Source organism: Trichomycterus rosablanca, chromosome 1 (genome assembly GCF_030014385.1).
Source record: "Trichomycterus rosablanca isolate fTriRos1 chromosome 1, fTriRos1.hap1, whole genome shotgun sequence".
NCBI classification, from domain to species: Eukaryota; Metazoa; Chordata; class Actinopteri; order Siluriformes; family Trichomycteridae; genus Trichomycterus; species Trichomycterus rosablanca.
The window spans coordinates 29,076,724-29,220,902 of NC_085988.1; the positions used below are offsets into that span (position 1 = coordinate 29,076,724).

A 144,179-nucleotide genomic window follows, 5' to 3' on the forward strand; every position below is an offset into this window, starting at 1 on the left:
GAGTCTCTTTAATTAACTACCAAGTATCAATAACCTGCAAGTGAATTAAGAGCCTAAACATTCGATTGTCTTATCGTGACAGAAAGTCTGATGTCTAGCTTGTGCATCTCTGCATCTTCTCTCTGTTTATTGCATTTCTGTGTTAGCTCTCTTTCTGTTGCGAACTTTGATAAACTAGTAGTACACTTCTCTATGCCCACCATCTCTCACAGTGGCATGGGTCTGAGCCAGTATCGCATTGTTTCTTGGACTACTCATTTGTGCTTTGAATAGATTACATGGGCTTTACAATCTCTTGTAAGCCCTGCAGTCACCTCAGCATTGTTCTAGGTTGACCCAGAATGCACCTTCTTGTGAAAAGCTCACACAAGAAGTTTTTAAGAACTGCGCCTCAACCCACAGTTCTAGTTCCCCCCCCCTGGGTAAGGTTGTGATCACTTTTTGTCTGGAACCTCCTCTTTGACCTTACTGTCAGGGGTGACCCTGCCAGTAGCAGAGCTCCAGATAGTACCACTTTCAGGTTCATAGGTACACTCAAGACTCATCACAGCAAGGTAGCAATCACAAGAATAGTATTAGATAATGTTGAGGTAATAATGTGTTTTATTGCTACGCTGTTGTGATTGTACTCTATTGTTTTTTTTATTATAATTTAATAGTTTTAATATCTTTGTTTGATTGTGTAGCTGTGAAGGTGAAGGAGGACAAGAAAAGTATGAAAAGGCAGAAGCTAAACATGGAGATACAGTGTTTTCAAACTTCATGAAGAGAATTACTCTCTGTCCAGAGCAAGTGCTTCGGTAAGTTTGGTGCATGCTAGACGTTAACAGTCATCTGGTAAAGTTTATAGACATATTAAAGCAGCTTTTATTCGGTAGTAACTTAATAAAATCTAATATGTTTTACATACACTGGTCAACCTTGTGTCGGTCCACCACATGCTACAAACCAGCTTTAAGGCATGGACTCCACAAGACCTCTTATAGGATTCTGTGGTATCTGGCACAATGACATAAGCAGTAGATCCTTTAAGTCCTGCATGGTACAAGGTAGGCAGCCATGGATCAGACTTCTTTGTCCAGCACAACCTTTAAGTGCTCAAACAGATTAAGATCTGGAAAATTTAGAGGCCAAGTTAACATGAACGCTATGCCATGTTCCTCTTACCATTCCTGTACCATTTTTGCAATGTGGCAGGGTGCATTATCCTACTAAAAGAAACCACTGCCATTAATGAACATTGTTGCCATGAAGAGGTGTACTTGGTTGGCAAGAATGCCAGGACTTTAGGTTTCCTAGCAAAACATTGCCCAGAGCATCACACTAGCTCTGCCAGTGGGTCTTCCTCCCATAATGCCATATCTTACCCAAATAAGCAATGCACACTCACCCAGTCATCTCTATGATGGAAAAGAAAACATAATTTATTAGTTCTAATGTGTGCATGCACATAGTAGGTGCTTTTGGTAATAGACATGGGTCAGCATGGGCACTCTGACCAGTTTGCTGCACTGTGTGGTCTGACAAATAGCCAGCATGAACGTTTAAGCCATTTGTGTTACATTAGCTACTCTTTGAGACTTTGACCTTGTTGCTAGTTCACCGGTTATCCTTCCTTGTACCACTTATCAGTGCTTGCTGGGGACACCCCATATAAGACCAGATGTTTTAAGATGCTCTGACCTATTCATCCTGCCATGAGTTGCTCAGATCTTTACGCTTGGCCATTATTCCTGCTTCTAATCAACATTAAAACTAACTGTTTACTAGTTGCCCAGTATATCCCTTCTCTTTAACAGTGATGGAATTATCAATATTCTTAGTATCATCTGTTATGTTATGGCTGATCTGTGTACAGCAGTTCTCATTAGTACAGCTATGTATAGTCCATTGTATGTGGTAAATAATTTTATTTCACCTAAACCCCACTTGTGCTTCTGGTTAGATGGACACACAAATTAAGCAAAGCATGATTAACAGCAACAGAAATAATAGTTATACCAGAAACAGATATACCACACATTGTAATGTCTTTTATGTCACTCTAAATTAGGCAATACGTGACTAAATAGGTGAATGTCTGATGCCCTGCAGTGGCTTCCTTTCTTGCACTTAGTGTTAACCTGGTGCCAGATCTAGCTTGACCCTGATCAGTATTAAGTGGTACCTGAGGATAAATTAATTGTGTGTAATTGGCCTAATTAGTTTTTGTTTTAATAGCAAGACAATCAGTTTTCCATGTTGTTTACACAGACTAGCATAAATGCTTAAATTAAGGTTCAGTGCATAACGGGAGGAGACAGTTTTAATGCAAAATTTACTGTGATTTAAAGTAGGAATTGTGAATGCATCTGTAAGATTTGATTAAAACAAAAGGCTTAGTGGGTAGCACTGTCGCCTCACAGCAAGAAGCTCCTGGGTTTGATTCTCATGTGGAGCGGTTCGGGTCCTTTCTGCATGTTCTCCCTGTGTCTGAGTGGGTTTCCTACAGGAGCTCTGGTTTCCTCCCACAGTCCAAACACATGCAAGTAAATTGGAGATACTAAATTGTCCATGACTGTGTTCGATATAACCTTGTGAACAGATGAATCTTGTGTAATGAGTGACTACCGTTCCTGTCATGAATGTAACCAAAGTGTAAAACATGACGTTAAAATCCAAATAAACAAACAACCCGGTCAGTACTTGCTGGAAACACCCCATATAAGACCAGATGTTTTAGATGCTTTGTCCCTTTGACAGTAACGAGATTATCAATATTCTTAGGGTCATCTGTCTCTGATTTTAATGGTATAGTTCTCATTAGTAAAGACAATAATTACATTTTCATATGAAAGTTTTTGTTACAAATTATTATAATGAGTAATAATTTAGTTTTTAATGCCCTGACTGAAAATTAAAGACAAAAAAAATACATCATGATGTATCAACTAGTCTGATCAACTAGTCATTATTTTCTGCATACACCTAATCCCTATGCATTGTTTTTGGATCTTGCAGGTACAGCTGGGGTGGGTCACCGTTATTTATAGCAGAGCCTCCTTCAAAGATAAAGAAAACAGTGCCACCTTGTGCACAGTGTGGCAGTCCTAGAATTTTTGAATTTCAGCTCATGCCAGCACTTGTCAGCTTGCTTCACAGTACAGAGTCAGCTTCAGGTTTGTTTACTTTTTTTTTGTTTATTTATATATTTTTAGATTGCTGATTACTGTATTTTCATTACTTTATTCACACTGACCTCCACAGAGCTTGTGGTAGAGTTTGGAACAGTTTTGGTGTACACATGCAGAGACAGTTGCTGGATGTCTGGATCAACCACTGCTGTTAAGGAATTCCTGTTTGTGCAACCTGACCCAGACCAAAAGCTGTTTAAATGATATTTATAAGACAATAAATAAATCTTTTATTTATACGTCTCTCTGGTATTTTTATCAGATGCTCATTTCTGTTTTTATTAAAGAGTTTATTTTTGTCACAAGATTAAATTTAATTTCTGGATTTAGAAGGTATTCAGACCCCTTGAATTTTGCACTTTATTGCGCTGTGCATTTGATTTCAAGTAGATATAATTGCCATTTTGCCTATCAACTTATGCTTAGTCACCCATAATTAAGTGCAAACATGTTTTTAGTTTTTTGACAATTTATTAAAAATTTAAAACTGAAATGGACGGCACGGTGGGTAGCACTGTCACCTCACAGCAAGAAAGTCCTAGGTTTGATTTCCAGGTGGAGCGGTCTGGGTCCCTTCTGTGTGAAGTTTGCATGTTCTCCCCATGTCTGCGTGGGTTTCCTCCGGGAGCTCCTGTTTCCTCTAACAGTCCAAAGACATGTAGTTAGGTGAATTGAAGATAAAAAATTGTCCCTGACTGTGGTTGACATTAAATGTGAGTTATTTAAATCTTGTGTAACCAGTAAAATCCTAATAAAATAAAAAGTAAAATTGAAAAGTGATATGTCCTATTCAAAAGTATTCAGATCCTTTGTTCAGTACTTTGTAGAAGCCCCTTCTGCAATTACAGCTGCAGGTATTACTGTTATGCCTTATAAGCTCTGCACACCTGGATTTGGGCGGTTAATCCACCGTGATTCTGACCAGGATAGAACAGTAGTAAAAAAAGAATAATTAAAAACAAAAAATATGCAACTTGCACTGTTTATAATTTATGTTACATTAAATTATGTCAAAGTCAATATGCTTCCTGCATAGTTGTGCAGCTGGTACAGTGAATGAATGATCTGATAGTAATGAAGTACATGTAAAAGCGATGGTGCGCTATCTTAGTGTCCCTGATTAGCATTGGCACCAGACCCACTGCAATCCTGACCAGGATGCTGGTATTAGTAAAAATCACAACAATTTCTTGCAGCTATTTTATAATTTAGTATGTGTATAGGCAGAACCTAATGATACAATACCTGGTGATTCTGATTAGCAGTGGCTCTGAGCCCACCGCAACTCTAACCAGAATGCAGTTAATAATAAATGATTGAAGCTGTTAGTCAAAAGAATTGAACAAACGATCTCATGCTGTAGGTGTAACAGCAGGAGTTGTAATGGCACAATACGCGGCGCCCTCGACCAAGTGTGATGACGGACCCACCGCGACTCTGACTAGTATGAAACTGTTAGTAAAAAAAAAAACCCGAATGATTTCCTGCATTTGATGAACGAATGATATCATGCTGTAGCAGCAGGAATGGTAATGGCGCAAGACGCAGTGTCCCGGACCGGCCGTGGCGCCGGACCCACTGTGACCACGACCAGGATAAAACTTTTAATCAAAATAAATAAATAAATGAATTCCTGCGTTTGCTTAAACGATTGATCTCATGCTGTAGGTGCAACAGTGGGAATTGTAATGGAACAATACGCGGTGTCCTCGACCAGGAGTGGCGCTGGACTCACCGCGACCCCGACCAGGATAAAACTGTTAGTCAAAAAAAAAAAAGAATGAACGATTTCCTGCATTTGTTTGAACGAATAATATCATGCTGTAGCAGCAAGAATGATGACGAAGCAAGACACGGTGTCCCGGACCGGCCGTGGCGCCGGACCCACCGTGACCACGACCATGATGAAGCTGTTTGTCGAAAAGAAATGAACGAATGATCTCATGCTGTGGGTGTAACGGCAGGAACTGTAATGGTACAAACAATACACGGTGTCTTCGACCAGAAGCGACACCGGGCACACCGCGACCACGACCAGGATAAAGCCGTTAATCAAAAAAACGAATGAATGATTTCCTGCATTTGTTTGAACAAATGATATCATGCTGTAACAGCAGGAATGGTGACGACGCAAGACGCGGTGTCCAGAACCCACCGTGACCACGACCAGGACGAAACTGTCAGTCAAAAAGAAATAAACGGATCGAAGGTTGTGGTGCACTACCCCTTTGTTCCTGAGCAGCAGTGGGGGGCGCAGTGGAGCTCAGAGGAAGCAGTTCTCAGTCTCTGCGTGGGTGTGAAGTCGCTTCTCTCGCGAGGAAGGACGCCATTATCGGAGAATCGCTACAAACAACACGAGAATTCAACATTCACACGGTAATACCAGCCGCTCTCATTCAGAGCTGTACTGCACACCCGGGAGTGTCCCTGCCCCACCATGAGTTCCGGGCTTTCATTAAAAACAGCACGTTTATCAGTATTTCTGGCTTTGTTTTTATGTGGTGTCATGTTGGCGGAGCAGTAACTACAGGCCTTTTAACATCTTAATGCCATCTGCTTCTTTCATCATTTAGCTAGCTCTTCTGCTAACTGCGCTCTGTTTGTGTAGATGCAGTTAGCATTCTGTGATTAGCGTTCGGGTCCGTTATTGCTGCAACATGCACGTTTATATTTAGTGAACTTTGTTGGGCTGCTCGCTTATACTGATGCAGTGAAATAAACAGAAAGCAAACATTAGCTGGCTAGCTTTTTTTGGTTTGTTTTAGCGGTGGCTAGTGGAGTTAGCATACAAACCTCTCACTTGGTACCCAGGCTCATGCTAGGGAGTTTCATGCCTTTGTAATCTGTAAACAGACAACCTAAGTGTTTTTCCACCCACATGCATTATACATTATAAGTTCTTTTATTCCAAGTTGCTGATTACTACAACACTAAAATGCATCTAAATGTATTCTTTCACTTTCAATTCAGTTTCAAGTGCTTTATTAGCATGACGAATATTCACATTTGTATTGTCAAAGCATTTTTGAAATCTGAGTAATGAGAAAATAATTGCATAAATGTTTGCATTAATTTAAACAATAGTCAATAACATTAGTAATTAGCCTTAAACATAACAAACTGAAACAACAAATATATAGTGTATATGTATGTGTAGAAAAAGTATTTGTAGGTGTGTGTGCGAGTGTGTATGAGATGCAGGATATTAGGGCTGCAACTATCAATTATTTTTGTAATCGAGTATTTTATCGATTATTCCATCGAGTAATCGGATAAGAAATACTTTTGCTTTAATAAAGAGCAAAATAAATACTTATAATATTAAATAAGACATGCCTCTTAAAACACACTGCACAGTTGTATTTCTTGCATATAGTACAGTTTAAAGTAGAGATGGAACGATCGATCAGCTATAAATCGATATCGGTCGATTTTTTATCAAAATATGCGATCGGCGATATTTCCCAAATGTAGCCGATCCGATCGTGTGATATACAGGTCCTTCTCAAAAAATTAGCATATTGTGATAAAGTTCATTATTTTCCATAATGTAATGATAAAAATTAAACTTTCATATATTTTAGATTCATTGCACACCAACTGAAATATTTCAGGTCTTTTATTGTTTTAATACTGATGATTTTGGCATACAGCTCATGAAAACCCAAAATTCCTATCTCAAAAAATTAGCATATCATGAAAAGGTTCTCTAAACGAGCTATTAACCTAATCATCTGAATCAACGAATTAACTCTAAACACCTGCAAAAGATTCCTGAGGCTTTTAAAAACTCCCAGCCTGGTTCATTACTCAAAACTGCAATCATGGGTAAGACTGCCGACCTGACTGCTGTCCAGAAGGCCATCATTGACACCCTCAAGCAAGAGGGTAAGACACAGAAAGAAATTTCTGAACGAATAGGCTGTTCCCAGAGTGCTGTATCAAGGCACCTCAGTGGGAAGTCTGTGGGAAGGAAAAAGTGTGGCAGAAAACGCTGCACGACGAGAAGAGGTGACCGGACCCTGAGGAAGATTGTGGAGAAGGGCCGATTCCAGACCTTGGGGGACCTGCGGAAGCAGTGGACTGAGTCTGGAGTAGAAACATCCAGAGCCACCGTGCACAGGCGTGTGCAGGAAATGGGCTACAGGTGCCGCATTCCCCAGGTCAAGCCACTTTTGAACCAGAAACAGCGGCAGAAGCGCCTGACCTGGGCTACAGAGAAGCAGCACTGGACTGTTGCTCAGTGGTCCAAAGTACTGTTTTCGGATGAAAGCAAATTTTGCTTTCATCCGGAAATCAAGGTGCCAGAGTCTGGAGGAAGACTGGGGAGAAGGAAATGCCAAAATGCCTGAAGTCCAGTGTCAAGTACCCACAGTCAGTGATGGTCTGGGGTGCCATGTCAGCTGCTGGTGTTGGTCCACTGTGTTTTATCAAGGGCAGGGTCAATGCAGCTAGCTATCAGGAGATTTTGGAGCACTTCATGCTTCCATCTGCTGAAAAGCTTTATGGAGATGAAGATTTCATTTTTCAGCACGACCTGGCACCTGCTCACAGTGCCAAAACCACTGGTGAATGGTTTACTGACCATGGTATTACTGTGCTCAATTGGCCTGCCAACTCTCCTGACCTGAACCCCATAGAGAATCTGTGGGATATTGTGAAGAGAAAGTTGAGAGACACAAGACCCAACACTCTGGATGAGCTTAAGGCCGCTATCGAAGCATCCTGGGCCTCCATAACACCTCAGCAGTGCCACAGGCTGATTGCCTCCATGCCACGCCGCATTGAAGCAGTCATTTCTGCAAAAGGATTCCCGACCAAGTATTGAGTGCATAACTGAACATAATTATTTGAAGGTTGACTTTTTTTGTATTAAAAACACTTTTCTTTTATTGGTCGGATGAAATATGCTAATTTTTTGAGATAGGAATTTTGGGTTTTCATGAGCTGTATGCCAAAATCATCAGTATTAAAACAATAAAAGACCTGAAATATTTCAGTTGGTGTGCAATGAATCTAAAATATATGAAAGTTTAATTTTTATCATTACATTATGGAAAATAATGAACTTTATCACAATATGCTAATTTTTTGAGAAGGACCTGTAGTACAGTTTAAAGTAGAGATGGAACGATCGATCAGCTATAAATCGATATCGGTCGATTTTTTTATCAAAATATGCGATCGGCGATATTTCCCAAATGTAGCCGATCCGATCGTGTGATATATAAAGACCATGTTAAGCTTAACAGCTCAGTGGATTGATCCAGACTTTGAGCTACAAAGCACCAACCATCACATCACCATTCATCAACCATCGTACAGAAACCACAGTGAAAGCTCTTCATGACCTAAAATAACATCATTAACGTTGTGCATCATACATAGTTCAGGATCATCTGCTCTGACTGACAGAAAACTTTTAGCTCCACAGACGGAACGAGTCTGACTCGGTTACCGTTCTGTGGTAATAGCAGTTTAATTAAGCTTTTTAATTAAGCTTTTTAATGTAAGAGAGTCACACAAAGTGTTCTGTAGTAGCTGGTGTTTATTTAAAACCACGACATTAATTAATAAACACGGAGAGATAACTGAGAAAAGAAACTTACGCTTCACATAAAATGAATCGACTCATGAATCAGTTATATCGATACTGTGAACAGAGCGTCTCTCTTAAAGGCACACACACGTCAACGCTTCTGTCACCGGTTTATCTTCACTGTTCGTCCTATTTTTAAGGTTTTTTCAGACTTAACTGTATAACATTAAACGTGCGTGTGTGCGTGGTCAGTTAGACTAATGAAATATGTTTCCCGTGGGTGAAAAATGAATTGCTTTAGTTTTAGAAGTAAAAAAATCTCGCAATGCCACCACGCCCCCTGGTCAGGCACTCAGGCCCCACAGGTTGAACAACAACCCCCCCCCCTTATCGGCATCGGCTATCGCTCTGAAAAGAAATCGGAGATCGAAATCGGCATCAAAAACCCCGATCGGTACATCTCTAGTTTAAAGAGAACACTTTGAAATGCAAAAACAAATCAAATTACCTTTAAAATATATTCAGGCAACCTAAAACTAAGGCATAAATAATAATAAACAATAATACATAAACATTGCCTCTAATTTGTGCAACTTTCAGAACTAAAAGTTTCAGTTACAGCTCACACATAACATAAACCTTTAATGTTTTGTTGGGAGGTTTTGTGGTATTTGTAGGAGGTTCTGTCAGGATTGTATCTCTTAGATGAGGTAGATTTGGTGTTTGTGTGCAGCCCTCGGTTCTTCACGTCACCTGCCCACAGCGTAAACACATTGTGCAAAAGTGAAGGTCATCTGTGCGAAACACCGTGAGCTGTATATAGTTGTATGGATTAAACGATGCCTCGATGCAAAAAATTTGAATCGATGATTTGAAGAATTGTTTCAGCCCTACAGGATATGGTCACTCACTGTTCCTCACCTGGTGGCAGGTGTGTGTAGAGAGCTGTGAGTGTGCAGCTCTCTCTGTGCTCCTCCAGTAGGTAGGGCAGGTTGTCAGGGTTTGAGATGGAATTAAACCTGGGGATAATTTTGTTGATTTTGGTAAAAAATTAATTTGTGTGTATTTTGTACATTTAGTGAGGAAGTGCAGCTCTTTCTCTATTTGGTTAAGTGAGCATGACTGTCTGTCGTCTCGTCTCGATGGCCAGGTCGTGTTTGCTGAGTCTGTACCTCGTCAAGGTGTTTCTAAGTTTTGGATCAGATATGGTGCTAAAATAATCTGCCACACTGTACTGCCTATTTAGAGCCAAATAACATTGTAGTTAACTTTGGAGTTTATTACATCTTTGATTAAACCGACTCGATACATGTTTTAAGGGGGCGGCACGGTGGCTAAGTGGGTAGCACTGTCGCCTCACAGCAAGAAGGTCCTGGGTTCGATCCCCCAGGTGGGGTGGTCCGGGTCCTTTCTGTGTGGAGTTTGCATGTTCTCCCCGTGTCCGCGTGGGTTTCCTCCGGGTGCTCCGGTTTCCTCCCACAGTCCAAAGACATGCAAGTGAGGTGAATTGGAGATGCTAAATTGTCCATGACTGTATTCGATATAACCTTGTGAACTGATGAATCTTGTGTAATGAGTAACTACCATTCCTGTCATTATTGTAACCAAAGTGTAAAACATGACGTTAAAATCCTAATAAACAAACAAACATGTTTAAGGGAGGTGAACTTGTGTAGTTGTGTAGAAAAAACTTTTCGTTACAAGCACAGGTGGTACAAAATAAAATTTTTTCCCCCACACCCTAAAACAGCAGCAAGTGGATTGGCTGGTCTAAATAATTCCCAGAATTTAGTTAGTGGGCAAGTGTGTGAAACTGATGTTGAGCAAAGTCCCTTTTTTCTTTTTTTTTTTAAAAGTTGGATTGGATTAAAATAATATTGTTGTTACATATACCTCCCTTAGTTAGCCCTTTGGCTTAATCAACTTTTGAAAGCCATTAACAAATTTGTGGTTCAACTTAAAGTTCTTGGAAACAAGTATTTAACCCAATAAACACCCCCACACACACACACATACACAACCTTGTTTTCAACTTCACTGGAATTTATTTTAAACATTGTAATCCATACAAATCGGCAACTTCTTATTAAATGAAACAAAACAAAGTGACAATTTACAGTGAAATTACTACCAGTGACATGCATTATGTATCTTACGTTTTTACTGTGAAGCTACAGAACCACTCATTTAACCAAATTTTGGAAGGCCATTTCAACACCTCAAATTTAGCCATATTAAGTCATTCAAACAGCACAATGGCCTCGGAGCATATTAGTACCACCTGGATGCTTGAAAGTGTTGTGTGTGAATGTTTTTTTTGGTGATCCTGGGAATACAAATGTCCATTTTTATTTATGGATATTTACTCTGCATAAAGTGCTAGCTATTCTTTGTATATTTGTTTTGTACATATGTACAAAAAATTACTGGACCATGCCACACCACCATATTAAGAAACTTAACTACTGTATGTATATTTTTGACCCAGCAGATTTTGTCGTATTTTAAAAACAAAATAAACACATTAAAAGGCTTTCATTTGTTATTTTTTTAAGTGTTTTGTTTGATAACTAAAAACATCAGACAAATTCCAAGACTCCCATTACAGATGTCTCTTACAATTGTTACATGTTGCATTTATTTGTATGTTTTTGAAATAATTATTGAAATTTAGAATGTAGCCATTTTAACATTAAGTATGTAAATATAGTGCTATAAAATTTTAGCTGCAACATGTTTCACCTCACATTTGCCCAAACATACAGTGGGGTCAAAAAATATTTAGTCAGCCACTGATTGTGCAGGTTTTCCTACTTAGAAAGATGAGAGAGGTCTGTAATTTTCATCATAGGTAAACTTCAACTATGAGAGACAAAATGAGAAAAAAAAATCCAGGAAATCACATTGTAGGATTTTTAAAGAATTTATTTGTAAATTATGGTGGAAAATAAGTATTTGGTCACCCACAAACAAGCAAGATTTCTGGCTCTCACAGACCTGTAACTTCTTCTTTAAGAAGCTCTTCTGTCCTCCACTCGTTACCTGTATTAATGGCACCTGTTTGACCTCGTTATCTGTATAAAAGACACCTGTCCACAGCCTCAAACAGTCCGACTCCAAACTCAACCATGGCCAAGACCAAAGAGCTGTCGAAGGACACCAGGAAGAAAATTGTAGACCTGCACCAGGCTTGGAAGAGTGAATCTACAATAGGCTAGCAGGTTGGTGTGAATAAATCAACTGTGGGAGCAAGTGTAAGAAAATGGAAGACATACAAGACCATTGATAATCTCCCTTGGGGTCAAGATCTCATCCCGTTAGGTCAAAATGATCATGAGAACAGTGAGCAAAAATCCCAGAACTACACGGAGGGACCTGATGAATGACCTGCAGAGAGCTGGGACCAAAGTAACAAAGGGACCATCAGTAACACACTACGCCGAGAGGGACTCAAATCCTGCAGTGCCAGGCGTGTCCCCCTGCTTAAGCCAGTACATGTCCAGGCCCATCTGAAGTTTGCCAGAGAGCATATGGATGATCCAGAAGAGGATTGGGAGAATATCATGTGGTCAGATGAAACCAAAATGGAACTTTTTGGTAAAAACTCAACTCGTCGTGTTTGGAGGAAGAAGAACATCCCAAGAACACCATACCTACTGTGAAGCATGGGGGTGGAAACATCATGCTTTGGGGCTGTTTTTCTGCAAAGGGGACAGGACGACTGATCCGTGTTAAGGGAAGAATAAACGGGGCCATGTATCGTGAGATTTTAAGCCAAAACCTTCTTTCATCAGTGAGAGCATTGAAGATGGAACGTGGCTGGGTCTTCCAGCATGACAATGATCCCAAACACACCGCTCGGGCAACGAAGGAGTGGCTCCGTAAAAAGCATTTCAAGGTCCTGGAGTGGCCTAGCCAGTCTCCAGACCTCAACCCCATAGAAAATTTGTGGAGGGATCTGCATGGAGGAATGGGCCAAAATACCAGCTACAGTGTGTGCAAACCTGGTGAAGACTTACAGGAAACGTTTCACCTCTGTCATTGCCAACAAAGGTTATGTTACAAAGTATTGAGTTGAACTTTTGTTATTGACCAAATACTTATTTTCCACCATAATTTACAAATAAATTCTTTACAAATCCTACAATGTGATTTCCTGGATTTTTTTTTCTCATTTTGTCTCTCATAGTTGAAGTGTACATATGATGAAAATTACAGACCTCTCTCATCTTTCTAGGTAGGAGAACTTGCACAATCAGTGGCTGACTAAATACTTTTTGACCCCACTGTATGTCAGTATATGACAAATACAACCTGAATTTTCAAATGATCATCTTTTGATTTATTAAGGGAAAAAAAAGTTGTCCAACTCAAACGTGTACCTTGTGCAAAAAAACCTAATTATCCCTGTAATTACTCAAACAAACTCAAACTCAAAAGTACATTTTATTGATAATTGAGGAATCTTAGTTGAACTAGTCGCACTAGCCACTTAAATGGAATCTTGATTACTGAAACTCCAGCTTAATCTAAACATTACTAAAATAAAATCATTTCAGTGGTGTAAAGAGGCTAAAAAGTCTTAAGTTGGTCAACTTCAAGAGATTAAAAGTGTTGAAAGTACATCAGCTTGGAACAGGTTAAAAAGTCATTTAAGGCTCTGGGAATTCAGTAAATGGGAGCCATTATCCAAAGTGTCACAAAAGAACCCAAATGAACAGTTAAGGAACTGCAAGACTAGCTAGCGTTAGTAAAGGTCAGCATTTGTGAAGTCATTATAAAGGCTTGTTTTACATTTGACATAAAAACACAAGCTTTTTGGAATAATGTTTTGTGAATAAAGAATCGAAATAAAAGCAAAAATCTATTAAGCTGTGGTGGTAGGACCTTAAAAGGCAGTTTATGCTTAAAGCCCTTGTGGGTGAATTAAAGCAATTCATAAAAGAAATAGTAGATCGAAATTTCTCCACACTGACCTAGACCACAGATACTCAATTACTGGAAGATTTTGATTGTAGTTGTTGCTGCTGAAGGTGGCACAATCAGTTATTAATTTTAGGTGAGGTAATTACTTTTATTTTTGACATGGGTGATATTGGTGTTGCATAACCTGTTTCCTTTACTTCAACAAACAAACAAAAAACATTATTTGTGATGACTTAAATATCATTAGGGTATATTAGAGGTGACTAATTTCACAAATGCGACATTACATTATGGTCAGATTTTGCCAGTTAACATTGTGGAAATGTGTTTGGAGTTAATTATCCCATGATAATTAGTTTCTAATTTGTTTCTGAGCAGTTTCTGCTTTTTTGACATCATATTCCAAAGTGACAGGCATCCATATGGAGCTGTTTTTTGCGGTTATAACAGCCTCACTTTTCTCAGAACAATTTCCTCAATATTTTGTAGTGTTTCTTAGGAAAATGGAAAGGGAGCATTTGTAAGAAAAGATGTTCGGCAGAAGGCCTGCATTGCAATCACTGTCCTAATTTCTAAGTGTTTATTGGGATTGAGGTTTGGGCTCTGTGCAGGCCACTGAATTTTCTCCACACCAAACTCTTCAAATTTTACTTTATGGAAAATGCTTTGCGCACAGGGCCACAGCCATGCTGGAACAGGAGAGGGTCCCCAAACTACAGTTTTATAAAACAAATGATTTATTTATTAGAAAGGATTTTATATGCCCTGTTAGCAATAAATGTGGCTGAACCACATAAACATACTAATTCTACTATTATATGGAGGTATAATGTATGATTGTAAAACCTACATTCTGTCCGAACAGCACATAAGAGGTTAAAAATGTGCTCTGTTGTCAGTAGACAAGTATATTTTCCCCTTTCCACAGGCCTGAACGATGTCAGAGCCAGATCTGGTGGAAATAGTTCAGATTGCTGTAGCAGACTTGAATCATGAGGATCATCAGACAGGTAAGAAATCTCTGAAGCTTCACCTTGTTTTACAAATGTTACATGGATAATTTTAACAACAGATTACACTATGAGAGGACTTGATACTTCTGGTATTCTTGCTGCCTTTTACACTTAGATGGGTACCTTCTTTTTTCCCTGGAAGTCTTAAATTGTGTTTATTTATTGTGAACAATAAGCTTAAATGATTTGTACATGTTCTTGAACCTTTATTTAACTGGAAAAGTACCAAAAATGACTTGTATTGTTTTGGCTGACCAATATTCACACTCAAAAAAGTCATGACAAGAGCAAAATAAGAATGTAAAGGTTATGGAATATTTTATTTTATATTTTAAAATAAAATCAAATGAAGTGGTAATAGGAAAGATGATCATAATTGGCTTTAAAAGAAGCATAATCCAAAAGCTTAGTCTTTGTAAGCAAAGATGTGTCAAAAATGTAGTCCTTTCTCAATCTACCATACATGATATTATAAAAGGATATAAGCAAACTAGATGAATCTCAGTCTCTGTAGGTTTAGGCTAGGAACCACTGTTAAATATGCATTAACTTTGAGCCCACAGACCGCATTGGATGAGAAGCCTTTATGCTACTGTGATAAATATAGCCACACAGACTCGGGAGTTCAATGTTGATGTTGAGATCTTGAGTTCTCTCTGTCAAGGTCAAAAAAGGACCATGAAGACTGTTAAACAGCAAAAGCAACAATGTCCTCAGTTCCCAAATCATTAAAATGTCTTATTAATAAGAGATGATGATGGAAGACGTGTAAACTTTTTTTGTGTGTTGCAGGCATCCAATTCTTAATCTGTTTATATTTACTAAATACAATTAAGTTTAGCAGTGAAAAAATTGGAAAGCTCTTATTTGTATTTTAGTCGTGTTTTCAGTGCATCTTTTTATCTTTATTCAGCACATGCATATTAATGTTTTTAGAATCTAGACAATAATGCACAATTTAGGCTTAAAGGAGGTTGGAAAAACACAATACTAATCATACATTTTAAAAGGTGATCAGCACTATTAAAACAGCAATTTTAAATACCCACCCATTGTCCATAATTAATTTTTTATTAATTTTGAATTACATATTAAGACATAGTTGCTTTAAAACACATAATAAAATGCAGAGAAAACCAGCCTTTAACTTCTAGATCATTTTGCTTAATTTACCCTCTAAAAAGAAACAAAAAAGGTAAACCACCATCTTATTTAGCATTTTATTTTAGAGCACTTTACCCTAGTAATATAGGCATATAAGATTAAATAATCTTACTTAATACAAACATATTATCCATGTAGCACTCATGTGTCAAAGCAGTGACAGTGTAATATAACTTTTAGATGTATTAATTTATTTGGTTTAATATTTTGTAATTGCAATAATAATATAATACATGGCAATATTATGCATTATTTGATGGCTAAATAGTGTTAATTTCTGTTAAAATCCAAAAAATTAAAATCAAACAATTGCAGGACATGTATTGATATTATATTATACGCCAAGGTTTTGGCATTATTGCCGGGTGCTCCGGTTTCCTCCCACAGTCCAAAGACATGCAAGTGAGGTGAATTGGAGATACAAAATTGTCCATGACTGTGTTCGATATAACCTTGTGAACTGATAAATCTTGTGTAATGAGTAACTACCGTTCCTGTCATGAATGTAACCAAAGTGTAAAACATGACATTAAAATCCTAATAAACAAACAAACAAACATTTGGCATTATTGAATATGCCTATGTGAACTATATGGCCAAAGTATTCTAAAAAGTTCTAATTAATGGTGTTTTAGACAAACAAATATAATCAATGAAATAGAATGAAGTCAGCGGAATACAAATCATGATATACTTTAGACATTGTGGCAACAGTTTAGAAAAGGCATTTTACTCATCCATAATGACTATAGCCATGTACACTAACTGAGCTCCATACAAAAATGGTTTGACTTGTTTGGTGTGGAGGAACTATAGTGGCTTGCACAAAGCCCTGACCTTAACCCCAGTGCACACCTGGGGGATGAATTGGAACATCGGTTATGAGCCAGACCTTCTTGTTCAACATCTGCACTTGACCTCACAAATGCTCATTTGACTTCAATGGGTGCAAATTCTCACTGACACACTCCAAACTTTTGTGGACAGCAGTGAAGGCTCTTATAGTCAGTGGAAGGGGGATTTTTTCATAATAATGCCCAGGACTTTAAAAAAGGATTTTCAAGAAGCTCATGATCAGATGTCCACATATGTTTGACCATATAGTGTATATCCTTCACCCGATTACTTTGTATATATCTGACCAATGCTCTTAATGTAAATGTAAGTAATGCAAAAGTGAATGGTGGTGTTGTGTAGCAGTTGTATTGTATGTGGTGTTTTTGAAATTGGTTTAGATGTGCTGGAGAATCATGAGGACGCCGAAAAGCCTGAGCGAAAGCGGGCCAGGATGGAAAACAGTAATCAAGACTCTACTCTCAAGGCAAGCTTAGCGCTAACGTTTTACTACACATTGCTACATTTATTGTTTGTGCTTACATCTGTTAGAAATAAGTTGCATGAACTTAAAATGTTATCTCAATTTCAGTCATAATAATAAAACATGTTATGATTTACAAGATTTGGACAATCCAAAACTGTAAAATAGTAAAGTCAAGTGTTGCATTTAATAGCCCTGGCATATGAAAACACTTTATTCAGCTAATATTAGTTTGATAGTTAATTTCTTTTTCATCCCATACTTTATCCTGGTCAGGGTTGTGGCAGGTCTGATTTCAGTGGGAAACACTGAACGCGAGCAGCAGGAATATGTGGACAGGTCACCAGCCCACTGCAGGGCTTCAGCCACCCCCCTGCCCTTCCGTCAGACTTAGCCTATCATGTCTGTGTAGACCCTCTGCCTACCGATAGCACCGCTAAGATCTGAACCCGGATCTCAGTGGTGCTGGGCTAGTGTAATAGACCACTGTGCACCTGAGTGTGACAGTGCATCGTTCATTTGCTGCCTCTGGACCTAGACAACTCACATTGACTGTGGGGTCAACAAGTTGTATTTTACAACATTCTGTCTGTAACCTTAAACTAAAATTAAAGCAAAGTAACAATCACACGGTCTTTAATTCAATTTTTTTAAATAACAAAAAAAGAGCTTTAAAATTATTTCTTGAAATTCTCTACCATGATCTGGATCAGGCTGTTCAAGCAAGACGTCCCAAAATAAATGTTAAGTGAAATGTTTTTGTATAGATGATTAAACCAACCTTTCCCAGCTGCTGTGTAGATAAGATCACCAGTTATTGAAAGTGCTTGTACTGCCAATAAAGGCAGTTTTATGAATAAGCTAGTCCTCAAGCTCTCAGATTCGAATCTTAGCTGTGCTGTCGACCTAGACAGGCATGCAACAGGCGCAATAGGCTGTGCCTGAGAAAGGGGAGTAAACAGGGTTCATCAATTGCAGCCTCTGCTGACTAGTCGAGGTGCATACCTTGAGTGGGGATTGCTCACAGTTCAGCATAGCGTGTCTGCATAGTGGGCGGCACAGTGGGTAGCACTGTCGTCTCACAGCAAGAAGGTCCTGGGTTTGATCCCCAGGTGGGGTGGTCCGGGTGGAGTTTGCATGTTCTCCCCACTCCGGTTTCCTCCCACAGTCCAAAGACATGCAAGTGAGGTGAATTGAAGATACAAAATTGTCCATGACTGTGTTTGACTTTAAAGACTTGAACTGATGAATTTTGTGTTACGAGTAACATGTTCTGTCATGAATGTAACCAAAGTGTGAAACATGGCAGTAAAATCCTAATAAATAAATAAATGTCTGCATATCCTTACATTTGCGGTTTGGCTCTTAGCAAGACTTTACTTCTGGCAGATGAAAAGAAGCAGCTGGTGACTGCGCATGTTGGAGGGGACATGCAATGGTCTGGGCCTCTCCTGGGTCAGGGTAGAAGTAAGTAGCAGTGGAGAAATAGAGAAACTGGAAATGACTAGCTTAGGTGGAAAAGTGGAAAATGTGTTTTTTGTTAAATAAGACAATCAAATTTTATAAGCGCAAGTGAAAGCCAAAAAGCATTTAATAAGTCATTTATTCAGGAATCCAGAAATGTCCATAAACTTTTTTATTGAATGACGCTGACTACAGAGTATAATAAAGAAGAATTATTATTCTGTAATAAATATTTGTATTGTTGGTTTATGGGGTTATCTGTTTGGTGCTTTACAGGCAATGCTGTTGTCCATCAGCCAGGCGATCTGCCAGAGGCTTGACGGCATGGAGGCGAAGTTACAGGTACTGGAGGCTACATGTCGGGCTCTGGAGGAGAAGTTTGACACAGTAATAGGAAAAAGTTCAGGACCTATCCAGGTGCCCATGGTGGCTGGTTCCCCATTCGGTGCAACCCAAAGCTGTGACAAAATACGCTGGTAAGTGGCAGGGAAATTTGTTTGTCAGAACACTGTTCACTTTTGGAAATAGTGAAAATCTTATTTGACTTAGTTGTAGACTTCAATGCCTGTGCCGATTTTCTAGCACAGTTCTAACCATCACTACTCTGTCATTGTTAGATTCAGTGTTAAAGAGAAAAAAAAGAATTGTAATTTTATTGAGTTACTATATGCAAATGACACCCATTCGGTGGAATGGCCCAATTACTAAGTACTCTTGTGTGTTGCAGGAATCAAATGTTGAAAAGAAATTAAGTCACTTTTGTTTGTCTATTTATTGATTCTTGTTTTATTGCATTTTACAAAATGTCCTTGTTAGGAAATGGTGCTTTTATATGGAACAGTGGCTTCTCTGCCAAAATTGAGATAACCTCTCCAAGTTTGTCTGGATGTTTTTTGGAACCTCCAAAAAAGAATCCCCTTGCTTTATTACTGGCACCTAAAATGTGTTACTAATTACTTAGACAAATAACCCTTGTTAGGTGGTTAGTTTGATTTACAGATTTGTGATCTGTGTGTCCTCAGTGTGGTGCCCCAGACCAATGTGGTTGTGAGCAGCGAACGTGCAAAAGCACCCCATGAGGAGCCTCTACCTCGAACCACAGACTCTCTGGAAAATCTACTCAGCAAGTCAGTGCTGTACACTTATTTTGTTTTCATATACAGTGGATTTAGAAACTATTCAGACCCCTTGGGTTTTTGCACACTTTATGTTGTGGAATTGATTTCGAATGTTACCCATCAGTCTACACTTAATCACCCATAATTACGAATTGAAAGCAAATTTGTTTTAATTATTTAAAGGTCAAAAACTGAAATCTCCCATTCACAAAAGTACCCAGCCATGGCACTTCAAACTGTGCATCAGGTGCATCCTGTTTGCTTAAAATTATTCTTAGCCGCTCAGGTGGCGCAGCAGTAAAAGACACGCTGTTCACCAGAGCTGAGATCTCGAGTACATCGTATCGAATCTCGGCTCTGCCTTGCCGGCTGAGGCTGAGTGGCTACATGAACAACGATTGGCCTGTTTTTCAGATAAGGGGCGGGACTAAAAGCCGGATGGGGGCTCTCCCTCAGTCTAGTGCGATTACGACCTCTGCTGGCTGGTTGTTGGCGCCTGCACGGAGATGGGTAGGGGGTGTGGCCCTCCGTGCACAGCGCTGTACCGCACTGCGCTCGTCAAGTGTAGGTGATAAGATGTTTGATTGCTGTGCACGTATCGGAGGGGGCGTGGAGCAGCCTCGTCCTCCCCAATCAGGAGCAGGGACCAGCATTAGTGAGAGGATGATTGATGGGTAGAAATTGGATGCGCTAAAGTGGTAGAAAAAGGGGTAAAAAAAAAATATTCTTAATGTGTCTAGAACTTCATTTGGAGCTGCAATGTTTATGACTGCATATAGTTTGGCACATCTGGGTCTGTATGGGCCCACATCTTACACTGCAGTGTCTGGGCAAAAACCAAACCAAGAAGTCCAATTAACTATCTGTGGAGCTTAGTGACCAATTTGTGATAAGGCTTAAATTAGAGCAAGGACATAAACCAATATGGCAGTTGTAGCTTAGTGGTTAAGGTACTGGACTAGTAATCAGAAGATCGCTGGTTCAAACCCCACTACTGCCAGGTTGTCACTGTTGGGCCCTTGAGCAAGGCCCTTAACCCTTAATTGCTTAGACTGTATACTGTAAGTCACTTTGGATAAAAGCGTCTGCTAAATGCTGAAAATGTAAATCTAATATCTTGGCTTTCAGTGGTCCTAAGTGTCACCACAGTGGCCTCAATCATTCTGAAAAAGGTGGAGCTTCCTAGATGTTGCCATCTGGCCATATTTGGCATCTGGCAAGTGGTGTTTCTCAGCAGCAGGGACAGGGAGACCAGTGAGAGTTGTAGGACAAAAGAATGCAGCCAAATACAGTATCATCCATGAGAGAAAACTTCCTTCAGAGCACATATAACTCATTCTGGGGTGACAGTTCACCTTCTAAAAGCCAAAACAACAGTGAATTGGCTTCGGGGCAAGTCTTTAAATGTCCTAGAATGTTTCAGCCAAAGCCACTTTGGCTTTAAACACAGCAAACATCTGTGGAGAGACCTGAAGAAAGAAAAAAAAAGATGGCAGTTCACAGATGCTCGCCTCCCAATTGCCTCCCAAACTGACAGAGCTTGAGAGAATCTGCCATGAAGATTGGAATAACCTGGCCAGCTCTTTGTGAACAAAACTTGTAGAGACGTATCCTAGAAGACTTGCAGCTGTAACTGCAGCCAAAGGAAATTCTACAAATTATAAAATAAAGGGTTTAATTACTTTTGTGAATAAGAGATTTCCGTTTTAGATTAAAAAAAAAAAAGTGTTTACTTGTTTACTGTCAGTGTGGGTATTTCAGTGTAGATTTATTTATTTATTTATAAACTCAATAAAGTGTGCAAAATCACAAAGGGTCTGAAAACTTTGTAAATCCACTGTAGTTAGAAAGTGGGAGACTGTAAATCATTACATATCCCCATCCACAATAATTGGCAACCCTAGTAAAGATGAGTAAATAATGTAACCGAGGCATTATCCCATTTATATTTTACTTTTTTTTAACTGATCAGATTATCTATGACCTTTCAATCAGTAATCCAAGCCTCCATGTTTTATTTAAATAGGGAAAAAGTGTGTTAACCTTCATTAGTCAGGGAAAACTATAGAGAAAACTATTCACCTAAAAGCCCCTATTTACAGTTAGCACAATAATTACAATATCAGTCAACTGAAACTGTTACATAAAAGTTTTTTTGCCCCAATGTGCAGTGTGGAGGTTGGACAGGGAGGCAAAATATCTTCAAGGATGACTGTTGAGGATGACTACACTGAAGAGAACCTGATGCCCACCATTAAGTATGATGAAAAGTCTGTGATGATGTGCGACTGTTAATCCGCCAAAGACCAGAGAACCCCATAGGGGTGCAAGGCATCATGGACATAAAATACCAGCACATTTTAAATCAAAACTAAAAATGTGGTGTTGTTGGATCTTCCAGTGGGACAATTATTAAAAAACGTATGTTCCAATCAACAGAAAAATGGTTTACAGAACACAAAGTCTATCTTCTGCCATGACCATCTTACTTCCCTAATCTAAACCATATAGAAAACTTTTGGGATGAGCTAAAGAGGGGAGTGAACAATGGAGGACTCTGGGTGATCTGGAGAAATGGTCTAAAATTTCCTGCTCCAACCTATTGACTTCTCCAACCTATTGACTTCTCCAACCTATTAAGATGTTATAAGAGAAGACTAAGTGTTGTTTTATTGGCAAACAGATGTTGTACAAAGTATTTAATGCAGGGTTGCCAGTAAATGTTCAGTAATCCATTAACCACTAACTATTTGCTTGGCAGTACTGTTGGCAGGACAAGGCAAAAAACCATAGTGCTGAAAGTACCAGGACCAGATGAAAGCCAGGAGGACCAGGACAGTGGATCAGAGGCCAGCGACTCTGTGTCCAACAGCGGCCAGTCATCTGGGCAGAACATCAGCAATGTCACGCTCATCACCCTCAATTCAGAAGGTGAGAAAATGCTGTCTTTAGATGACGAGGAGCAAATGCTCCACACAGGTTTTCTTGGATTCTTTATCTCAAGGTTTCCCACACATAGGTTGTGCTAGGATGCTCTGCCCAGGTATGTTCATACCAAACCAAGTATGGTAACTTACATTCAATTCCATATAGAAATGTATAGATACGGTGTCAAATTTGGGGATATGGCAGTGGGAGAGAGTGGCAGAGAGCCACTTTTACACATGCTTTTTTATACTGGAGTTTTAACATGCTATCAGGAAGGATACATTAGGGCATTCTTATATAGGTCAACAGCTACAGTTCTTGTGTATTCACCAGGAGGGCTCATGCGAACTGAAGGTACCAGAAAAGAAATGCTGACACCTGGTGGGGAGGATGATTTTAAACAATAGCACAGGACTAACTCATCCAAAACTTAAATTTTATTTCTCTTCAGCCATTCAGAGATGAACTTGCTTGCTTGTGTGCTTCAGATTATCATCTGACTGCCTAACCCAACTGCACTTAAGGTGTGCAAACCGATGGGTGGACACTGTCCTTTATGATTTTCTAATAGAGTTTATGGTTCCTTCCATTAAGCTGTCCAGGTCCTGCAGAAGCAAAGCAGCCCCAAACCATCACTCTATCACAGCCATGTTTGACTGTTGGTATTTACATTCACATGTACATTTTCGGAATCAAGCAGACGCTTTTATCCAAAGCGACTTACAGTTATGACTGAACACAATTTTGAGCAATGTAAAGGTTAAGGGCCTTGCTCAGGTGCCCAACAGTGGCAACCTGGTAGTGGTGGGGCTTGAACCTGCAACCTACAGATTACTAGTCCAGTACCTTAACCACTGAGCTACCTCTGTCCATGATGTTCTTACGGTGGAATGCAGTGTTAGCTTTACACAACATGTTACAGGACCCCTGTCTTTCAAAAAGTTCCACCTTTGACTCATTAGTACACAGAATAATGATCCCAAAAGTCTTGGTCATCTAGATTATTATCTAGAGTATTTTCTTGGCAAATGCCAAATGAGCCCTTGTGTACTTTTTGGTCAGCAGTGGTTTGTGCCTTGTAACTCTCCCCTGAACCGTGTACGTTGACTTTAACTGAGGCAAGTGCAGTACTTTAGATGTTCGTCTGGGTTCTTGGGTGACCTCCAGGGTATGTTGTGAAATTTTGGTAGACCGGTCACACTTGGGCAGGTTCAACACTGTTCCAAGTTTGATCTATTTGTGCATAATAGCTTTGCCGGAGTCCCAGAGCCTTAGCATTGGCTTTGTAACCATTTTCTGATTGATAGATTTTAATGACACATCTGTATGTGAAGTTCTTTATAATGTGGAATCATGTGCTGTTTCTTGAGACTTTTTAGCCCACTTCACATTGACCAGACAGGTTCCAGACAGGTTCTATTTAAGTGATGTTTAGATTCAATTCAGGTCTGACTGTAATGCCTGGTGTGGATAGTAGAAATGTAACCCAATTGTTAAATGAGCTTGGTTAACTTTAAAAAGTGTGTACTTGGTTTCTCCTTGTCTAATATTAAAAGTAATTTGGTGGTTTGAATCATATGTGTGACAAATATGTAAAATAGAAGACACTGGGAAGGGGGGCCAATCATTTTAAAAGCACTGTAAATTAAGACCCCCCGTCAAGATAGCCATCCAATAGCACCACTGGAATTCAAACCCAGATCTCAGCAGTGGTGGGTGACATAATAGATCGCTACATTGATAGACAAATCATAGTTTGGATGCACAGATTTGGTTTTGGCACTAATAAAATCAGATCTTTTAAATGTATCTTTAGGAGCACACCTAGTGGTACACAGACCTCAGAATGGAATAAGGGAAGGTAGGTGGTGCTGATTTAAGGCTAAATCGGCATGCCACTGTGACACACTTCTTCCTGAGTAAAATCTGAGTGACAGACTGTCAGAGTAGTAGCTGTTTTCTCTCCAGTGCCTTTACTTTCCCTCAGACATGTTCACATGAAAAATGATCGCATGCCGTCACTGCAGCCTTTTATACTGGCCTAGTGCCAAGTGCTTTAAACATCCAAACACAGCGAGTAGTTTGAAAAAGCAAGTGTATTCACCTGCTTACTGTCAGCAGCATGCATTCTGCTGCTTATAAACGCTAAACACACCGTATGTTTAAACCTCTACACACGAAGCCTAAACCTCTACACACTGACTATGTTTTAACATGTAGTCCTGCTGCACTGCAAGCCCTCACAGGTCCTGCATTATTGCACTTTGAATGATCTGATAGCAAGTTGAATGAGTGTATTCGGGGTCTGTTCCAGCTTTATACACAGTGTGTCTGGTTCTGGATCCACCATGTCCCTGATCACGCTGAAGCAGTTACCTTTTTGATACTATCCTCTCAATATTGGGATTTTAAAAATATAGACACATACCTAGTTTGTGTAAATAAATTGTACTATAGCTTTGAATTCAAGACTATTAATGAATCAGTGAATCACTGATTCACTATGGTTGCTCCTATTACGCATCGCCACAGTGGGTCATTCGATCGTACTTTTTAATTTGGCCTAGTTTTTGCATTGAATGGCCTTTTTGATGCAACCCTTCTATTTATCCAGGCCAGGGACCAGCACTAAGGGTGCACTCATACACTATATAGCCAAAAGTCTTTGGACACCTGACCATGAGCTCGAGGGGTTTCCCATTTAAAAAAACAAATAGTGTTAAAATAGAGCAACCTCTCTGTCATCTTTTCAGCTATGACAACAGCCACTCTTCTGAGAAGGCTTCCCACAAGACTTTCAAGTATGTCTATGGGAATTTGTGCCCGTTTGGTCAAAAGAGCATTTGTATGGCTGGGCACTGATGTTTATCAATAAAAGCCTCAATCGACATTTGAGTTCATTCCAGAGCTGTTCAGTAGGGCTGAGGTCAGGGCTCTGTGCAGGTAACTGGAGTTTCTTAAAACCGAGATTTTCTTCATGTCTTTATTAGCTTGCTTCGTGCACAGGGGTGCAGTCATGCTGAAAGAGGAAAGGTCCTTCCCTTAAATGTTGCTGTAAAGTTGGAATCACATAGTTTCTTTTGTATAATTGATTTATTACAGCTGTTTGCAATTGTTGTGGCTAAAACACATACATTTAAAATCAGAACGGGTGTCCTAATACTTTTGTCCATATAGTGTATGTGTTCATCCAAGAAAGACTTTCTCTTAATACTAGGATACACAGAGTAATTAAAAGGTGAATGCCTAGAAGATTTAGAAGAAGAAGATATACTTTATTTGTCATATATACATATACAGATGTACAGTACAATGAAATTCTTTCTTCGTATATCCCAGCTTGTTTGGAAGCTGGGGTCAGAGCGCAGGGTCAGCCATCTTACGGCACCCCTGGAGCAGACAGGGTTAAGGGCCTTGCTCAAGGACCCAACAGTGGCTGCATAGCAGAGCCTGGATTTGAACCGCCAATCTTCCGGTTGATAGCCCAAAGCTCTACCCACTAGGCTACCACTGTCCCAAAAGAAAGATTTGAAGAAAGATTTGAGAATGTATTGTCCAAAAATTATTTTTAAGAGACTTTTTATTCTCTTTGCAAAAAGTAGCTTCAGAAATAATGCAAGAACATAAAGCAGTTATAGGAAATACCTTGTTTCACATTTGACTAGTAATGAGTGTAAATCATAAGCATCAAATGAATAGGTGCCCAGGGGAGCAACAGTAAATTATGCAGGTGCACTACTGCTGTGATCTGGAGTTTAAATCAGCCAGTCATACATCTACATATAGTCAAGTCAAGTCAAATGTATTTATATAGTGCTTTTTACAATGGACATTGTCTCAAAGCAACTTTACAGAATCCAGGACCAACAGACCAAAAACCCCTGTTGAGCAAGCCGAGGGCGACTGTGGCAAGAAAAAACTCCCTTAAAACTACAGGAAGAAACCTTGAGAGGAACCAGACTCAGCAGGGACCCCCATCCTCCTTCGGTGGCCTGGAGGGTAATTTGTATAAATAGGATTTACACAATATCATACATACACAAAATTAAATTAAACTAAAAGTTATAACTACCAAAAATGTTGTAAACAGTTGGAGTTATTATTCAGTACGGTCGGTGATAAAGTCCGTAGTGAGTTCTTGACATTTTTGGTGCAAACATGCCAGCTGAGATATCCACTGAATGTCGCTCTGTCTGGGTTGTGTTACTACATTGCACCCAGTGATTCTGTGAAACTGGACCCACCACAACCTTGACCAGCTTGCAGTGGTCAAAAACCTGGAAATGATATAAATGAAAATACATTAAATCATAGTGAATGAGATTGTAAAGTACCTTTTGGCGTCTTCTGACTGGTCAGTGTTCGAACGTTGATGGGCTTGGGCAAAAGGCTGGTTTTAATTGAAAAGCTGCTTTGTGGGGTTTCCCAGCCATTCCTGTGCACATATCCTATCATTTAAAGCTGTGAATTTTCATACCAGTCACTGCAGGGCACCATGTTTTTTTAAATATATTCTACGTATTTGGCTGTGTCATTTTTAATCTTATCTTTTGACTCCCATTATAAGCCAGACCGGTTTTTTTCCATTAAGCGCCTTCGGTTAACTTGGACCGAAACAGATTTCTAAGGATTAAACCTATCATCCCACTATCCTCGTCCTGTCAACAGCATTTTATTCTGAGATTTTCTTCTCAGTTAGATGTCTCTGTACTTTCCCTGATGTCAAACAAAAGTGCGCTCTGATATTAACGCTGTGTTTTGGCAAGTGTTTTAAAAAGGCCATGGTTTTAAATTTTATCTGGCTGGCTTTTTACTTTTGCTTTGATAACTGGTTCCAATTCAGTATATAAACAATGTATTGTGTTCAGCACATGGGGCTTTAAGAGTCTGAAATTTGATGAAGGTTGATTGAAGTATTGCTCTTAAGTGCCTTAAATCTGTTCCAGGTCACTTAGTATAATCTACCGAAAATGATGTTGACATTTAATACCACGTCTGCCAGTTTTCTTGATGTGGATTACGTCTACACAGTCTTGGACTTAATTTAAAAATCACCAGTGAATCATATTTAAAAGTCCCTTTTAGTCTAGAATCACCAGTGAATCACCAGTGAATCATCTTTAAAAGTCCCTTTTAATCTGGAATTAAAAATTAGGAATAATCTAGGTGCACATGATGGATCTGAATGATCTAATTTGTGCTTCTGATCTTGGGTGAGTCCAGTTAGCTCTTTCAGTAGTATGATAATTGCCTCTGCTGGTTGGAAAAGTGCTTTGTTTGGTCAGTTGGTGTTGCGGATGGGTCAGATAAGTGGATAGAGATGGCTGAATAGGTGCACGGACAATTTATTTGGAAACTGCATGGTCAAATAGGCACAGGTGCAGAGTTAAAGCAGTTGCAGAATGTAAAATAGTACTGAGCAGTATGCCAGATTACCCTGCCAATAGAAGTGTGACTGTGTTGACTTGTTTTTCTGTTGTATATGTAGTATAAGTTTGTAGCATCTGGTTTAAAGAGAGATGGTCCAGTATGTAGTTAACACTACTAAAGCTCACCTACATTTAACAGTTTTTTAATAAGGATTTTAACTGTTTTATTGCTTAGGGTTAAAGGAACTAGTATCTGTACTGTTTTGTTTAAATAATTTTTTTAAAGTATTTTGCCTCAGGTCTGTTGCTGCTTTCATCTTTTCATACCTGAAGCTGCAACTGCATCGACTCATTTGTGCTGCTTGTTCACTTTCTTCTGATTTTATGGCCAGTTTAAAACCACCTACTGGTATGAAAAACCTTGGTTTTTCAGTTATTTTCAGATGGTATTTCAAAGCACAATTTTTAAATATCAGTTCTTGACACTAGGGGGCAGGTTTGTATCAGTTTCGAAGACTTAGTAGTGAAGCAAATCACTGTTTCAAGCTTGCAAGTATTTTCACTGACGATTTGCATCCACAGTCTCTACACATTCTTTAGATCCAGAGACATTTGTTTTCTCTGTACGGTGGGTGAGTTTGCACATTCTGGGCTCAACAGGCCTTCACGTTCTACTGCTTCTGCGACTCTTTTTAAAAATTTTATTTTTATAAAGATTCAAAGTAAATAAACAATGACTGAATTTGTGTTAAAATGATCCCACCTTACATAAACGTTCTTACCATCTAATGTAGACTCATTAAGCCACATTTATTACAAAAGTTTATAAATTACAAAATACAATACCAAAAATCTGAATATCTAAAAAATTAGATATTCAGTGATGAATGTCCATGTTATGGGTAACATGGTCCTAAAGACCTGGGTTCGAACCTGGCCTCTGGTCATGATGAGTAGGAATTTTGGTAAGATCTCTTCGTTGGTATTTTACTTTTGGCAGTAGATTGACATTAAATTTCTTCTTGGTGTGAGTAAATGAGTATCTGTCGCATACACTGGGCTGGCACCCTGTCTAAGTCATGTTCAGAAAGACAGCAATCCTGGTCAGCAGGAAATGAGTACTGAAGATGAAAAGATGATGAATGGCCTCTGAGTACCCTTTTATCACCCACTTACATTGTTAAAGGGTATAACACATGGCTAAAGACATTTTAGAGGATGTCTGTTTACTAAAGTCGGTCAGATTTGGTTGCCTTGCGCAGGGTGTGTTTCTGCCCTGTGTTTTCAGGTTGTGGGTCCATTGTGACCCTGATCAGGTTAAAGTAACATACAGCCGTGGGAAACAAGTATTATTTAATTTTCAAGTCATACTTGGGCGGCACGGTGGCTCGGTGGATAGCACTGTTGCCTCACAGCATGAAGGCCCTGGGTTCCATTCCCAGGTGGAGCAGTCCGGGTCCTTACTGTGTGGAGTTTGCTTGTTCTCCCTGTGCCTGCGTGGGTTTTCTCCAGGAGCTCCAGTTTCCTCCTACAGTCCAAAGATGAGCAAGTGGGGTGAATTGGAGATACAATGCAAATATTTTAATTCATTTCACATTCTTTTTTACTACCATTTTATACTGGTCATTGTCCATGTGGGTCCAGAATTTACCCTGGACAATCCTTTGCAGGGTCTGAGCCATTGATGTGGATGCAACAAATCATTTAGAAGCTTTGAGGAAAAGATGCTGAAGAGTATGAATAATTCCTTTCGTCTGCTCTCGTTAAGGGTCACCAAAGCATATCATTCATCTCTATATTTGATTTGGCAACACCTAACCCTAACCCTAACCCTAACCCTTTGCTCTTTAAGAGAATAACACAAATCTTAGAGTCTGGAAAACATATGATCTAGTTCATCCAGGTGCTGTTGATACAGAATCAGGTTCTGCCACACAGTGAATAAGCATATTGGACACATGACCTCACTCTTTCCCTGATACACAGGTGTTTATGATACAAATTTACATACCGAAGCATGACTTACATTTTATGATGCAATGAGACTTGCCAGTCAGGTGAACCTAAGGTGGTTGATGGCCTGGTTTATACGAAAGATGGTCTTAATGTAAAGACAAGTGGTTTAATAGAAAAACAGTATTTATTTACCTTTTGCTTTGCTTATGTCTGTGCAGATGACTACCCTGCAGGAACGTGGCTCGGGGATGAAAATAACGCAGAGATGCGTGTGCGCTGCCCCGTGTCACCAGCGGACATGCTGCACATCAGCAGCAACTGCCGCACACCAGAGAAGATGGCTCTTACGTTGCTGGACTACCTGTTTCACCGTGAGGTGCAGGCTGTCTCCAACCTGTCTGGCCAGGGCAAGCATGGCAAGAAGCAGCTGGACCCGCTCATGATCTACGGCATCCGCTGTGAGTGCCTCACCCACTTTTACACACAGTGCTGTGGGTGTTTACTCTCCATGCGATAAGAAATCTCTAGAGAGCCATTGCTTTAAAGTACAGCCAGTTTAAACTCACCGAAAACAGACAGTTTACAGCTGTTAATACGGGCAAACATTTATCAGTGAAATAACACCCAACATGCAAAATCTTTGTTGGAGTGTGTTTTTAAATAAGAAAATATAAAAACCACAGGATACAATTTAAAATAGTTTATCTATATGAATGCGACTGATGGCTCTAAATCAAATGCAATTTTTACAGTAATTTATTAATGCCCTGTATATATGTGATATTTGGACATGCAGCAGCTACCAGCTAGGTGTGTTAATGCCACACATTATCAGGGTACTGTGGTTTCACTGTCTGTGAGGAGTTTTTCCCATGTAACAATAAGCATTGGGTAAGTTCTTTATGATATATATCTTCAAAGTCTCAAGTTTGGACTGTGGCCTGGTCAGGTGTTTGCAAGACACAACAGGCTATGTCTCAGGGTATATAGTCCGGATAGTGAATCACCTAGTTACTCCTGTTCCAGCAGCTCTTTATGTCTGGTCAAGGAACCAGCACAATGAAGGTAAAATAACGAAGAGACTTTCATGGTTCTTTAAACATGCAAAAGCTCTCTTTTATAAGCCACTGCAAGTTTTGGTAAAGAAGCAGCCTGTAGCTTCACACACACCATAGGAGTCATGTGCCATCCTGCAGCTCTCCTTGGTCAGCAAGGATGCCATGTAACCCCATGATTCTACTTTATCCACCTATAATAATAAGCCAAACAGAACGCCTTTATTAGTCAAATATACATATACACGTGTACGGTACAACAGGTCAGAGCGCAGGGTCAGCCATTGCACGGCCCCCCTGGGGCCGAAAGGGTTAAGGGGCCTTGCTCTAGGAACCAACAGTGGCTGCATGGCAGAGCTGGGTTTCGAACTCTCAACCATTCAATGGATAGCCCAAAGCTCTACCCACTAGGCTACCTCTGTCCCTATGTTTTCATGTTTTCATCACCAGTGGTGTCTATTAAGTTTATTTGTCCTGCTGGGGTGGCTTTTCAGTAAGGTACAAAAGCCAGCTACTGCAGAGATCCAGGGTTTAAATCAACCAGTCGGTGCATGCACAGTCTTGATTTGCTAGTGTCTAGGGTGCTGGGATGGCTGAAACAGCCTAGCCATTGGGAGATGCACCTGTTGATGCACTGTCAATGCAAGTCCCAAATCTGGATAAATAGAATACAATAAAATGCCTTTATTTGTCATATACTGTATACATATACACAGTACAGTTAAATTTTTTTTTTTTTGCATTTCCAAGCTTGTTTTGGAAGCTGGGGTCAGAGCGCAGTGTCAGCCATTGTACGGCGCCCCTGGAGCCATAGGGGCTAAGGGCCTTGCTCAAGGACCCAACAGTGGCATCATGGCAGAGCCAGGATTTGAACTCTCAACCTTTCAACTGATGGCTCAAGGCTCTACCCACTAGGCTACCATTGTCCTATACATAAATAGGAGGGTTTTGCTGGGAAGGGCATTAGGCGTAAAGTCTTATACCAGATCTACTGTGGCGATCCATTATAAACTTAGTCAACATTTAATGGAATTTCTTTACCCCAATGATTAGTACGACCCACCTTACATTGACTGAGTTTGTTTGGGATTTTATTTCTTGCTCTGTGGAACACTGATGTCCTGTTTAGGCTGTATTTTTGGTTTGCACTTTAATAAGACCACCAAAGAAGATTATTCTGTTGCCCTACTTAAAAATGTACTTGTAGTTGCAACTTGTAAAAAGACGGTCATTTGAGTGATCTGGCTGTGTTTGCACAAACAACAACAGAGACAGTTTAGTGAAATCCTGCAATGCCTTTAATTTGATTTAAGATATTGTAAATTCTGATTAAATGAACACTTGGATACTCTTAACTGCCAAATCAGATAAAGATTGACATTATTAATGTGCTTATAAATACACTGAGAGTTATTGCAGGAATCAGCTTTTAAAGAAGTTATTTGTTATTATAATCTGGTGTGTTTTGGCATGTCTGCATTTAACATACTGCTTTTTTGTAACAGAAATGACAAAGTAGGGCCCCATGTTCCAGTTTTAACATGTGAGGTGATCCAGTTTATGAACCCAGAAATAATGGTGATATCAAAAGCTTACTTCTCCCCCCTCCCCCGGGCAGGTTAAAACAACTTGAAGTCAATCTTCATTACTATTTGCTTCACTGATATGTAACAGACTAGATTTCAGAGAAAATCCTGAGTGGCATGCGCATAGATCATGTATCGTGGCATGACCAGTGCATAAACGGTTCTGAATAGACTGTGGTAATTGATGAGAGAACTGCTTGAAGCTCTGACCCTTCAGGCTTAACAATAGAGAGTAAAGCTGTTTAAAATACATAAAGGTAGTGTGCTTCGGACATCTTTCATCATTAAGCAGTTAAAGGTCATGATGGTTTTGGCATGAGAGAGAGAGTCTTTCCAGAGGTGTGTTTACTGAGGAGTATGAATCGTCCGATTTTATTCTTTTATTCTCTTAAGCTTCCAAGAGTCATATTAGATTATCACAGAATAGAAATAGAATAGAAACTTTATCAGTTGCACATCTACAATACACTCAGCCATATACGTTCTCTTTTATCAGTGCTTGGTGTCACTCACACTGCCATGGAACTTTGTAACGGGGTCTGTCTTTAGCTTTGAAGTCCCAACATGTTTTCCCAACGTTTATTTATTTATTTATTTATTAGGATTTTAACATCATGTTTTACACACTTTGGTTACATTTATGACAGAAACGGTGGTTACTCATTACACAAGATTCATCAGTTCACAAGTTTAATGTCAAACAGTCATGGACAATTTAGTATCTCCAATTCACCTCACTGAAGCTCCTGAAGGAAACCCACCCAGACACTGGGAGAACATTTAAACTCCACACAGAAAGGACCAGGATCGCACTACCAGGGGATCGAACCCAGGACCTTCTTGCTGTGAGGCAACAGTGCTACCCACTGAGCCACCGTTCCACCCTGATTTCCCAATATGATTCTACATTTGTTGTTTAAGTGTTGAGCTCTGAGCAAACTATAGCACTTGCATGTGATTTGACTTCTTGTGATCATAGGTTAATACACACCTTGCAATCAATCTTCAACGAGGGATCACACACCATGGTATACATACTGTACATGAGTGTCTCATCAGAAACGATGTTGTCTTGTGTAAATAGACATAAGAACTGTGTAGATCATGGCTAAAATGTTTTTTCCTGGTAGAACTGGGCCCGCCATGAGCCTGACCATGAGGATAAAGCGATTGATGAAAATAAACTGTAAAATGGGATGAATTATTGCAAGGTGACTGTTATACTGTAGCGTGAAACAGTTGGGTACATTATTCAAAAGTAATGGTGCTGAAGCAAATATGAAGCAGAGGAGAGGTGATACTGCAGCCAGTAACTGAAGAACCATGTATTGAGTAAATATTATGGTACTATGGACACAGCAGTGCCTCCGCTCTGCTCCTTATCTGCTTTGGTGTGATATAGTGAGGTTTGGAAGTAATATCTAAATGTATTGGGACAGTTAAATTTTTTTGAATCCATGAGTTTAAACCACAACAGTTGCTTGCAGTTAAAGCTTGCAGATAAATCAGTTACATAATGGAAATTATGTGCTTCCAACTTCGCAGAAACAGTTTAGGGAAGGCCTTTTTCTATTCCTGCATGAATGTGCTGCTGTGCACAAAGCAAGGTCTATAATGACATAAGTAAAAGCTTGATTTAAAGAAACTCCATTGGCCTGCACTGCACAGAACCCTGTCCTCAGCCCCACTGAACAGCTAGGATAAGAACTAGAACATCATTGGGGCTTTCTTGACCAACATCAGTGCTCAGCCAAACAAACACTCTTTTGAATGACTGGCCACAAATTCTCACAGACATAGTTTAAAGTCTTGTTAAAGGCCTTATCAGAAGAGCTGTTTTATAGCTAAAGAATCACGTAAACGTCACTCTATTTTAATTCCATTTATTTTTGAAATGGGATGTCCAACACATTATGGCAGGGGTGGGCAAACTTTTCAGCTCAAGGGCCACACTGGGTTTTAAAAATTGACAAACGGGCCGGGTGGGTGCTGGGGGTGGGGGTTTGGAACTAATTTATTTTTGTGATAAAAGGATGACTTTTTGAATGTAAATGAAACGCCAAACTCATCCCATTATGTGCACGATTACACATGCGTGAATGTGATTTTTTTAAATGTATTTTTTATTATCTTTATCTGTGTTTCTACTTTGTGCATCGCCATCTAAACAGAACCAATTCAGCGTTTAAAGCCGCACTTTCGACATAAGTTAATGGTTTATGTGTGACCTTTTAAACCAGCCAAGTGGTTAGATCACGCTGGCGTGATAAGCAACTCCAGAGGGGTAGTAGTGCTCAGTGCGATGGCAAATGTGACGAATGAATATCTTGTGTGTAGACCAGATAGACTCTGCTTTATCAAAAATTGGTAGTGTTTGGCGTGCGCCATCTAGTGGAATCAATTGAAACGCAGGGTATTGCAAGAAAAAGGTGAAATTAATGAAAGTTTTAGGACAATTTTGTAAATACTCAGTGGGCCGGATTAAACAGCCTAACGGGCCGTATGTGGCCCGCGGGCCATAGTTTGCCCACCACTGCATTATGGTCTTGAGAGCACGCGTATGATGACGCAAAATGCGTCTATGTAGAGAGCTCACTAGGTTTTCAAACACACCCTGCATGAATGATCACTGATCACTTCAAAAAATGAAAAATATCAGAGCCTTCATATAACCTTACTGTAAGTTTGTGCTTGTGTGTAGGTCATCTGTTCCACAAGTTCAGCATCACAGAGTCGGACTGGTACAGAATCAAGCAAAGCATCGATTCCAAGTGTCGCACGGCATGGAGGCGGAAGCAGCGTGGACAGAGCCTGGCTGTCAAGAGCTTTTCCCGCAGAGCACCCGTAGGCCGCACAGGTAACTCTACCGTGACCCTGATTTTTAACAACATATGGTTGTAATCGGCACATAACGCCTCCTGTTTCATTGCTTCCTCTTTGAGATCTGTGGGCTACCACTTCTGATTTGCTTCCGCACGTTCAATATCTGTATAAGCCCACCAGAGCAGCCTATAAACACACATACATTTTAGTGCTGTGACATAAACACACCCTGCAAAGGTCTTTCTCAAAAGCAGTGCTCTCTGCCCTTCAAACTGTTAAATTGTAAGGATCAGGGGAGCAGTGAGGGTTAAGTACTTGCCTTCAAAAGGCACCTGGTGTGCTGAAATAAAGATTGATGTAGTTAAGGATAAAATAGGTTGACAGCTCAGGTTTTTTTTTTAACAGATCTTGACCTTTAAGCCATTATATGCACCTACATATTTGATCTAATACTACCCTTCTGAGGCAATGGATATTGTTACAGATAGCAAGATAATAAGTCAGTAGTATAAAAGCACCGGTCTAATGCATCACAAAATAATCAGGTTATTTCCTTAAAGTCTCAAGTCATGTAACCCACTAATGCTGTTTAGAATTATGATGGTACATATGTTTTTAGTTTCATTTTTCTTGGATAGCTTTGCACTTTTTAGAGGTCGCCACAGCGGATCTGGTCCACATATCAGACATTTTCAGTTTTTATACTCAATGCACTAATCATGTCTGTGCAGACGATAGCACTGCTGAGGTTTGGTTAAATCATCGGTTCGAAACTCAGCTCTGCCATCTGGCTGGACTGGGCACCTACATGAACAATGATTGGCTGTTGTTTATACAGGGTGGGAGCTGGATGGGGACTCTTCATAGCTGATGCAGTTTACATTTACTGTTAGTATGTGTTGTGCTGGTACGAGTGGATCAGACACAGCAGTGCTGCTGGAGTTTTTAAATACCGTGTCCACTCACTGTCCACTCTATTAGACACTCCTACCTAGTTGGTCCACCTTGTAGATGTAAAGTCAGAGACGATCACTCATCTATTGCTGCTGTTTGAGTTGGTCATCTTCTAGACCTTCCTCAGTGGTCACAGGGTGCTGCCCACAGCACCCTGTTGGCTAGATATATTTTGTTGGTGGACTATTCTCAGTCCAGCAGTGACAGTGAGGTGTTTAAAAACTCCATCAGCGCTGCTGTGTCTGATCCACTGATACCAGCACAACACACACTAACACACCACCACCATGGTCAGTGTCACTGCAGTGCTGAGAATGATCCACCACCCAAATAATACCTACTCTGTAGTGGTCCTCTGGTGGTCCTGACCATTGAAGAACAGGGTGAAAGGGGGCTAACAAAGCATGCAGAGAAACAGATGGTCTACAGTCAGTAATTGTAGAACTTCAAAGTGCTTGTATATGGTAAGTGGAGCTGAGAAAATGGACAGTGAGTGTAGAAACAAGGAGGTGATTTTAATGTTATGGCTGATCGGTGTATAAATATATATATATATATATATATATATATATATATACAGTGTATCACAAAAGTGAGTACACCCCTCACATTTCTGCAGATATTTAAGTATATCTTTTCATGGGACAACACTGACAAAATGACACTTTGACACAATGAAAAGTAGTCTGTGTGCAGCTTATATAACAGTGTAAATTTATTCTTCCCTCAAAATAACTCAATATACAGCCATTAATGTCTAAACCACCGGCAACAAAAGTGAGTACACCCCTTAGTGAAAGTTCCTGAAGTGTCAATATTTTGTGTGGCCACCATTATTTCCCAGAACTGCCTTAACTCTCCTGGGCATGGAGTTTACCAGAGCTTCACAGGTTGCCACTGGAATGCTTTTCCACTCCTCTATGACGACATCACGGAGCTGGCGGATATTCGAGACTTTGCGCTCCTCCACCTTCCGCTTGAGGATGCCCCAAAGATGTTCCATTGGGTTTAGGTCTGGAGACATGCTTGGCCAGTCCATCACCTTTACCCTCAGCCTCTTCAATAAAGCAGTGGTCGTCTTAGAGGTGTGTTTGGGGTCATTATCATGCTGGAACACTGCCCTGCGACCCAGTTTCCGGAGGGAGGGGATCATGCTCTGCTTCAGTATTTCACAGTACATATTGGAGTTCATGTGTCCCTCAATGAAATGTAACTCCCCAACACCTGCTGCACTCATGCAGCCCCAGACCATGGCATTCCCACCACCATGCTTGACTGTAGGCATGACACACTTATCTTTGTACTCCTCACCTGATTGCCGCCACACATGCTTGAGACCATCTGAACCAAACAAATTAATCTTGGTCTCATCAGACCATAGGACATGGTTCCAGTAATCCATGTCCTTTGTTGACATGTCTTCAGCAAACTGTTTGCGGGCTTTCTTGTGTAGAGACTTCAGAAGAGGCTTCCTTCTGGGGTGACAGCCATGCAGACCAATTTGATGTAGTGTGCGGCGTATGGTCTGAGCACTGACAGGCTGACCCCCCACCTTTTCAATCTCTGCAGCAATGCTGACAGCACTCCTGCGCCTATCTTTCAAAGACAGCAGTTGGATGTGACGCTGAGCACGTGCACTCAGCTTCTTTGGACGACCAACGCGAGGTCTGTTCTGAGTGGACCCTGCTCTTTTAAAACGCTGGATGATCTTGGCCACTGTGCTGCAGCTCAGTTTCAGGGTGTTGGCAATCTTCTTGTAGCCTTGGCCATCTTCATGTAGCGCAACAATTCGTCTTTTAAGATCCTCAGAGAGTTCTTTGCCATGAGGTGCCATGTTGGAACTTTCAGTGACCAGTATGAGAGAGTGTGAGAGCTGTACTACTAAATTGAACACACCTGCTCCCTATGCACACCTGAGACCTAGTAACACTAACAAATCACATGACATTTTGGAGGGAAAATGACAAGCAGTGCTCAATTTGGACATTTAGGGGTGTAGTCTCTTAGGGGTGTACTCACTTTTGTTGCTGGTGGTTTAGACATTAATGGCTGTATATTGAGTTATTTTGAGGGAAGAATAAATTTACACTGTTATATAAGCTGCACACAGACTACTTTTCATTGTGTCAAAGTGTCATTTTGTCAGTGTTGTCCCATGAAAAGATATACTTAAATATCTGCAGAAATGTGAGGGGTGTACTCACTTTTGTGATACACTGTATATATATATATACAGTGTATCACAAAAGTGAGTACACCCCTCACATTTCTGCAAATATTTCATTATATCTTTTCATGGGACAACACTATAGACATGAAACTTGGATATAACTTAGAGTAGTCAGTGTACAGCTTGTATAGCAGTGTAGATTTACTGTCTTCTGAAAATAACTCAACACACAGCCATTAATGTCTAAATGGCTGGCAACATAAGTGAGTACACCCCACAGTGAACATGTCGAAATTGTGCCCAAAGTGTCAATATTTTGTGTGACCACCATTATTATCCAGCACTGCCTTAACCCTCCTGGGCATGGAATTCACCAGAGCTGCACAGGTTGCTACTGGAATCCTCTTCCACTCCTCCATGATGACATCACGGAGCTGGTGGATGTTAGACACCTTGAACTCCTCCACCTTCCACTTGAGGATGCGCCACAGGTGCTCAATTGGGTTTAGTCCATCACCTTTACCTTCAGCTTCCTCAGCAAGGCAGTTGTCATCTTGGAGGTTGTGTTTGGGGTCGTTATCCTGTTGGAAAACTACCATGAGGCCCAGTTTTCGAAGGGAGGGGATCATGCTCTGTTTCAGAATGTCACAGTACATGTTGGAATTCATGTTTCCCTCAATGAACCGCAGCTCCCCAGTGCCAGCAACACTCATGCAGCCCAAGACCATGATGCTACCACCACCATGCTTGACTGTAGGCAAGATACAGTTGTCTTGGTACTTCTCACCAGGGCGCCGCCACACATGCTGGACACCATCTGAGCCAAACAAGTTTATCTTGGTCTCGTCAGACCACAGGGCATTCCAGTAATCCATGTTCTTGGACTGCTTGTCTTCAGCAAACTGTTTGCGGGCTTTCTTGTGCGTCAGCTTCCTTCTGGGATGACGACCATGCAGACCGAGTTGATGCAGTGTGCGGCGTATGGTCTGAGCACTGACAGGCTGACCTCCCACGTCTTCAACCTCTGCAGCAATGCTGGCAGCACTCATGTGTCTATTTTTTAAAGCCAACCTCTGGATATGACGCCGAACACGTGGACTCAACTTCTTTGGTCGACCCTGGCGAAGCCTGTTCCGAGTGGAACCTGTCCTGGAAAACCGCTGTATGACCTTGGCCACCATGCTGTAGCTCAGTTTCAGGGTGTTAGCAATCTTCTTATAGCCCAGGCCATCTTTGTGGAGAGCAATAATTCTATTTCTCACATCCTCAGAGAGTTCTTTGCCATGAGGTGCCATGTTGAATATCCAGTGGCCAGTATGAGAGAATTGTACCCAAAACACCAAATTTAACAGCCCTGCTCCCCATTTACACCTGGGACCTTGACACATGACACCAGGGAGGGACAACGACACATTTGGGCACAATTTGGACATGTTCACTGTGGGGTGTACTCACTTATGTTGCCAGCTATTTAGACATTAATGGCTGTGTGTTGAGTTATTTTCAGAAGACAGTAAATCTACACTGCTATACAAGCTGTACACTGACTACTCTAAGTTATATCCAAGTTTCATGTCTATAGTGTTGTCCCATGAAAAGATATAATGAAATATTTGCAGAAATGTGAGGGGTGTACTCACTTTTGTGATACACTCTCACAAAAGTGAGTACACCCCTCACATTTCTGCAAATATTTCATTATATCTTTTCATGGGACAACACTATAGAAATAAAACTTGGATATAACTTAGAGTAGTCAGTGTACAGCTTGTATAGCAGTGTAGATTTACTGTCTTCTGAAAATAACTCAACACACAGCCATTAATGTCTAAATAGCTGCAACATAAGTGAGTACACCCCACAGTGAACATGTCCAAATTGTGCCCAAATGTGTCGTTGTCCCTCCCTGGTGTCATGTGTCAAGGTCCCAGGTGTAAATGGGGAGCAGGGCTGTTAAATTTGGTGTTTTGGGTACAATTCTCTCATACTGGCCACTGGATATTCAACATGGCACCTCATGGCAAAGAACTCTCTGAGGATGTGAGAAATAGAATTGTTGCTCTCCACAAAGATGGCCTGGGCTATAAGAAGATTGCTAACACCCTGAAACTGAGCTACAGCATGGTGGCCAAGGTCATACAGCGGTTTTCCAGGACAGGTTCCACTCGGAACAGGCTTCACCAGGGTCGACCAAAGAAGTTGAGTCCACGTGTTCGGCGTCATATCCAGAGGTTGGCTTTAAAAAATAGACACATGAGTGCTGCCAGCATTGCTGCAGAGGTTGAAGACGTGGGAGGTCAGCCTGTCAGTGCTCAGACCATACGCCGCACACTGCATCAACTCGGTCTGCATGGTCGTCATCCCAGAAGGAAGCTGACGCACAAGAAAGCCCGCAAACAGTTTGCTGAAGACAAGCAGTCCAAGAACATGGATTACTGGAATGCCCTGTGGTCTGACGAGACCAAGATAAACTTGTTTGGCTCAGATGGTGTCCAGCATGTGTGGCGGCGCCCTGGTGAGAAGTACCAAGACAACTGTATCTTGCCTACAGTCAAGCATGGTGGTGGTAGCATCATGGTCTTGGGCTGCATGAGTGTTGCTGGCACTGGGGAGCTGCAGTTCATTGAGGACAACATGAATTCCAACATGTACTGTGACATTCTGAAACAGAGCATGATCCCCTCCCTTCGAAAACTGGGCCTCATGGCAGTTTTCCAACAGGATAACGACCCCAAACACAACCTCCAAGATGACAACTGCCTTGCTGAGGAAGCTGAAGGTAAAGGTGATGGACTAAACCCAATTGAGCACCTGTGGCGCATCCTCAAGTGGAAGGTGGAGGAGTTCAAGGTGTCTAACATCCACCAGCTCCGTGATGTCATCATGGAGGAGTGGAAGAGGATTCCAGTAGCAACCTGTGCAGCTCTGGTGAATTCCATGCCCAGGAGGGTTAAGGCAGTGCTGGATAATAATGGTGGTCACACAAAATATTGACACTTTGGGCACAATTTGGACATGTTCACTGTGGGGTGTACTCACTTATGTTGCCAGCCATTTAGACATTAATGGCTGTGTGTTGAGTTATTTTCAGAAGACAGTAAATCTACACTGCTATACAAGTTGAACACTGACTACTCTAAGTTATATCCAAGTTTTATTTCTATAGTGTTGTCCCATGAAAAGATATAATAAAATATTTGCAGAAATGTGAGGGGTGTACTCACTTTTGTGATACACTGTATATATATATATATATATAAAATAAGTTGTTGTGTAAAATTTGACGAAACAAAGCTGACGACTGAAAAGTGTGCGTACCTCACAGCATAGCACAAGTTTAAGAACTGATGCTCAACCAAGAAGACAAACCTTAGACCCATCAGTCAACATGCCAAATATCTCCGGTAATTGGACCAATCATTAGTCTGAGTTATTCATCATAATCTGGCACTGCACCAATAAAATCTTTTTAAAAATTGATCAGCATTTGTCATAGTTATGGGCAAAGATACATAGGTCCCTTTTTACTCGCAGTGTAATATAGAAAAAAATGTAAGAACGGCAAAATCCTTATGATAGATGATTTTAGCTTCAATGACTTATTTGTATGACAGGTAATCATCACAAAGTATAAAATAGACAAGTTGAGAAACTACAGACGAAACGTTTCTTTTACATGCCACAATTTTATTACTCAAGATTAGATGCTATTGCTGCTCATCCAAACTATGTTAACTATGTGGCATCAGTCTCCAAAAAAATCTTTAAATATTATGCATTCAGTGCTCAATTATAGTCCTCCACCGCTGAGGCGATTAACCCAGTAACTGTGATGAGGTAAAATTGTGATTGTGGTTTTACTCAATTGTTAAATAAATGTTTTCTGTCAAGGAGTTCTGGAGAGCTTAACTGTACCCAAATCCTCTGTGCTTATGATAATAACATGGCTAGCACACCATTCTGTTTCTTTTGTTAAGGGTAAGGTAGCATGGGGTTTTCCATTGATAATAAGTCCTTGGAATTCTAATGTTGGCCAGTTATTGACTGTTGTATTGGAAGGGTCCACATCTGTTTTGTAGTTAGCTGTGTAAGGTATTTGGCTATGTGCAGTTAGATGTTTCTTCATAAAGCTTTAGCATTAGTCACATAGTTTGACCTACAGTATTTGATTGGTATCCTTTATGTAAGCATGTGTGTGGGTACTTTACACATGTAAGCACTAGTCAATAGTGTGCATCTTTCTGTTAGGGGCAGGGACAGGGGTTTGTTGGGTAGCACTGTTGCCTTACAGCAGAAAAGGTTCTGTGTTCGATTCCCAGGTCAAGCGGTCTGTGTGGAGTTTGCATGTTCTCCTCGTGTCTGTGTGGGTTTCCTCCATAGCTCCGGTTTCCTCCCACAGTCCAAAGACATGCAAGTGAGGTGAATTGTCCAAATGTCCATGACTGTGTTTGAGATTAAAGACTTAAACTGATGAATGTAACCAAAGTGTGTAAAACATGATGTTAAAATCCTAATAAATAAATATATAAATTCTGTCAGGGTGTGACTGCTAGGCTACAGGGGTTGTGTGTACTTTAAGTGTCTTTAGACTACTTATCTGAGAGGCAGTGCTGTATTTCTGGTGGTAGTTTATGTTATATAAACATGTACAATATCCATCTGTGTACAGAAGACTTTGCTTAATTTAAAGCACACCAGTGCTTATATGATTAATGTATATGAGCTGTACGTGTGGCCTAGCCATATGTGTATATGTTTGCTCAACATATTGCATAATATTTAGCCTATAGTCTAGTGTGAAAGAGCATGTGTTTTCAGCAAAGTAAATGTTTATAAACGTACATGTATGAATAAATGTACAGTGTCATCAAATTGCTCTTCTCGTCTAGCCTGGAAATGTATAAGTGCTAGTTCTACTTCGTTCTTTCAGCCACATGACACTAATCCTCTCTACACAGCATGTGTTTCAGTAATGTGCAAATTCCTGATATATGTGGTGCATGTGTGTGTACAGAGGGAGGTTCAATAACAGAAACGGCATCTTTAGAGAGCTCTACGCAACAGGCCCTCCAGTACGCTCTGGCCGGCGCTGCCCAGCAGGTCCAGATCCACCGAATAGGAGAAGACGGGCAGGTGCAAGTTGTAAGTACAGACCCACACCTACATCCTTTGTGGATAGTTGCAAGGTCTTCTGCTCAGTATGTGAACAATCTAAACATTTATGCATCGTCTCTACGCCTCAGTCTTCAACAGTCGAGCACACACGCTCACTCATACCGGTCAGCTCCTCTCCACGGGACTGTGTGTGGGGCCCTGCCCTCTTTTTCATGTTAGTGTTTAATCAAGCTGTGTTCTAATAACTGAAAGCTTCCTGTTGCCTGCTCCTATAGTTTCCCTCACTGGGAATTTTCCCTGACCCTTAAACCTTCCAGCTGCATCAGAACAACTCCCACACATGCAGCTTTTTTTCCCTAAACTGTATATTCAAATATAGCACCAGTGAAGTGTCTCATAATTTTTTGCAAGCTAAAAAAGGAATCGTATAGTTTAAACAGCATATCTGGCTAAAATAAAAGAGCTAATTTAAAGTTTAATCATCAGGTAAAAATGTGCAGGTTTTATAGTGTCAATAAGTGCTCCTATTATGGCACAGTCCCCGTTTTAGCTTTAGTACATGCTGTGCCGCTGGATCACAAACACAAGTGATGTGTTAGGGCAGCCTAGTGGTTAAGGTGCTGGTCCAGTAATCAGAAGGTTGCCGGTTCAAGCCTCACCACTGCCAGGTTGCCACTGTTGGGCCCTTGAGCAAGGTCCTTAACCCTCAATTACGTAGATTGTATACTGTCACAACTGTAAGTTGCTTTGGATAAAAGCGTCTGCTAAATGTCGAAAATGACAAGTAGCAGCAATGACGAATAAGAAATGAGGATATCAAGTATATCCAGACTTTGTACTCTAAAGCAGTGGTCCCCAACCACCGGGCCATTTATTACCAGGCAGCACAGAAAGAATAAATAATTTGAGATCGCTACTTTTCGGGTCTTATTGTCTCCAATCACCACTAGGTGGAAGCAGTGTCTCGTTGCATTGAAAAAAGCTCCCACAGAGGTCCCACAGATTTTCCATTCTATAGCTCTTCTATTTTAACCCTCCTGTTATGTTTGTTTCTCGTCAGTTTGACCCAGGCATGTTTAATTATCCAAAAGTGTCAGAAACCAAAAAATCCTTGTTGTATGTAATCATTGTTTATATCTCATTATTAACTCCTTCTGCTTGGCTTAAGAAGTTAAATAAAGAAATAAAGTTTCATACCAAAAAATACTTTTAACTATATCTTTTTAGATTTTGAAACATTAAACATAACAGGAGGCTTAAATCCTCCTGTCCCCTCCGGTCCGTGAAATTATATCTTATATGAAACCGGTCTGTGGTGCAAAACAGGTTGGGGCCCGCTGGTCTAAAGCACTGTTTCTGTAGTTGTTATGCAGTTTATCAAATCTGAATACAAATAAATACTGTTTTGGCTTGATAAGAGTGTTCTGTTTCAAGGTCAAATCTGAAAATGAAGCATCAGCCAGGTAAAAATTTAATTGAAATTGTAATATGAATGCCTTTGAATGACTAAAATTAACATAGTAATGTCTTTTCCTCATTTTACTTAACCCTTTAATGGTCTCACCAAGAAAATTATGTTAAAAAAATTATTTCTTTGCATTTCTGGGACTACCAACAACAAACAATTACTATTTTTTTTACTGGTGCACACAGTATTTTTGTAATGAGCCTCTACCAAACAAGATGATCACAAAAATTATGCAACGTATATGTTATATATGATGCAACGTACAAGTTGACGTATATGTTTTCTTAAAACCATCTACCAATATTTTTGAGTTTAACACTTGTCAACCAAGGAGTAGATACAGCACAAACAAGATTATTTAAATACAGCTTATTTTTACCCAAGTATGTAGACTTAAAGTTAGCTCAACCAAATGGTTGAGCAGACCAAAATAATCCACTCAGGTGGAGCAGCAGTCTGTTACGCCGGCCCACCACTGCTGAGATCCTGGTTTGAATTTTACTCTTCTGGGCAGGAAGGAATCCTAGACATTTTACTGTTGATCTCAGACTTTTGGCCCCCAGTGTTTATACAAATTCAACTCCATACTAATACCCATGGTTTTGAGGAATAATGTCCAACAAGCTACGTTTAAGAATCCACAATTCCTGCTTTTGTTATACTGGTGTTAAAATTAATGTAAAATTTTTATGAATTTGATTGATTTTGAAGTCTTAAGTTTACATAAAGCATTCATAAAACATGCTAGCACACCAGAGCTGACATCTCAGACTCACCGGGTCAAATCTCAGCTCTGCTACTGGCAGGCTGGGTGCCTACACGAACAATGATTGGCTTGTTGTTCAGGGAGGGTGCCTGAGAGGATTCCTCATAACTGATGCAATTACGATCCCTGCTGGCTGATTGAGGGTGCCTGCACAGAGATGAGGGATAATGTGTTGATCAGGGTGTGGCTTTCCGTACACAAAGCTGATCCACATATGAACTTGCCTCTTGCAAGTGAAAAGATGCAGTCGGCTACTGCACACGTGTCAGATGGGCGTATGTATTGATTAGATTAGATTGGGAGTTGTGCATGTGCCAGGGGATTCACATTTGGAAATTGGAAATGACTAGTTTGGAAGATAAAGGGTTTAAATCCAGAAAAACAAGAAGCTAATTGTAAGCTGTCCTATTTTTTCTTAAGCATTTTTAAAGATAAAAAAAATTAAAAACAATGCTTCTAAAAGCAATCACAGTTTTATCTTGTCACTGTTCACATCTGTTGGATGTTGACACATGGAGGTAAAACCAGAGTGTGCCTAGAACAGCTGTTAACCTCTGCTTTGATCACCGGCTGGTTGGAATGAGGGGTTGGAGGAAGAGAGAATTTGAATGAGCAGTTTTCAGCAGTTATTAGCTTCCTGATACAACTTCAAACTGAGCTTAAAGTTTACAATCGCTGTTAATGCACTGGAGAATTGTAAATGTAAAGCACACACGTTGGCAGAGCTAGGCATTCATTAGCTGCCACACCAACTCTGGCTTTACAGAGCACAGAAAAAGCAAGACCCCACTATTTAACTGCAATCACACATCTGCTAGGACACACACAGTTTGCATAAACTTGTTCTGATTTGTTCCTCAACAGATTCCACAGGGACACCTCCACATAGCTCAGGTGCCACAGGGGGAGCAGGTGCAAATCACACAAGACAGTGAGGTAAGCAAATCTGCTTTTATTGATTTTAATTTTCCACATTCTGTCTGAATCACTTATTCCTATTCCTCTGTATTTATATTGTGTTACACTGTAGTAAAGACATGAGTGATATCAGAAGGTCTGACTGTGGCACACCCAGTCTTCACTAACCAAAGCCAGCATTCACATTCTGAAGTTTGTTTCTCAATCGAGATAACCGTAGCCTGTTTTTGTGTGTGCTTCTCATTGCAAACTCATTTTAGCATACACATTCTTACAGAATCAGTATCTGCAACGTCAACGTTTCCCAACACCTGAAGCTTATTAACGCACAATCATCAATCACAGAGGTTTCATAACCTGAACGTCATTCCCTGAGAAGAGTGATCATTCAGGGGTATTACTGTCTCTTTCAATGCAGCACAGGGTCGTTCACATCTAGGGTTTAGAGATAGTTTTGGAGTCAACTGGATCTGCAGTGATTGCATGTGAATGTCCACCTGGGAAGAAATGCCTCAGTGATGTTTGTTAGTCCTCAAAAAGGGGGTGGTGTGTGAAAACATTAAGATTTGATTCAAGGAAAAGCATAGGGGTAGTCTATTTAACTTTTCTTTTTTCTTTTTTCTATTATTTGCACGGTATTGTTTTTATTCAGAATGTCATCCCGAGTGAATTAAGAGCTCTGGAATATACACTGGGGTCAAGCAAGAATATAATCTCTTTTGCACATGTTGTTTTATCCAGTGCATAATATCCAATTTAATCTTTTGACTATGCATGTATGAACTAAAAGGGGTATTAAAAATGATAAAGGATATGTTTAAGAATGAAATTAATCCAGGTGGTTTTAGGGGGGTAACAGTGCTGTGTTTAAACATCAGATATTATTAACAGTCTTTTTTTTATTATTAAAAAAGCCCTTGTTGGCAGAAATTATTACAATTTGGCACCATTGTGGTTAAATTTTTAGTGGCAGTTCAGTTTTTTTGGCTGCTTTCGAGTATTGTTCAGTGTATGTGCTGTTCTTGCTGTTTTTGAGTCTTCCTGCAATGCTTTTGTTTGCTTCTTTCTTTCTTTCATTAATTCATAGTAATAACTTTTGTCATCAACCACTTTATTTGGGTGTTATTTCTGGTCAGTGTTGTGGCAGGTCCAATTCCATCAGGGAAAACTGGACGCAAGGCAGAAATTTTCTGGACAGGGCGCCAATTCATCACAGGGCTTAAGCCAACACCCTCAGTTATGTCTGTGTAGACCTCCGGCAGGCCGATAGTGGTGGTGGGCTAGCGTAATAAACCACCTTTTTTGTAATCATTAGTTAATAAGGGCAGTTGAAGCCAGCAGAAGGTCGCTGGTTCAAACCCCACCACTGCCAGGTTGCCACTGTTGGGCCATTGAGCAAGGCCCTTAACCCTCAGTTGCTTAGACTTTGGATAAAAGCGTCTGCTAAATGCTGAAAATGTAAATGTAGTAAAATCATGTGGTAAAATTTCTTATCTGTAGCTATAGCTCTGTGGCCCATTATTGGAAGTTGGGTTTTCTAAATTTATACCTAAAATGTTTTACCCTTTACAATTTCATAATCACAGTTTCATAATCATAACTCATTGCATGGAATCTTCCTAATTAATTTCAACATTGTCTTTAAATAAAGAACCCAGGCTCATATTATTTTCCTTTTTTGTTTGCAGGATTCATTTTTAGAAATTACATTACTTGTTTATAGCCTAAAATATTCTTGTAAGTTTTTATAAGCATTAATTAATCTGTATGTAGATATTTATGGCCCTGGAAATCATGTAAAGTAATATATATATTTTTTCAGACCGGTAAAGTTTTAAAAAATGATGACTTATCCTTTAGGCTTTAAAAACCATTTTCTTCTAGGCATGTATCCAAGGAACTAATCTAAAACCTTTGCTACAAATTGTGCAAACGCCTTACATTTGCACAACTGTGGAAAATTGAAGGTGTCTCTTCAGAAATAAAGCAAATGTAATGGAAATCTGGTTTGAACTTTTTATAAACTGCAGAGTTGAAAGTTTGAATTCAGGACTGTCTGATCCCCTCTGTTTGACAGTTAAACAAAACTCTATTTAGGTAAGTCGCTTTAGATAAAAACATCTGCCAAACAAAGAAACGAGAAAGGCGGGCTGTTGTAAAAATATAATAAGGACCAGAGGAGTCTTATTTATGGCAGATATTAGTAACATTTTATGTAGGCATTGGGAACAAAACTTTTCTTGACTTTTAATGTTTGATTGTTTATTTATATACAAACTCCATTTCCAAAAGAGTTTCTTTCTAAAAATGCAATGAAAACTGAAATCTTTAGTTTATTAATTCACTTGAATCTTTATATAAGAGTCGAAGAGCACAAAGACAATATTTTTTAGTGTTCTCAATGATAAACTTAATTTGTTAAATATATACTAATTTAGAAAAGTATGCCTGCAGCACACTAAAAAAAGAGCTGGGACAGAGACATGTTTACCACTGAGTCACATTCTCATTTCTTTTAATTACACCTTTTCGTTTTCATTTTCAGCATTTAGCAGACATCTTTATCCAAAGCGCCTTACAATACTGTGACAGCATACAGTCTGAGCAATTGAGGGTTGCTCAAGGACCCATCAGCAGCAATCTGGCAGTGGTGGGGCTTAAACCAGCAATTTTTTGATTACTAGTCCAGTACCATAACCACTAGGCTACAACTGCCCTACAACTTTTTAATTGTTTGGGAGTTAAAGATACTAATTGTTGCAAGCATAATTTGCCCATTTTTGCTTTGTACAAGACCTGTGGTCACCTTTGTCTTATTTTCTTTTCTCTATGATGCAGCCATACATTTTCAATAGGAGTCAGATCTGAACTGCAGGCAGGCCAGTCAAGCATATGCACTCTATGTCTACAGAGCACTTCTGTAACATGCAGAATGAAGCCTGGCATCATCCCGCTAAAGTAGACATGGAGACCCTGAGACATTGTTTTGATGGCAGCATATGTCTCTCCAATACAATTTTGCAAAGACTGATGTTCTGTTGGATGCTCCTTTTATATTCAATATTGATGACCTCACCAGTTGAACTGCTAATTGTGGAATTAGCGTGACGATCACCACTAGACAAACTACATATTCATTTATTTTAAGTAGATATATGCAAAACTATAAAAAAAGCAGAAAATTAAAAGACTGAAAACACATAAACCGATCAGCCATAACATTAAAACCACCTCCTTGTTTCTACACTCACTGTCCATTTTATTAGCTCCACTTACCATATAGAAGCACTTTGTAGTTCTACAATTACTGACTGTAGTCCATCTGTTTCGCTGCATGCTGTGTTAGCCCCCTTTCATGCTGTTCTTCAATGGTCAGGACTCTCCCAGGACCACTACAGAGTAGGAATTATTTAGGTGGTGGATCATTCTCAGCACTGCAGTGACACTGACATGGTGGTGGTGTGTTAGTGTGTGTTGTGCTGGTATGAGTGGATCAGACACAGCAATCTTGATGGAGTTTTTAAACACCTCACTGTCACTAATGGACTGAGAATAGTCCACCAACCAAAAATATCCAGCCAACAGTGCTCCGTAGGAAGCGTCCTGTGACCACTGAGGAAGGTCTAGAAGATGACCAACTCAAACAGCAGCAATAGATGAGCGATCGTCTCTGACTTAACATCTACAAGGTGGACCAACTAGGTAGGAGTGAGTAATAGAGTGGACAGTGAGTAGACACTGTATTTCAAAACTCCAGCAGTGCTGCTGTGTCTGATCCACTCATACCAGCACAACACACACTAACACACCACCACCATGTCATTGTCACTGCAGTGCTGAGAATGATCCACCACCTAAATAATACCTGCTCTGTGGTGGTCCTGTGGGGGACCTGACCATTGAAGAACAGGGTGAAATCAGGGTAAAAATGTATGTAGAGAAACAGATGGACTACAGTCAGTAATTGTACAACTACAAAGTGCTCCTATATGGTAAGTGGAGCTGATTAAATGGACAGTGAGTGTAAAAACAAGGAGATGGTTTTAATGTTGTGGATGATTGGTGTATAGTTCATTTCAGTTCGCTTTAAGAGTGCCAGCCAAAGTTTTCCTCCTCCTTTAACTGTAGCTACAGTATATTGTTTGTTGTTGCAGCTCAAAGCTAAGATTGTCTCATCAAAGCCATTTGTTTAAAAGTTTAAAAAGGAAATGAGCTTATTCCCCGCTGCTCCCCTCTCCAGTGTGTTTGAGAGCGGAAATCTGTGTGTTTACGTGTGTGTAGCAGTGTCATATTTTTGCATGTGTGTATTTGTGTCTAAGCTCGCTACCTGCCAGAATTTAGCGCAAAAAATGTCCCATGCACAAAAATAATATGCCTTAGACTTTGCTTGCTTATTCTTCCAAAAAAGTCTGTTTGATGTATGCGATGGAAATGGTTCTCCGCTGCCACTGTGTTTTTGCTCGTTGGCTAGAAGTGTGCGTGTCTTTCAGTCATAAAATACATCCAGAACCACCATGAAAATTGAAAAGGGTTGACGTGTTGACAGCTTGAGTTTAGTCACATGCAGCAAATGACCAAATAGTCTGGTTTATTTACATAAGAGTACAGACAATGTTTTTTTTTCCTTTTTTTTATTTCAAGTTGTATAACTTGAGATGAAATAAAAGCTCAGCTCGTGGTTTTTATGGTTTTATTTTGTAATAGTGTCATAATAAACCTTCTTTCTGTGTCTTCTAAAGGGCAATCTACAGATCCACCAGGTTCACGTTGGACAGGATGGACAGGTAAGAGATTTTATTTACTTTCTGGAAATGGGAGCATACTTTATTTTAGTGTCCACTCATATCAAAGAGGCATCATCGCACAAAAGACCAGTGAGAGAGTTTTACACACTTGAGCAATATACATCTCTTGGCATTGGTATTAAGTGCGACACCTGCTACACTTCTGCAAGATCAGGGCAAAGACTTACCTGGCAGGGGCGGGACCATGATCAAGAAGGTGTTTCACCCAGGGCAAGGCTCAGCTGTTGCACTCCAGTTGTGCTGGCCCCTGCGAATCCCCTAAATGTGGGAATCTCGACTGCATCATTTCTTTTTTTATTTTATTTTATGCAATTTTTTCCATTTTTCTCCTGATTTAGCTCACTAAATTTTTGTCTTCCGCTGCTGATACCCGATTGCATCCGAGGAGAGCACGTCGCTGTACACGCCTCTTCCGACACGTGCACAGCCCTGCTCTTCTCGCCTCTGCTTTCTACACAGGCATCTCTTCCGCCAATCAGGGTCCTTATGAAGATTCCACTCACACATAGTCCGGTCCCCACCCTGCAGATATGGTGGCCAATTAGTATCTGTGCTGCAGGCACTGCCAATTATGCCTTCCAGATGGTGCCCAGCCCACCTGTGGCAACAGCGAGGTTCGAACCGAGGAGTTCAGAATCTCGGCGCTGGTGTGCAAGCGGAATATCCTGTGCTTGCGCTCTCCCCTGATTATTTTTTTTTAGGGAGCATGGTAGCCTGCTAAGTAGAGCTTTGGGCTATCAATCAAAAGGTTGAGAGTTCAAATCCCAGCTCTGCCATGCAGCCACTGTTGGGTCCTTAAGCAAGGCCCTTAACCCTGTCTGCTCCAGGGGAGCCGTACAATGGCTGACCCTGTGCTCTGACCCCAGCTTCCAAACTAGCTGGGATATGCGAAGAAAGAATTTCATCGTACTGTACACCTGTATATGTATAAATGACAAATAAAGGCGTTCTATTTTATTATATTATATTCTAAGACAGTGGTAGCTTAGTGGTTATGAATTTTACTTGTGTTTACGCTTCCCAAAAAATATTTTGTCCTACATGGCATATCCAGTATATGTGCAATTTACAAATGTATTGCTATTGTACAATTACAATAGCAATTGAGGGTTATGAGCCTTGCTCAAGGGCACAACAGTGGCAACCTGGAAGATGTGGGGCTTGAACCAGTGGCCTTCCAGTTACTAGACCTGTACTTTAGCCACTGTGCTACCCCTGCACCACTGCCATATGCAGGAGTGCAGAGCCTACTGCCATTGCATATTACTTAGTGACTGCATTGTAGTTTGGGTGTTTCTGGCAAGTAATGTAATGCGATATTGAGGCCAGTGCAAACACACCGCGTGTTATTCCTGTAACCCTGTGTTTCAGATCCATCTTTTTACAAAATTAGACACATAAATAAAAACTTTTTCCCTTTTGCAAGAGTAATTCCCATGAAGAGGAACAAAAATAGCCGTGAAAAAGGGTCAGCATTGTTCTAGTGGCAGTGTACTTGCTACCTTATTGATGTTTCTGCTCTGAGTTTGGGAAGGGGGGTGGTGGTGGTGGAGAACACAGAGCAGCTTGTGTCTTCTGCCTCTTGTGTGTATGACTTGGAAGAAGAACTAGTAAGGTTACTAGCCTAAGACCCATTGCGGTTTATTTCGCTGGAACTCCTCCACATCTTACTCCGCTTCAAGTCTCTTTGTCCTGTCCAAGTATTTTTTTTTCATGCTTCTTCTCTGTCCTCATCTTTGCTTTTAATCTCCATATGCTCTAGTCAGACCTTTTTTCTGCTTTCTTGGTTCTTTTCCCAGCTCTCTGAGGCCTTTCCTTCTCTCTTCCTGTCATTTGGCCTTGTTGTAGAGTGTAAATACTGCACTTGCTTCCGATATTTCACTCTGATACACTGACTACTGTAATGAGTGGCAGCATCAATTAAAGCTGAATTTTCATAAAGAAAGAGTTTCTTATAGACAATCAGTTCTTATAGATTAATCAGTTAAGCGATAACTGACAGAGAAGTCGTTCAGTTTATGCTGTCGGTTAAAGCTGTTTCAATACAATTCAATGTTTTTTTCAACAGCTGATGCTGATTTAAATTGAGTGCACAGCTACAGATCTTTCTCACCCTACGTTCAGACCGGCAGAGTTGTGCCTCAAAAAAGTGAACCTGCTGCCATTCACTTTCAATTAGAGCTGGCGATTTCTGGCCACAAGAGGCAGCACAAACGTTGATGATGTGAAAAGTTTAGCTTTATGCAAATTAGGAGCAAATCGATGAGGTGATTACCAATAGAAATTAGGCATTGAGCAGAGCGGTATGTGCTTTATCTCCACCACCGTAAAACAGTACAACCTTTTTTTGGTTCCTAATAATAGATATAATAGATAGAAGAGAAGCTCGTCAACGCTGCGTCAGACTTCCACAAGCAGATGGCAGCGATTGCAAAGAACAATGTTGACTGTCATGAGAGTGATGGACTACGCAGAGATGAAATGTATAGACGAGTGATTTTCCTCCAGGATTTTTATCTTTAGCTGGAACACATCTGACTTGTGGTAAAAACTGGGTCAGAGGGTATCTGATTTGTGATCAGATTGTTTCTGTACATTCTGAAGATACTAGACAGTAAAGTATGCTGTACTGCCATGGCAAGCAAACACCCACAGACAATATTGAACACAGGGTGATGAGCGAGCAGCGATTTGGGCGACAAGAGGCGAACAATCACTGCCGGTCTGAGCTTAGGGTTGCACATACCAGCGCGGAGTGCAGAAATGTAACTTACTCTTAGCTACTGTCAGTGCATATGCATTTTCATTATTATTTTGTTATTAGACACGGGGAGAACATGCAAAGTCCATACAGAAAGGACTTGGACCACCCACCTGGGAATCGAACCCAGAACCTTCTTGCTGTGAGGCGACAGTGCAGAGCATATGCACCAATTCTGTTTACAAATGTAAAGAGCATGCTGCAGTCCTTACCTGCTCTTTATTTTTTTTATTAGTTCTATTTAAATAATGCATTAAAATCACAAATGAAAGCTGTTTAGCATTCATGTGGAGTCTGACCACATGGATCCAAAAATTTTATTGACATTTTGCATCATAACCCCATTATTAAGGTAGAACTTTGCTTATGATCTCAAAAAAAAAACTATGCTAATGTTATCAGCAAAATCCTTAAGATACCGGCAGCATCACCATATTTTGTAAAGTTTAATGTAGTTACATGTGTGTTGCCTTGTGATGGTTTGGCTACCAAACCATGCACCCTGTGTTTTAGGGAGGCCTCTCGGGTTCATCTCGGAGACATGTCATCACTACATACTTTGATCTGACCCACCTTGCTGAAGTTACTATAAGGCCATGGAAACAAATCCAAAATCAAGCAGCCTTACATTTTAATATAATGTTCTCCCATGGGCAGTGGTAGCTAAGCGGTAAGGGTTCTGGACTAGTAATCAAAAGGCTGCCAGTTCAAGCCCCACCACTACCAAACTGCCCTCAAGCAAGGCCCTCAACCCCCAATTGCTTAGATTGTATTCAGTTATAGATGTAAGTCACTTTGGATGAAAGCATCCACTAAATACTGCAAATGTTAAAGGAAATGTCCCATGAGACTCCACCTCTGGTCTGCTTCTACTAGCTTTCTGTAGCTGCCTCCATCAGACATAAACCCTGATGTGAACCTACAAAGTCAGAATAGATCAGCCCAGACTAGCTGATGGCTGTAATCCAACACATCACTCTACCATCATTTTATAGAGACAGAAGTACAACTCGCATCAAAACTCAAAACCCATCTAGTGTAATGTCAATCATGTACTTCTTTATATACGCTACATAGACTAAAGTATGTGGATATCTGATCATGAGCTTGTTAAACTTCCCCCTTTTAAAGCTATTCTAAAACCATGGGTATTAATGTGAAATTATCAACACTTCCTATTCTGGCAAGGCCCAAAAGTGTGTCTGCAGGAATTTGTTCAAAAGAACATTTGTTAGGTCAGGCACTAATGACGAGAAGGCCTTTCTCGCAATTGACATCCTAATAAATCTCAAAGGCGTTTATTGGGGTTGTGGTCAGGGTTCTGTGCAGTTCACAGGAAACTCATCAAGCCATGTCAGGTATTATGTATCAGCAAGGACGTCCGGCAGTGCCTGAGCTTGTTGACGACTTAAGTCTCTGGAATAAAAATGTGTGTTTGAAATTAGACAAACAAGCCCATTTGTAGGTCGCTTTGGACATTTCAGTTGCTGTAGAATCCATGCTACTTGATCTTGTATTGTATAAATATTCATGCATTCAGTCCTTGTTGAGCATAATTGTGGTGATAAGAAGATAAGCAGTGGTTGGATTTAAGGTGAAAGTAAATATTGGGTCCAGGTTAGGTGAATCTGAGGTCAGTAAGGGTTTATACTCTTGATCTTGGCATTCATGCGAGGGTGCTTCAAAAAGTTTCCGCACCTTTAAACTCTATTTATTAATAATCTTAAAAACAAATTACAGTGGTACCTCGGTATACGTCCGCTTTGGAATAAGTCCAACTTGGTATACGTCCTGTTTGGACGCGAAAGATTTTGCTTGGTATACGAACTTTGTTTGGAATACGACTCGCGTGCTAGAACTTGTATGGGTCAAAATGAGTCACGACACCGTGCGCTACCCTTGTTTACCTCTCGCGCGTCTAAGCCACGAGCGTCATTACGCCAGTTGCTACCATTCAGTGAACAACCCGCGCTATATCTCTCTGTGAATTTTCAACATTCGCAAACTATTACACTATTTCTTGGACGAAACACCCGCTTAAGGATTAGAATTTCTGTTTATATTAATCTGGACATTTCCATGTATAGTACATGACTTAAAATAGTGTTCAACCAAGTTTGTACTTTTTTTTTTCAGTGGCGTATTAATATGGAATGATGTGAGGTGGTCATAGGTGTGCGTATATCGGGAATTTTACAATGGCTTTGAACGCAGCTAAGCCAATCAGATTTTAGGACCGGAACTATCCGTTTTATAAATTATTTTATACAACCCCGTCAACGTATAATATGCCAACAACAATATGATTTTTGTCACGGGAACGAATTAATCATTTTTCCTTTATTTCTTATGGGAAAAATTTGTTTGGTATAAGTCCAAGGATCTGGAACGGATTAAGGTACCACTGAGGTATCACCTTCCGATGCATTTTTCCCAGCATCGTACCACTCAATAATGCCATCAGCAAAAATGTTTTTTGTTGAGCGTGTAGCCACTGATGAACCGCTGCTTTTACATCATCATCACTTGAAAATCTTCTTCCCCTTAAAGCTTCTTTGAGCATTCAAAAATATGGAAATTAGATGGTGCTGAATCCGTACTATAAGCTCTCTCTGACACGACCAATTACTACAACAAAAATATAAAAGTGCAGAAACGTATTAAAGATCCCCCGTACATTGATTAATTGTCATATTTTTGTCACCGCCTTATCCTAGTTAGATTTGTGGTGCGTTTTTATTGGGTGCAATCATGTAGTAACACACCCCAACAGGACACCAATGCATTGCAGGGCCTCAGCCACCCAGTCACACTCTCAGACATAGCCAATCATGTCTGGCCAATAGCACATCTGGAGATTTAAACCCTGGATCCCAGCAGTAGAGGGCTCATATAATTTCCTTCAGTTTGTTCAATTTGAGTTCAAGGACATGGCTTTCAAAGGCTGAGTAACTGGTTAGTTCACTCATTATTAAGATCAACATCTTATATGTTCATCATTATTAAGAAGAACATAGTTTGTGTATTGTGTCTAGACCACCATCCATTTTCTTTTCCTTCATTTTCACTTGACTGTTACTGAAAAGCCTGAAATTTACAGCGTGCAGAGCGCCACTCATCTGTCCGACATCTACCAAACAGCTGCCTTGCTTTAAGGCTTTCTGAGAAATGGAGAGTTGTCAGAGAACTGCTCTTATGCTCTCTTATCTGATAGTTTTAGCCTCTGCTCTCTGATCTTGCCGCCAAAGACAGTGGATGCATCCAGATGGAAAGATAAGCACTAAAGCATGAAGATGCAGCAGCAAAGAAATGATGTACATAGAACAAATGTCTCATTGGTATCGCTTAGCTAAGAGATGCTGATAAATGTCCCAAAATCATCAGTTCTTAATGATGCATGCTATTGTGGGTTATATTTCATCACTTTTTTGTTACTGCTGCCACCAGCAGGGACCTCTGTCAGTCAGGGAGATGAAGTGAATACTGGTTTAGAGGCCTTGTGAAGATACATCATGAGCTGCTAAGGCTCCAAACACCTTAATACCGTATGACACTTTTCTTATAACTGGACATCTTACAAAACACACTTTGGAGGCATCACCCACTCCCTGCAAATTTCTTCAGTAGGTAAGAGGGAGGATTAAGCAGCACCTCCAAGATTATCCACTGCTGAAAGGGTCCAATATTTTCCAGGCCAGAAATTAAAAGGGTTTTTGTTCAGTACCAGATGCAGGAGAAATTGTCTTTAAGCCACAGTTTTATGCATCTCAGTTTGTGGTAGACTGAAAAAGTATAGCCACCGCAATTTGACCAAATTGATGATGTTGATAGCATTACTCGGGGCATTGGGTAATTTCCCACTGATCTGATTTCTTTTGGGTTTTGCTGCAGTTTGTTTTTACTTGGTTTGCGTATGTAATATGGTATATAATGGTCAGCCATAACATTAAAACCATCTCCTTGTTTCTACACTCACTGTCCATTTTATCAGCTCCACTTACCATATAGAAGCACTTTGTAGTTCTACAATTACTGACTAGTCCATTTGTTTCTCTACATACGTTTTATCCTGCTGCCACCCTGTTCTTTAATGGTCAGAACCCCCACAGGACCACCACAGAGTAGATATTATTTAGGTGGTGGATCATTCTCAGTACTGCAGTGACAATGACATGGTGGTGGTGTGTTAGTGTGTGTTGTGCTGCTATGAGACACAGCAGCGCTGCTGGAGTTTTTAAATACCGTGTCTACTCACTGTCCACTTTATTAGACACTCCTACCTAGTTGGTCCACCTTGTAGATGTAAAGTCAGAGACGATCGCTCATCTATTGCTGCAGTTTGAGTTGGTCATCTTCTAGACCTTCATCAGTGGTCACAGGACGCTGCCCATGGGGCTGTGTTGGCTGGATATTTTTGGTTGGTGGACGATTCTCAGTCCAGCAGGGACAGTGAGGTGTTTTAAAAACAACATCAGCCTTGCTGTGTCTTATCCACTCATACCAGCACACACTATCACACCACCACCATGTCAGTGTCACTGCAGTGCTGAGAATGATCCACCACCTAAATAATACCTGCTCTGTGGGGGTCCTGGGAGAGTCCTGACCATTGAAGAACAGCATGAAAGGGGGCTAACAAAGCATGCAGAGAAAAGATGATCTACAGTCAGTAATTGTAGAACTACAAAGTGCTTTTATATGGTAAGTGAAGCTGATAAAATGGACAGTGAGTGTAAAAACAAGGAATTATGAGTTGGGTTTTTTTTTTGCCAGGGCTGCTATTTCTAACCAAACAAAATCATCTCCTTCTTTTGCAATTCCCCCAATGCCACTTCAAACTTATATGCATTTGAACATGACTGGCAAGCACCTAGAACACTGTCTTGTGCTAATTGGTCATTTTTTATTTTTTTTTGCAGCCACAAAGAACAAATATTTAATTTCCTTCTATAACTGTGGCTCCCTGAGTGTCTGAGCTCATGTGGCCTAAGGTTAGAGCCACGTTGCTGGTAACAGTGCCTGAGTTCTGTGGGTTTAAAACCAGGCAATCCCAAGCCCTGATAAATAGGAGGGTAGCGTCAAGAACGGCATCCACTGTTAGAACTGTGTCAAATCAAATATGCAGATAAATGATCGGCTGTTGTGGCCCCTGACAGAAATTGCGAAAAGGATTCCTTCATTGAACTGTGGCTCCTTAAATGGTTAAACAGAAAAGACTATATCTGAGTGTCTGAGGAAATTTTGAGTTTGAGCTTCCGTGTTGCCATAGCCACTGGCAAGCACCTAGAACATCTTTTTGTGCTAATTGGTCAATTTTTATCTTTCACATCCACAAAGAGGTTTTTTACCCTGAACACATATTTTATTTCCTTCTGTAACTGTGGCTTCCTGAGTGTCTGAGCTCGAGTGGCCTAATGATAAGAGCCATGCTGCTGGGGTTTGAAACCGGGCGGTCCCAAGCCCGGATAAATAGGAGGGTTGCGTTAAGAAGGGCATCCACTGTAAAAACTGTGTCAAGTCAAATGTGCAGACAGATGATTGGCTGTGGTGGCCCCTGACAAATAGCCAAAAGGATTCATTCATTGTACTGTGGCTGCTTAAATGGTTAAACAGAAAAGACTATATCTGAGTATCTGAGGAAATTTTGAGTTTGAGCTTCAGTGTTGCCATTGCCAACCGTGGCCAGGATACTAAAGAGTCTAATTGTCTGCTGTCTGACAATGTCTTACTGACAATTAGAGCAATTGTCAGTGACTGCATTGAAAGAACATTGGGTAATTTTTTCCCCCCTCCAATCCCCCCCCCCATTTTCTCCCCAATCTAGTCGTATACAATTACCCTGATTGCGTTATGCTTCACCTCTACCGATGCAACCCTCCACTTTGCAACTGACACATGCTCCCTCCAACTCTTGTGCAGTACCGACTGCATCTTTTCACCTGCACAAGGCGAGTTCATATGCAGATCAGCCTTGTGCACGGAGATCCACACCCTGATCAGCATTATTCCCCAACTCTGCGCAGGCGCCATCAATCAGCCAGCAGAGGTCATAATTGCACCAGTTATAAGGAACCCTGGTCCAGCTTATCTCACCCTCTGAACAACAGCCAATCATTGTTCATGTAGCCTCCCAACCCAGCCAGATGGCAGAGCTGAGATTCGATACGATGTATTCAAAATCCCAGCTCTGGTGTGCGGGTACATTTTTAATAAATTCCAAATTCTGCCGTCACCTGATGTTTTATTAATGTTAGTCTATATTTGTGCACCAAAGATACTACCTGGCAATTTATGCATTAAGATTATCTTAGGTTAGTTGGCTTTTATAACCCTGGTTAATTTTAATTTGAGGGCAAGCTAATAAATTGACACATTCTAGCATATACTTTATTTTTTAAAGAACTAGTGTTTTGTCTTTGTAAGACCAAAGGTTTTCAGAGTCTAAACCATAAAGGGCCCTAGTAAGGCTTCCAGCATGTGTTTGGTTTTATTATGGTCTGGTTTGTTGCAGCAGTAACCCAACTTCATAATTAATCGGCACCACTTTAGAAAGAGTCCCCATCCAGCTTTGCAGATTTCTCATTTTTTAGCCCTGTACTATGTGGTAAGCTTGTGTATGAATGCACTGTAGTGGATGTGCCAGCGATTCAAGTTTCTTCCATGTTAGCATTGAAACCAGATGTTGTTAGTCTTAGCAGGCTAAGTACCTGCTTGAGAACTTAAACCCAGTGCCTGCCATAGGTTTAAGTTCCTTTAAGTACCTTTGGGCTTTATGTTTTAAACCTTCAGGTAATTTTCATGTCTCCACGTGGTGTCAGGAGAGAAAGATGAGATTGTTTAGCTTTTTTCTGACTAACGAAAAAAAAACTGAAGTGGCAACAGGAGAGCTTGTGTTGCGGTGTTGAGTGTGTGAGTTGCCGAGCCCCTAATGAAGCGCTTCAGATTACAAAGCTGACATGGTTCCGTTTCTGCTGCGGTTGTATAAAAGAGAGGGCGCTGATGGAATAGCAGAGTATACTCAAGTGGATGATGATTGGTAAAAGAGACGGCTCGCTGAGCTGTGTACACTGAATGTGAATTGGTGAGCTTGTTGTGTGTGTATACATGCAGATTTGCTCAATATGTTATGTACGCGCTTGTGTTTGCGTATGCAATTGAGCTTGTGTTTGCTTGGCGGAGGCAGAGAGCTAAGGGAACCTGATGCCCCTGCTTGAGTGCACCGCTGTGGGCAGGCGAATAGAGTCTGACTTCCCGGGCTTATGGGTAAGGGACTCCAGATGTCTAAATGGAAGGTTTTCTCAGTGTGTCTGTTCCAGAGCTGAGCAGCCAGCTGGCTCTGCAGCTTTACTCTCGTGGGAGCCAGAGAGAGACACACAAACACACACTATCTTTCTCTCACTGCGCCATTAATGACAACACAGTCTGGCTGTCTTCATCTGTTGACATGAGTGCATGCCGGATGATGGAGGCAGTGCCTGTCAAGCGTCTTTTGTTTCGCATCCAGTTGGAGAGAGCGATAAGACTTCATCTACTGATGCTTCAGTGACCAGGTCGCTTATTATTTACATATGCCGCCATGCAAGGCCCTGCCTCTTGAAAACAAAAAAAGTGCAGGTCTTGTGCAGTGGGGTGTGGCACTGTCACATTGAAACATATACTGTAGCTTAAATGTAATGCTGAAAATATTCTCCTTCCATGCAGCAGTGATACTACAGCTGAGATTAAACTAATCCCATCTTTTGCACTAATCCGTTTTTTATCTTGATTTCATGGCTTTGAGTTTCATTCATTTGAAATCTAAAACTGATTAAACATTGACGTCCTCTCAGTAATCAAACCAACTTCCTAATGCAAACCAACTGCAAACAAATTGTCCAACATCCAGCACAGACCTCAGAATAAAAATTCTCTGGAGAGGCCTATATTCTATAATAAATATTTCTGTAAGTATCACAATAATTACATACACAAGTCTATCATCATATTTATCTAATAATGATGGCACGGTGGGTAGCCCTGTCGCCTCACATCAAGAAGATCCAGGGTTTGATTCCCAGGTGGAGCGGTCCGGGTTGTTTCTGTGTGGAGTTTGCATGTTCTCCCTGTGTCTGCGTGGGTTTCCTCTGGGAGCTCTGGTTTCCTCCCACAGTCTAAAGACATGCAAGTGAGGTGAACTGGAGATACAAAATTGTCCATGACTGTGTTTGACATAAAAGACTTGAACTGATGAATCTTGTGTAACTACCTGTTCTGTCATGAATGTAACCAAAGTGTGTAAAACATGACGTTAAAATCCTAATAAAAAAATAACATCTAATAATAATTACAATCATCCAATGTTGCAATCATCTAAATTCTAACATGCACCGATCAGCCATAACATTAAAACCACCTCCTTGTTTCTACATTCACTGTCCATTTTATCAGCTCCACTTACCATATAGAAGCACTTTGTAGTGTTGGACTGAGAATAGCCCACCAACTAAAAACATCCAGCCAACAGCGCCCGGTGAGCAGCGTCCTGTGACCACTGATGAAGGTCTAGAAGATGACTAACTCAAACAGCAGCAATAGATGAGCGATCGTCTCTGACTTTACATCTACAAGGTGAAGCAACTAGGTAGGAGTGTCTAATACAGTGGACAGTGAGTGGACATGGTATTTAAAAACTCCAGCAGCGCTGCTGTGTCTGATCCACTCATACCAGCACAACACACACTAACACACCACCACCATGTCAGTGTCACTGCAGTGCTGAGAATGATTCTGTGGGGGTCCTGTGGGCGTCCTGACCACTGAAGAACAGGGTGAAAGCAGGCTAAAAAAGTATGTAGAGAAACAGATGGACTACAGTCAGTAATTGTAGAACTACAAAGTGCCTCTAAATGGTAAGTGGAGCTGATAAAATGGACAGTGAGTGTAGAAACAAGGTGGTGGTTTTTATGTTATGACTGATCAGTGTATAACCTCATTAATATAATCAGATCAAAGTCAGTGAGTCAGGTGAAGGTGTGATGGCCTACGTTGGCTGTGACCCTGACCAGGATGCATCATAAATATTGTCTGTCTGTCTTATTCATCCTTCCAACTATCTGTCCAACCAACCATAAATACCCTGGACAGAAAGGGCTTCAGCCACCCCAGTCAGAAATAGCCAATCATGTCCGTATAGATGCCCAGCCAGCCAATAGCAAAGCTCAGGTTGCGGCACGGTGGCTCGGTGGGCTGGGTTTGATTCCCAGGTGGGGCGGTCCAGGTCCTTTCTGTGTGGAGTTTGCATGTTCTCTCTGTGTCTGTGTGGGTTTCCTCCGGGAGCTCCGGTTTCCTCCCACAGTCCAAAGACTGTAAACTGGAGATACAAAATTATCCATGACTGTTTGACATTAAAGACTTGAACTGATGAATCTTGTGTAACCAGTAATTACCTGTTCTGTCATGAACGTAAACAAAGTGTATAAAACATGATGTTAAAATCCTAATAAATAAATAACATCTAATAATAATTACATTAATTCAGTGTTTCAATCATCTAATTTCTAACATACAATCTGATTAATATAATCAGATTAAAGTCAGTGAGTCAGATGAAGGTGTGATGGCCTATCTGGCTGTGTCTCTATTCATTCATGTCCAACCAACCAGGAATACCCTGGACAGAAAGGTCTTCAGCCACCCTACTCAGAAATAGCCAATCATGTCTGCATAGATGCCCAGCTGGCCAATATCAAATATGAGATTCGACCCCAAATTTGCCTCCCAAACACTATTTCTGAAAAGTTAGGAAGCTTTGTAATCTATGCAAAAAATCAGTGATTTGTTAATTCTCTTGAATTTGATCAGCTTGAACACTTTATACTTTTATCAGTTAAATTTTGTTTGAAATACTAATAAATAAACAATGTTAAGTTTTACACTGTGTATACATTAATGACAGGCCAGATAGTTACTGGTTACACAAGATTCATCAGTTCAAGTCTTTAATGTCAAACTCAGTCATGGACAATTTTGTATCTCCAGTTCACCTCACTTGCATGTCTTTGGACTGTGGGAGGAAACCGGAGCTCCCGGAGTAAACCCACACAGACACAGAGAGAACATGCAAACTCCACACAGGGACCCAGACCACTCTATCTGGGAATTAAACCCAGAACCTTCTTTTTGTGAAGCAACTGTGCTTCCCACTAAGCCACTGTGCCACTCTATTGATTGAGTAAATATTTAACAAGTTAAAGATGATTTTTTTTTTAATTGCAATTTACAAAATGTTTCAACTTTTCTGGAAATGGCGTTTGTGCAGTGTGTCTGTCTTGAACAGAACTTAAGGTTGAGAGTGGGCCATGGAATAAATAAAGCCAGTATTGTTTGGGAATAATATGGCATATGATGAATAGAAAAAGTAAAAAATGATTAGCTGTTTTCACTATAACTAGCAGGTGGCCTAGCAAGGCAAATTCTAAATGAATTTTATTAGGACGTATTGGTGCACAATTCGTCCCTGCTCTCATAAGTGCATCTAATTGTAAGGACAAAAACTATGAACTAAAAAGTATAAACTAAAACAGACCTGGGCATTGTACAGCACGCACGATTGTTTTAACAGGATTTATTTTGATGGGAGCGCTATTACTTTAAATTTCCGCAAGTTTGGATTTATGTGTGTGCGAGACGAGTGTATCCAGCTTCACCGTAATGTGTCGGTGAACAGAACTGAGCCCGACTGACAGAAACGATCGAGTTTTTAACAAGACATGAACTTCAAGTTCATATCAGGTGTAAAGCTGTTTAAGGATCACAGTTTAAATCTAGGGTTTATATCGCCATTACGGTACTAAACAAAAAATACAAGAACTTGAACGATGCAGATAATCACATCTGAAGCTTTGCTAACTAAACTGCAAACCAACACGGAGTTTTTATGAAGTTTTACACATTCAGGACTGGAGCAGTTAAGATCAGCTTTGTGATATCCAAATAGCAACAGCACTTTGTGTAAAGTTAATGCACATATTGTTCACATTTGTTTTCAAGAAAGTTGATTAAATAGTAAAATAATGTTGATGTTTTTATTCTGCCTGCTTTTCATTTTCTGATTGTAACATCTACTCTTAACAGTAACAGCTTATCAGAACTGTACAATTTAGGAAAGAAATCTTATTAATATTGAGCAGAATGAAGTTCATCCTATTGGTCCGGCCCTCCACAACAGTAACAGTTTCTTATGTGGCCTCTTGGAAAATTTAATTACCCACCGCTGAAGTAAAAGGTAAACGTGTTAAAACGTATCAAGAGACACAGAGTTTGATATTACTAGTCCAGAGACAAGATTTGGCTGTCTGTTGTTTCTGTGTGTTATTAAATTTGTAGAAAATTATAGTTATTATTTTTGTCAGCTACATCCTTGCCTGAACTTGACTGGTTGATCTTTAAGTAATGTTGATTTTACGTTAGAACACTTTAGGGTGTATTTTATGTCTTGGCTTTTCCTGTATCGGGGTTTTAGGTTTCCACACATCTGTCCTCACGTGCTTTGTGGAAAGACTTACTACAGGCTAATTGCATTTCTGAAGAGACTGTCATCCTCCTTCTTACAGATTCATGTCGAACTTTAATCCTAATCCTTAAGTACATACTTGTACAGTCACTCTTCCTACTGAGGACCACTGAAGAGCTTTTGTTGAATTTTCCACTGGGATATACGTATGTATATATACACACCGATCAACCATAACATTAAAACCACCTCCTTGTTTCTACATGCACTTTGTAGTTCTACAATTACTGACTGTAGTCCATCTATTTCTCTACATACATTTTTAACATGCTTTCACACTGTTCTTCAATGGTCAGGACCCCCACAGAACCACCACAGAGCAGGTATTATTTAGGTGGTGGATCATTCTCATCACTGCAGTGAAGATGACATGGTGGTGGTGTGTTAGTGTGTGTTGTGCTGGTATGAGTGGATCAGACACAGCAGCGCTGATGGAGTTTTTAAATACCGTCTCCACTCACTGTCCACTCTATTAGACACTCCTACCTAGTTGGTCCACCTTGTAGATGTAAAGTCAGAGGCAATCGCTCATCTATTGCTGCTGTTTGAGTTGGTCATCTTCGAGACCTTCATCAGTGGTCATAGGATGCTGCCCACTGGGAGCTTAATGGACTATTTTCAGTTCAGCAGTGACAGTGAGGTGTTTAAAAACTCCAGCAGCACTGCTGTGTCTGATCTACTGACAAAATGACACTTTGACACAATGAAAAGTAGTCTTTGTGCAGCTTATATAACAGTGTAAATTTATTCTTCCCTCAAAATAACTCAATATACAGCCATTAATGTCTAAACCACCGGCAACAAAAGTGAGTACACCCCTAAGAGACTACACCCCTAAATGTCCAAATTGAGCACTGCTTGTCATTTTCCCTCCAAAATGTCATGTGATTTGTTAGTGTTACTAGGTCTCAGGTGTGCATAGGGAGCAGGTGTGTTCAATTTAGTAGTACAGCTCTCACACTCTCTCATACTGGTCACTGAAAGTTCCAACATGGCACCTCATGGCAAAGAACTCTCTGAGGATCTTAAAAGACGAATTGTTGCGCTACATGAAGATGGCCAAGGCTACAAGAAGATTGCCAACACCCTGAAACTGAGCTGCAGCACAGTGGCCAAGATCATCCAGCGTTTTAAAAGAGCAGGGTCCACTCAGAACAGACCTCGCGTTGGTCGTCCAAAGAAGCTGAGTGCACGTGCTCAGCGTCACATCCAACTGCTGTCTTCGAAAGATAGGCGCAGGAGTGCTGTCAGCATTGCTGCAGAGATTGAAAAGGTGGGGGGTCAGCCTGTCAGTGCTCAGACCATACGCCGCACACTACATCGAATTGGTCTGCATGGCTGTCACCCCAGAAGGAAGCCTCTTCTGAAGTCTCTACACAAGAAAGCCCGCAAACAGTTTGCTGAAGACATGTCAACAAAGGACATGGATTACTGGAACCATGTCCTATGGTCTGATGAGACCAAGATTAATTTGTTTGGTTCAGATGGTCTCAAGCATGTGTGGCGGCAATCAGGTGAGGAGTACAAAGATAAGTGTGTCATGCCTACAGTCAAGCATGGTGGTGGGAATGCCATGGTCTGGGGCTGCATGAGTGCAGCAGGTGTTGGGGAGTTACATTTCATTGAGGGACACATGAACTCCAATATGTACTGTGAAATACTGAGCAGAGCATGATCCCCTCCCTCCGGAAACTGGGTCGCAGGGCAGTGTTCCAGCATGATAATGACCCCAAACACACCTCTAAGACGACCACTGCTTTATTGAAGAGGCTGAGGGTAAAGGTGATGGACTGGCCAAGCATGTCTCCAGACCTAAACCCAATCGAACATCTTTGGGGCATCCTCAAGCGGAAGGTGGAGGAGTGCAAAGTCTCGAATATCCGCGAGCTCCGTGATGTCGTCATGGAGGAGTGGAAAAGCATTCCAGTGGCAACCTGTGAAGCTCTGGTAAACTCCATGCCCAGGAGAGTTAAGGCAGTTCTGGGAAATAATGGTGGCCACACAAAATATTGACACTTCAGGAACTTTCACTAAGGGGTGTACTCACTTTTGTTGCCGGTGGTTTAGACATTAATGGCTGTATATTGAGTTATTTTGAGGGAAGAATAAATTTACACTGTTATATAAGCTGCACACAGACTACTTTTCATTGTGTCAAAGTGTCATTTTGTCAGTGTTGTCCCATGAAAAGATATACTTAAATATCTGCAGAAATGTGAGGGGTGTACTCACTTTTGTGATACACTGTATATTATATATATATTTCTTTTTAGAAAAGATCATGCGTTGTGTCTGTGATCTGTTTAACAGGTTTATTGCAATAGCAGATCAGGAGTGGAGGTGTTTATTTATAGCGGGCACTTCTAGCCTAAGGATGACATGACTTTTATAAAAGGAAACCACAAATTCTAGAAATTAGACGGGTATTTAGATGGATATACTGTACATATGGAGATCTTGTTAGATATTGAGTTTAATTCTGTCATGCAACAGAATTCCACCATAATCAGCTAGAGCATATTCCAACATGTCAGTGCAGTCTAATGATAGATTTTGGCTCCTAAAGGGTTTTTACAGGTGTTTAATCTTTTAAACTTGTAGCCGTACACTGTTTAGCATCTGAGTAACAGCTTAATCTTCAAACCGCATGTGCCTGAGATGATCTGCTATATTTCCAGGTGGCCCAGTAATATTTCAGGAAAGCAGCTAGCTGAGGATGTTTGCACTCTGTTTAGCCTGAACAACCAAGCATTGCTTTCAGCTGGATCTTATCAGCTGGGGAACACATTCTGTTGACTTGATTTAAAGGCTTTCAGATGATTTGGGAGGTTACTTGGTTTGTGCGGTGACCTCATAGTCCCATAATTTACACGTTATTTATTTGTTGGTTGGTTTCTTAATTTCTGGTTTGCTTCCTTTCATGATTTTTGCTGTTTTGTGTTTCTTCTTTTTATCTTTCTTGCTCTTGCTTTGTTTTTTCTTGCTCTTTTTTCTACTCTACATCTGTTACAGCTTGAAAATAATGACACTGGCTGTGTCTTTTTCTTTGCAATGCCCTAACAGAGGGGAAATACCTCTTGGTGTTTGCTAAGATTGATCTATATATTGTTTAAATGTGTCAGAGTTTTGCCTGTGATTATGTAAATAGGTCTGTTTTTAATTTAGTGATCTATAATAAGTGTTAGATCTAATTACTTCCAGTGAAAAAGTACCAAAATTAGGACTTCAAATTTAGCACTTTCCGAGCTTTTGCAAAGTATGGAGAGGATTACATTACATTTTATTACATCATTACATATTGCCCACAAGTGATGTAATGTTTTGTAAATGAAAGTAAATTACTGTTTGATAAGCAGATCTGTTCAAGTAATTATGTAATCAGAGTTCACAATCAGGAGAACCCAACCCAGCACATTATACACTGTTAATGTCTAACCAGTCATTTACCTTATACAGTAAATGACTACTTAGTGACTGACACCCCCCCCCCCCCCTTTTATTTTGGGTGTTTTGTTTTGGTTGCTTTGATGCTTTTAACTTACCAAAACAAAAACACAGCTGCTGTTTAGGTTTGCAGCTGGTTGTTAGATGCTTGATTGTAACAAAGCTTTTCTACTAATTAGGGAAATTTGGGTAATATGTAGGGATCTAGTCGCCCTCAAAAGTAACCCCCTTTTTCCTAATTTATTTTTCCTCCTAAACATTTTAGGCTTATTTAATTGTAGACACAGTAGCACTGTCACCTCACAGCAAGAAGGTCCTGGGTTCGATTCCCAGGTGGTGCGGTGCGGGTCCTTTCTGTGTGGAGTTTGCATGTTCTCCCCGTGTCTGTGTTTCCTCCGGGAGCTCCGGTTTCCTCCCACAGTCCAAAGACTTGAACTGATGAATCTTGTGTAACCAGTAATTACCTGTCCAGTCATGAATGCAACCAAAGTGTGTAAAACATGACATTAAAATCAGGGGCGTAACTACCGGGGAGGCAGGGGGGGCAGGTGCACTGGGACCCATGGGGCTTGGGGGGTTGATCATCCACCACTCAAATAATACCTGCTCTGTGGGGGTCCTGACCATTGAAAAACAGCATGAAAGGGCACTAACAAAGCATGTAGAGAAACACATGGACTACAGTCAGTAATTGTAGAACTACAAAGTGCTTCTATATGGTAAGTGGAGCTGATAAGATAGACAGTAAGTGTAGAAACAAGAAGGTGCTTTTAATGTTATGGCTGATCAGTGTATATATGTATATATACAGTATATATATATATATATATATAATTTTTTTTTTTTTTTTTTTTTTTTTGCACTGGGGCCCATGAGCTCCTAGTTACACCACTGGTTAAAATCCTAATAAATAAATAAATGTAATTGTAGACTTAATATCATTCATCCAACTGATTTAAGAATAGACCTGCATTTTTATTGTTACACCCCAGCTTCTGACACATGATGTGCTGGTCTGCCATCAGCATTATCACGCTCATCCATCTTAATTATGTTAAGTACTAAAATGACAAACCACTGCGTTTAACAGTCCACAAATATATTCAGTTCCAAAATCAATCCCTCTTATGACCTGATGTTGCAGAAGGTGTGGTTACTGGGACTAAAGTTCAGCCAGCAGACTCACATTCATGCAGCATTCAAGTTTACAAGCTTGGATTTTTATTTCCTTTTGTTTTGGGGTTTATCACACACTTTAGTGAGGCTGACTTATGAGGCTGACTTTATAAAGCAAATAAAGAATTCACAGGATTTGTTTGTACAGTTGGTTGTTGTTTTTAAATGCAAGGCCAGGTTGAATGTTTTCTACATTAAACTGGTGTTGTTTTGCTCCAGTTGTTGGATGTGTTTGGTGTTGTGCGTTACTGCTGAAGGCATTACTGCACGACTAAAAGATTTATTCTGATTCTTCTTTCTTGTTTGTTTGTGGGCCTAGCAACCAGCACACTGTGTTTAGATTTCAGCTCAATGGATTTAGTGTACTCGACTCATCAAGTATCCAGAATAGCTTCTATCTTTATCATAGCAGTATTAGAGGTCATTCATTTAGCTTTTAGACATTACCCTAGTAGAACTTATCTATACAGCTGTGTTTGCTATTGGGATTTAGTCACTTTAAAGTCAAGCTCCTTTTTTTTTTCTTAATCATTTCTGTGGTTTTGTCTGCCTTCTGTAGCTGATTTGAGAACAAAGCAGATTGGAGATTATATATCCTTCAAGGCTTGTAAAACTATCCCTCAGTTTAACATGCAACTCAGCTGCTGACTTCTACATCTGGTGTCATCATTTTTCAGAAGAGCTAAGATGTGCAGTCTATGATGCACAAATATATGAGTGTCACTATGGCCTAAATGTAAGTTTTAAGCTCAGTCAGGTCTCATTCTGCATGACAAACCTTGCAGGTCATGTATGAAAATGATGGGACAGTGGTAGCCTAGTGGGTAGAGCAACTGAAAGGTTGAGAGTTTGAATCCCAGCTCTGCCATGCAGCCACTGTTGGATCCTTGAGCAAGGCCCTTAACACTCTCTGCTCCAGGGGTGCCAAACGATGGCTGATCCTGCGCCCTGACCCCAGCTTCCAAACCAGCTGGGATATGTGAAGAAATAATTTGTTGTACTATACACCTGTATATGTATATATGACAAATAAGGGCTTCTTCTTTTTAAACCCATAGTTTATGAGGCATGTTTTTGGCAACCTCTTAACTGTGTGCTTGTTCCACATACCTATGCAAGATACACATGCATATGGAGTCCTGTGTGTCATGGGAGACTGTAATACCAAAGTTAGATATCAGAATTAAGTAAATACAGTTGGACAACACTCATTCAGAAACAGAAATATAGCCAGAAAACTGATTAACTTTGCAAAAACAATGACTTTCATTACTAATACATTCCTCATTAACCAAAAATAATGTATTTACACCTGGATATCACCAACTCACACAAACCATCAACTATATTCTTTGGACTAAGAGATGGAAAGCTGAATTTTAGCTGGAAAAAATGTGGCCTGGAAACAGTTGTGTAACCATTTAATGTACCGGCTCTGAGTGAAGCTACAAAGGAACAGTCAAATTATCAGGCTTCCAAAATATGACCTGGTCCTGGGGTGGATTCCCAGGTGGAGCGGTCCAGGTCCTGTCTGTGTGGAGTTTGTTTGTTCTCCCTGTCTCTGCATGGGTTTCCTCTGGGAGCTCTGGTTTCCTCCCACAGTCCAAAGACATGCAAGTGAGGTGAATTGGAGATAGAAAACTGTTCATGACTGTGTTTGATATTGAACTAATGCATCTTGTGTAACCAGTAACTATGTGTCCCATCATGATTGTAAACAAGTGTGTAAAACATGACATTAAAATCCTAATAAATAAATAAATAAATATGACCTGGAGAACACAGCATTATGTAAGGAACCCATCAGGAACCAATTACAGATGCTAAACATAATTAAAAGAGAACCAGAGGAGCTGTGGATGGGACTCGGAGGTTATCAAAATAAATAGAAAAATAGAGAAAAACATGGGAAGAGATAAGATAACATTTAATTTATCCCCGGAGTGAAATTACAGTGTTCCAGCAGCTTACATGCACATAATACAAAGTACACATAGAAGTAAGTAAAATAGATTCTAATAAAAATTAAATAAAGGATGAAGAAGATGAATAAAACATGGGAATAAAATGAAGAAGGATAAAGAGGGAAGTGGTGCCTTGTAACTCAACGTCCCCTAAACTCAACACCTTTGCCCTTCGTCAAGAAATTTGTACCCTTAAACTCGACATGTTTAGTTTTTTTTTTATTATTATTCATTTATTTAATTTCAAATTAACAATGAACAGCCGATTAAGAAGCATAAGGAAGCAATAAAGAAGTAAAGATAAAGTGTTGTTGTATTTTTGATTTGTAACAATTGTATTTTAGTGTTTTTATATTATTTTTGTGTTATTTTCAGTGTATAAGTGTCAAAAACAACCCAACTATTTTACATTTGCCTAAAATATATGCAGTTCCACGGGATCACGGAACACATTAACAGGTTTCCCATACATCCTTATGGGGAAAAAATACCTTGATACTCGACGCCTTTTAAACTTAACGCCACTCCCAGAACCAATTGACGTTGAGTTTCAAGGTACCACTGTACTGATTTCCAGGGAGCTGCGAGAAAGGTCCGTACTATATCATCATCTGTAAAAACATTGAAGATTGAAACAAACAGAAAATAATAAGAATTGTTTGTTAAAAAATGTGGGAGATCAGAAATAAATAAATTAAAAGGATGTCCATGGAGAGGTCATAACTGACCAAACAATGATCAAACAACAGTTAAAGAAATACACAGAATATTGTCACAAGAAAGACATCAGTTGCCGGAGACACTTTGTTGATCTCAGCTACATAAAAGAACTTCAAGTCTTAAAACTAAGTCAGACAGGTCATGAGATCATTACTAAAAAATGAAAGCCACAGGAATTAGGTCATCACAACCGAAATATTTCAAAATTTGAAGAAGGTTTGGTTACAGTGATGACTGGTTACAATTATTCCAACAAATCTGAAAAACCACGCATTGGCCAGCAGATTGGAATAGGTCAGTCCATATCCCAATACCAAAGACAGAAAAGAAGGGGTATATAAACTATTGTATAATCTCCCTCATATCACATGCCAGTAAAACTAAATTATGCTGAAGATTATTTAATACAGATTGTAGCCTTACATTAAAAGAAAACTGCCAGATGTGCAAGCAAGATACAAAAAAGACAGATGAACAAGAGATCATTGCAGATGTGCACTGGATTATAGAGAGAGCCAAGGAATTGAAGAAGGAAGTCAGCATGTTTCTTATTGACTACAGCAAAGCTTTTGATTGTGTTGACAGTAAAATTATGGAATAAAGATAGGAATAACAGAGCATCTTATCCACTGATGCACCGCTGCTTTCACATCATCACATCATCACAATCTTCTTCCCCTTGAAGCTTCTTTGAGCGGTACAAAAAGGTGGAAATCAGATGGCACTAAATCCGGACTATAAGCTCTCTCTCAGACACGACCAGTTACTGCTCCTTCCGCCCTCACCTTTTCCAACGATAATATAAAAGTGGACCCTCATATAATGAGATAAGCAGCACTGGGGAGAGACAATTGAGGTTGCAAGATCTGTGGAAGAAACATCAATAATCTTAAATAAACACTTACAGCAGAGAATTATGAAGACTTAAAGGCAAGTTGAAGGCAACAGAGTGAAAAGGTGAAACTTCAGCTCAATATGAGGAAGCCGCAAGTCATGATGAAAAAAATCTCAGTGGTGGACAGTGTTTGTCTACAATTTAGCAGTTAGGAAATGCAACACAGATGGACTGGCGGTCTTCTCTGTGGTTCATGATGGAAGTGAAGGCTTAACAATAACAAAGTGGGATAGGAATAATACTAATGCCTTTGGACTTTGGCCCTGGTGAAGACTTTTGAAGGTACCTTGAGCAGCAAATAAGACAAACAAATGAATTTTTGGCCAATTCAAACCTAACTTCTCACTTGAAACCCAGATAATCAACCTGAAGTTCTAAAGAATTTCGGACACAGTGTGAGAAGAACCAATTTATCGGAAAAGGCAATTATGCTCATGAAGAGCTGATGTTTCTTTTAAGCCATAGCATGAAAGTGAGAGCTTAGTGTCTATTATAACAGGGGTCACCCAGGGCAAATATAAAGTGTGACTCCATAAGTTTTTTTCCAGTATTACTGCTTTTCAGGTGCTGCCTCATGAATCTCCAGGGTTGAATTTAAAATGTGAATAGGGAAACTAACATAGAATCTTATCTAATAAGGAATCTCTATCACCAAGCCACAGTCATGATAGAAAATGGACAACATACCAGTTCCACATTAGCAAGTACCACATCTTTTCAACATGTACAGGAACATATAATGAGAGAAGCATGACTGTAGGGAGACAAACGTGGTTTCAAGATTGGTGGAAGAAACATCATAAACCTTTTATATGTGGATGAGCCATAGCATGAACCCTAATAGCAGATAATTATGAAGACTTAAAGGCAAGTTGAAGGCAACAGAGTGAAAAGGTGAAACTTCAGCTCAATATGAGGAAGCCGAAAGTCATGATGGAGAAAATGTCAAAGTGGTGGACAGTGTTTGTCTACAATTATTAACAGCAAATAATCCAGCTGTTAGGAAATACATCACAGACAGACTGACAGTCTTATCTGTGGTTCATTATGGAAGTCAAAGCCAAACAATTACAAAGTGGGATAGGAATAATACTGATGCCTTTGAACTTTGGTCCTGGTGAAGACTTTTGAGAGTATCTTGAGCAGCAAAGACAAACAAATGGATCCTTGGCCAATGTAAACCTAACTTCTCACTTGAAGCCCAGATAACCAACCTGAAGTTCTGAAAAATTTTGGACACATTATGAGAGGAACCAATTTATCAGAAAAGGCAATTATGCTTGGAAGAGCTAAAGGTTCTTTCAAGCCGTAGCTTGAAAGTGAGAGCTTAGTGTCTATTATGACTGGGGTCACCCAGGGCAAATATAGTTTTTTCCCCAGTGTTACTGGTTTTCAGGCGCTGCTTCATGAATCTCCAATGTTGAATTTGAAATGTGAATAGGGAAACTAACAGAGCATGACAGAAAATGGACAACATACCAGTTTCACATTAGCAAGTACAAGGTGACATTCTATCACCAATTCTTTTCAACATGTACACTGAACATAATGAGAGAAGCATGACTGAAGGGAGACGGACGAGGTTGCAAGATTTGTGGGAGAAACATCAATAACCTTTGATATGTGGATGACAACCCTAATAGCAGAAAATTATGGCAAGTTGAAGGCAACAGAGTGAAAAGGAAGCTGAAAGTCATGATGGAGAAAATCTCAAAGTGGTGTACGGTGTTTGTCTACAGTTATTAACAGCAAATAATAATAAACAGGCAGACTGGCAGTCTTATCTGTGGTTCATTATGGAAGTCAAAGCCAAACAATAAAAAAAGTGGGATGCCTTTGAACTTTGGTCCTGGTGAAGACTTTAGAAAGGACCTTGAGCAGCAAAGAAGATGAACAAATGGTTCCTTGGCCAATTGAAACCTAACTTCTCACTTGAAGCCCAGATAACCAAACTGAGAAGAACCAATTTATCTGAAAAGGCAATTATGCTTGGAAGAGCTGAAGGTTCTTTCAAGCCATAGCATGAAAGTGAGAGCTTAGTGTCTGTTATGACTGGGGTCACCCAGGGCAAATATAAAGTGTGACTTTATTAGTTATTTTTCCAGTGTTACTGCTTTGCAGGTGCTGCCTCATGAATCTCCAGGGTTGAATTTGAAATGTGAATAAGGAAATTAACAGAGCATCTTATCTAATAAGGAATCTCTATGCTGATTACCAAGCCATGGACAACATACCAGTTCCACATTAGCAAGAACAAGGTGGCATTTTATCACCACTTCTTTTCAACATGTACACTGAACATAATGAGAGAAGCATGACTGAAGGGAGACGGACGAGGTTGCAAGATTGGTGGAAGAAACATAAATAACTTTTGATATGCAGATGACAACCCTAACATCAGAGAATTTAGAAGACTTAAAGGCAAGTTGAAGGCAACAGAATGAAATGGTGAAACTTCAGCTCAATATGAGGAAGCTGAAAGTCATGATGGAGAAAATTTCAAAGTGGTGGACAGTGTTTGTCTACAATTTAGCAGTTAGGAAATGCAACACAGATGGACTGGCAGTCTTCTCTGTGGTTCATTATGGAAGTCAAAGCCAAACAATAACAAAGTGGGATAGAAATAATACTGATGCCTTTGAACTTTGGTCTTGGTGAAGACTTTAGAAAGGACCTTGAGCAGCAAAGAAGACGAACAAATGGATCCTTGGCCAATTCAAACCTAACTTCTTGCTTGAAACCCATATAACCAAACTGATAGGAACCAATTCATCGGTAAAGGCAATTATGCTTGGAAGAGCTGAAGGTTATTGCAAGCCATAGCATGAAAGTGAGAGCTTAGTGTCTATTATGACTGGGGTCACCCGGAGCAAATATAGTCCCCCCCCCCCCCAGTGTTACTGCTTTAGGCGCTGCCTCATGAATCCCCAAGGCTGAATTTAAAATGTGAATAGTGAAAACATTTTTTGATGTTGCGTGTCTGTGCATGTTGGTGTATTTATGATGTCTGCTGGATTGGATAAAGGGTTTCCTCTCCTCCCGACATTTTAATTATGCTCCTCATTACACTGTCCTATAAAATCCTATAGAAATCTATGAATATTCATTCAGTGGACAAGAAGTTGGACTAAGCTTCCTGATCTGAATAAGATATATTGATATGCATGTATAGATGTCGGTAAGAAGTATTAAAAAAGGCACATCCAACAAATAATGCTTATGTAAGCACACAGTATTTTGTTCCTGCTGTGTGATGTGCAATTTTTCTATCCAGTTGAAAATAAAACAAGTCTTATCCTCATTGCTGCATGCATATTACAGTCTGTGTATCTTGGCAGAGATGTGGTGCAGATGTTGACAACTGTTCTTGTTATTCATTATCTCTAAGCTGTTTTTCTAAGTGGTTTTATATTTTTCTTTCACTTGACTGTTTACATTATGTCCTTTAGTACCCCTTTAACTCAGGTGAGACCAAAGCCTAGGACACACCACATTACTTAAGTTGTTTGCAGTTAGTCTTCTAATCACAGGGTAGTGCCTGTGGCTTCAATGGATGGGGTCAAATTAGCTCTATTTATATGGGCACAAAGAAGTCACCAGCTGTAGACAATCATAATCACTAGTAAGAAATACATAGGCCATGCCACAGAGTTAAATGGCATTATGAAATGTTCTAAACTACAGTGGTTTTTATTATATTAAAAAAGTACACTAAACTTCATTCATTAGAGTCACAGAAAAGAAGTAGACTTGCCATGACATAAATATGACCTACAAGTGTATGTTAACAATTAAATAAACATTTTTTTAACCTTTCCACAAGTGTTTTTATCGCTTAAATGCAAGTCTGATGACTCTGCTTCTTTGCTTCTAACCTAATTAGACTGGCACGGTTGCTTACAAAGTTACATAGCGATCTGATCCAGCCATAGTTTGGTTAAGAAACACGAGACGTTGTGGTATATCTGGCAACATTTTGTGATGCCAGTGGAGACACATCGGGCACCACAATGACTCCACACAACCTCTAGACATGCCAGTGACTCACAGCATCAAAGCCAAGGTTTGGATTGTGGTGGAAGGGGGAGCCGGAGCCTGTGCTGCGTCTTTAATTGAGGTTACTGTGGCATTTTCTGCTGAGCAACAAATTCCCCCTAACCTTCTAATTGAGAATGGGTGGCAGCACTGTACCAGTTCACAGAAAAGAGGCATCATACTATGCTCATCCTGGGGCTTAGGCAGTGATGTAATCAGGGGAGGATCAAAAAGTGTGATTATTTAGGGACTGCACCAAGCCACTGATTAAAGAAGCAAAGTAGCCCAACTTTGCTGAGCTGTTGCATGAAATTATTTCCCATGTGTAAATAAATACACTGCTTAAAAAAATAAGGAAACACTTAGCCATAACAGTGTAACACCAAGTCAGTTCAACTTCAGGGAAATCAATCTGTCCAGTTAGGAAGAAGCTGGAGCCTATGCCAGCTTTTCAATGGGCGCAAGACACACAGTAACACCCTGGAAGGGGCACCAGTCCATCGCAGGGCAGACACACATACACACACATTCATCTATAGGGCAATTCAGTGTCTCCAATTAACCTGACTGCATGTTTTTGGACTGTGGGAGGAAACCAGAGCTCCCGGAGGAAACCCACACAGACACGGGGAGAACATGCAAACTCCACACAGAAAGAACCCGGACCGCCCCACCTGGGGATCGAACCCAGTACCTTCTTGCTGTGAGGCAACAGTGCTACCCACTAAGCCGCTGTGCCGCCGGAAGAAGAAGTAATTGCAGATCAATTTTACCTCCTTTGGTGCAAATGCAAGTAACAACAGGTTCACTGAAGATGCAACAGCAAGACAACCCATAAAAAGGGAATGGTTTTGCAGGTGGTGGCCACAGACACATACTCTCTCCTTATCCCTCCTGACTGATTCCTTTCTAGATTTGTCTTTTGTTTGTGTCCTTGTCACTACTGGTAGCATAAGGTGGTACCTGCAGCCCTTTCAGATTGCACAGGTAGTCCAGCTCCTTCAGGAAAGCATATCCATACGTGCCATTACAAGATGGTTTGTAGTGTCTAACTGCACAGTCTCAAGAGCATGAAGGAGATACCAGGACACAGGCCGTTACACAAGGAGCGCTGGACACGGCCTTGGTGTGCATGTTTCTGACCTTATTGTGCTTATTATGACATTTGGGCAGCACAGGGGCTTAGTGGGTAGCACTGTCGCCTCACAGCAAGGAGGTCCTGGGTTCGGTCCCCAGGTGAAGCAGCCTGGGTCCTTTCTGTGTGGAGTTTAGCCGGTTTTCTCGAGGGTGCTCTGGACGTTAAACTTGTGAATTGATGAATCTTATGTAACGAGTAATTACCGTTTCTGTGTTGAATGTAACCAAAGTGTGTAAAACATGACGTTAAAATCCTAATAAATTAATACATTTGGTAACTGAACCGCTAAGAAATAATGTGAGGTTGTCGTTTACAATCCATCCCTGAACAGAGCTGTTATGTTGGTTTGGCACACAGGGCTATAAACGTGCAGTGGATCGCTCTTTGTATTATCAGGTGGGGTCCACATTTTTATTCTATCTACAGTTTTTATATACATTTCCTGCAGAAATGTATGAGCAAATTAAATGAAGTGATGTGGACAAGGTAGATTACAGGGGCTGCTCAGGTGGCACAGCGGTAAAGTACACTAGCTCACCAGAGTTGGGGTTTCGAATACATCGTATCGAATCTCAGCTCTGCCTTTCCGAATGGGCTGGGCGGCTGTATGAACAACGATTGGCTATTGTTCAGGGTTAGAGGTTAAGAAAGTCGGATCATAGGTCCTCATAACTGGTGCGACTGCGGCCCCTGCTGGTTGACTGATGGCGCCTGCACAGGGCTGAGGAATAATGCTGATGGGGGTGTGGCCCTCCGTGCACAGTGCCTGTCAAGTGTATGAACTCGACTCTGTACTGACTGTGCGTACCGGAGGGGGCGCATGTCAGTTGAGAGGCGTCCTCAGTCGGCGGTGAAGGGTCGAATCAGTATAGAGGACGCATTCAGGGTAATTGGACACGACTAGACTGGGGGATAAAAATTGGGGGAAAAAAGAGGGGGAAAAAAGGTAGATTACAGGATGTAGCACCGACATGGCAGGTTTATAACCACATAATTCAACACACCAGTTGCATAAAGCACCGAAAATGGAAAAAGTATTAAATTATTCAGATATCCCTTTGAGCCAGGAGCAAAAACAGGGATTCATTTATCAAGTGACGGTAACATGAACTCTGCATAGCTAACACAAGCCATACACATAAATCTACCCAAACATTCTTAGCTTTCCTTATTACTATAATCATTTTCCTGCTCTACTGCATATGAGTGTCTCCATACCTGTGTGCACATGCTTAAGCACTGATACATTTTTATAACATAGATAAATAAACATCAGCTGCTTTTTGCATCATTTTTTCCTCTCACTTTGTGTATGTCTATTATCTGAATGTGTGAAGTACTGCTAATTAGAGAACAGAGTAAAGGTGAGCACTAAACTGATTTATTCAACAAATCCTAAGACTCTCTTTTCCACAATAAATAAACTTCTCAAACCAGTTGACAATACTACCAATTCCTTTACAGTTGACAAGTGTAACTCTTACCTCTCATTTTTTCAAACAAAAGTTGAGAATATCCACAATTTTCTGACAGTTTCCCCTGTCATCTCTGTTTCTCCGCCTATCTCATCTCAATTTATTACCCAGCCTCTGTCTCAGTTCTCACCTGTGTCTCATTTGGACCTATCTGAGATCTTAACAGGGATGCGAAGCTCCACTTGTGTTTTGGATCCTGCTCCATCAAAACTTGTTAAGGGTTGTTTTCCAGTTATCTCATCACTTATCACAGAGATAATCAATTCCTCTCTTAGTTCTGGCTCAGTCCCTCAATCACTCAAATTGGCTGCTGTTACTCCCATACTTAAAAAACCTGGACTTGACTCTAACATTATGAGTAACTTTCGGCCCATTTCCAATCTTCCATTTCTGTCGAAAATACTGGAACGTGTTGTTGCCTCACAGCTCAAAGATCACCTAAATTCCAATAATCTATTTGAATCATTTCAGTCTGGTTTCCGCCCCCAGCACAGCACTGAGTCAGCCCTCCTCAAAGTCACAAATGACCTTCTTCTTTCCTCAGACTCTGGACAAATTAATATTCTCGTCCTCCTTGATCTTACTGCAGCTTTTGACACCATTAATCACTCCATTCTTCTGTCCCGCCTTGAATCCTCTGTCAACATCACTGGTACTGCCCTTTTGTGGTTAAGGTCATATCTCGTAAACAGACAACAGTTTGTTAATATCAACAATTGTAGTTCTGCCATTGCTCCACTGTCCCAAGGCGTTCCCCAAGGCTCAGTGTTAGGTCCCCTTTTGTTTATTCTTTATATGCTCCCCCTTGGTGACATCATACGTCGGCATGGTTTACATTTCCACTGCTATGCTGATGATATTCAGCTTTACATCTCCTCCAAATCCATTAATACTGAACTTCACTCCACTCTGACAAATTGCATCACTGAAATGAAATTGTGGATGAAAGCTAATTTCCTCAAATTAAACTGTGAAAAATCTGATATGATCATCGTAGGTCCTACATCCCTGGCAAAAACCACAAAAAATTTTCAAATTACCATTGATAATGACACTTTGTCTCCGTCTTCTAACATCCGAAATCTTGGTGTAATTTTTGATAGCAACCTCTCTTTTGACCGCCATGTAAATCACATCACCAAAACTGCTTTCTTTCATCTAAAAAACATAGCACGTCTACGTCCATCACTCTCCTTTTCTGCCGCCGAAACCTTGATTCATGCTTTTATTACATCCAGAATTGATTATTGCAATAGCATCCTTTATGGTACATCTAACAAAATCCTAAAAAAACTTCAGTATATCCAGAATTCAGCTGCTCGCCTCCTTACTCATACTCGCTCCCGTGATCATATTACACCTGTTCTACAAAAACTTCATTGGCTTCCCGTTGCTCAACGCATTCAATTCAAAATTCTTCTATTCACTCACAAAGCTCTCCATAATCAGGCCCCATCCTACCTCACCGACCTGCTCCATCAGCACATTCCCTCCCGTAGCCTTCGCTCTTCTGAGGCTAACCTACTGTCCATACCCTCTAGGACCAAGCACCGGACCTGGGGTGACAGGGCCTTTTCCATAGCTGCTCCATCTTTATGGAATGCTCTCCCCAAACACCTACGAGATTGTCCTGACCTGTCCAAATTCAAGTCACTTCTCAAAACTCATCTATTCAGAGTGGCATTTAACTTGTAACAACACAAAATAAATGCTTTTATTTTTGCTATTCTTTTTAATAGTTTTTATACTTAGATCACGACAGAAATGTGAAGTCCTAGATCCTAAAACTTGTAAAGTTTTCAGTTTCCTGATTGCATGTAAATCTGTCCTGTTTCTGTCTAATTTTAAGAAATTGTTCTATATTTGTTGTTCTCTCTCATAATTTAGCTAATTTTTAATGAACTGTCTTATGCTGCTCTCTTTGTTTTTATCTTAATTATTCTTGATGTTGATGTACTATTTTGATTTTGTACTATGATTTGTATGGTGTATGTACGTATTTGTTTTGATTATTTGTCTTATGTAAAGCGTCTTTGAGTATCTTGAAAAGCGCTATATAAATAAAATGTATTATTATTATTATTATTATTTATGAGTCTCTCTTCACTTCCTGCTTTATAGCACTCACACGCAGTCCAGGCATGTTTGGCAGGATTTGAGGGGTGAAGCCAGTCAAGATGTTTTCTAAGATTTGAACCCAAGAACCTTGAGGCTTCACACATGTTATTGTGAGCTGTTTAGATTGGTTGAAACACTGGTCAAGATTTAGAGCTTACCTGACAGTCTTACCAATGTATGCATCAATAGCAGTGCCTTAGAGCCAACAAAAATGCAATATGGTATCTCTCAAGATTCTACCTGTGCATCTTTGTCTTGCCTCTTGGCCATGTAATTCGCAAACACTATGTGACGCTCATTGCTGTACTGGTGCACACTATTATATGGGCGATTTGGGTCCTTTCTGTGTGGAGTTTGCATGTTCTTCCCGTGTCTGTGTGGGTTTCCTCCGGGAGCTCCGGTTTCCTCCCACAGTTCAAAGACATGCAAGTGAGGTGAATTGTCCATGACTTGTGAACTGATGAATCTTGTGTAATGAGTAACTACCGTTTCCTGTCATGAATGTAACCAAAGAGTGTAAAACATGACGTTAAAATCCTAATAAGTAAATAAATAAAACCTTTGGATTGCACTTGCTCCTGGCTGGCCTTACAACTGGCTCTTTAAAGAAGCTTCAGCCCATTGAAAATGTGACGGTTTATGATAAAATGCAGATAATGCATGTAATAAATAACATGCATATAATAAATAACAAATATAATAAATAATAATTACCCATTATAGTTTTATAGTAATAGTGTTACCAAAAATTATCTGGACACCTGATAGTGAATTTGTTGGACATCCTGTTCCAACATTATGGTCATTATCATGAAGTTCCTCTTTGTGGATACATCAGCCTTTGGTCTCTGTACATAATAGTTCCTATTAAGTCAAAAGAGCATTTGTGGGCTCAGCCCCTGATGCTGAACAAGAAGGTCTGGCTTAAAATCAATGTTCCAGTTCATCCCAAAGATGTTCAGTAAGGTCAAGGCTCCACCAACCAACATTTACTTTGTGTACAGGGGAAGAAAAATATTCCAAAGGCTGTTGTAGCCAACTTCTGAAACTTCTGTTTTTCAACAAGACAAAATTACATTATTAATACCATACACTAGTGTAAAATGATTGTCCTCTTCTGCATTTCATCATAAACCGTCACATTTTTAATGGGCTCAAGCTTCTTTAAAGAGCCAGTAAAAAGACCAGCCAGGAGCATGTTGCAAAAGCATAATCCAAAGGTTCTAATAGAATCGAGTGATTTTATAGCATCATTAGGGAGAACATTTATTTCTCTAGAGAGCTACCAACAGCCGGAAACAAATTCCTTGTACGTGCAACATACTTGGCGAATGAAGCTGATGCTGATTCTGATTATGCTTAAAGAGAAAGGGCCCTCCTAACACTGTTTTGACAAAGTTGGTGGCATATGATTTGTTTTATATAATTGATTGGGTATATTTATATAATTGTTCCAATTCAACCCAAAAATGTTCAGTAAGGTTAACTTTAAGGCTCCACAAACCACGATTTGCTTTGTCTACAGGGTAAGAAATAAAGATATATGCTAAAAGAAAAAAGGCCCTCCTAACACTGTTTTGACAAAGTTGGTTTATATGATTGATTGGAAACACTTATCAATGGGTGTGGCTAAAACCTCTGAACTTAATCAAGTGAAAAGAAGTAAAATGCTTTCCCGACAATCAACTGGTATTTTTGAAGGCATGTTGCTACAATGCAAGCAGGCTTTACAGTCAATCACAAGCCAGAGAAGAAACAAATGTGTGGCTTCGATGTGATTTGCAGAGCAGGAATAAATGTTCATGGATTTTCATGAGATGTTTGTAACTGCTGTAAATGCTCAACATGTGTAACCTGTCAGTGGAGTCGCTTACACTAGAGAAATGTAGCAACTGTAAATCAAGAGCTTTAAGTTTGGTAGAGTGTGCTTTATCATCTTCTGTCTCTCTTTGCCCTTCTCTTTCTATCTAGGTTTTAAGAGGGACTCAGCTCATTGCAGTGGCTTCTGCTGATGGGACAGGAGGGGTCGAGGCGTCTCCTCTGCAGGCTAACGACATCCAGGTTCAGTACGTCCAGCTTGGGACTGTCACCGACCATGCAGGAGCTGTGCAGGTGGGAAAACCCTACTACACTCACACTTATGATCACTCTTCACCAGCCTGGCACACATCAGCACAGTTACATGGCATGTAGACAGGGCTGTTTTCTGTACTTCCTTCTCACTGCTAATTAACACAACGCATTAGTATATTTTTACAATTTCTCTCTCTTTCTAAATCCATCTCTCTCACTCTCCCTGTTTTTTGAGGAGCTCTAATAATTTCCTCATGGTGACACAATTATGTTTCATAAATGCTAGCACCATGTTTACACATGCCATAAAAGTATTACAGGTGAAGGTCAGGTCAGAGGAAAGCTTTTAATTATACATTTTTTTCCTGGCCCTTTTTTGTGTATTAATCCCAGAGCCAGAGGTGGCAGGAGTGTACAAAAACTCTTTTAAAAAATAAAGTATAGAAGTAAATGCTAGTACATTTACTTAATAAGGGTAATTCCAATAGTGGTTTAGAATAACTTTACACACTAACAGTTCCTAAAATAACTTAACATTACCAGGGACTACCTGTTGCTGCTCTAACAGGTCCCCTTTGTTGACTTATAATCACCTTTCACTTATTTATTTTTATATTTTATGTGTTTTTCTCCCATTTTCTTTCAATTTAGCGTAGTCGATTTGTCTTCCACTGCTGGGGATCCCCAATTTTTTTGCAGTTGAGGGTATATTGCACAGCCCTTCACGGAACCCTTTTCCACCCATGCACTCTGCACAGGCGCCTCTATCCACCAATCAGGGCCCTTACACAGCGTTTGAAGACCCTGCCCACATATTCCGGTCATCCCTCCCTGCAGGCACTGCCAATTATGCCTGCTAGATGGCGCCCAACCAACCAGTGGCAACGCCGGGTTTCGAACCGAGGAGTTCAGAATCTCGGTGCTGGTGTGCTAGCGGAATATCCCTCTGCGCCACCTGGGCGCCACCTTGCACTTTATTAAGTACACCTATCTGGTACGTACATTAATTGATTATTTTATTAGGTATACCATACAGATGAACTTTTAATGACTGTAGCCCAGTGGTCCCCAACCACCAGGCCACGGACTGGTACCGGTCCATGGGTCATTTATTACCGGGCCACACAGAAAGAATAAATCATTTATTTTTTTCTGTGTTATTGACAGTCACACTCTGAAAGACAGTTTGATATTAAAAACCCGGATTCTCTTTTAATAACATCCATCTGTTCCTCTTGACACATTTGACACATACCCATTTTAGTTACATGATTCCAAAAAATTAAGCCCACAAGCTAGCTAAAATAAAACAAGCCCACTAATAATGTACAAGCATGAAACATTGCTGGAAGAAGGGAAAGTAGTAATTACTAGCTAAGCATCAAATTCTCTTGGTAGAGTAATGAAGTTGAGGGTAATGCAGGTTTTTGTGGGCAGAAGAAGGGTCTCTCTCTGCAGCCTTTAAAGTGGTCAGGCTGTCAAAACATAAGCAATTGAGAGCACTGTGTAGAACAATGTGGTGTCTACAATCAGAATTATTATGTTGTTATATAATGAAACCAAAGTATAGCCAAAAGCAAAGTGTGTAAAATCCAGCTTAGATTTCTGCTGGGTGCATTAAGATAGTATCCCTCTTTAATTTCTCTCACTACACTGGACATATGTAACATTTTTATACATAGTTTAAACCTTTTTAAAGGGTATCTGCCAGAGTAAAAGAGAAAGTTTACCAGACAGTAGTGAGGCCTGCTATGCTGGACGGCTTAGAGGCAGTGGTGCTAACTAAATGTGCTAGTAGAGATAAAGATGCTGCAATTCTCGTTGGGAGTGAAGAGGATGGAACGATTAGGAACGAGTTTTTTAGAGGAACAGTGCAGGTAGGATGTTTTGGAGACAAAGTTAGGGAGGAGAGATTAAGATGGTTTGTACATGTGCAGAAGAGGGATGAGAGTTGTATTGGCAGAAGGGTGCCAAGGATGGAGCCGCCAAGCAGGGGGGCAAGAGGAAGGCCAAAGAGGAGGTTTATGGATGTGCTGAGGGAGGACATGCAGGTGGTTGGTTTGACAGAGGAGGATACTCAGGACAGGGCACGATGGAGACAAGTAATTTGCAGTGGTGACCCCACTGGTGAACTGGAGCAGCCAAAAAAGAAGAAAAAGATAAAGAATCCAGAGTGATTTACAGATGTGCTTCCCTCAGTAAACATTTTCTTTAAATAGATAACAGTCCAAGAACACAGGTCTTCATTAAGTCTTGAGGGGTAGAGCACCCAGACTTGTGGCTCAAAGGTTACACGGTGCATGCTGACTGCGCAAGTTTACATTGAAAAAATTATCTATAGAACTTAAAAAGAACAAAACTAATAACCGCAGCAGTAACAGCAACTGCAGCATAGGAAAGTAGGACGTGAGGGTGGAAGGATGGCAGTTGTGGAAGTTGTTGGCTGTTGTCTTAAACTGCAACAAGGGAGCAGCACCAGCTAATCCCAGCAAGTGGATATTATAAAACCTTTTATTTTGGCAAAAAACATGTTTTCCCATAGACGTAAATTAGATTATCCTCAGCAATACTTTAAATCCAGTGATTTATTGTATTGGGAGTCACATAAAGGACCAATAAATAACTTGAATTTTTCCCTCAGTCTCATGGTGCCATCAGCCCGTCAGCATTTTTAGTGTGGTGAGTCAAATGACATTTGGCTTAAATTATCATTAACTCAAGTCTGCCAAGGAAGTTAAGACCTGATGATTTAAATGTGGCAATACCAGGGACTTGTAGTTTCTTATGGTTAGTGAGCAAACCCTAATGAAATGAAAATGGTCTTATTTCAACTAGTTTCTATAACACCTCAATGGTTGCAACTTGCAACAAAAAATTTGAAAATTAATTGTGCTTTTTTTGGTTATTTTTACCACCACACTAAAAGTACGAAGACAAGAGTTATAATGTTCGCACTTATCATTGTATTTTGTAAACAAATTTTGAATTTGATGCCTGCTACATACTCCAAAAAAGTTGGGGTTACCACTTCTTTCCTATTAGTTTCATTGTTGCTGTTTTGCAATCTTCATCTGCTCAACAATCCATGATCACAATTGTCCGATTCTCCTCGTCATGATGCTCTGCACATTTTCAATAAGAGACACACCTGGACTGTCCAGTCAAGCAACACACTTTGCGTGTACAAACACACGCTGTTGTAGCACAGTCAGAATGAGGCCTGGCATTGTCTTGCTGAATTAACTATAGAGGTCCAGGGAAAAGGTGTTGCTGTGGTGGCAGCATGTGATTCTCCATGACAGTTGCTTCTTTTTGTCTTCATCACAAAGAACTTGACGTTCGGTATTTTTTTTACTTTTTTTAATGCAATTTCTCCCCATTTTCCTCCTGATTTAGCGCACTCAATTTTGTGTTCCGCTGCTGAGAGATGCCAGATTGCATCCTTACACAGCGTATGAAGACCCACCCACCCACACATAGTCCGCCCCCACCCTGCAGATATGGTGGCCAATTAGAATCTGCTGCAGGCACTGTCAACTATGCCGGCTAGATGGCGCCCAGCCCACCGGTGGCAACACCGAGTTTTGAACCGGGGAGTTCAGAAACTCTGTGCTGGTGTGCAAGCAGAATATCCTGCTGCACCACCTGGGCGCCCGAGGCATTTCTGAATAGAATTAATGTATGGCTTTTCCTTGTGTATTAGAGTTTCATGGCATTTCTTGAAGCACCTGTGGATTGTATTAGGTGAAAATATTTTTTCTGAAGTACTTCCAAGCCCATGTTACTGTATTTATCACAGAAGCGTGACAGTTTTCATGCAATGCCACGTGCATTTAACATTGGTTCCTGGTCTTTTCCTACACAAACTGAGATTTTCTCCCAAACATTTTACAATCTTATGCACAATAGATGGTAAACAGTATGGAATGTATGATTTCTGTAAATCCTATTTATTCAAATTATCCTCCAGGCCACCCAAGCAGGATGGGGGTCCCTGCTAAGTCAGGTTTCTCTCAAGGTTTCTTCCTGAATTTGTAAGAGTTTTTGCTTGCCCTCGGCTTTCTCAACAAGGGGTTTTGGTCTGTTGGTCCTGGATTCTGTAAAGTTGCTTGGACACAATGTCCATTGTAAAAAGTGCTAAACAAATCAATTTGACTGGACTTGACAGTGATATTGAGTGAGAAGGCCTGACTCCCAATGGCAGTTCCAGTTCAAGTTGTTCAGTGGGGGTAAGGTCTGGACTCTACATAGGCCGCTGGAGTTCCTTCACTCTAAACTTGTAGAACCTTGTCTTTACGGACTTGACTTTGTAGACAGGAACACTATCATGCTTGAACAGTACAGGGTATTTGCCGAACTGTATCCATTAAGTTAAAAGCAAAGAATTACAGTGGTATCTTAAAACTCGACGTCAATTGGTTCTGACAAAGCTTAACGTAACTTTTGTACTTAAACAACGAGCGAGGATTTTCATTAGTGGAGAGAACTTCTGAGCAGTAATTAAGAGAGGTTTAGTGTTCCCTTACCTTAAGTCAGCTTTTTTTTTAACACTAAGCATTTTAGACTAGAACCCCGAGCTATAACACAGGTTCAAAAGTGAAACAGGAGAAAAATCCAGCTAAACACAGATACACACGGATGCTTTCAGAGTAAAGAAATCGCACACACGGTGAGTTTAAGGTAAAAGTTGAGTTTAAGGGTACAAATTTGTTGGCAAAGGGCGTCGAGTTTCAAAGATTTCGAGTACCAATACCAAAGCAGTAGAAATACAAGGTACCACTGTATTTATGTGGTTAAAACACATGAACTCAATCATAAGTAGGGGTGTCCACATACTTTTGGCAATAATGTTTATATAAGGCACACCAGTGGAGTGTTTCTCTCCAGGTACCACTTAACAAGCAGGCCTTTTCCTGACTTTTTATGAGGTAAAATAAGCAACTTGATTCATGGCATTGTGATTTTCCCCAAGCAGAGCATCTATTGCCAAGTTGTTTGTCTGATCAAACTTGCTTGGTCTTGTCACATCTGTGTGCTGGACATCACTGACAATCTGCTGACATTATGCAGAGCGCTGAACTTTCAATCACACCAAATTTTTCTTTCTAACCAGAGTATACTTTTTGGATGCAAAACACATCATGGGCCTTGTTTGTTAGTCTCATACTTGGGCATTGTGCCTGTACCTGGTCAGATCTCTCTCTGTTTTAAATCTTTAAAAGTGGGGAAATTCTCTGCTATGTACTCTCAGTTTAAGACCTGATAACACTCTAATTTATTCTTCTGTTTGGATTCACGGTGTTTCAGATAGGAGTTTTGGCTCTTTTTTTAGTTAAATGATGTTTATATGAGTTTGTAAAACAGTGCTTGACGGAGCCTGGTTCATGGCAACATATTTTACAGGGTTAGTAAGTCTCAGCTGACTTTGGGCACTATTTCCAAAATTAAGTAAAAATTGAGTCTATTATTGCTTTAAATACAGCAATTCATTGGACTTTAGTGCATCTAGAAACTAAAGAGCTCTGTTTATTTGTCTGTTGAAAGTAGATCTTTTGCCTGCATTGAGTTTGTAATGGGTTTCTAGTGTATGCTAGTGTAGCGATTTGATGCCTGAATTGACCTGATTCCTTATTTCTTTGGTGCAGTGGGTTGAATAATGTTGTTAGAATTGGCACCACATTGGAATTGGTATATTAAAATTGCAGTTTCCTCTTCACTGCATGTAGTGATTTTTCTTTTAGTGGATTATCTGCCATAATGGGTGCAGAGGTATGCTGGTATGTAGCCTCTAGAGTAGTCCTTTGGGTCCATGCTGCCTTATATAATAAACTTCATAATAATATAAAAACTCTTATTGCTTTCTATTTTATTGGATAAAGTTTCTTGATAAAATTATGACACCATAAGCAATCATTCATTTATTTATAATTGATCAAATATTACAATAAATAATAGATGGTATAGTAATGAGAACCATGAATATTAATCTGCATTTAAAAACAGTATATGGCTTGCATTTCTAACATGTACTTAAACACTATATCATAGTTTACGGCTGATATAAAAAAATTCTACTGAATGGGCTAGAAGAAATTTTAGTGCTTGGGATGAGCAATACTTCTTTAGGAGATCAGCAAGATATGCATGAATTTTACTGTATAGGGCTTTAAGGGTAAACTGAATGTTACTATAGCAGGCAGCCAGTGAAAACTACATTTTAATAAAATATTATTTTGGCTGGGCTAGGCGGCCACATGAACAATGATTGGCTGTTGTTCAGGGATGGGATGAGCCGGAGCAAGGTTACTCATAACTGGTGCAATTACGACCTCTGCTGGCTGATTGATGGAGCTGGCGCAGGGTTGGAAAGTAATGCTGTTCAGGGTGTGTCTGTCCGTGCACAAAGCTGATCCGCATATGAACTCGCCTCGTGCAGGTAAAAAGAGGCAGTCGGTACTGCTCTTATGTCGGAGGGGGTGTGTCAGTTGTGAAGCTCCTCAGTCAGCAGTGGAGGTTTGTATCGGTAGAGGTAAGGCGTAACACAACCAGGGTAATGAAATATGACTAAATTAGCGGAGAAAATTGGTGGAAATTTTTTTTTTAGGTGTTAAAAGTTTTTTAGGTGTTATTTAATGAAACTATAGCACAGCCAGCCAACAACACATTGCAATTTACATTTACATCTGGCAGATGCTTTTAATCAAAGCAGTTTACAATTCTGATCATAAACAATCCAAGCAATTGAGGGTTAATGACCTTGCTTAAGGGTCCAACAGTGGCAATCTGGCAGTTATGGGACTTGAACCATCAACCTTTTGATAACTTGTCCAGTACCTTACTCACTGAGAAACCACTGCCCCACAGTCCAGTGTGGTGTTTCTACACTACTTGTACAAGTTTATCGAAATCATGTAGGGAAATATCTTACATTTGCTTTTATTGTTAAATCATAAGATGTCGTTTTAAAAATGTTAAAATGATAAAACATCCATTGTTATCAGGTTATAAAATAAAGCTTTTTGTTTTACGGTACAGTCTATAAGCTCTAGGGTAAATTAATAACCACTGGCACACTTAGTACCCAACATTAGTCTGTCTGTCTGATATCTTCAATGAAGACACGTTTCTTTTAGGTGGACAATATCAAAGCAGTAAGTACTCGGGCGGAGCAGTGGTCTATTACACTAGCCCACCACATCTGAGATCCGGATTTAAATCTCAGTGATGTCGTCAACCAGCTGGGAATCAACACATAATATATTAAGGCATCCCAGCCTGCTATCATCTAATTAGTATGTACACTGATCAGCCATAACATTAAAACCACCTCCTTGTTTCTACACTCACTTTCCATTTTATCAGCTCCACTTACCATATAGAAGCACTTTGTAGTTCTACAATTACCAGTTACTATTTTTAGTATAATCGTGTTCAGTTTGGGACACAGCCCGTGCCTTCAGAAGAAGTTAAATGGGCTTTCAAATTTTGTTTAAACTGTAATACATCTACATTCCCACCCACACAAAATTTTCAACACTTTTCATAAGCTTTCACAGGCAGTGTTGTATACAGTGAACTCATAAAGTTCTACTACTACTACTCCTATTAGTGTTCTGGGCATCTGGGCTTGCTCTGGAAGATCATCATGTTAGTCTTTTTGAATTAGAATGCCAGAGCTTTAGTTCTTCAGCAGGTCTGATTCAGGCTGCACAATCAACCTTTGTTTAGTTGTGATTGCAATTTTTGGCTCCCCAACTGCATGTAATCAACTGGTTATGGTTTAACTGTCTGTCTTATCTCAACCCGAACACACTGAGACAGTGAGCATGTTTACATGGTCATACAACTAAAATGTAAGATTACTAGATGTAGACCGGACATAGCATAGCCATGACATAATGCTGTGGTGGATTGTTTAATACTGACTGACTGATTGACTGTATAAAATGTGTATTTGGTAAATTGCTGCTCTGTCCAAGTTGTATTTATGCTTTCTGGCTGGCGCTTGTCTACTGTGACCTTGTCCAGGATGAAGGGGCGAATCTCGACGAATCTAAAGCCTGTACACACTTCTTTGTCCTCTGTTCTTTTCTTTGGGCTACTATCTCAATAATTAGTGCACCATGGCTCATGTTTATCACTGTTTCTATCACAGAGCTGTTTTTTTTCTTTACATCCTGTCTTCATTGCCATGGTATTTATACACTCATTTTAAACCACTGTCCTTGTGTTACCTTTAATGGGCTGTTGTCCAAGCATTAAGACTGGGTAATTATCCTGGCATCTTCATTCCTTCAAATTCCACCTTCCCTCTCTCATTCCATCCATCCGTCACTCTATCGGTCACAAACAGACACTTGGCTAGTCTTCAACTCACAGTCTGTCATCTTTTAGAACGTAGGGCCAAGTCGACATGGCTTATTGCCCACACCATACTCCACCCACTCCGTCTGATTATAACTCTCAGCCAGCTTTATGGCACAGATGCCCCCGCCTGCATTTTGCTGTAAGGTTATGTTTGTTTGGGACATGTTGCCTTATTATTTAAGACTCATCGTAAGCATTTGATAATGGCATGGGTTCACTGCAGAGTGTGTTCTTCATTAAGCTGTGTGTTGAGCTGTGCTTCCCAAGCTGTCTGGATTTTGTCTGCCTAGTTCCTGCAATCATGTTTGTTTATGCTTTGTGGCTGGAAATGTGTTTTATGATTGATGATTATTAAATCACTGGACAGAAATCAAAAGAAACGCAGACTGGCAATTACACATGCCTAGCTTTTTGTAAGATACCATGTGGTTGTAGTGACCTCACAGGGAGGAACTAAACTAGCAGCTGTGGGAAATTTGCAATTGTGATGTTATGAACCCTTTTTACAGGCCTTTATTAAGACTCCACATAAATTGTTAATAGATTATATTAAAAATGTTAGCTAAGTAGCTAGCCTAATCTGTTTGTAACTTCCTGACATTTTGCTGGATAGTAAACATACAGTGTTAACAGTGCTTGCTAATGTAAGCCACTGGATACAGCAGAGATGTCCACAAGTCACAAAATACGAGGTCGAGTCACGAGTCTTTAGGCTAGAGTCCGAGTCAAGTCACGAATCTTAAGGCTAGAGTCCGAGTCAAGTCATGGGTCTTTAGGCTAGAGTCTGAGTCAAGTCATGAGTCTTTAGGCTAGAGTCTGAGTCGAGTCACAAGACTTTAGGCTAGAGTTGGAGTCAAGTCATGAGTCTTTAGGCTAGAGTCCGAGTCAAGTAATGAGACTTTAGGCTAGAATCCGATTTAAGTCACGAGACTTTAGGCTAGAGTCCGAGTCAAGTCACAAGTCTTTAGGCTAGAGTCAGAGTCGAGTCACCAGTCTTTAGGCTAGAGTCTGAGTCGAGTCACGAGTCTTAAGTCTAGAGTCCGAGTCAAGTCACGAGTCTTTAGGCTAGAGTCCGAGTCAAGTCACGAGTCTTTAGGCTAGAGTCCGAGTCAAGTCACGAGTCTTTAGGCTAGAGTCCGAGTCGAGTCACAAGTCTTTAGGCTAGAGTACGAGTCAAGTCATGAGTCTTTAGGCTAGAGTCCGAGTCGAGTCACAAGTCTTTAGGCTAGAGTCCAAGTCAAGTCATGAGTCTTAAGGCTAGAGTCAGTCAAGTCACAAGTCAATATAATATACACAAAACATATAATGGAAATGTAGAGTAGTAGAAATAAACAAATTATATGTAAGTTTAGATAAAAAACAACAACAGATTAGCGACTGTATTTTGCAGTTTTACTTTGTGCCTTTACTTTCTCAGGTACCAGTTAAAAGCTTAAACTGACGTTTTGTTTTCATTGCAAATTATGGTACAGCGGCCAAAATCCAAAACACAGCAAAAATTCCATAACCACTGCTTACCTTAACTTATGTTGTTCCAGATGCTATTAAATGTATAAGCGTGTGTCCCATTAGGAATATAATCCGTTATTTTGTAAATGTGCTTATAATTAAAAACCTCCAAACTTTTCCCGGTTGTGAAGTAAAACACTAACTCGTTAGAAAGCCAATCAAGCATTTAATTGACAATCATCTGTGTGACGCTACTAACAATTAAAATCAGGTCTGATTGGCTCAGAAAGTGTTTTTTTCAATCATTAGCGCCAATTCTGTAGGAGCGTTCCATTCACATTATCTGTTACTGTGAAGTGCACTACGTATTCCACCATTTTAAGTGAGATTCGAATTCAAAGTAGGGAGTAGGGAGCAACGCTTCATCACTATGCCAGAAGCTGGCTGGAACATTTAGCCATTGCGTGCGTTGTGGGTTAAGGCGGCATATATACAGTATATATATACTGTATATATATATATATATATATATATATATATATATATATATATATATATATATATATATATACAGTGTATCACAAAAGTGAGTACACCCCTCACATTTCTGCAAATATTTTATTATATCTTTTCATGGGACAACACTATAGAAATAAAACTTGGATATAACTTAGAGTAGTCAGTGTAGAACTTGTATAGCAGTGTAGATTTACTGTCTTCTGAAAATAACTCAACACACAGCCATTAATGTCTAAATGGCTGGCAACATAAGTGAGTACACCCCACAGTGAACATGTCCAAATTGTGCCCAAAGTGTCAATATTTTGTGTGACCACCATTATTATCCAGCACTGCCTTAACCCTCCTGGGCATGGAATTCACCAGAGCTGCACAGGTTGCTACTGGAATCCTCTTCCACTCCTCCATGATGACATCACGGAGCTGGTGGATGTTAGACACCTTGAACTCCTCCACCTTCCACTTGAGGATGCGCCACAGGTGCTCAATTGGGTTTAGTCCATCACCTTTACCTTCAGCTTCCTCAGCAAGGCAGTTGTCATCTTGGAGGTTGTGTTTGGGGTCGTTATCCTGTTGGAAAACTGCCATGAGGCCCAGTTTTCGAAGGGAGGGGATCATGCTCTGTTTCAGAATGTCACAGTACATGTTGGAATTCATGTTTCCCTCAATGAACTGCAGCTCCCCAGTGCCAGCAACACTCATGCAGCCCAAGACCATGATGCTACCACCACCATGCTTGACTGTAGGCAAGATACAGTTGTCTTGGTACTTCTCACCAGGGTGCCGCCACACATGCTGGACACCATCTGAGCCAAACAAGTTTATCTTGGTCTCGTCAGACCACAGGGCATTCCTGTAATCCATGTTCTTGGACTGCTTGTCTTCAGCAAACTGTTTGCTGGCTTTCTTGTGCGTCAGCTTCCTTCTGGGATGACGACCATGCAGACCGAGTTGATGCAGTGTGCGGCGTATGGTCTAAGCACTGACAGGCTGACCTCCCACGTCTTCAACCTCTGCAGCAATGCTGGCAGCACTCATGTGTCTATTTTTTAAAGCCAACCTCTGGATATGACGCCGAACACGTGGACTCAACTTCTTTGGTCGACCCTGGCGAAGCCTGTTCCGAGTGGAACCTGTCCTGGAAAACCGCTGTATGACCTTGGCCACCATGCTGTAGCTCAGTTTCAGGGTGTTAGCAATCTTCTTATAGCCCAGGCCATCTTTGTGGAGAGCAACAATTCTATTTCTCACATCCTCAGAGAGTTCTTTGCCATGAGGTGCCATGTTGAATATCCAGTGGCCAGTATGAGAGAATTGTACCCAAAACACCCAATTTAACAGCCCTGCTCCCCATTTACACCTGGGACCTTGACACATGACACCAGGGAGGGACAACGACACATTTGGGCACAATTTGGACATGTTCACTGTGGGGTGTACTCACTTATGTTGCCAGCTATTTAGACATGAATGGCTGTGTGTTGAGTTATTTTCAGAAGACAGTAAATCTACACTGCTATACAAGCTGTACACTGACTACTCTAAATTATATCCAAGTTTCATGTTTATAGTGTTGTCCCATGAAAAGATATAATGAAATATTTGCAGAAATGTGAGGGGTGTACTCACTTTTGTGATACACTGTGTATATACAGTGTATCACAAAAGTGAGTACACCCCTCACATTTCTGCAGATATTTAAGTATATCTTTTCATGGGACAACACTGACAAAATGACACTTTGACACAATGAAAAGTAGTCTGTGTGCAGCTTATATAACAGTGTAAATTTATTCTTCCCTCAAAATAACTCAATATACAGCCATTAATGTCTAAACCACCGGCAACAAAAGTGAGTACACCCCTTAGTGAAAGTTCCTGAAGTATCAATATTTTGTGTGGCCACCATTATTTCCCAGAACTGCCTTAACTCTCCTGGGCATGGAGTTTACCAGAGCTTCACAGGTTGCCACTGGAATGCTTTTCCACTCCTCCATGACGACATCACGGAGCTGGCGGATATTCGAGACTTTGCGCTCCTCCACCTTCCGCTTGAGGATGCCCCAAAGATGTTCTATTGGGTTTAGGTCTGGAGACATGCTTGGCCAGTCCATCACCTTTACCCTCAGCCTCTTCAATAAAGCAGTGGTTGTCTTAGAGGTGTGTTTGGGGTCATTATCATGCTGGAACACTGCCCTGCGACCCAGTTTCCGGAGGCAGGGGATCATGCTCTGCTTCAGTATTTCACAGTACATATTGGAGTTTGTGTGTCCCTCAATGAAATGTAACTCCCCAACACCTGCTGCACTCATGCAGCCCCAGACCATGGCATTCCCACCACCATGCTTGACTGTAGGCATGACACACTTATCTTTGTACTCCTCACCTGATTGCCGCCACACATGCTTGAGACCATCTGAACCAAACAAATTAATCTTGGTCTCATCAGACCATAGGACATGGTTCCAGTAATCCATGTCCTTTGTTGACATGTCTTCAGCAAACTGTTTGTGGGCTTTCTTGTGTAGAGACTTCAGAAGAGGCTTCCTTCTGGGGTGACAGCCATGCAGACCAATTTGATGTAGTGTGCGGCGTATGGTCTGAGCACTGACAGGCTGACCCCCCACCTTTTCAATCTCTGCAGCAATGCTGACAGCACTCCTGCGCCTATCTTTCAAAGACAGCAGTTGGATGTGACGCTGAGCACGTGCACTCAGCTTCTTTGGACGACAAACGCGAGGTCTGTTCTGAGTGGACCCTGCTCTTTTAAAACGCTGGATGATCTTGGCCACTGTGCTGCAGCTCAGTTTCAGGGTGTTGGCAATCTTCTTGTAGCCTTGGCCATCTTCATGTAGCGCAACAATTCGTCTTTTAAGATCCTCAGAGAGTTCTTTGCCATGAGGTGCCATGTTGGAACTTTCAGTGACCAGTATGAGAGAGTGTGAGAGCTGTACTACTAAATTGAACACACCTGCTCCCTATGCACACCTGAGACCTAGTAACACTAACAAATCACATGACATTTTGGAGGGAAAATGACAAGCAGTGCTCAATTTGGACATTTAGGGGTGTAGTCTCTTAGGGGTGTACTCACTTTTGTTGCCGGTGGTTTAGACATTAATGGCTGTATATTGAGTTATTTTGAGGGAAGAATAAATTTACACTGTTATATAAGCTGCACACAGACTACTTTTCATTGTGTCAAAGTGTCATTTTGTCAGTGTTGTCCCATGAAAAGATATACTTAAATATCTGCAGAAATGTGAGGGGTGTACTCACTTTTGTGATACACTGTATATATATATATATATAGTCACACGTAAATAATGTTGCTGACTTTTGTTGTCCACAAGTCATTTGCAAGTCACGAGTTGAGTCAGAGTCATTTGAAACAAGTCAGAGTCAAGTCTGAAGTCAGTATACAGTATACAGTCTTTTAAAATATATTAAAGGAGGGTTGCATTAGGAATAGAACACCCATCTGTCATCAGCCACTAAAACAGTACTCTTTTTTACACTATTATAAAAGTCATAAAACAAAATGCCACTTTTTTAAGCATCAGTATATAGATGCAGAGTAGGGAAAGGGCCATGGCCTTGGAGGTGCTGATTCCCATCCAGATGCTTCATACTTGAGCCAAGAAAACAAAATTGCCTGTAAAAATAACAGACCTCTAAATTGGACACCTCTCCAACACCTGCATTACCTTGCATAACAAACATGATCGTAGACCTTCTTGAAGTCCACAATACACATGGGGATTGGATTGATATACACCCAATAAGTTCATTATTCCATTGCTTGGGTGGAACCTGCATTGTTTTTCTTGGATAATGCTTTAACTATCAGACAGATTTCATCTTCATCACCCTGCCATATACTTTTTGGAAGGTTGAGGTCTATAATATAATTGGAACAACACTCCCATTTTTTGAAAAATAAGGACCACTATACTGGGTTTGGCAGTCCACAAGCATGCTATGTGATTTCCATGTTACATAACCACAACTCTTTCCAGTGCTTTAACATCTTTGGACAAAACTAATACATCCATGCCACCCTGTTGCCTTTTTATGAGCCATACCAGCTCAATCCACACTGATGGGCTCATTCTTTAGAGGGTTCTGGCACCACTTGTCAGGAGAAAGGCATGTCAACTGGGTTTAGGAGTTTCTTGAAGTGCCCATCACATTAAATCTGCACTTTTCACAGTTCGTATAAGATCTCATCTTCCACTGTTAAAATCCAAATAATTTGCCAGAACATCCCACCAGAGCTACCCAAATGTCTTTTTCCGTGGACTTTTTTTCCATGCCATAGCTTTTACTTTTAAAACTGCTTTAGTGGCATACTGGTCCCTCTTAGCTGAATCTCAAATGGCTAGAAGAAAGTACTTTAAAAGGCTTAACTGCAACATCTTTCCTATAGGCGTTCAACCACAACTTTACAGTTGCATTTGCATTTGCATGACATGAACATGCAATTCATACATGCAGTTCAGTGTACCTCGCCTTGAGTGCCACAAGAAGTCCTTCAGAAGATGAAAGTTATAATTATATGTTATTAAATCTTGTCAGCCATTCCCAAAAGCTTCTGTCAGCCATTCCCAAACAACCCAAAATGCCCTTATGGGATTACCTAATACATCCTGCTGTCAATCTATGCAATGAAATTAATGTAAACAGTTGACGTCTTGTCCTGTTTTTATACCTGGTCCTCTGGCAAAGTGGCAAAGCATGTTTTTATTACCAGTCTGTGGCTAGCCTATACATCTAACAGCATTTCACTGCTCAGGTTAAGATGTAGGAGACTTTTGAGGAATGTAGTACCAGAGTCCCTGTTGTGTGGCTATGTCAGCCCAACTTTATCTAGTTCATAACTTTCAGTCTTAAACACAAACACAGACATTTTTACATTCAAGTTTGTACAGTTCCACCACCAAGTCCATCTACAAACCCTATTTCCAGAAAAACTGGGACAGAAGGAAAAACGTAATTAAAAACTAAGCACTTTTATTTGCAAATGATTATTATTTTTTTAATATTTTCTTCATGCATTTTCTCCCCTTTTTCTCCCGACTTTTACAGTGTCCAGTTGCCTGATTGCGTCATGCTTCCTCTCCACTGATGCCGTGCTCTGATTTGAGGAGAACAAAGCTAACCCATGCCCCCTCAGACATGTGGGCAGCAGCCGTATGCATCTTTTCACCTACACTAGACGAGATCAGCTGCGGATCAGCTCTGTGTATGGAGAGACACACCCTGATCCACACTCTTTTCCCCGCCTCTGTGCAGGTGCCATCAACCAGCCAGAGGTCGTAGTTGCATCAGTTATGAGAGAGTCCCTATCCGGCTTAATGCCCTGCCCCTATATGAACAACAGGCCATTCGTTGTTCATGTGGCAGCTCAGCCCAGCCGGCAGGCAGAGCTGAGACTCGATACGATGTATTCAAGATCCCAGCTCTGGTGTCAGCGTGTGTTTTTACCGCTGCGCCAACTGAGCGGCTGCAAATTCATTTTGATCTGTAGTTAATTAAAACGGTACATACGTGTATAACTGTGTTAAGTGACCTTTTCTTTGATCAACATTCTGTAATTGCTAAGAAACAACACACAGTTATTGTTGTTTACTGCAGAGTGATGTTTCCCCATCTTGCTTGATATAACACTTTGGGCGTCCAAGATCTCTTTTGTCATTTTTTGAGCTTTATAAAGTGTCATATGTGTTCAAGGGAATACTAGTCTAGACTGCAGGCAGGCCAGTCTAGCACCAGCCTTTACATTTTACTATGTTGTAACCTGAAACTGCAAAGCAGATGACTCATTACATTATTTAAGCTTTTAGGGAGGAAAAAAACAAAACCTGATCTTGTCCTCCATAGTAATTTTCTGATGTGCAGAAATGGTTTTAAATATTTAAATTGAACAGTGCTTCATATTTTTATAGACATGAAACTACACAATGGACTCCTGTCTTATATACTTTAGTTTTTTTAGTCTTATACTAGAAACAAAACAGATGGTAGAACTCACTTTTTCGATTTTATAAGCCTTCACAGGCATGACACAGCTTTATAGAGCCACAGTTGTCTTTTTGCCCTACATTTAAAAGAACAACCTCTTCACCCCACCTCCTTATACACTTTTCCCATACTGACTACATTTGTTCAGGGTAGTGATGCAACTTACACCAGTGTGTGTAAATAATAATGAATGAGAATTATCAATTGTCTTTCCAAAAATATGCGAGTGTTTACAACAGGACTTGAAGATTGACTTGATTTGTTTTACGCGTGTATTTTCGCCAGTGTTTCATTTGGCTTTCTTCATGGAGTAGTTTCCATAACAGACACTGAATTACAAAAGAGAAAACGGATACAAGTAAAAGAACATTTCCGGACAGGAAGCACTGTTCCCTGTACAGCCCAGATGAATTTTGACAGTCTGAATGCTGTTAAAAGTGCTGAGGCTGGTCTGATGCTGGTTCAGCCATGGGTCATGTTCCAGTCCTGGACAGCACAGCTGGTTTAGGACTTATTGCAGCTAAATTGAGAGATGTGAGTGTGCTGTGTGTTTGTAAGTGTTTCAGTTTGTTAGAATGAAAACAAGTTCTCATGTCTGATCATCACTCATTGGATTCACCAGGGGTTTGAGATGAACTGTCATTAGGTTCTGCTTGATGAATAAACAGATGTCACGGATGTTTTTTTGGAAGATGAAGTATACAGTGGTTGATAAAAGTATTCATATGTTAGAAATTGACTTTTAAATGGATTTAATTGCGAATTTCATTTTACCCATTACACATAATTACACATAATGTTGAAGTAAAATTTTTTTTTTTTTTAATCAGTCAAACATTTTTAAAGAGTATTTAGACGTGTTTGCTATGCCATTCCAGATTGTGGTCAGATGCCACCTGTTGCAATTTGAATTGATTGAATATGGTTTAGAAAGGCACACCTCAGCCATAAGGGACCACAATTCTCACTGTATTGTCAGGTCAAAAAACAAGTGATGAGGTTAAAGAAACTGTGATTAAATTGGGGTGAGGCATTAATCAGGTCAATGATGACATGCTATACAACAATATTCTTGAATGTTCTCAGGACCTTTGTTCACAGTGGCCTCAATATTTTTAAAATGAAAGAAGCTGGGCTTAACCTTGAACCTTCTTAGAGTTACCAAATTGGGTATCTGGGCAAGAAGAGTCATGGTCAGGGATGTAAGAGAGAAAGATCCCGATGGTCACTCTAGAAGAGCTTCAAAATATTGGAGAACCTGTCAGATGCACAACTATCTCTGCAGCACGTCATAAATCAGGTCTTTCGTTAGAGTGGCCAGAAGGAATACACTGTTGGGTAAAAGGCATATGACTGCTAGTTTGGAGATTGCTTTGTGTAGATTGCTTTTGCCCAACTCCAAGTGTGCAAAGCTTGTATAGTGTAAATTAGCTTCAGTAAAGTTGAATAAAGCATATATATTTTTAATTTTATTATTACTCACGTTTTAAATAAGTAATTAAGAGTTATCAGATTTTTATTTCTTTCCCCCCACTTTTTTCCCCAATTTTTATCCCTCAGTCTAGTCGTGTCCAATTACCCTGATTGCGTCCTCTATACTGATTCGACCCTTCACCGCCGACTGAGGATGCCTCTCAACTGACTCCGGTACGCACAGTCAGTACAGATTGTGCATTTTTCATCTGCACGAGTCGAGTTCATACTCTTGACGAGCACTGTGTACGGAGGGCCACACCCCCATCAGCATTATTCCTCAGCCCTGTGCAGGCGCCATCAGTCAGCCAGCAGGGGCCGCAGTCGCACCAGTTATGAGGACCTATGATCCGACTTTCTTACCCTCTAACCCTGAACAACAGCCAATCGTTGTTCATGCAGTCACCCAGCCTAGTCGGAAAAGCAGAGCTGAGATTCCATACGATGTATTTGAAACCCCAACTCTGGTGAGCTAGTGTACTTTACCGCTGCGTCACCTGAGCGGCTGAGTTATCAGATTTTTAATACATTTTTGATGGGGTGATGGGTAATAATGACAGTTATATCCATTCAAAATCTATTCCACTACACGAAGTGCATAAAAGTTCAAGAGGTCTGAATACATTTAGAATCCACTGTACATGATTATAATTAGACCATAACTAACAATAGGTTGGTATTTTCACCACCCCACATCCCACAAGATAAAACTATCTTAGCTTTAAAAGCTGGCAAGTGGATTATATGTTAGCAGAATAAAGAACCTGTTTTCTGGCAGTGTGAGCAGAATGGAGCCCACTTGTGTCTCTCTATTTAAAAACATTACATTTAAATATTCGGCATTTAGCAGACGCCTTTATCCACAGTGACTTACAGTCTAAGTTATTGAGGGTTAGGGTCCTTGCTCAAGGGCCCAACAGTGGCAACCTGGCAGTGATGGGGCTTGAACCATCAACCTTTTGAATACCAGTTCAGTACCTTAACCACTAGGCTACAACTGCCCCTCGGCTACATTAGACATGACCGAATCACCATTTCACTTTGTGCTATTCTTTTCTCTAAATCTTCTATTCTTTTTGATGTATAATATCTTTAGCAAATGATTAACATTGACACTGGGTCCAAGCAGTGATTGAATAGTAAATATATGACAGATGTATTTGTCCCTTTTGAATTTTTTAGCCAGTTTTTTGGGGGTTTTTGTTTACCGTCAAAATATACACAGATCCGGCATAACATTATGACCACCTTCCTAATATTGTGTTGGTCCCCTTTTTGCTGCCAAAACAGTCCTGCAACTGTGATGCACTGTGTATTCTGACACCTTTCTATCAGAACCAGCATTAACTTCTTCAGCAATCTGAGCTACAGTAGCTCGTCTGTTGGCTCAGACCACACTGGCGAGCCTTTGCTCCCCACGTGCATCAGTGAGCCTTGGCCACATGTGACCCTGTCGCCGGTTTACCACTGTTCCTTCCTTGGACCACTTTTGATAGATACTGACCACTGCAGACCGGGAACACCCCACAAGAGCTGCAGTTTTGGAGATGCACTGACCCAGTCGTCTAGCCATCACAATTTGGCTTTTGTCAGACTCCTCAAATCCTTACTCTTGGCTATTTTTCCTGCTTCTAACACATCAACTTTGAGGATATGTTCACTTGCTGACTAATATATCCCACCTACTAACAGGCGCTGGGATGAAGAGATAATCAGTGTTATTCACTTCACCTGTCAATGGTCATAATGTTATGCCTAGTCGGTGTATGTGAGAAACAATCTTAGTTGTTTTTGTCCATGAAAATATTGCAAAATATTTAAATATGACTATACCAAATATTAAGAAATTAAGAAATAAAATACATTTTTGAAAGTTTGAAGAACTTAAAGAAGTTTGGTTTTAGATCCATTATAAGTATATATCTGTTATACATACTGAAATACTTATAGTTAAAATATTTTTTCTTGAACATTCATGCTGTTTCTAGCTGCCTTTTTGGATGGATAAGATGGGTTGAAAGAATAAAAAATTACACCCATAAATACTTAAAAGATTGATATGAGTCAGGTATTGAAAATGTATTACATAAAGGATTACGTAGTGAATTTTATGACACCCTTTAATGAAAGCCTCTTTGGGAATCTCTTCTGTTGTAATAAAACATTTAATATGTCACTTTTGTGTCAGGCCATTTGGCTAGCCAGCTACACCTGACTTGTTTATGACTGCACCCTTACTGCTTCAGCTGATCTCATCACAGTGCTCTTGTGGAATTGGAGCGAGCAGAATTCAGAAGTGGGCTTTTAAGCAATTGCATCCGCTGTAGGATTCCAAACATCCATGGATCCATGGACTTGTGGGACTGATGTAGTGTATGCTGTGGGAACGTACTACTGTGTTTCGACCACAGCTGTGTGTGGTGTTTGTAGAAGAAAGACTTCAGTGTGAACCCGTGCCTGGCCCATGCTCTTGTGCTCTGATTGACTGTGCATGTTGTGCAGGTGTACAGTCGAGTCCCCTGGCGATTGTGCAAGGAACAAATGACTCACTCCATGTTTTGCTCTCAGTGACTCACTATTATCGCTTGTACTGTAGCCCACACTCTCTGTTTTATTTGCTGCTTGACGGAGGTGAAGTGTAGCCTTAATCTGACCTCACTATAGTTCAGTCCAGTTCAGTGAAGCGTTGCTGGTATGACTCTCCGATCTCGCTAAATTGATGAGTTGAATTGAAAATTGCAACCGTAATGCTGATCAAAGGGAACGAGTGTAGTGCTGAAGCATTTCTTTAATAGAAGGGGGGGTAAGAGAAAGTGTTGACAGCGTTGTTAAAACTCTGTGGTCGTGTACAACTCATTGCCTTTCTTTCAGTGTGTTATTTTCTATTGCTTTATCATACATCTTATCTAAATCTGTCACTCACACTGTTTTTATCACTCTTCACGTCATTTGTTTATCTTATGGTCTCTTTCTTTTCTCCTTTCAGGCTGATGCGCTAGACTCCGCATTGCAGGCAGAGATGGAAGTGAAGGAGGCCATTCAAATTCAGCAAGGTGCCAACGGAGAAGTGGTTCAGATCCAGATGCCTGTCAACACTGTCGGCACCTGAGATGCCATCCCATGCATTCTCTCTCTCACAGAGTACTCTTCTGTATACACAGTGCGATTTTGCAGGCCGAGAGAAAGAGACGAAAAATGTGGGAGCTCAGACTCAAAGATTAAAGCTGCAGTTTGTAACTGTTATTAAAAAAGTGACATTAAATAGTGCTGGCATTATTGTGCTGTTAAAAGGCATTGCTGGCAGGTCACAACGTGATGCTATCGTATCGATCCATACAGTACTATACTGCAGAACAGACTAATGTTCTGCAGCTTGCATGCAGTATTACATTATTTTAAACAGTGAGGTCCCCAAAAGCTTATTAATTACATACTGCAGCTTTAAATCAAAGTATAAACAAACCCTACAGTTCATTTGCAGTCAGCCAGTTTACTGGCAATCTCCCGACAATCACAGACTGAGAAATCGGCCAGTCAGCTTATTAACACAAAGCAATGTTGGCCGCAGTGCAGACTTGTCAAAGCTGCATAGGATACAGGCTGTGGGCCAGCAGTGTACACCAGATAGGAGATTTATTTCCCCCTGCATCTGTGCTCCATCACTCCAGCACCTCCGCTGCACTCGAGGAGTTTATTTAATTGCAGCTTAAAGCAATCCGTCCATTTATTAGGCTTCAGTCAAACTATAAACCCCATTTCCAGAAATGTTGGGAAATTTTGTGAAATACAATACAAAGAAGAATTTGTAATATGTTCTCTTAAAAGTGTATTTAACTAAGAAAAGTAGAAAGAAAAGATTTACAATGCATTTACTAATCAACTTTATTGTATTTTGTAAATAGAAACACATTTAGAATTTAGTGCCTGCAACACACCCCAAAGTTGGGACAGAATCATGTTTAGCACTGTGTTTCATCAGCTTTTCATTTATGGTTTGGGAACTAAGGACACTATGGATGGTTGCAGTTTTGCAAATGGTAATTTCCTGCATTTTTGCTTGATACAAGATACAGACAGCTGCTCAACAGTCTGAGGTCGCTTTTGATTATCCACCTCATGATGCTCCAGGCATTTTCAATAGGAGACAGATCTGGACTCCAGGCAGGCCAGTCAAGTACACACACTCTGTGAATGATGTTCGACATTGAAATAATGTAGCATGACGGTTTCTCAGTGTTGTCTAAGGGCTCAAAGGTCATTTACATTCAGTAGTGGTTTTTGTTCTTGTTTTACCATATTTCATAGATCTTTTTACAATATTATGTATGGTAGCTGGTACATAGTGGTGAGCCACAACAAATCAAAGCTTGCACAGACTGAGATGGTGGATCCTTCTTTTATTTCCAGTCATGATTTCCTCACCTATTCCAATTCCTATTACCAATTCACCTGCTTATTGTGGAATGTTTTAAACACTGTACCTTCAATATTACCTTAACACTTTTGGCCGGCACGGTGGCTAAGTGGGTAGCACTGTCGCCTCACAGCAAGAAGGTCCTGGGTTCTATCCCCAGTTGGGGCGGTCCGGGTCCTTTCTGTGTGGAGTTAGCATGTTCTTCCTGTGTCTGCGTGGGTTTCCTCCGGGTGCTCTGGTTTCTTTCCAGAGTCCAAAGACATGTAAGTGAGGTGAATTGGAGATACAAAATTGTCCATGACTGTGTTTGATATAACCTTGTGAACTGATAAATCTTGTGTAGTGAGTAACTACCGTTCCTGTCATGAATGTAACCTAAGTGTAAAACATGACATTAAAGTCTTAACATTTGTACTCTTATTTTGCCTCTGTCCCAACTTTTTTGGAGTGTGTTGCCCTGCATCAAATTCTAAACGTGATTATGTTTACAAAATATTGGAGATATTTTCTTTCTACTTATGTCAGTTACATAAAAATTCTAAAGAATTACCAAATCACAGATTCTTCCTTTTACTGCATTTTACAAAATGTCCCAACTTTTCTGGAAATGGAGTTTGTAATAATCGTCCACTCACAACATGCATCATGTTCTTGAGTAAAAACTAACAATTATAACAAAACTGGCTTTCATTCCCAAGAGGATTTGGTTTCTTTTTTACTATCACAAGTTTCTTTCATTTTGTTTCATTTGTTTGTTGTCATTGTTTTTGGTTTTCAGTTGTTTACAGAGCGGTTAACCTACAGTGGTTTGTATGCTTCCGTACCTTATTGTTATGAGCCAAAATATTTATGGAGTTTTGAATGTTGTAGACAGAAAATATAACAGAAACGCTCTTGGCAGTGAAGATGTCTATAACCATGTACACATCAATAACCATGTATGTTCTCATTGTGTGTGTGTGTGTACATGAAGGTCAAATAATAAAATAAATCACTGTCATTGCCTTATAATTATGGTACTGCAACTGTGTTTTTTAATTTTTTAATATTTATTCATCTTTCCTACCCTGTAGCAACTTCTAATAAGGGGAAGGTAAGACTGCATCTTTTTAACATAACTTTAAAGGAGGGGGTAACATTGTCTAGTTGTATTTAAGAGCATATACGTACATATACAGACATACAGTACAACAAAATTCTTTCTTTACATATCCCAGCTTGTTAGAAAGCTGGGGTCAGAGCGCAGGGTCAGCCATTGTCTGCCCCCCCTGGAGCAGACAGGGTTAAGGGCCTTAATCAAGGGCCCAACAGTGGCTGCATGGCAGAGCTGGGATTTGGACTCTCAACCTTTCAGTTTACATTTACATTTTCGGCATTTAGCAGATTTATCCAGAGCGACTTACAGAAGTGCTTCCATAGTAAACATTACATTACTCTAGTTTAAGTAAACAGTAAACAGTCCAAGAACACAAATCTGCTGAAACCCTGTTAAAACCAAAGTTAGTGGGGTTTTTTTGTAAGAAATGAATAAAAGAGTTAGTAAGTAAGTACATGTCAGCTTAAGTGTTTAGTAAAGAGGTGATAAAGGTTTTTAATCGTTTTTTAAAGACAGCAAGAGACTCAGATGTTTGGACAGACAGAGGAGCTTCCACCATTTGGGTGCCAGTACAGAGAAGAGCCTTGATGCTTGTCTTTCTCGAGTCCTGGGTGGAGGATCAAGTTAAGCGAGACTAGTGGCTCAGAGGTTGCGTGGTACAGAGCGGGGTTTGATTAGACCTCGAAGGTAGCTTGGGGCTGGTCCAGTTGCTAGCCCAAAGCTCTACCCACTAGGCCACCACTGTCCCAACATTAATTTAATTTAATAAATTTGCTAGCAACATTATGATTGGATCTTTATTTTACAGTTTTTCTGAGTTGCTAAAACACATTTCCTGAAATGTCCTCTCTTTTTCTCAAAACACTAAACCCAAAATGTAAGCTTCTTTCACAAAACCTCTGACTTGTCTTGCAAAATCAAACAATCAACTCAAAACTATTTTATCTTCGCTCAAGACCAAACACTGCCATCAAAATACACACAAATCCAGCCAATGCATGAACACTACACCGCAGTTATTACACACTACATAAAACATTATAAAACACTGTGCTTTTATCACAGCAAAACCAATGTACACAGGATGCTTTCTCAGCTCAGGATCCCCCACTCAAGTCCAAACAAAGCATCTTGTAGACCATCCAGAAATGTTAGATTCTCTGTGTTGTAGGGCCCTGATGTAACATGGTGATGCAGATCCCCATTGCTGTTGATGGCCGCACATACATTTTCAGCAATAAGCAGACGCTTTTATCCAAAGCAACTTACAGTATACAGTCTAAGCAACTGAGGGTTAAGGGACTTGCTCAAACAGTGGCAACCTGGCAGTGGTGGGGTTTGAACCTGCAACCTTCTGCTTACTAGTCCAGTACCTTAACTGCTAGGCTTCATGGTCACATTGCCACCACGATGGACAGGCATTTCTATAATTGCATGTTGACCAGTTATGTTGAGAAGTCTTCTCCACCTCTTTATGAGACTAAATCCAGCTTTGTCCAGATATAAACATTCATGGGGCGTCTCCATGGGTTTTAGTTTAAATGTCACACATCATGACAGACCTCATGTCGTTGTATACATGTGCTGCTTTACACAGAATACAGTATTTGATATGACTGCTCTTGTTCTTGTTCGTCCTTATCTTTCTCTTTTTCACCATGCTCTCCTCTTCTTCTTCTTCTATTGTTACTCTCCATTGCTAAAGTCAAATACAGCTCAGAAATGCCACATGTATTTGAACTGACTTTTATTCTGTTTACCTACTAATTTTAACCCTTTTTACTAATATGACACGTGTGCACAGTTCTTACCTGTAGTGTGTTAACGATGACAACAGTGTGTTTGTTGTGTTTAATCTTTGTGGCATGTGTGTGCCATCAATTTGCATCAATGTGCACTACCATGAGAAATGTGTGTTAGTGAGTGAGAATGTGCTTAGAGTTTTGCAAAAAGATTGAATCAGGTATGAAAACTGTGTCAAACTAGGAGAAAATAGTTTAAGGTTTTGTGAAAAGAGTGAATTATTTAATAGACAAGTTTTGGCAGTTGACAGTTGTGTTCCAAGAATGGGGTTTAGTGTTTTAGCGATTGAGAAAAACTGTAAGTTTTTAGTTTAATAGAATGTTTTGCACAGCACCATAACCTTCCCTTTAACCTACATCTAGGAAATAAAAAAATCATTTTACTTGAATACTAGATCTATATTCCAAGCTGAGACACCTAGTATGGTAAAAGTGAACACGGTTCTCACATAAATACAACGTGAAAATGAATCTAAGCTGGTTTATAGTCGGAGGCCAAAATTTTGAGACCACTAAAGAAAATGCTTTCGAGGAGGGTATATTGCTGCTCAGGTGCCTTCCAACCAGTGCACAGCCCTAGTGGACCCCTTCTTTATGCCCGTGCTTCTGCACAGGCACCTCGTTCTGCTAACCACGGTCCTTGCACAGTGTTTGAAGACCCCACCCACTTAGTCTGGTCATTTCCCCACCTGTAGGCACTGCCAAATGTCCCCGTTAATGGCAAGTTCACACTACACGACTTTCTGATTTGCCGGGTCGCTGTACAGTTCACACTGCACGACTGGATCTCTTGTAATCGGGAGTCTTGTAATCGATCTATCACCAACTGGAATCGCAGGCGAGCTTCTCTGCTCTCCCAAATATCGTTTTGTCACGAAAACAAACGCGAGAAGTGATGAAAGGTTTAATGATACCACGTCCAAAAATGCACGTCAACAAGTAGCGAGCGATCAAAGTTTGTGCACGTAAAAACAAAGAGAAAAAATAAATGAATCTTAGTGGATTTTGCTTGGATTGTTCTTTAGTGAGTTGGAGGTTAATAAATATTTTTGCAATGCAACGTTGGTGTTTTGTAGAGAACTATAAGGTCCAAAATACTGTAAAACTTGTGTGTGTGTGCCGGTGTATTATGATATAAACTGTATTAAGACCCTGTACAACCTTTTACACTCCTCCCCTGCGTTTCTCCTCACGCTGTATCTTGTGTTCTCATTGGCTGTTCGACATAGCCCTCATTGCCAGTTGTGCAACTCAGATTGAGATATCTGAAATGTTAGAAATCTCGATCCGGTCACCGAGCGCTCAGCGAGTGCTCGGCTAGCCGCTCGGATCAAGTTGTTGAGTAGTTCACACTTAGCGATTGAGAGCCGAGTTTCGATCGCCGAGCGAACGCCGAGTTGCTCCCGAGCCGGCAAATCTAGCACCGACCAGTCGCTAGTGTGAACTAGGCATAAATGGCACCTGGTCGACCGGTAGCAGAGCTGAGATTTGAACCAGGGTGTTCAGAATCTTGAAGCTGGTGTGCTAGCGGAATATCCCACTGTGCCACCTGGGCGCCTCCTTACAGACTCCTCATCAGCTTCCTTTTCACGCTATATTAAAACTGCTGCTAAAATAATAGGAAAAGCAGAAATGCTGTACCTCTCTCACACAGTGCCAAATTTAAACTCCCAGTCAGTCAATTCTTTTCTGTTGCACTATTTAGCAGCCCTTTTATTAAGGTTCTTTAGTGTCAGTAGCTACCAGACTAAAATAAGTACAGTAAATAAATAGTTTTTACACATCACTGTGACTCATGCCACTATGACGTAATTATTTGTGCTTTGTGCTGTAACATAAAGCAAGTCCTGGTTTTGGTGCCAGGGCTGTCAGTAAGCATTTGGCAACATCAGTATATATGATGTCATGTCAAATTCAAGGCTATCCTGTTGTGGGCGAAGGTGTTGTAGCCTTCTGTTTTCTGTTAATAGACTTTTTCCTAGAGACTGGGTGTGTTGACGGATCAAGTACTTCTTCTAGGTCACTACACATTTTGTAATCTTAGCTCAAAGCCATATTAGAAAACTAATCACTTTGTGCACCCACTCACACTGTTATACTTCCTGTGTGTGAGAGTAAGAGTGTTCCAGGTGGAGAAAAAAAGTCTCTGGTGATGGGTAGCAGGAAAATGTGGGATATCTGTGGGATGTCTTTTTGAAATCTTACCACAAGTTCCCATGTATTCTGTGATGTAATGGTGTAGCCTAGCAAAAATTAAATAAAATGTAATAAACGAGTCATTTTGCTGCCTCTATTTGTTTTTCTGTACTCTCTGTGTGCCTTTTAAACCTTATTTTTAGATTTAACTATCCAGCTCTTTATGAAAACCCATACTTCTCATTTTTTTGTTTTCTTGACCCCTTCCCCATCTATTTAAATCTTTCCCTGGCTGTGTCTGCGTTTCCATGAAAGAGTGTACATGATCTGCAACAATGCGTAGGTAGGTGGTACATGTCAAAGTAACATCCACATTGCATGTGTTTTCTAGGTAAGTGATGCACACGCACCCGGCCACCCACTTGATGTAAAAGAAAATGTGATTCTTTAGACCAGGCCACCTTCTTATATTGCTCCGTGGTCCAGTTCTGATGCTGACGTGCCCATTGTTGGCGCTTTCGGCGGTGGACGGGGGTCAGCATGGGCACCCTGACTGGTCTGCAGCTTTGCAGCCCCATACGCAACAAACTGTGATGGACACCTTTCTATCAGAACCAGCATTAACTTCTTCAGCAATTTGAGCTACAGTAGCTCGTCTGTTGGATCGGACCACATGGGCTAGCCTTCGCTCCCTACGTGCATGAATGAGCCTTGGCCGCCCATGACCCTGTCGCCGGTTTAACACTGTTCCTTCCTTGGACCTCTTTTGATAAATAATGACCACTGCAGACTTGGATCACCCCACAAGAGCTGCAGTTTTGGAGATGCTCTGACCCAGTTGTCTAGCCATTGGCCCCTGACAATTTGGCCCTAGTCAAACTCGCTCAAATCCTTACGCTTGCACATTTTTCCTGCTTCTAACACATCAACTTTAAGGATAATATGTTCACTTGCTGCCTAATATATCCCACCCACTAACAGGTGCCATGATAAAGAGATAATCAATGTTATTCACTTTACCTGTCAGGGGTCATAATGTTATGCCTTGTCGGTGTATATATATATATATACATATATATGTGCCTAAAACATAAAACATGGACCATAACATCATCCAAGTTGTGACTCTGCCTTAAACCTGATCAAAGCAATGTTAGCTTAGCAAGATCATTTATCACAAGGTTGCTGGTTCTAGTCCCACCACAACCATAAATTGCTTGTATTGTATTCTACCCCAGTTGTAAACATTGACACCTAAGCTCCTAATTTTTAAACAAACAGTTACAAAATGACCATACTGATTTATATGCCCATATTCTGTGCATTTAGCTGTAATACCCACCAAACTATATTCAAAAACTGAAAAACAGAAACACAGAAGAAGCTTGTTAGTGTTCTTGCTAACAATCCAAGTTATTCAGGCTGATACTAATCACTATATTGTTCCCTATGTAGTGCACTGAAGTAGAGGGTAAAGCATTAGCAATTTGGTCCATTGTATTTAACTGCAGCATTAAAGCAAATGGGAAAAGACACCTGTGCATACCAGGTCTAACAGACACCTGCACAACACATTTCATTGTGACCTTTCATTGTGAACAGCAAACCTTTGGAAATCAGACTATTGTATCATTTTACAGTAAATATGTTAGTGTGGACTAAATAAAAACATAAAAAGAATGGTTTCATTACATACTGACATTGGCATCTTGATAGTCATAGTATTTAAACACCTAACCTGCTGGTCCCAGTGCCTCAACTGCTAAGCCATTATTGCTCCATCAAGGCCATTTTTAACCACCCAGATTTTGTCCATTTTCAGATTGGCTTCGTCTGGTTACTATTGCTCACTCTCGTTTTACTTTTTACGAGCCTGGAAGGGATAGTAAGGATGCATTAAGTTCAAGAGCACATTTTAAGAATTAGACTAAATTTAAACTGTCCATGAACTTCAAAGAATAAAAACATTTATAAAGATGCAGTCCAGTAGTTTCTTGCCAGTACATGTTGATTTGTAGAAAACAAGTACATTCAGAGCAAAAACAGCTCTCAGGCTGGCTCGAGAATTGCATTCATCATGTGATGAGTGGAGTATTAACAATGCTACTTTGCCTCAGTTCCCAGTAGTTTACTACATATGTGGTAAGTACAACCATTGAAGAGAACAAAGTTGAAAGTTATTTTTAGTTTGTTGTACCAATAAGTCAAACCTACAGCTTTCAGATTTTAGAGTATGGCTCATTAGACTCTATCTTTATATATGAAGCATTTCCAATGTTTTCACTGATCAATTTTATTGAATTTTGTAAACAGAAACACACTTAAAATTCAATGCCTGCAATACACAGAGACAAACCCAGAGTGAGAAGTTTATAGAATATTTAAGAATCAATAACCAGGTGAATTGCTAACAGGTGAGGGTATAAAATATTGGGTATAAAAGAAGCCTCCACCAAAGGATCTTTACAAGCAGTGATGGGTCATTGCTTGTAATTGCCAACCACTTTTTGCCAAACTTCAAATTTGCAAATAATTTAGTTTTTCATCATCTACTGTTTATAAACATTCAGGGAATCTGGAGAAATCTTAGTCAGTATAGGGCAAAGCTAGAAACCACATTTGAATGTGTGTGACCTTTACATTCATGACAGGAATGGTAGTTACTCATTCCACAAGGTTCATCAGTTCACAAGGTTATATCGAACACAGTCATATACAGTTCACCTCACTTGCAAGTCTTTGGACTGTGTGAGGAAACCGGAGCACCCAGAGGAAACCCACGCAGACACAGGGAGAACATGCAAACTCCACACAGAAAGGACCCGGACCGCCCCACCTGGGGATCAAACCCAGGACCTTCTTGCTGTGAGGCGACATAATGTTACATTTTATTATAATCTATGCACAGAGAAGCTGCCTGCTCTTACTTTCCCGCACTCTTTACCCTCTGTCATGTGTCCACCTGCAAACCACAGCAAATGTTTTCTCGCACTATATGCCTAACACCTTTACCTTAAGGGGGTGGGACAAAAGAGATAAATACCTCTGCATTACAGTACTGTCTTTTTCCCAAGCACCACCCCTGTTGCAAGGACTATGCCTCAGTTGTTCATTTGCATTTCATAAGATAAAAGTGAAAACGTTCAGAATAATGAATGTTAATGAAAACATTGTCCCACTTCATTTTTTCCAGGATAAGCATGATTTATGAAGTCTTGAGTATAGTGGATTTATAACATTAATTATAAACTTAGAATTCAAACTTATGACAAAAAAAAATCAACACTTCCATTGTTAATTGTGTTCAAATAGAGAGTAATGATTGTAATCATTAAACATATGTTATCTCTATTGTTTAAAAATGAGATAAGGACGATATATGTTAATGGTTTATGAATTAAAAGTTTATTTCAAATTTTTTTTTTAAAAATCAAAATGTCCCGGGTCAATTTGACCCGAGGGATACCAGAGGTCCCAAAAGTAAAGACCACACTTAACATAGTACTCTGCTGCATCAAAAAAGCAACCTAAAACTTTATTACATAAAGAGAAACCCGTACATTAATTCTGTGGGTCGAGTTCAACTCAGATGGTCTGAAAGATTGTGTAAATGTGTGATGTGGTCAGATGGTGAGTCCACAGTTCAGCTTGTTTTCAGGAAAAAACAAGCATCGAAATCTCTGTGCCAAACATAAAAATGACCATCCAGACTGTTATTAGTAAAAGGTTTAAAAGCCAACATCGGTCGTGGTATGGGGGTGCATCAGATCCATGGGGGACTTGCATATGTGTGAAGTTACCATTGACACAGGATGCATGCTGCCATCAAGACGACATCTTTTTCTGGAAACTCCATGATTATTTCAGCAATACAATGCCAGGCCTCATTCTATATGCGCTACAACATCATGGTTTTGTAGACACACAAAATAGTGTGCTTGACTGGCCTGCCTGCAGTCCGGTCCTGTCCTCTATTAAAAATGTATTGTAAAGCATGAAAAGGAGAATTACATTTACATTTAGCAATGTGACAGCATTTTATCCAAAGCGACTTACAGTACAGTTACAGTATACAGTCTGAGCAATTGAGGGTTAAGGGCCTTGCTCAAGGGCCCAACAGCAGAAACCTGGCAGTAGTGGGGCTTGAACCAGCAATCTTCTGATTACTAGTCCAGTACCCTAACCACTAGACTATGGAATTAGACAACAGATATCATGGACTGCTAAGCAGTTGAAGTCCTGTAACATGTAAGAATGGACAAAAATTACACTTCCAAAACTACAACAATTGGTGTCCTCAATTCTCAAACCATTAAAAAGGCTCATTTATAGGAAAGGTGATGAAACACAGGGTATTGTGTTGCTGGCTTAAAATTCTAAATGTGTTTACATTTTACAAAATACAATGTTAATCAGTGAAAAATATTTTCTTTCTACTTTTGTCAGTTAAATTTGAATTAACAAATCACAGATTTTTATTTTTTATTGCATTTTACAAAACCTACCAGCTTTTCTAGAAATTAGGTTTGCATATATGTAAAACATATTTTATTTTATTTTATTTTAAAATGTAAATGCTAGTAAAATGTTCTGTTGGGCTAAAATAATGAATGTCAGGGTTTATAAAAACAATGTACATTTCCTGCCGTGAATATAACCACTGTGTAAACATGGCTTAAAACATCTAAATAAATAAATAAATAAATAAATAAATATAAAAACGATGCCAGGATGAGGATGAGTTTTTTTCTAATTATACTGGTCAAGTAGATTATATTAGCCTTGCTGTACTAATGTACTACTAGTTACTTACTGCTAAATCTGTTAAATCTGTTTTCTTTCTCACTCCAAACTTAATAGCCTAATAGATCTTTTATCACTTCATGAACATTAGAAACAGGTTCTGGGTTGTTATAGTTAAAAAAGACAGATGGATGAGGCTCAGGAGAGAAAAAGTTCAGTAGCAGAGACATCATTATCCTCAAATTCTCTTCTGTGTTCAGCTCTTTTCTTTATATCAGTAGAATATTATTTTTTAAGTGGTTATGCAGTACAGAATGGATTTTAACTGTTTTTTTTTTATAGGAAATGCAACTCCAGATCCAGTGTGTTTCCCAACAGGCCTGTTCTCATCGCACTGTCAAGAGTTTGGCACTGAGCTTCTCTGAGAGTAAATTCATCTGCTCAGCCTTTATTTTATTCTCATATTCTATTTTTAAACATGTTCTTGTTTGACATTATTCAAGGCATTTAATTTAATTTAGGTCTTTAATGAAAAGTTTGTCTGAAAAGAACTGAGAGTTGAAATACTAAGTGTATAGTAAACCCCAAACGTGCCTTGGAACATGTTCTGTACAGTAACATTTGCCTATTGCCCTATTTAGCAGTGGGGTCATTCTATAATTTGGGGTACATTTCACATCACCAAAAAAGTACAAAAACAATGTTCTCTCTCAATAGAACAATCAGTGGTTCAAGTTAATATATTCCTTTAGAGTAACATATCCACTATTTGCAAAGCTTAAACATTATTTATTTTTTATTTTTATTTTAAAGGGACAGTAGATGTAGACTACTAGGTAACTTAGTTGATAGGTAACATAGTTGACAATTTCCCTATTTTGACCCATAACTTCAGTGGTAGACCTTGCCTGGCTGACCACATGTCATTTCTTGAACAGAATAATGTCTAATTTGAACATACATTTGAATTAAAATTATAAAAAAAATTGTAACCATAACAATGTATGTAACATAGCTGACGGTCAATTAATATACTCATTGACAATGTTCTATTATAGATAAAATATTTTTAAAAATAAGAGGACACACCACAGTTTGTTCAATATGCTGGTCACATAGTTTTAGAACAAACCATTTTTGAGTTGCTGAGTGGAGTTTTGTTAGTAACATAGTTGACAGAACTTTTGCGGACATTAATAAATAAAGATATTTAAAATATTTAAAAGAGAAACTCAATTTAAAAAATATTATTTTTCTTTAGTATTTAAACTTTTTAAATAAATAAAAAAAATAGATGTTGTTGCCCTTAATGATTTTATTAATTATTTATAAGGACACAGCAAAAACTTCATTTAGGAACATCATGACAAATTTCAAGCTAAATGAAGCATAGGATGCACATAATGTTTTTGTGATATTACAACATGTTTTCCATTAATAGATCAAATATGACATTTTTAAAGAAAATAGTTAGAATAAATATAATTATTATCATTGGACATGGAATGTACCCCAAATTATAGAATGACTCAGTGGTAAGAGTCAGAAGTATATAATAAAACCAAAACTCAACCAATCATTTACATAAATGGTTGTCACAACCTTGGATTTGTATTAGTTTTCTTGCCTTACATATTTAATATGGTAAACATGTGACAAATAAGCAAAACTATTTTTAATCCAAGATCACCGTGCACCAGAATGACAGTCCCTGCAGCTGAAAAGCATCTTTATAACTTATAACCACCAAGAGACAGCTGTTTATACATACTATTTAACTGGTGTAATTAAATTAGCCCTATTTATGTGGGGACCAAGAATTCACCAGTTATAGTCAATAATATTCAATAACAAGGAATCACCTAGAAGTTCTGATAAAAGAAGAATTGGCTGATATACATAAATTACATAATTACATACATAAACCGATCAGCCATAACATTAAAACCTCCTTGTTTCATTCATTGTCCATTTTATCAGCTCCACTTACCATATAGAAGCACTTTGTAGTTCTACAATTACTGACTGTAGTCCATCTGTTTCTCTGCATGCTTTGTTATCCCCCTTTCATGCTGTTCTTCAATGGTCAGGACTCCCACAGAACCACTACAGAGCAGGTATTATTTGGGTGGTGGATCATTCTCAGCACTGCAGTGACACTGACATGGTGGTGGTGTGTTAGTGTGTGTTGTGCTGGTATGAGTGGATAAGACACAGCAGCGCTGATGTAGTTTTTAAACACCTCACTGTCACTGCTGGACTGAGAATAAGTCCACCAACCAAAAATATCCAGCCAACAGCGCCCCGTGGGCCTAATACGATTCTGCGTTCCTGGAAACCAAATTGGATCGGAGTCGACTCCAACATTTGTGGAGTCGAACAGCGCGAGCCGGTAGCGTAGAGGTTAATGAGGAACCGGTGGGAGGAACGCTGCTGGAGTTTAACAAGGAGCGCAACTGCGGTTATGGACCGTTCTGCAAACAGGACGTGAATGCAAGTAAAACTGACGGTAAGTCTACACGTTTATGTGCCAGAAACTTGAACTTAACTGCAAATAAGTGCTTCAGGTGTAAGTAGTGCACTTTTCTTTAAGGCGCGTTCTGAAGGTACGCGTTCTGACAAACGCTGCTGATGTGAAGAACTGACAGGTTCACCAAACCTCTTCATTCACACATCAAACTACAACTGCTTCTTGCTTTCACAACGAATTTCTCTTTAATTTGCTCACTTTCTAAAAGATCAGCTAAAAGCTAATACAAATAACCATAAGACATCCCTGTATTCACCGTTTTTTGGCATACTGGATAATCAGGTAGGATTACAGCCATACTGGAAGGTTGTCCATAACTTGAGAGCACATAAGGGTTTGGGGATGGCTGAGGGGGTTTAAGATAAGCTTATTGTTTTCCATTGTTTGTTTCAAAATTAAAAATAATATTTTAATATTAAAATATAATAATAATAATAATAACACCACATTTCACACAATTTCATTTCATAGCCATCTAATAAAAATCCTCTATTACACTTGACCTAATGTGCAGTTTTTAGATGATTGGTGGCGGCTTGGTGGGTAGCACTGTCGCCTCACACCAAAAAGGACCTGGGATCGATTCCTAAGCGGGGGGATCATGTTGCATGTTCTTCCCGTATCTGTGTGGGTTTCCTCCAGGAGCTCTGGTTTCCTCCCACAGTCCAAAAACATGCAAATGAGGTGAATTAGAGATAAAAATTGCCCATGATTGTGTTTGACATTAAACTTGTGAAGGGATGAATCTTGTGTAACAAGTAACTACTGTTTGTCATGAATGTAACCAAAGTTATAATAAATAAGTTAGCAGATTGGATTAAAATTTTATGTTGGGAATTTTCTGTAATTTATCTGTGAATGTACAGTTGTTTGAACTTTACTGAAGCTGCAGTGTCCTGCTACATGTACCACTATCATAAAGTTGCAATCAACCAACCGCTTCTTGTGGCTTGCGAGAAGCGACAGGGTCATGAGTGCCAAAGGCACATTGATGGATGTGGAAATAAAAGGCTAGCCTGACTGGTCCAACCCCACCGAAGAATTACTGTAGCACAAACTGCTGAAAAAGTAAACGATGGCTATGAACACAGTGTATTGCAGCTTGTTGCGCCAGGCCAGTTAGAGTGCCCATGCCGACCCTGTCTACCACTGAAAGTGTGTGAGCATCAGGACTGGACTGTGTAGCAACAGATGAAGGTGGCCCAGTCTGATGAATCACGTTTTCATTTACATTTGCTGTTGTAGTACATGTAGAATGAGGCCTGGAATTGTCTGACATAACCACAGACTTTCCAGGAAAAGATGTCACCTTGATGGCAGCATGGGTCTCTTTAAATCCCAATATATGCCTCTTTGTCAATGGTACCCTTACACTCCCGAATCCCCTACGCTGTAGGCACTGATGCACCCCCATACTTGACGGATGTTGGTTTTTGCAGCTTTCTCTGATAACGGTCTGGATGGTCCTTGGCATGGAAAACTTAATTTACATTTTTCCTGAAAACAAGATGAAACATGGGCTCATGTGACCACAGCAGGTTTTTGGCCCATCTGAAATTAGCTTGGACCCAGTGAACTTTGTGGTATCTTTGCATAGAATTCATGTGTGAGATTAGGTTAATTAAGGTCAATTTATTTTTGTTTTGGGGACTACTCCCAATGTGGTCGTATCCAATTACTCGATTGCATTATGCTTCCTCTCTACTGATGTTGACCTTCACTCTGACTGAGGAGCAGCCGACTGCATTTTTTTACCTGCACGACACAAGTTCATATGTGTATCAGCTTTGTGTACAGAGAGACACACCCATCTTCACATTATTCCCCAACTCTGTGCATCAGTCAGCCAGCAGAGGTCGTACTTGCATCAGTTATGAGGCATCCTTTTTCGGCATCCCCTTGAACAACAGCCAATCGTTGTTCATGTAGGCGCCCAGCCTGCTGGGTGGCAGAGCAGAGATTCGAACCGACTAGTTCAAGATTTTACAGCTGTGCCACCTAAGCCCCAATTTCTTATAACCCTTTTCACTCATATTTACCAAAACTAGTCAGCAAAATTGATGATCAAAATATGAAGAAATATACATGTATAAAACACAGGGCTTAGACATTTTAAATACAATATCCAAAAACTCAATTAAATTCTCATACAAATATTTGACAAAATTAATATGCAAAATAGTTGGACAACCTAAACTAAACACAATAACCAGTGGTAATGACCATGGCTCAACAAGAAACATGGTCTGAAATATCATTACTGTTTCAAATTGCATCTTTTTGCAGTGTTACCTTGACAATAAGCACAAGGGTAAGGTTACAATAGAAACCATTCATGTTACTTTGAAATGGAAGAGTAGTCAATCTGACACTGAGATTTTAGCCAAAAATGGTTCACTAATGTGCTTCAATTAGCAATTTAGTCATGACTGTAGCTGTGTTCTGGCATTTTAGCTGTCTTACCTGTCATTTGAAACACTGCTTCTTTAGATGTGAACACAACAGCAATTGTGTTGTTGCTTGCAGATGGGGGGCGGCATGGTGGCGTAATGGGTAGCACTGATGTCTCACAGCAAGGGTGCGATTCCCAGGTGGAGCGGTCCGGGTCCTTTCTGTGTGGAGTTTGCGTGTTCTCCTCGTGTCTGCGTGGGTTTCCTGCAGGAGCTCAGGTTTCCTCCCACAGTCCAAAGACATGCAAGTGAGGTTAATTGGAGATACAAAATTGTCCATGACTGTGTTTGACATTAAAGACTTGAACTTTAAGACCTGAATTGATGAATCTTGTGTAACCAGTCCTGTCAATGTAACCAAAGAGTGTAAAACATGACTTTAAAATCCTAATAAATAAATAAATGTTGCTTGCTTGTGACTAAACTCACGTATTATGCATTTTCATATAATAATGCATTTAAATTCGTACAATTTTGAGTGTTTTAGCAATTAAGCATGCAAAAACCTTGTGTAACCAGACTTTTAAGTCAGTTGTTCCATGAATATAATCAATCTGCACTTTATTTGCTGTTTTGTCCAATCACAACATAGTGCAAGTCAACCAGAAAAGCTTTTAGTTATTGTAAGCCATGGATGCTGCTAAGAAAAAGCACATTTGCCAACAAATATTTTACAGAGTAAAGCAATTTCTAAGTGTTTTACCTGAAGGAAAACTCTACTCTGCCTTATTTAAAGGTTTCAAACGCTGTGCAACATGTTGGACTACAAGCAAACTTTGACATTTAACTCGTTAAAGCAATAAAACTCCTAAAGAAGTATCTAACTTCTTTTTTGCTACTTAAATTTCTTGTTTTGTCATTGGGTGAATTGGTGCACTTAAGAAACATGAACAAATGTGAGCTCATAGACTCTTAAAGGTTGGCCGACATTGCGTTAGTGATAAGGAAAACTATCACTTTTAGTTATGAAGCAACACTTCAACCTGTAACCTCCGGCTGATAGGGCAAATGCTTTTCCAGTAAGGAAAATAAATGAACGAAATACATTAATAAATACAGTACATCGTAACAGGGAAAATAGCTTTTAATTAGATTTTTTAATGCATTTTTTTATGCATTTTCTCCCGATGTTTGTGCGTCCAATTTTTACCCAATTGCATTATGCTTCCTCTCTACTGGAGCTGACCCCTGCCTCGATTGTGGAGAGCGAGACGTGTGCAGTAGCCGACTGCATCTTTTCACCTGCATGAGGCGAGATTATATGTCGATCTGCTTTGTGCACGGAAAGCCACACCCTGATCAGCATTATTCCTTGACTCTGGGCAGGCGCCATCAACCAGCCAGCAGATGTAATTCACTCAGTTATGAGGAGTCCCTATCTGGCTTATCGTACCCTCTGAACAACAGCCAATCTTTGTTCATGTAGCCGCCAGCCCAGCCGGATGGCAGAGCTGAGATTTGATATGATGTATTCGAAATCCCAGCTCTGGTGTGCTAGCATGTTTTACCGCTGCACCACCTGAGCGGGCAGCTACAAGAATTTTAAATGAACTCAATATGCTTAACCAAAATAGTACAATAATATGGCTAAAAAAACACAAAAAAAGAGGTAGTGGTAAAATAAAGAAATGGCCAAAATAACAGAAACAAATGAAGTAGCAAATTAAAGGCCCAAAACAACTGCTGCAGAAAAAGAGTGAAAAACTGAGCGGGATTGCCACTCCATTGACTTCTGCAGCTTGCGCTCAGCATGGATCCAAACGTGGGGCCTGCTCCAAATAAGGCGCCCTCCTTTGGCCATAAATGTAATGGCAGTTGTGTATAATTCTGTAAATTGTCCCCCCTTTTCGAACTCCACAGGCTTGTTATAAATAAATCACAGCGGGTTTATTGGGCCATTAGGATTTAGTGAGAGCTGTGTGTTTATTTGCTGCTATTTTTACTAGCAGTGAAACGTTACGTCATTTTAACCCCAGAAAACATAAATAATAAGTCCACGTCCTTGCATTAAGTTTTAATGCTTCTTTGCTTGCCATTAAATGCTAAAAGCAACTCTAATATAGCACTGTGGTCATAGAAAATAATGGACCACCCTCAATAGCCTGGTTTCCCTTAGCAGGGGTAAATATTTAGAGAGATATAATTTACTCTGATATACTCAGATAGAGGTGTATGTGGGAAGTGCCCAGAGTAAAGACGAAAGATGCTGTGAATCTTCCTCATTCTCTCCCCCTGTTTTTCTCTCTGTCTGGGTTTGAGACACACCAGCTGCACCTTATACATTACATTATAAAAGTTTGATAAGTGTGCTTCAGACTTTGTAACTGGACTCCGGGGGAATACTTGTCTTATATCTGCTATGTAGTTTGTATTTTTTTTTTCTGTTACTAAGCCGAACAGTATAAAGAACAGTTTTGATGTTATGGAACTCATTGACATGCAAAGTGTAGCACAGCCTGCAGATGCTTAGCATCAGTAAGACAGTTTGCATATTTAGTCATACAACCTTTCAGAGAGGTTGCAGATCATCATTCAAAAGTAAGATATTCCTGCACACACTGAAGATACATCGCAGTTTATCATAATTATGTGTCGTTAAGGGAGGAGGGCAACATGTTTAACAAACTGTAAAGACACTCCAAAGTTATGTAAGCACATAAACTATGTTGTTTCACAGTTTACATTCCTAAGAAAAATGCAGCCTTGCCTTTGATTTGACCTTCCTGTACATTCATTTGCACCAAATGCATCATCCTGGTAGAATTAAACCTTGGACACAGTGTCTGTCCAATGTAGACAAAACAGAGGACAGTTTAGAATTAATGAGTTAATGGTACCCACAGATAAATGTTACCCAGCCATGGGCACTAATAGACCAGCATATCCAACTTTTTGGCTGGATAGAATCTGGATGTTTTATTTTCTTTGGCTTGGAGAACACAACATCCATTATTTCCATCTAAATAGTTGACTTCTATACATCTTCATTATGAGACTATTTTATGTAAGCTTGAGGCCAAAGAAGTCATGAGCAGTCCTGGATGTTGTTGATGTATAGCTTTTGCTGTGCAAACTGCAATCCTGACTTCCTTTTTGAATGCAGTTATAACGACAACATATACAAAAAGTTCAAACTCAGGCAAAGACACAGTGATTGATTGCTGTCCTGTCCAAAGTGTGTTACTGAATTACCCAGTGATTCCAGTACAACCATAATTTTTAAAAGCTAAAAGATGATTGCAACGATGCAAGTGAAGTACTACCCACTAGCCAAAAAAGTGGTGAAAAAAAGTGATAGCTGGTAAATGGCAAACCTATATTATTAGAACTTATATTGCTGTGCATAGTTTCATCATTGTTTATGATTGTTTTCATTATTTCTGCTTTGTAAGCATGATTAATCCACTGGTTAATTGTTCTCAATGCTTAAATCATTTGTAAATCTTCATGCAAGAAGTTATTGAGAAATATATGGGTGTATAAGGCACTCATGTAGCTCACTAGTCCACCACCTCAAAGATCTCAAGCTCTAGAGTTCAAATCCCAAGTTTAATCATGAGCTCAAAATATGTCATTTTCATGTTTTTACCACCTCTTTATCCTGGTCAGGGTTGTGGTGGGTTTGACTTCCTCGGAATCACTGGGTGTAACACTGGACAGGACGTCAATTCATCACGGGGCCCTCAGGCCACTCTCCAATTATGTCTGTAGCCAATTATGTCTGTATGTGTACATCTGACCAGCTGATAGCACCACTGGGGATTGAACCCTGGATCCCAGTGGTAGTGGGGTAGCATAATTAATCGCTTTGCCTCCTAAGTATGCCTCACAAAATATGTACTAAATTTACATTTGCATTTTTGACATTTAGCAGACGCCTTTTTTCAAAGCGACTTACAGTACTGTGACAGCATACTAAGCAATTGAGGGTTAAGGGCCTTGCTTAAGGGCCCAACAGTATCAACCTGGTAGTGGTTTCGCTTACTAAGCTAACACAATTAGCGGGCGGCATGGTGGCTAAGTGGGTAGCACTGTCGCCTGACAGCAAGAAGGTCCTGGGTTCGATCCCCAGGTTGGGCGGTCGGGGTCCTTTCTGTGTGGAGTTTGCATGTTCTCCCCTTGTCTACGTGGGTTTCCTCCGGGTGCTCCGGTTTCCTCTCACAGTCCAAAGACATGCAAGTGAGGTGAATTGGAGATACTAAATTGTCCATGACTTTGTTCAGTATAACCTTGTGAACTGATGAACCTTGTGTAACGGGTAACTACCGTTCCTGTCATGAATGTAACCAAAGTGTAAAACATGACGTTGAAATCCTAATAAACAAACAAACTAACACAGTTAACCTCATGCCATTCAAACCAAATGGAATGAGGTGGCATAACAAGCCAGCATGTCAACTAACGTCTCCTGACGAGCCTGAATTTACAAATAAATGACACTTGTGCACGTTTATACAAATTAAAAATCAATGATAATTTATTTATATTTGAAAATAACATAATTCGTTGCTCCACATTTGTTCGCCATATTTGTAATTTTTTTAGTGAGAAAAGCCAAAATACCGTTCAAATTTAAGGTACCTTACTAGACAGCATTTAAAGGTATCTAAGAATTTCTGTAAAATACAAAAGCTTATGGAGATGATACTGCCAGGTTACATTTGTGACTATCAAAGGCTGTATCCCGAATTACACAATACAAGCTAAATTGAATACCTCGAAAGTTTTGATACCAATAATGAACTGTTTAGTTCACTAGTATATGGTTACGGACATAGTGGGAACATTTGAGCTGTAGAGGTTGTATTACTGCAATGGGCAGTTGTAGCCTAGTGGTTAAGGTACAGGACTAGTAATCGAAAGGTCACTGGTTCAAACCACACCACTGCTAGGTTGCCACTGTTGGGCCCTTGAGCTTAGACTGTATACTGTCACAGAATTGTAATTTGCTTTGGATAAAAGCGTGTACTAAATGCTGAAAATGTAAATGTATTACTCTTACTTTTTATCAAGAGTTGGTTTTTTAGCTAGTGTGCTAGACATCTGGCTAGCGTGTTTCCATTGGCCTATCTTTAGGTCCTGCCAGCAATCTAACCCTAGCTGGTTAGCTCATGCTGTTGGCTGTGTGTAATCCAGCAGCGATCTCTTCATGTCTCCACAACCTAATCACTGCTCTGTTATTGTGCTCGGATGAGATCAGATCCAGCAGGATCCACTAGCTGGCTAGCAATAATCCACTGGCTAAAAGAGGGACATTTGTTCTCTTACTGCTCTGATCTCAGCATGCTGTTCAGGCATTTGCTTTTTGCACTGCTTTACATGGCTTTGAGGCGTAGACAATATATATTATTTTACACACTTTGATATTGTTTATACAGTTTGTTGTTGTTTTGAAGGGTTTTATAGTCAACATTTCCTGCTGATTTATTCCAGTACTTAAAAATCCAAGTATTTTGGCAGGCTGATACATAGGCTGCCCACTAAAATGAACTTCTGAACTGGAGTCACTAAAAAGTATTTGGGCACAGTTGTGTGTTGCTTTGGTTAAAAGTATTCACAAAAATAGTTAATGTTGTCTGTCAGTCTGGACATACAGTGGTAAGCATTCTTTTGGTTACTTTACAGTAGCATAGTGGTGCATAAGTATTGTAGGCAGCCTTTTGTACAGCAAAACAACAGCTGGCCGCATTTGGCTCTTGAGCCAGACTTCAGAGCTGCCTGCAGTAATGTATGTAGGGCAGTTCCATCCAGATGTCATTCTTAGCTTAAAAAAAGGTTTTATGAGCTTTTAAATGGTTAACGTTCCTTTATGTGTACTTTTAGTTTATTTTTATTTTACTTTATTGGTGAGCTGTTGAGCAACAGTCGATTAATCAGCCATTCATGGATGTCCCAGTAACCTCACTGTATGTCCAAAAGTATGGGGTCACCGCTATAGTTATTGAGGTGTTTTGTTAACTCATTATTAACAGGTTTATGAAATAAATCTAATAAATAAATTATATACTTCTAACAGTTTGAGGAAGGCCCGTTCCTGTTTTATAATGACTGTGCTGCTACACGTAAAATAAGGTCTATAACGACCTTATAGGGTGTGTTTGAAAACCTAGTGAGCTCTCTACATAGACAGCATTTTACATCATCTGCGCGAGCTCCTAAGAAGAAGAATGTTTGAATTCTTAGATGCCTTAAAATGCTGCCTAGTAAGGTACCTTAAATTTGAACAGTATTTTGACTGAATAACAAGGGAGCATCAGATGCTTCCTTAGCGGTGAAGGCAATCCCAGCATTCAGTGCAACACAACTTTTCTCAGAAAAAAATTTAAAATATGGCAGACGAATGCATTTACATTTACAGCATTTAGCAGACGCTTTTATCCAAAGTGACTTACACAATGAGTGGAACACGATGAGCAATTGAGGGTTAAGGGCCTTGCTCAGGGACCCAACAGTGGCAACTTGGTGATGGCGGGGCTTGAACCTGCAACTTTCTGTTTACTAGTCCAGTACCTTAACCACTGAGCTATCACTGGCCCTGAATGCAGAGCAACTAGTCGTTTGTAAATGTAAATGAATTATAATTTATTTTAATTTGTATAAACGTGTACATTTATTTGCAAATTATGGCCTGTCAGTGACAATTTAACTGTTTTGTTACACGAAGGGAGGTGACATGCTAGCGCTTTGTGCCAGCTCATCCCATTGGTTTGAACTGTGTTAGCTTAGTAAGCGAAAACTGATGTAATTGTACGTAAGTATCGCATCCGAATAACCTGACTTATAAGTCGATGACTTATTAGATCCTCTCTATTTAGGCAGCTACCTATGTAGGCAGTAGACAGCAAGGTAGCTCACTAGGTTTTTGAACAGACCCATAGTTTGTTGAGTTTGGTCTGAAAGAACTCCAATTGCTTGCACCACAATCTGGAATATGGATTGTGAGCCAGAGTCTCTTGTCCAACATCAGTGACTGAACTCACAAGTGACAAAAGTCCCTACATACTCTTCCAAAAAATCGCAAGCTGTTGTAGATGCAAAGTGGCTGTAAATACCAGTGGTTTTGAAATGGGATGGCCAGCGACCTCATGTGTTCTCATAGCTGAGATCATGCACTTTTTGCATTTCTGTAACAATGAAGGAAGCTACCCGCTAGAGAGAGAGCAAGGTGAATCCCAAAACACCTGATAAAAGATAAATTAGAATCCACTGTGCAGGTATTTGATTTAGGTAGAATAATACTGTGGTAAAGAGCTAGTAACAAAAAGAAAAGGATTGAACTAAAAAGGCGGCCAGTTAATGAAGTATCCAGTAATAAGATAAAGACTCCTCAACCCGCAATAGAAACAGTAGATAGAACAATGACAGTGCATTAATAAGAACGGACTGCCGCAATATGTGACAAGCTGCTACGGCAGTCTGCATCAAGACCAGTCCTTGAAAAGCAGAACAGAAAGGGAAGCCCTTCAAAGCCTGGGACAACTAAACATGAGCAGCACCACCACTTTGTGCAGCCCATTCTCATGGAAACCTATTCGGAAACATTGTTTTGTCACCCCGAGGCACTCGCTCATCTGTGGCGGCTTCTTCCGTGACACCCCAACACTTCCGCAATGCTGGCTGGACTTCAAGAAAGAAATTCCGATCTTCACATGGCAGCAAAAACTGAGCGAATCAGGCAATCTGGCATCACAGCTTTAAAGAAAGCAGATGTTCCAATCCAACAGGCTGGCAGAGAGGATCGCGCTAGGTCATGATGTACAGCGTATTAACGCTCATGAGAGGCAGGTGATTGCCATCACAAGCTCTGTGTCTCTAAGCGCCATCTGCAGGCCTATCTAAACGTGGGTGTCTTTATTCGGCAGCTACCCTGTTACAAAGTTTGGACCTCCAATAGTATATATATAATGAAAAATAAAAAGGAGTCCATCAGCATGGCACATCTTGACTTTTGGACTTAACAGCTTGGCACTTGGCACAAAAGGGTTCAAATTTAGTCAGATTGTTAGGGCATCTCCTGTGTACAGCCCTCTTCAGGTTGGGCCATTCCACAACTTTTATCTTCTACTGGTGAACCCATTTTTATATGGAGTTGTGCTTTTGGTCACTGTCATGCCTAAACTTGTGTTAAAATTAACTAATATTTGGTACTGTTCATTATTGCCTCCACCTTGATTAAAGCCCCAGTTCTAATGAAGAAAAAAACAAATCCAGAGTACGCTGCCACCACCGCGCTTCACTCTGTGTTTGGTGTTATTTTGGTGATGTGCAATGTTGTTTTTACGCCAAACATACTGTACCTTCTGGAATTTTGACCAAAAAGTTTAAACTTGGTCTCAACAGACCAGAACACATCTTCTCACATGCTTTTGGCAGACTTGATGTAGGTTTTTACAGAATGTAGCCAGTCTTGGATGTGTTTTACTTGCCACCCTACCCCACAGCCCAGACATATAAAGAATATGAGAGACTACTGTCACATTTAGTAAACAACCAATACTGGCCAGAAATTCTTGCACCTCCTTTAATTTTACTGTAGACCTCTTGGCAGCGTCCCAGACCGGTTTTCTTCTTGTCTTTTCTTCATTTTTGGGGGAAGTCCAGTTCATGGTAATGTCATTGTTGTTCCATATTTTATTCGCTTGTTGATGACCATCTTTACTGTGTTCCATGGTATTTTTGTACCCTTCTCCTGACCGATACTTTTCAACAATGAGATTCCTTTAATGTTTTGTAAGCTTTTTGTGAACCATGGATTTTTCTGTAAGATGCAATCAAGTAAAGGTCAGGAAAATCCTACAACCAATGATTAAACTCACTTATGGCTGAATAGATGCAACCACTGGCAGAAATTATTTCAAATATGTTAAATGGTTTTTAAGAAAGGTTGAGGCTGTTGTAACCAGGAGACCAAATCTATATTAATGGCCATTATGAATTGGTTGGTTGGGTGACAGACAGATAAACATTATTGGACTCTATTTCTACACATGGATGATTGGTTGTAAGAATATCTAGCAATTTCAAATGAGTTAGTGTAGATTTGCAATAAAGCATCTGTTTAGTCTTATAAATAGCTTTTTAAAGGGTTTTTCTTGGAAAATGTACTTTTCCAGAACTTCCACTGGGTTATTAGCATTTCAGTGTAAACCCAAATTAAAGAAGTGAGAGAGAAGAGAGAGAAACAGCTTCCAGATCAAATCTCTGTGCTGTCAGAGTTCATGTACACATTATATAAAGCAGTATGTTTACTATACTGACATTGTAATAACAAAAGTTATAGTTTCTGGCTGAAAGACCAGCGAGAATTCAGCATGATTATTTAATAGCGTTTCATCTCTATAGCAAATGCATTAAAATAATTTTTAATGTGTGGTTGAGGGGGAGATTTTTCACAGTGGCTACACAGGGTCCATCCTGATTATGATTATTTTTTCCCTCACCTTTGACAGACTTGCTGGTGGGTGGCTTGGCTGCCCCAAATTGTCTTTAGGTGTAACTGAGTGTGGCTGAGTGAGACTAAGTGATAGTATTCTTGCGTTTGGCTAACTATTTCTTTAATTGGCTCAGAATCAAGAGCAACCCTGATCAGAATTGAGTAATTACTGATAATGAATAAGAGGTGGCACAGCTGCGCAGGCTTGCAGTATTTGTGAAGCACAGCTCCAGGATCCTGAGTTTAATTCTCTTTTCTGTTTCTCTGCATGCTTTGTTAGCCCACTTTCATGCTGTTCTTCAATGATCAGGACCCCCACAGAACCACTACAGAGTAGATATTATTTAGGTGGTGGATCATTCTCAGCACTGCAGTGACACTGACATGGTGGTGGTGTGTTAGTGTGTGTTGTGCTGGTATGAGTGGATCAGACACAGCAATGCTGATGGAGTTTTTAAACACCTCACTGTCCCTGATGGACTGAGAATATAGATAAGCGATCGTCTCTGACTTCACATCTACAAGGTGGACCAACTAGGTAGGAGTGTCTAATAGAGTGGACAGTGAGTGGACACTGTATTAAAAAACTTCAGCAGTGCTGCTGTGTCTGATCCACTCATACCAGCACAACACACACTAACACACCACCACCATGTCAGTGTCACTGCAGTGCTGAGAATGATCCACCACCTAAATAATACCTGCTCTGTGGTGGTACTGTGGGGGTCCCGACCATTGAAGAAAAGGGTGAAAGCAGGCTAAAAATGTATGTAGACAAACAGAGGACTACAGTCAGTAATTGTAGAAGTGGAGCTGATAAAATGGACAGTGCGGAGGTGGTTTTAATGTTATGGCTGATCGGTGTGTGTGTGTATATATACATACAGTATATATGTACTGTAATATTTTTACAAATTAATGACAGAATGTTACAACAAATGACATCCATAGACATTATTGTACATATTATAGTGTTTATAAAGTTTATAATGTGTGTGTAAAACTTTCTACCTAAGCTTTTTGGTCTGAAATATTTAAAAATTAATATTTTTTTTGGTCTGGGAAAAAGTGCATCTTTAAAAAACTCCAGTCAAAGAGTATTATAGATTGATAGACTGATACATTTTGACATCTGACACAGCGAAATTCAGTATTTTTTTCCTGAATGTTAAACAGTCTTGTTTTCCAGTGGCTGCTTTTGTGGAATATCAAATTCATATTTCATAGACAAAAGTTATGTTTGTTAATGCAGTAGAACTTTTCACTTTCAGAATACAATGTCTAACTGGTCTGGGAAAATCTGTCTTTGATTTTTCTCTACATATCTTTGTTATGGTTTAAATATGATCAGTCTAGATGTGGGAAACGAGTCAGACTTTAGCTACAGCCAGAAATCTTTTGATAATTGTGTATCCTTTTATGCCAAAATGTGTAAGTGCAAGTCATCCCAAAGGAGCCAGGATTTGGAAAATAAAATAGCGCTTATCAAAGTAAATATCCTGCGGTTTTAATTCTCTTTATATTTTTAATAATGAGCAGAAGGCGTAAATTTTCCAATACTATTCTAGGTTGTATTTTTAAGGTCTTTGTCTACATGGGTGTAACATTGTAAGTGGAGCATGAGTAGCTGCATTATTGTTTATACACTGTCTTAGCACACCATGTTCCAGATGCTCCCACACTGGGTCGTGCCCTGTAAAGAAGTGTAAAGTCCCAGGCTAAACTACTGGGACTCCCCTAGTCTAGGCTATCTCTATCTCTTGTTAAAAAAAAATCTTAATCTGGAAAAGGTTATTGGGAAGTGAGACTGTGATGTGAGTTAGATTGTTAGGAATGTAATTGCTAAGAATGGTGATAGTTCCATTCTTGGCCAGACTATGACTAGGCTGCAGTCTTTATGCAAGAATGCTGAAAAATTACTAGGAAAGACATTGAACATCAAGGGAATAACCTGCATGTTGGACTCTGTGGTTTAATGCTTTTTTTCCCCACAAAAATGTGATGCAAAGGTCAAAATGAACTCGGTCAGCTTTCGTCACTGACATTATCGATTAGTTCTGGTAGACAGAAGATAATTTTAGACGAGTGCTTGGTGGTTTGTATTTACTCCTGGGCCAAAAGGATTTCCCGCTTTAAATTCTTGATCCTCATTGCCTTTGACCTGGCTTTATGTTTTGCTTACAAAACTCCAAAACATCTCTCATGCCTCTCATCATATTTAGGCCTCTTTACCAATGGTGAACTGTTTTGGCAGTTTGCTTTTGAACAACTGGAGATTGTAAATAATACAATTAAATTTAAATATTAGGTATGTTTTCACCATGGGAACCTTTTTAGGATCAAAGTAGTTGCAGTTTGAGTTTCCTTGCAAAGTTTATGTTGCCAAAAGCATGCTGACATCTGACCATGAGCCTTTTGGACATGGGCATTGATATGGAGTTTATGGAGTCTGGGGGATTTTTTGCCTGCTCTGGCAAATGAGCATTTGTGAGGTCCAACACAGACAGACAAGGATTCCTGGCTCGAATCAAAGTTCCTTATGTTATTATGGGTTAGGTCAGGGCTGTGAGGAGGCCACTGGAGTTCCTTTGCAGCTAATTCGTCAAATCACACCTTTATGGACTTAGATCCACAGGCCCAGCACTGGAGCATTGAACAAAAACATGCTTTTATTATTATTATTATTATAATTATTATTATAATTATTATTATTAAAAGTGCTCTCCAGTTGATTTTAACTCCTGGTGACCATATGAATAGTGTTTCTCCAGAACATTTTGTCCTTCCTTTGGATCTTATTTTGTCTATGCATTTTCTCCTTTTTAGCGCGTCCAATTGCCCAATTGCGTCATGCTTCCTCTCCACCAGTGCCGATCCCTGCTCTGTTTGAGGAGAACGAAGCTAACCCATGCCCCCTCCAACACGTAGGCAGTATGCATCTTGTCACCTACACTTTGACGAGTGCAGTGCAGCTCAGTGTTGTGTACGAGAGACACACCCTGAGAGCACCCCTTTCTCATCTCTGTTCAGGCACCATCAATCAGCCAGCAGAGGTCGTAATTGCACCAGTCATGAGAGAGAGACCCCATAACAGGACCTCATAACTGGACAGGACCTCATAACTGATGCAATTATGACCTCTGCTGGCTGATTAATGGCACCTGCACAGAGACGGGATAATTTGTTGATCAGGGTGTGTCTGTCTGTACACAAAGCTGATCCGCATATGAATCGCTTCATGCAGGTGAAAAGATGCAGTCGGCTACTGCACACGTATCGGGGGGGGGGGCGTGTGTCAGTCTCGCTCTCCTCAACCAGGGTGGAGGTAAACATCAGTAAAGAGGAAGCATAATGCAATCAGGTAATTGGATATGACTAGATTGGGAGGAAACTATAAAAAAATATATATTTAGAGCATCAGCTTTGTTTTCTGGGCTTCTTGTGACTGGTTAGGTTTGATTTAGTCAAGGATCCATTTGTTTGTCTTTTTTGCCATACAAGTCCTATTGTATTTCCAAAGATCTAAAAGACTAAAGTGTGTCAAATATGCAAATATAAAGTTCCTAAAAGAGTTTTGGGATCTTAGCAAAAGCACTCTTGTTATAAACAGCAAATAATTTACATCTCATTGCTGTTCATGCTGATTTCTACTACATTTTATGAACTCAGAACTACTCTGCTTTTGATTTGCTCTGGAAAAGGAAAGTAAGTAATAAAAAAGTTGTTCTCTCAGAGGGGAGCTTTTATGAAGGGTGTGCGTGGGACTCCACTTGTTGAGAGAAAACACAGTTCAGTCCTTGGAACTGACCCTATAAACCCCTAATTTAAGCTTGTCGGCCGGCCAGTGAGCTCACGGGTGCCATAAGATCTACAGTGCAAAGAATAAGATCCAGCATAAGCAATACAGTTCATCTTCATGCAAAATCAACAGTATATCAGGGCCTGTCATCCTCGTCTTTTACACATAATGTAGTCCAGAGTGTGTGGCAAAGAGCAAGAGAGGACAATGAGAAGCAGAAGGTCTGTTCAGTCCAGCAGAATAATATAAATCTTATACAATTCTTCAAATATGCAGTAGGATTGCATATTTCATTCAATTGGGACAGGTATTTAACCAAATAAGCTGCATATATGGGCCCAAAATGATTAAGCTCTGGCAATTCCAAATCATCATAATAATGGACGCATAATAATCACGCTTTCTCTCTATTGATGTTGATCTCCACTCTGACTGAGGAGAGACGTGACTGACAGATGCCCCCTCAGACACGTGTGCAGTAGCTGACTGCATCTTTTCACCTGCACGAGGCGAGTTCATATGTGGATCAGTTTTGTGTACGGAGAGAAACACCCTGATCCTCATTATCCCTCGTTGCCATAAATCAGCCAGCAGAGGTCGTAATTGCATCAGTTATGAGGAATCCCCTCTGGCACGCCCCCTTGAACAACAAGCCAAGAGCTGAGATTTGAACCGTCAAATTTGAGATGTCAGCTTTGTGTGTTTTACCACTGTGCCACTCGAGCACCTAAACCAAGTTTTGAAGGATTGTTTTTTGTGCACCTGGGTGCAGTCATGCTTAAACTGAAAAGGGCCTTCCTCAAACTGTTGTCTCAGCATTTAGTGGACGCTTTTATCCAAAGCGACTTACAGTTGTGACAACTTACAGTATACAGTCTAAGCAATTGAGGGTTAAGGGTCTCTTGCCCAAGGGCCCAACAGTGGTAACCTGGCAGTGGTGGGGCTTGAACCGGCAACTTTCTGATTAGTAGTCCAGTGCCTTAACCTTAACCACTAAGCTACAACTGGCACAAAGTTGGAAGCATATCAACTATTTTTTTGTAATAAAAAGACAGTAAAGACAGTAGTCCCGCTGTCAGGTTTTTAAATCCAGGTCAAGGGTGGTGCTCACTCGGTATTAGTTGTAATCAGCATTGGCCAGTAAAGACAGGAAAATAATAGTAAATATGTAGCACATTGGTAAACATGCTGTTGTCCAATATATTATTCATTGTGTTACAGATGAAAATTCAAAGTGTTTATATTGAGAAAATACAATGAGGTTGTAAAAATTATAAATCATTTATTTGTACATTACTCAGTTAAATAGAGGTACAAGAGAACAAACAAATCCCAGATTCTTGCTTCATTGCATTTTACAAAATGTCCCAAATTGACAGGAAATGGGGTCTGTATTTAAACATGCTGTGGTAAAGTGTGAGGGTGTTAAACTGTTTGTGAAAGTACTACATGTCCTGGTATGTAGCAGCATGATCCCCTACGTAACTGCAGATATGTGGGATAGGCAGCAGAATCAGAGACAACACTGTTTGTTGAGATTCACATCTGGTGTTGCTCGATTAGAGGTTGGGTGATTAGTGCTGCTGGACCGAGAAGGAAATGTCCCACTTGCATTTGTTTTGTGCTATAATTTACTTGACATTAAGCAGAGCAACATGTTTTCATCTCCAATATTCTTAATTTCATTTTAATTGTGGCTTAAGAATTCATTCCACCATGTAAGAAAGTATTCAGACCCCTTAACTTTGTGCACACTTCATTGTGTTGTGAATTGGATTTTTTAATGGGTATAATTTTCATCTTAACCATAATCTGTATTTATCAAATTGGGCATTCGGGCAAAAATTCTTGGACTGGGAGGTAAGAAAAAAACCAATAGTTGCTTTAAGAGAACTTCGAAAGTCCTGCACAGGGATGGAAAACTCTGTTGTAAAGTCAACCATTTCTGTTGCACTCCATAAATCAGCCATTGAAATCATGTAAAAATGTTTGTAATGTTTTTGAAAAGTAATTTTCATAATGTTATTATGAGTATGAGTATTATCAGTATTTAGACCCTTTGCTGTGGCACTCCAAACTGTAGTCAGTTGCATCCTGTTTGCTCTACTTATCCTTGAGATGTGCCTACAACTTAATTGTTCTCATGTTGCAATGTATATTGATTAGACAAGGTTTGGAAAGACACATCTGGGTCTATAAGGGCTCACAATTTACACAGCATTATCAGGACAAAAACCAAGCCATGAAGTCCAAGGAACATTCTGTGGACCTCCATGATCAAACTGTGGCAAGGCATAGATCAGGGCAAGTACAAAAGCAGTATCTTAAGCTTTGCGTGTTCCCTGGATGATCTCAATAATTTAAAAATGAAAGAAGCTTTGCTCAGCTTTGAACCTTCCTAGATTTGGGCAAAAAACAAATTGGGCAAAAAAAGCGTTGGCCAGTAAGGTAAGAAAGAACCCAATAATTACTCCAAAGGTCTGTTTGAAAACCTAGTGAGCTGCCTTACTGCCTACATAGGCAGCTGCCTAAGTAGGGAGGATTTTAATAAGTCATTGACTTATGAGTGAGGTTATTCAAACGCACTACTTAGACAGCGATTCCATCAGTTTTTGCAAAAAACTTGAACATTTGAAAAGAACTTGCTCAGCACCGTCCGCCATATTTGTAATTTTTTTTTGTGAGAAAAGTTGTGCCGCACTGAATCCTGGGATTGCCTTCACCACTAAGGAAGCATCAGATGCTCTATTGTTATTCTGTCAAAATACCGTTCAGATTTAGGGTGCCTTACTAGGCAGCATTTTAAGGCATCTAAGAATTCAAACCGCGTACTTCTCGGATGCATGCGTAGTAGGATGACGTAAAATGCTGTCTATGTAGAGAGCTCACTAGGTTTTCGAACACACCCCAATAGATCTCCAAAAGTCTGTGAATAGATGGAAATTCTTGTTGGACAGTCAAACATCTCTCAGGCCTTTATGGCAGAGTGGCAAGACGAAAGCCGGATTGAGAATGAAGCAAATGACAGTTCACTTAAAGTTGCTTAAAGACATGTAATAGATTCTGGCAACCTGAAAAAAAATGTTGGGCAGAACATCAGGCTTTATTAGTCGCTGTATCACTTTAGTAAAACATGGTGGTGGGAGCGTCATGCCACAGGAGTGCTTTTTAATAGTGAGGTCAGGGAGGACAGATGAAAGCAGCCAAATACAGAAACATCCTTGAAGAAAAAACCTCCTTCAGGAATGCACGTAAACTCAGACTGATGAGACAGAGTCGGATCAACTGTAGCAGAGTGGAAATGTAATGACATATCGACTAACAGTGCAATGTCATAAGTCAATGAGTTCTGTTTTGCTTTTTTTTTTTTTTTGGGTTCAGTGCCAATGTTTGTCTATGACAATTGCATGGTTGTATGTTTAATTAAATACATTTTGGCTGTAGGTTTGCTGGTGGGTGGGTTTGTGTGAAAGCATGTGTCACTATGTGTCCTATCTGGCCATTTGTACAGATACCAGAGATCTATCCCTTTTTTTTCCTCATGAAGGGATGTTTTCACAAAATCAAAATATTTACCACTGATTTGCTCAGAGGGCAAACGGTTCACAAATTTCATCTGTGTTGCACATGGACAAACGTGGCCAGCTTGTGCTTTTTCCGTAGGTGTACAGATTTTTTGGCCTTGATCCGGTGGAATACAGTACTGTTGGATTGTGCTATATGTTTACAACAGGAGAAAGAAGCCTCTGAAATAGTGTAACCCTTTTGGATTTATCTTAATATTACTCTTTGTTATTGAAGCATTATGTATACTGCATTGGAGATACTGTTTTATCATTTGACAATTTTAGATAAATTACTTTCATTTAATATGGGATAAGCAAAAATTGAAAGCACATGTCGTAGACAAGTGTGTTGAGTATTCAATCTAAGAGAAAGTCTAAATTGTTTTTTTTCAGCCTTTTGGGAGCTTAATGAGCACACTATCACATTCCTGTATTTTTACTAATTGTAACATGTAAATATAATTTGTTTTGTTGTCAAAAATAGTGAGGAAAAAAACCCCCAAAAACAAGTATTGAGAATCCTCTTCTGTCACCCCAACCACCCGCATGTTCTCTCTCACATCCATAAACCTCCTCTATGGACTTCCTCTCTTCTGCCTTCATGGCAGGTCCATTCTCAGCACCTTTCTCCTGATTTAGCTCTCATCCCTCCTCCGCATATGGCCAAACCATCTTAGTCTCTCTCCCTACCTTTGTCTTCAAAACATCCTACCTGCACTGTCCCTTTAATTAACTCGTTCTTAATCATGTCCTTTCTCATCACTCCCAGTGAGAATCTCAGCATCTGCCACCTCCAGCTCCCTCTCCTCTCTTTAAGTCAGGAACACTGCCTCCACGCCACACAACATAATACTCTTTCCCAGATCTAAGAACCCAAGTGCAAGATGTTTGACCAAAGTAGAACAATACTGTGGCTAAAAAGCCACTACAAAACAGTTGATAATCACAGATAAATAATATAGAAATATTAAGGGAAACAGTAACGAATGAAAGATATAAAATCATTTGCAGTCCTTAACAGAGAAAGTGCATAGAAAAGAAAACTGAGAACTGGTTGTCACAATATGACAGGCTGCTCTGGCCGTCTGCGACAAGTTCTTGGAAAACTGCGAATGACAGGGAACGAGCGGCACTTGCACTGCCCACATTTACATGCCAGGTTGCCACTGTTAGGCCATTGAGCAAGGCCCTTAACCCTCAATTGCTTAGACTGTATACTGTAAGTCGCTTTGGATAAAGGTGTCTGCTAAATACTGAAAAAGTAAATACATGAGCAAAAAGTATGCAAAAACGTTTCTAGCACCCAGATGGCGCAGCGGGATATTCCGCTAGCACACCAGTGCCGAGATTCTGAACTCTCCGGTTCGAATGGGTGCCATCTAGCAGGCATAATTGGCAGTGCCTGCAGCAGACACTGTTCTACTAGGGTGGGACGACCGGACTATGTGAATAGGGTCTTCAAACGCTGTGTAAGGAACCTGATTGGCAGATAGAGAGGCGCCTGTGCAGAGTGCATAGGTGAAAAAGGATTCCGCATTGCAACTGCAATCAGGGATCCCCCAGCAGCGGAAGACAAACTGACCGTCACCATCTGTGACAACTCAGTTCACGAGGAATGACCAGGAACGAGCAGCACTGGCACTGCCCACATTTACATGCAGGGCCACCTTAGAATCGGGACATCACAGCACTTCTGTTGCAATCTGCTCTCTTAAGGTGGTTCTTTTGTGAGGCCCAAAACACAGTGACACTGGGTGAGTTCCCAGAGAGAAACTGATATATAGAAAAACTTCCACCTGGAGCGAATTATGAGCCGAGGTGATAACTGACAAATCAGTCATCTCCGCCTCTGTGCCCCTTTGCCAGCCTTTGATTGCTGCTGACCTTTTCAAAGCACCTCCATTAAGACAAACTGTTTCATATGACCATAAAAGTGACTCAGGCAGTACGAACATGGAGAAGAAGCTGATTCTCACCATTTCCCAGTACCCCGTGCTGTATAACACAACTTTAAACGTGCACCACTACACAGTAAAGAATAAAATTGTTAAACCTACGTGATACATGTGAATGATTTCAGAATGTATTTGATGGTTTTAGAATTTGCCGGTAATTTACAGTGAGCACATTTTGATAATGTTTCACCACATCGTTTAAGCCAAGTGCTGAGCAAAGCAACAATTTGCGGCTAGTCTCACGGTCAGCCAAGTGCAAACCACTTCTCTTCTGAATGTCCACTTACCGCGGCTCACGGCCAAACTACTTAAGCAGCTGCCACATTACACTAGTCCACCTGTAGTTGGTCCAGTCTGATGCCATAGAGCAGGGGTGTCAAACTCACGGCCCGCGGGCCAGATCCGGCCCGCCACGTCATTTTATGTGGCCCGCGAGAGCTTAAACGACTGTATGATTGTTGTGATGGTTCGAGTCGTTACAGAGACGCGCTTATAATTTAATGGGATTCCTGCGCCTTTAAATTCAACTGTTGACATCGTAGTCATGGCAACTAACTTTAACCTTCGCTGAGAAGCCATGTGACTTACGGCAAAAGAACGCGGGGTAGCGTAGTCAGTAACGTAAACAATAATAAATAAATACAGATAATTATCTTGCAGTAATACCAAAGCATCGTCTGTAAGTAGTGGCGTTTATATTCTCAGTTGTTTGTAAATGTTTAGTGAGTATATCACAGCGCTTTAGTTACAAACTCGTTAGCGCTATTTTATGTTTGGTTAAATCTCATATTGTACCAGATGTAACACTTGACTACAGCTGTGTGCTTGTACTGTATTAAGTTCTTTATTGTTTGTATTTTTACCTCATTCTGGTGCACACAGTGTATCACAGCTGGGAAGCAAATAAAACTGACTGTATTCTGAAGGGAGCTGTCTGTCTGTCTGTCTGTCTAGCTGAGAAAGGGGGATAAACTCTTAGTGAGGACAGAATGATTGTCTTAAAATACACTGTAAAATCCTAAACAAACTGCATCTTTCAAAATGCATGCTGATTTTGTGACCTGCAAAGTGACACATCCCACCAGTAGATGATGTTACACATATTTACACATGATCCTAAAATGTACAAGAAGATAAATAAGAAAATTAAGCAGAAGGAGGAAATTTAATGAAGGTGAAAACAAGTGTGTGCTTCAGGAAGAGAAAACGGTGCGTCTCTTGTGGTATGAGGCTGTGTCTGTGGTAAAGTAGGACAATATAAATGCAGAATTCAGCCTCCAAGAAAAACAGCAGACTGCAATCACAGCAGGATACGTTACTATCGGCCCTTTGAGGGCCACCATAATGCTGATGTGGCCCTCGGTGAAAATGAGTTTGACACCCCTGCCATAGAGTATTTAAAGTGCAGAGCATACCTCAACTATTTCTGGGAAGTGCTATAGTTGAGACGCACTTTAGACTAAGTTTGTTTTAAGTTTAGTTTGAGTTTATTAGTGTAGGGTTTATTCTTTGTTTGTATTCCTTTGAGTTATTTATTTACATATGTCACTGTGCGCCAGTATTGGACTTGAGGAAATAAAGCACTAACATTACTTTGCAGCTTTCTGATCCTGGGTCTTATCCTGATCCTAAAATAGCAAAACAAAATTTTGGTTTTTAGGATTCAAACTTTTGTAAAATATGTACACTGTTTTTACATTTTACAGATGAAAGTGTAAAATCATCAGATATATCAATGATTTACTTATAACCTACAATTAATTAATTATAAGTTGGTTCAAAAGGTTATTTATTTTCAGCAGCTAAGGGTTTTTACACTACATGGGGCAGTTGTAGCCTAAAGGTTTAGGTACAGGACTAGTAATCAGAAGATTGCTGGTTCAAGCCCCACCACTGCCAGGTTGCCACTGTTGGGCCCTTAACCCTAATTGCTTAGACTGTATACTGTAAGTCACTTTGAATAAAAGTGTCTGCTAAATACCGAAAATGTAAATGTAAATACATGAGCAAAAAGTATGCATAATTTTCTGAACTCCTCGGTTCGAAACTCTGTGTTGCCACCGGTCGGCTGGGCACCATCTAGCAGGCGTAATTTGCAGTGCCTGCAGCAGACACGGTTCTGCTAGGGCGAGATCACTGGACTGTATGGGTGGGGTCTTCAAACGCTGTGTAAGGACCCTAATTGGCAGATAGAGAGGGGCCTGTGCAGAGTGCATAGGTGAAAAAGCATTCATTCGCATAGCATTCTAGTGCCTTACATTTACTGGTTAATTTGCAATTTGAGGCAGTCCTAGTGTAACCGAGCGTCTTTAGAGTTTGCTGAGTTTATGAAGTGAGAAAGAAACTGTACATAGACAAACTATCAGGGGCATAATACTTTACTGGCTTGTTCTTTTGAGGCACAGCACAGACTACTGAGAGGTGATCTTGTGTGTAGAGAAGCACACTTTTCCATTGATTATGGAATACCCAAAGGGAAAAAATGCAGTCAATACGTAAACACATACATTAAATATTGTCAGCACACTACAGCACAGAAAAGTCTGTTACACTAGCAGTCCTATGGCAATTCAGTTAGCAATCAGTTAGTCCATGAAGACATGATTTGATGAGTTTGGTGTACAGACACAATGAGTGGCCTGCACAAAGCCCTAACATTAACCTTATAAAACTTGTAGGTGTGTGTCCACATACATATAGCTATATAATGTTTTCAAATTGAGAGGGGAACTTTACCCCATCCAATCCTGTTGTTGGACATATTTGATATCTGTGGAAGAAACAGTGCTGAGTATCCACTTAATGTGCCCCACTCTCAAAATGAATGATACTTTTAAAGAGGTGGTGAGCACCTTGTGAAGAAGGAGCCAGGTGTAAACCCACAAAGAGTGAACCCAGCTGCAGAAGACTAAACTTGAAAACATGAAGGATGCTCATGGCAGCCACAACACAGGAACACTGCCACTGATAGCTAGGCAGGCCCCTGGAAACCAGAACAAAAGAACACCAGCAATCAGGCCAGCGGGAGAAGCCGGGGAGGTTATCAAGTCTGACTGTCAGCCAGGCATGTCAGAAAACGGACAAAAGCAAAGACTAACAAACAGAGGACTGACAAACAGAGCTTAGGTATGCTTATAAGGCCTCCAGGCGTAGCAAATAATGTTAAATCTGTTGCAGAGAGTGCTTTGAAGTGTTGTTTAAAGAGAACTGCACTGTCAATCTGCGCCTCTGCCCCCTGTGTATTCTGCCACATTTGTACGTCGCTTTGGATAAAAGTGTCTTCTAACTAAATGTGAATGTATAATATTGTTGGCTCTCCACACTTCCTGAGCAAAATGATAATCTGTGATATATTGTTTGCAGTGTCAATTAAAATCATCTGTTCTGTTAATGCAAGCCAAGCTGGCCAGGGTAAATAAAGAACACTAGAATCTTTAGTGACAAC

General features: G+C 40.1%; 2 protein-coding genes and 1 non-coding gene across 3 annotated transcripts in view; all 3 read left to right on the top strand.

The window, feature by feature from the left end:
• The window catches only part of pdcd2l (programmed cell death 2-like), a 7,235-nt gene extending 3,825 nt beyond the window's left edge, over positions 1-3,410 (top strand). The window contains exons 4-6 of the mRNA XM_063001540.1: positions 687-800; positions 3,001-3,158; positions 3,247-3,410. Of these exons, the coding sequence (XP_062857610.1) occupies positions 687-800; positions 3,001-3,158; positions 3,247-3,377 (403 nt within the window). The 3' untranslated portion in view covers positions 3,378-3,410. The remainder of the gene's footprint in view (positions 1-686; positions 801-3,000; positions 3,159-3,246) is intronic.
• A 15,476-nt stretch (positions 3,411-18,886) lies between these two features.
• On the top strand, positions 18,887-106,537 carry banp (BTG3 associated nuclear protein). Its single transcript, XM_063001551.1, has 10 exons — positions 18,887-19,073; positions 19,620-19,724; positions 22,444-22,646; positions 30,187-30,426; positions 35,311-35,466; positions 43,571-43,698; positions 46,770-46,841; positions 51,563-51,607; positions 84,877-85,017; positions 105,797-106,537. Exons 1-10 carry the CDS (start codon positions 18,922-18,924, stop codon positions 105,917-105,919), a joined length of 1,365 nt encoding a protein of 454 aa, XP_062857621.1. The 5' UTR covers positions 18,887-18,921; the 3' UTR covers positions 105,920-106,537.
• LOC134325754 (U1 spliceosomal RNA) lies at positions 51,788-51,944 on the top strand. Its single transcript, XR_010014340.1, has one exon. It is a non-coding gene; the product is annotated as a U1 spliceosomal RNA (small nuclear RNA).
• Positions 106,538-144,179: the final 37,642 nt, after the last annotated feature.

Excerpts from the sequence above, each read along its gene's own strand:
- banp (XM_063001551.1), top strand. The coding sequence starts at position 18,922 with ATGGAGGCGAAGTTACAGGTACTGGAGGCTACATGTCGGGCTCTGGAG. Across the intron at positions 43,699-46,769 it reads AAGACGGGCAGGTGCAAGTT|ATTCCACAGGGACACCTCCA; the intron begins GTAAGTACAGAC and ends GTTCCTCAACAG. Across the intron at positions 46,842-51,562 it reads AAATCACACAAGACAGTGAG|GGCAATCTACAGATCCACCA; the intron begins GTAAGCAAATCT and ends TGTCTTCTAAAG.